Source organism: Dipodomys merriami, unplaced genomic scaffold, assembly GCF_024711535.1.
Source record: "Dipodomys merriami isolate MVZ:Mamm:240054 unplaced genomic scaffold, mDipMer1.0.p SCAF_2, whole genome shotgun sequence".
Classification (NCBI taxonomy): domain Eukaryota; kingdom Metazoa; phylum Chordata; class Mammalia; order Rodentia; family Heteromyidae; genus Dipodomys; species Dipodomys merriami.
In genome coordinates this window covers 40,678,752-40,781,640 of record NW_027203381.1, presented here as the reverse complement: position 1 = coordinate 40,781,640, position 102,889 = coordinate 40,678,752, and the positions used below count along the sequence as shown (strand labels likewise).

Sequence of the window (102,889 nt, the reverse complement as noted above, 5' to 3'; positions counted from 1 at the left end):
AAGAGCTCAGGGACAGCACCCAGGCCCAGAGTTCAAGCCCCACGACTGACAAAAAAAAAAAAAAAAAAGACAAAAGATATAATCATCCATTCAACTTTCATGAATCAAATATATAAGACCTATACTACAACCTGTCTTAAATTTTTTCACAGCTTTATACACAGCACTTAATTTTAGTACTTCTACCTTGAAATACATAATATTCAAATTCTATAGTATATGAATGAAACCACTCAAGTAGTATGGATCCATTTTAAACTGTGGGGAAAAAAGTTTAAATTTTAAAAAATTACATTATATTCCTGAAGACGTGGTTTAAATGGCAGAGCTTTGCCAAACGAGCGCAAGTATATGAAGCTCAAACCCTTGTACCAGCTCCTCACTAAAAAATAATTAACAAAAACTGGTAAAGTAAAACCTTTTGAGGAAAAGATTACATACACACAGGGAAAAAAAGACACAATATAAAGAAGGCAGATTTAATCAAACATTTGTGGCAACTAGCATTCAAAATTCACTTTTAAAAAAAAAGCAAGGTGCTGGGAAGGTGGCTCAGTGGTAGAGTGCTTGCCTTACATGCATGAGGCCCTGGGTTCGATTCCTCAGCACCACATAAGCAGAAAAAGCCGGAAATGGGGCTGAGGCTCAAGTGGTAGAGCGCTGGTCTATAGCTGAAGAGCTGGGGGACAGCGCCCAGGCCCCCACAACCGACAAAAAAAAAAAAAAAACCCAAAAGTATAAAGGGAAAGAATAAAACTTAAAAAGCTTTACAAAGAAAACCTGAACCCTAAACTAGAAACAGAAAAGGCTAGGAAGCAGCTCTATTTGAACTATATGACCCATCAAAACTCAAGGAATTGGCAGCACTAGATTTCAAAGGAAATACAGATAAAAATGAGATTTAGAAAATAGATAAGGTGGGTTGGGAATATGGCCAAGTGGTAGAGTGCTTGCCTAGTATGCATGAAGTTCTGGATTGGATTCTTCAGTACCACATAAACAGAAAAAGCTACAATTGCTGCTGTGGCTCAAGTGGTAGAGTGCTAGCCTAGAGCACAGAGAGGCTCAGGGACAGTGCCCAGGGCCTGAGTTCAAGCCTCAGGATTGGCAAAGAAAAAAAGAAAAAGAAAGAAAGAAAATAGGTAAGGCTAGAGATGTAGCTCAGTAGTAGACCATTTGCCTAGCATGAATAAAACCTAGGATTTGATCCTGACAAAATAGACGCAAAGATACACACACAGACACACACACAGAGACACACACAGAGACACACACAGAGACACACACAGACACACAGAGACACACACAGACACACAGACACACACACAGACACACACACACACACACACACACACACACACACACACACACACACACACACACACACACACACACACACACACACACACACACACACACGCTGCTAAGACTTCCAGATTGTAATTAACTATTAGCTCCAAAAGACTGCTTCTGCACTACCACTGAAAACTGGAGTAGACGCAGACAAAGATACACACACAGACACACACACACACACACACACACACACACACACACACACAACCCTGCTAAGACTTCCAGATTGTAATTAACTATTAGCTCCCAAAAGACTGCTTCTGCACTACCACTGAAAACTGGAGTTATATCTATCTAGGAGGGGTAAAAACCAATGCTATAGACTCTACAGGTTAAGGACAAAAATACCATACCAACAATAAATAAATACATAGAAGTACACATACTTTTTATGTGTACTCCACTCTACCTATAGCCCTCTTTGCCTACTCAAGGAAGGCTTTTAGAAACTGCTAGCCAAGCCTGTACTTCATTGGATAGAACAAAAAGATCAAATAATCACCACAAAAGGAATACCTCAACATGGAAGAAAAAAAAGTATGGAAAGAATGACTTTGAAGGAATACACTATACAGAAACAAAACCTAAAAATAGGGTAACTCATCATCTGTGATACAAGTATTTAAGCATACTCACAGTGAAGAGAGAAACTTTTAAAAAGTTAGTAAAAGCATTTTAAGGTAAACAGGTCCAAAAGAACTATTGGAAGAGCAATAGAAGAAAAAGATGTTATGAAAATTAAGCGACCCAAACATGGATGCCCAGCTGGTCAGAAACTGGTATTTTAATAATACATGAAAAAGGCTATGGCTCATGTCTATAATCTTAGCTGCTATGAAGTTTTAGGGATAGGAAAATCATAATTCAAGGTCATCCCAGGCAAACAGTTATCAAGACCTAATCTAAAAGTCAGACATGATGGCATACATCTATAATCCCATGTATGTAGACACAGAGATGAAGACTGTGGTCCACAGTCAGCGAAGACAAAGACCTGAGATTCTATCTGAAAAATAACTAAACCAAAAAGCTCTGACAGTGTAGCCAAGTGGTAAAGCATTTACCTAGCAAGCACAAGACCCTGAACTCAAATAATTAAGAAAAAATTAAGAAAAGTTAAAAAAAATAATTAATTCAAAAAGTTTTCCTAGAACAAAAGGCTACAAGCTAGGCAAGATGGCTCAATCCCATAATCCTAGCTATTCAAGAGGTTTAGACCTGGAGCTCTCAATTCAAAGTCAGCCTGAGGGAAAAGTCTGTGATATCTGATCTCCAATTAACCAGCAAAAATGCTGGACTGGAGGTGTGGCTCAAGTGGTAGAATACCAGCTGTGAACAAGTAAACAGTGAAAGTGAAAGGACTGAATCATGCCCTAATACCAGCACACACTCATATAAAAAGGCTGTGAGTTTACATTAAAAAAAGAAGAAAGCCGGGCGCTGGTGGCTCACGTCTGTAATCCTAGCTACTCAGGAGGCTGAGATCTGAGGATTGCGGTTCAAAGCCAGCCCAGGCAAGAGAGACCGTGAGACTCCTATATCTCCAATAAACCACCAGAAAACCGGAAGTGGCGCTGTAGCTCAAGTGGTAGAGCGCTGGCCTTGAGCTGAAGAGCTGAGGGACAGCGCCCAAGCCCCGAGTTCAAGCCCCACGACCGACCAAAAAAAAATAAAAATAAAAAAATAAAATAAAAAAAGAAGAAGAATATTTACCAAAATAGATTATAAGATTTTCATAAGCCTAACATAGGGTAAGCAAACCACCCTCAAACTTCAAGAGACTAAGACTCTTAATTACAGTACAGCCAACTGTATAGCTCTCAGGCCTGATATCACTAGTTACTTGGGATACAGAGAATGAGAGACCAAAGTTTAAGGTCAACTCTGGCACAAAATTAGAAGAACTTTATCTCAACCAATAAACCAACTATGGTGATTCACACCTGTGTTCCCTGCTATTAAATATGCACAAGTAGGAACATCACAGTCCAAGGCCAGCCCAAGTAAAAATTCAAGAGCCTACCCTAAAAATAATGAAAGCCAGGCACCAGTGGCTCACACTTGTAATACTAGCTAGTTAGAAGGCTAAGAACTGAAGATCACTGCTCAAAGCCAGCCCAAGCAGGAAATCTGACCTCCAATTAAACACCAAAAAAGCTGAAGAGGAAGTGCATTAACCTTGAGAAAAAAAAATTCAGAGACAGCTTCCAGGCCCTGAGTTCAAGCACTAGGATGACATCACTGTCTCCCACCCCTCCCCCTGAAAAAAAACTAAAGTGAAAGAGGATGAGAATGTAGCTCAAGTGGTAGAACTTTTGCCTAGCAAATGCAAGGACATGAGTTCAATTCCAAATACTGTCAGAGGGGGTGGGCCCACTAGTGTGCAAAAAAGAAAAAAGAAAAAAGGAATCAAAATTATTTCTGCAACATTCAAAAATAGCTTTTCTATATAACAACAATAAACAGTCTGAGAAATTTAAAAACAATTCCATTCATAATAGCCTCAAAAATAATACCTCAAGTGATTCCTAGGTATTTAAGCAAGAGAAAGACCTCTACAATGAAAACTTGAAGAAATTGAAGACATCAGAAAATAAAAGAACTCTCAGTATTGTGAAAATAACCAAACTGTCAAAAGCAATTTATACATTCAATGCAAATCCCAATGTCATTCTTCACAAAAATAGAACTATCAATCCAAACAGTTGCATGGAAGTATCCAAAATAGCAAAAGCCATTCTGATTAAAAGGAGCACCCCTTGGGCTGGAAATGTGGGTCAGTGGTAGAGTGCTTGCCTGGTATGCATGAGGACCTGGGTTCAATTCTTCAGCACCACATAAACAGGAAAGGCCAGAAGTGGCGCTGTGGCTCAAGTGGTAGAGCACTAGCCTTGAGCTAAAGAGCTCAGGGATAGTGCCCAGGCCCAGAGATCAAGCCCCAGGACTGGCAAAGAAAGAAAGAAAGAGAGAAGAGAGAAAGAGAGAGAGAGAGAGAGAGAAAGAGAGAGAAAGAAAGAAAGAGAGAGAGAGAAAGAGAGAGAGAGAGAGAGAGAGAGCGCAAGCAAACAAGCAAGCAAGCAAGCAAGCCTCTTCAACAAATGGTGCTGGCAAAACTAATTACATGTTTGTAGGAGATTTAAATTTAACCTGTTTCTCACCTTATATAGACATCAATACCAAATGGAAGAAAGAACTCAAAGACAGACTTGAAGCTTTAAATCTAACATAGTACTAGAGCTGAACTCAGGGCCTTGTGCTTTTGCTTAGCTTTTTCTACACAGACTGGCATTCTGCTTGAGCCACATTTCCACTTCCAACTGTTTTGGGGGTTAACTGGCAGTAAGAATATCATAGACATGGGCTGGTAAGGTGGCTCAGTGGTAGAGTGCTTGCCTTGCCTGCATGAGGTCCTGGGTTCGATTCCTCAGCACCACATAAGAAAAAAGAAAAAAGCCGGAAGTGGCGTTGTGGCTCAAGCGGTAGAGCGCTAGCCTTGAGCTAAGAGCTGAGAACAGTGCCCAGGCCCAGAGTTCAGGCCCCACGACTGGAGCCAAAAAATAAATAAATAAAATAAACAAGAATATCATGGACTTTGCTGCCTAAGCTGACTTTGAACTTTAATCTTCAGATCTTAGCCTGCTAAATAGCTAGGATTACAGGTGAGAACTACTGGCACCCAGCTAACAACGTTCTTTGTGAGGTAAAACAGTCAAAGTGGGAATAAACATAATGTGATATATCAATACAGTAGAAAACAGCTCAGCAAATAAAACGAATAAATTACTAATACCTGGAACAAGATGGGGATTAACTTCACAATCATACTGTGACAAAAGAGTACATATAAGATTCTACTTTTCAGAAGTGGAGCTGTGGCTCCAAGCAGTAGAGCGCTCGCCTTGAGCTGAAGAGCTGAGGGACAGCACCTAGGCCCAGAGTTCAAGCCCCACAACTGACCAAAAAAAAAAAAAAGACTCTACTTTTCATGCAAGTATTTAAAAAGCAAACTAATCTATGGAAGTGGGGAGAGGAACAATGACTGATCAGTCATTGCCAGGGATTAGGTGTTGAAGAGAAAGGTTTACTTTTGGGAATGATCAAAATGTTCTTTGTCTTGAGTGTGGTGGTAATTTCCATGAGTATTATCAGTCAAAACTCACCAAATTGTAATTTTAAGAGGTAAAGTTTATCATATTTAAATTACACTCCAATAATCCTTCCCAACAAAAAGAACTAAAACTGATTATGATTATGACTACGAAACATTAATAAACAAAAACAAGAATAAATCAGGGTCCTCTGTATAAAAAGGGTAAAGGACTGGAGGAAAAAACAAAACCACATGCTTATGTATACAATAAGCACAAAAGAATAACAATGCTTCCTAAAAGATGTTAAGTGTCAGGAGAATAAAAAAGCTTACTTTTCATTAAATAGTCATTTAAATGTTTTATTATGTAGGCATTTACATGTCAAAAAATAAAATGTAACTTACATTTCCCTGAAAACATAAAATATATTTAGCATACTATCACCCCACAAAATTATGAAAGTGTAAGTCACTTAACTTACCTTAAGGGAATTAAATCCTTATCAATTTGTTAAGCTGATTGATGATGTCTCCAACTGAATGATGCTTCCAATTATTTCTTGAATATCTGAGGATCTTAAAACAGGAAAATTCTGTAAAGTAAAAACATTTAAAAAACTATTGAAAAACTAGTACAAAAATAGTATTTGCCTAGTAAGTGATACAGTACTAGCCTAAACAATGGTCTAGTGATAATTTTCACTGCTGTTTGAAAGACATTACTAAACTACAACATGATTGCCAACTCACTCTCATGCAAGATTTGGTTTGTCTTCAAAAATAACACTTATTATCCCATTCACTACCTCCAAGAGAAAGTATGCTTTCCTTTCCAACTGATGCCGAGCTTGGCCATGGCCTTACTAAATGGAGTTGCATCAATCTCCAAATAGTAGCCCAGCCCAACCCACAATGAGAAGTAAAGCTGAGCTCTGCCCGTATGTTAATAACCTCAGCCATAGCTGCTCTACAAGATGTGTAAGCAAGATTAACTTATATTTTAATCTACTGAATTATCAAAGGTTCTTATATAGCAAGAGATAACTGATAAAATATTACAGTTAATTTTTCTGGAAAGCTCCAGATTTACCAAATACTTAGCCTCATAAGAATAACAACGTGCCAGGTACCAGTGGCTCATGCATATAATCCTAGCTTCTCAAGAGGTTGAGATCTGAGGATCATGGTTCAAAATCAGAAATGTACATCAGACTCTTATCTCCAATTAACCACCAGAACACCAAAAGTGGCGCTGTGGCTCAAGCAGTAGAGCACTCGCCTTGAGCTGAAGAGCACAAGGACAGTGCCCAAGCCCAGAGTTCCCACGATTGACCAAAAAAAAAAAAACAAGCTGAGAATGGTGGCACACACCTGAAATGCTAGCTATGTCAAAGAGGGCCAATCCCAAGCCAAAATAAAACACAAAAAAATCCACAAAACCCTTTATGAAAAATAAACTAAAGCAAAAAAGATTGGAAGCCTGGAGTGGAGCACCTGCCTCGCCAACAAAAGAATCTCAGTACTGTGAAAAATAAAAATTTTCATCCTTATTTTAGCACTAAAAAAAATTTTAGGGCTGGGAAGGTGGCTCAGTGGTAGAGCACTTGCCTTGCATGCATGAGGCCCTGGGTTCAATTCCTCAGCACCACATAAGCAAAAAGCCGGAAGTGGCGCTGTGGCTCAAGCGGTAGAGCGCTAGCCTTGAGCTGAAGAGCTGAGGGACAGCGCCCAGGCCCAGAGTTCAGGCCCTACAGCCGACCAAAAAAAAAAAAATTGCAAAAAAGGTCAATTAGCCCAGTGTATATCTATAATCCAGCTACAAGGAGCACTCTAGCCCAAGAATCCAGGGCCAGGCTGGACCATCACACTGTTTTTGTTTTTTGCCAGTCCTGGGGATTGAACTGAAGAAGGCCTGGGAACTGTCCCTGAGCTTCTTTTGCTCAAGGCTAGCACTCTACCACTTGAGCCACAGCACCACTTCCAGCTTTTTCTGTTTATTTAGTACTGAGGAATGGAATCCAGGGCTTCATGCATGCTAGGCAAACACTCTACCACTAAGCCACATTCCCAGCCCTTTTGTTGTTTTATTTAAAAGAAAAGTATGGGGGAAAGGTCACTCAAAGCCAGCCTGGGCAGAAAAGTCCATCAGACTCTTATCTCCAATTAGCCACCAAAAAAGCCAGAAATGGAGCTCTGGTTTGAGTGGTAGAGTGCTAGCCTTAAGAGGAAAAAGCTCAAAGCCAGCACAAAGACTAAGTTCATGACCCAGTACTGCACACACACATGCACGCACGCATGCATGCGCACACACACGTAGAGATATGGTTCAAGTGGTAGAGTACTAGCTGAGAACAAAAAAGGCTCAGCAAAAGCTCAAGGCACTGAGTTCAGCCCCTCAAAAAAAAAAAAAAAAAAAAAAACACCTAAGCCAACATAAAGGAAGTAGATATATAACCAAGATAAGAATTGCTATTAATTTACTATAAAGGACTGTAGCCAGCATCCATTTTATGTTCACTAGTCCTTTTCTCTCCTCTTCTACTATGTATAAAGTAAAAAAGTGTTAACTAGCCAAGCACTGGTGGCTCACATCTGTAATCCTAGCAACTCAGGAGGCTGGGATTTGAGGACTATGGTTCAAAGCCAGCCTGCAGAGCAAAGTTCACGAGACTCTTATCACCAATTAACCACTGGAAAACGAGAAGTGGAGCTGTAGCTCAAAGTGGTGGAGAGGCACCCTTTAGCGAAAAAAACAAAAAAAATCTCAGGGTCAGCACCCAGGCCCTGAGTTCAAGACCCATGACTGAGGGGAAAAAAAGTGTTAACTAATGTTTTAAGTGGCAAATAAAACCATGATCGAATTAGGATTATTCCTCAATAACATGTGGTTAATACAAAATAATTAAAAGACAAAAAATTACAATGTAAAGACAGATTTAACTCATATATATAGATATTTAGAGATAGATCAGAAACTTTTATGTTTAGTAAGTCCTCTAGATAAATCAAGATTATGAAACATATTAACAACACAAAAAAAAAACAGAAAGGTTTAAAGGGGAAAGATTTCATTAAAAAAAAAAAAAAAGAAAGAAAGCCTGTATGGTTAACAGCAAAATAAGAACAGTAAAACAAAATGTATTATAAACAACTATAAATACTTCCTACCATAGTGATTAAAGATTTGATTCGATGTTAAGACATAAAATATTTAAACTGCATGCATCTCAAAACAGTCTAAGGACTGGGAATGTGGCTTAGTGGTACAGTGCTTGCCTAGCATGCATGAAGCCGTAGGTTCAATTCCTCAGTAGCACATAAAAAGAAAAAGCCAAAGGGGTGCTGTGGCTCAAGTGGTAAAGTGCTAGCCTTGAGCAAAACTCAGGGATAGTGCCCAGGTCTTGAATTCAAGCCCCAGGACAGGAGAAGGAAGAAAGGGAGGGAGGGAGGGAGGGAGGGAGGCAGGCAGGCAGGCAGGCAGGCAGGCAGGCAGGCAGGCAGGCAGGCAGGCAGGCAGGCAGGCAGGCAGGCAGGCAGGCAGGCAGGCAGGCAGGCAGGCAGGCAGGCAAAGCAAGGAAGGAGAAGAGGAGAGGGGAGGAGAGGGGAGGAGAGGAGAGGGGAGGGGAGGGGAGGGGAGAGAAGAGGAGAGGAGAGGAGAGGAAACAGCTAGGCGCTGGTGGCTCACGTCTGTAATCCTAACTACTGAGGAAGCTAAGATCTGAGGATCACGGTTCAAAGCCAGCCGGGGCAGGAAAGTCCGTGAAACTCTTATCTCCAATAAGCCACCAGAAAACCGGAAGTGGCGCTGGGGCTCAAGCGGTAGAACGCTGGCCTTGAGCTGAAGAGCACAGGGACAGCATCCAAGCCCAGAGTTCACAACGGACAAAAAAAAAAAGATGATGCTAAACAAAATGAACCCAAGATAGGGACACAAGAGGTTTTATCTTTCTTGATGTTGTTTTTAATGTGTTAATAATGTACTATGTGATTTTTTTTTGTTTCTTCCCCCATGGTATAACACCTGTTTTCACTGTATTTGATTCCGTGCCTTGCATCTTGTATATACATTTTTCTAATTTGGGGAGGGGAAGGGAAACAACAAAATGCTGATATAAGGATACAGTTTGACCCACTGTAACAATGAGATGTACAAGGCACTATGCTGAAAACTAATTTTATAACTTGGCTGGGGGAGGGAGGGGTGTGTTGGGGAAATGTTAGGTGGGGGAAAACAAAGGAGGGGATAACAATGCCCGATTGGAAATGGACTCATTACCTTGCTCATGTAACTAAAACCCCTCTGCACACTACCTTCACAATAAAAAATATATAAATTAAAAAAAAAGAAATGCATGGCTCCTGATTTCAAAATCTGTTTAAAAAAATGGCTTAAAATTTTCAAATTGAATACACCTAATAACACAGTCTGAAAACACATAATTGCAGCTAGACAATGATGGCTCAGGTGGTAGAGCTCTAGCTTTGAATGGAAAAAGCTAAAGGACAGCGCTCACATACCCAGTTCAAGCCCCAATACTGGCATCTAAAAGAAAAAAAAAGATAATTACAGCCAAGGAGAGGGTCATAGATCTGTAATCCCAGTATTAGAGGGTAAGGTAGAAAAGTTTCTAAGACCAGCTTGAGCTACACAAGATCTTGTATTAAAAATACCACAGCCTGGCTGGGCACTAGTAATTCACACCTGTAATCCTAGCTACGCAGGAGTCTGAGATCTGATGATCATGGCTGGATGCAAGGCCAGGCAGAAAAGTCTGTGAGACTCTTATATCCAATTAATCACAGAAAAAGCTATGACCCAAGTGGTAGAACACTAGCTTTGAGCAAAGGAGCAAGAACAGCACCCAGGCCCAGGGTTCCAGCCCCAGGACTGGCCAAAAAAAAAAAAAAAAAAAAAAGGCAAGATACATAGGTCACTTGCCTGTTATGCCCAAGATCCTAGGTTTGATGTCTGTGCTGCAAAGTATATGTGTATGCGTATATATACATACTTATATGTATACATATTTTCACATATGTATTTTCTATATCAACATATACAGTATGGAAATACAGAAATACAGGGGAAAATATACAAGTCCAAAATGTACAAGCTCCAAAATTGGAGCTTTCAAAGCTCTTATTATTCACTGTTCTCAGAACTGACAAAACAAGCAGACATAAACTAATCAAAAGCAGTTAAATATACCAAATACATGCATAACACAATCAGTTCTAAGCTTGACCTAATAGACGTTATATGAATATACACACACATATTAACCCAACAAAAGTAAAACACATTCTTTTCAAGCACATATAAAACTAGAAAAAACAAACACAGCAGTGTATGCCTGTAGTTCCAATTACTTGGAAAGCTAAGGAGGCTAACTTGAGCTCAGAAGTTAAAAGTTTAATAGCATAATCAACATAATGAGATTTTATCTTAAAAAATTAAATAAAAACAAAAGAAACTAAAATATTTATGTAAATATAAGATTTTTGTAAAGCAAGTAAAACAAAAATGTAAAACAAAAATCATGTTCTCCACCTCAACTCAAGACTAATTCCATCCTCCTCCAACGAATTTTTCCTATAATGCAAGTTATCTAAAACCTTTGGGTAGGAACACTAAAACCAGACAAAGACTCAGGGAGCTCAAACTCCTATTTTTCTTCCCTTCAATACTGAGGCTTGAACTCAAGGTTTCAATTCACACTTGCTAGGCAGGCACTGTACTACTTAAGCCACACTCTTGGCTCTTTTTGCTCTAGCTTGTCAAATAGTGTCCTCAGGTTTTACCAAAGGATAGCCTCAGACTGTGATCCTACATACGTCACTCAAGTAGCTGGGATTATAGGAATGGCCTACCATGTCTAACTTGCTTAAGAGTTCACAGTCAAGCTGGGTACCAGTGGCTCATGCTTGTAATCCTGGCTACTCAGGAGGCTAAAATCTGAGGATCATGGTTCAAAGCCAGCCCGGGTTGGAAAGCCCATGAGACCCTTAACTCCAATTAACCAGAAAACCAGAAGTGGAGCTGAGGCTCAAAATGGTAAAGCACTAGCTTTGAGCAAAAGAGCTCAGGGACAGTGCCCAGGCCCTGAGTTCAAGCCTCACAAAAAAACAAAACAAAAAAAAAAAAGTTCACGGTCAGGCTAGGCAACATAGTGACAGATACCCATCACAGGGAAGAAAAAAATATATATATATATATGTGTATATATATACATGCTCATGTACAGTGGATTAAACACAAAAAGCATATAAGAACGGTTTCAGACTTTACATTTTAACTAACATTTGTTTGTTGAACCACAGAATATCACAATTATCTACAGTTATTAACATGCTTGTGTGGTGAATTTTCTAATATTTCAACAGATAATTTTCTTCATAAACCAGATAAAAACAGATTGAATGCAAAAGTTCATGAGACTACAGCTGTATTAGGCCAAATATTAAGATCTGCAAAAATGAAATTCAGCTAGGAGGCAGTGGCTCACACCTGTAATCCTAGTTACTCAAGAGGCTGAGATCTGAGGACTTTGGTTCTAAGCCAGCCTGAGCAGAACAGTCCCTGAGAGACTCTCCAATTAACAACTCAAAAACCAGAAGTGGAGCTGTGGCTCAAAGTGGTAGAGCACTAGCCTTGAGCAACAGAGCTCATTGAAGTGCTCAGGCCCCAAATTGAAACCCAATAACCGAAAGAGCTGTCAATCTTTATTTTTTTTGTTTTGTACCATCATTTTCCATTTAAAATGTTAACCAGTAGTTTGTGGACTTTAAATGAATTAATAAATATATTTTACTAATACAGTCACTATATATAAATGTACTAAGAAAAACTATTGGAATCCTACAATAATTATTAAAAAATAAGAAGGGATACTGAAAGCAAAATGTTTGAAAAATCATTAAAGTACACTTATTAATACTTCAATGTCATTTTTATTTACTTTTTGAGTTTTTTGGGATGGGGAGGTGGCTTGAGATAGGATCTCATTATGTAGCCCAAGCTCCCCCTAAATTGCCATTCCCCTGCCTCACCCTCAGGCATGCACAAACCAGGGTTCTGTTTTAGTTTGGTTTGTAGTGCTAAGAATCAGACCAGAGTCTGTGTGTGCTATGAAAGTGTTCTACTACTGAACTATATCCCCAGCCCTTATTTTAGGATATTCTAAAAATACAGGGCTGGGAAGGTGGCTCAGTGGTAAAGCGCTTGCCTTGCATACTTGAGGCCCTGGGTTCGATTCCTCAGCACCCATAAGCAAAAACAAACTGGAAGTGGTGATGTGGCTCAAGCGGTAGAGCGCTAGCCTTGAGCTGAAGAGCTGAGGGGCAGCGCCCAGGCTCAGAGTTCAGGCCCATGATCGGACCCAAAATAAAAACCAAAACAAATAAAAATGCAGCATAATGCAAGTAAGTCTAAGATATAGTCCCATCCTGACTGCCACAAGAGAAAAGACAAGCTGACAAAATGTTTCATTTTGCCAAATGCAATTACAATAGTAATATAAAAATGAACTATATGGACTGGGAAGGTGGCTCAGTGGTAGAGTGCTTGCCTTGCATGCATGAGCCCCTGGATTCAATTCCTCAGCAACACATAAACAGAAAAAGCTGGAAGTGGCGCTATGGCTCTAGTGGTAGAGTGCTACCCTTGAGCTGAAGAGCTGAGGGACAGCACCCAGACCCAGAGTTCAGGCCCCACAACTGACAAAAAAAAAACAAAAACAAAAAAACTATAGAACTTATGCAGAAATAGAATCCAAGATTTTTCATAACATCAACACACATAAAATAAGAAAATTTGGGTTTCAGAAAAGCAAACATAGTCCTTAAGTGAATTATCTGTCCTAACAATTGTACTAGAGTCGGTTTCTACAATCTAAACTATCACCTTAAGTAAAGAATATTCAAAGAACTCTAAGTAGAATATAAACCTACTTACCGAAGTCACAAAAAAGGAGCAAGGAGCTCAAGCCTGTAATCCAACCTACTTAGGAGGCTAAGAGCTAAGGATGGAGGTTAGAAGCCAGGAGTGGCAAGAAAAGCCCTTAAGACACTTATCTCCAATAAACTACCAAAATTAGCTAGCAAGTGATAAGAGTACCATTCTTTTTTTTTTTTTTTGGTCAGTCGTAGGGCGTGAACTCTGGGCTTGGGCATTGTCCCTCCGCTCTTCAGCTCAAGGCGAGCACTCTACCACTTGAGCCACAGCGCCACTTCCAGCTTTCTGGTGCTTTATTTGAGATAAGAGTCTCACCAACTTTCATGCCCGGGCTGGCTTTGAACCAGGATCCTCAGATCTCAGCCTCCTGAGTAGCTAGGATTACAGGCATGAGCCACGGCACCCAGCTAAGAGTCCGGTCGTGGGACCTGAACTCTGGGCCTGGGCACTGTCCTTCAGCTCTTCAGCTCAAGGCTAGCCACAGCGCCACTTCTGGCTTTTTTTTTCTGCTTATGTAGTGCTGAGGAATCGAACCCGGGCCTCATTCATGCAAGGCAAGCACTCTACCACTGAGCCACCTTCCCAGTCCATGAGTACCATTCTTGAGGAAAAAAAAAAATTAAGAAAGGCTGGGAAGGCTTCAAATGCATGAGGCCTGGGGTTCTATTCCTTAGTACCACATAAACAGAAAAAGCCAGAAATGGCACTGTGGCTCAAGTGGTAGAGCGCTAGCTTGGGCTAAAGAGTTCAGGAACAGTGCCCAGGCTAAGTTCAAGCCCAATGACCGACAAAAAAATAAAAGTTCAGAGACAACGACCAGGTTCTGAGTTCAAATGCCAGGACTAGTGCTAGCTCACTCACACACACACAAATGTCAGGAAAAATATTTAACTATTAGAAACAATCCATTATTTTGAATTATAGAGCTATGTTAGTTTCATTATTAAAATAAGCACAATCAACTCTTTTAATGAAATGTCAAGCTTTTTCTAAAAAGAGCCACCAGTAGAGAGTGATAATAGCATTCACTAATTAATACCTTTTTAGTTATTCTGTGAAGCATAATCTATCATCAATTTAAATGCCAGCAAAAAAATCCTTGTATAAGCTGGGTGTAAAAAAAAAAACAAGACTGTTCACTTCAGAACTGTATTGTTAATTGAGCAAGGTGAGAGTTGACAGTAGCCTATTTACCTCAGAAATAACTAAAGCCCTGATGGCTCACACCTGTAATCCTAGCCACTCAGGAGGCTGAGATCTGAGGATCACAGTTCAAAGCCAGCCCAGGCAAGAAAGTCCGAGAGATTCGTATCTCCAATAAATCACTCAGAAAACCGGAAGTGGCACTGTGGCTCAAATGGTAGAGCGCTAGCCTTGAGCTGAAGAGCTGAGGGACAGCGCCCAGGCCCAGAGTTCAAGCCCCACGACTAACCAAAAAAAAAAGGAAAGAAAGAAACTAGTAAAGCAAAGCAAATTCTATTTAAAAAAAAATAAAACTACTTCCAAAGTCACACAACTGACCTAAAGGAGACTCTACTACAGATCATTTCCTCATTTCCTAATATACAGGCCTGAATCTGCAGCTTTCAAATTAAGCATTTTCAATGCTTTCTCATCCTATTTTCAGTTCACTGGTATTTGGGCAGTAAAAATGTTTAAGATTTGCAAATTAAAAACAAAATTCCATTTATGTTGGTAATAAAGCAGAAACTAAGACCTAATTAGAGAAGTTCACCACTGAAAGCTGTCTTATCCAGTTCATTTTCCTTTTGGTGTAGAGGATAGAGCACATACTGTACCACTGAGCTACTAGCTACACTCCCAGCCCATACCCAGTTTGGGTTGTTTTTGTTTTTTTTTTTTTTGGTAGGTCGTGGATCTTGGAATTGTGGGCCTGGGTGCTGTCCCTTAGCACTTTGGCTCAAGGCTGGCGCTCTACCACGTTGGGCCACAGCTCCACTTCCGGTTTTCTGGTGGGTTAATTGGAGGTAAGAGTCTCCCGGACTTTCCAGCCGGGGCTGGCTTTGAACTTCGATCCTCAGATCTCAGCCTCCTGAGTAGCTAAGATTACAGGCTTGAGCCACCGGCACCCGGCTCAGACCCAGTTTTTTGTGTGTTTGTTTTAATTAAGTGTATGGCTGGGAAAGGAAAAACAAAAAACACCCTATCTTATTCCACCTTGTTATTTTTTTCCCCCTCTTCTGGGCTACTTCAGTATTGTATGATTATTTAGATACTGCATGCTGAAATTACTTCCCACCAAGAACAATACCAATTCAGCTAGGACGACTGAAAACATCCTCAAATCGCCACTGTTGAATCCCTTCCACTTCCCCTACCCACCCCCCACCCCTTCCCAGCCCTGGAAAATTCGGTCATCTCCACCGCGCGTCATTTACAAATGGAGGGCGGAGATCCCCAGACTCTCACCCATCGCCTTAACAGGTGATCCCGCGGGTGCAAAACCAGCCCCGGTTATCATCTCCCGGGGGGGATGAAAATGGCAGCCCCCGTTCCCTCCGGCTCGCCGCTCTCCGCGGCCACAAACTTCAGCGCAGCCCTCCGGCACCCGTCTTGTCAGCCGGCGCAGCTTTACCGGTGCCCGAGTTACCCCCATCTCCGACCCCGGATTCCCCATGACCTTGGGCCTGGGCCCCGGCGAGGAAACCACGGAGAAACGCGCCGCGCGCACCCCAGCCCGCCGCCCCGCACAGACTCCCGCCCGGGCCCCCCGCACCGGCGGCCGCCCCCGCCGCGGCGTGCCGAGGCCTCGGGCCGCGCCGGGGGCGGGGACCCGGACCAGGCCTGGGGCAGCCCGGCCGTCGCAATGGCTGCGCGCCACCGGGGAGCTCGGGAAGCCCCGGCGGCCGCCTGGGGAGCCCCGGGCCGCCCGCAGGCAGGCAGCAGCAGGTGACGGGGCCCGGGACAGCGACGCGCAGGTCAGTCCCTACCTCGGACCGGGCGTCCCCGAGCCTCCCACCTCCCGGCCAGGACCGCGAGGCGCCCGGACCCGACGAGGCAGAGGAGTGAGAGACACGGTGACCCCCAAAGGAGGGAGGGACAGGAAGGGCAGCAGCCCGCGCACTCCGGGCGCAGGGACCGTCACGGACGCGTGCCTACCTCCCTCCGGCCCCCGCCGAGGATCTCACGCTCGGTGCTAGCCGGACGCTTCACATCCGGGTACCGGGAGACAGCTGCTTCTGCCGCGGCCGCCGCCTCCTCCCCGCGCGGACGCCAAACTTCCGGCGACGGCGTCGACGCCTCGTCGGTCAGATGGGTGTTACCTGGGACCATCAAGGGTGCGCTTGCGCAGCGCTATTCCTCGACTCCTAAACCTCTCAGCTGACTCGCCCAGAAGAGGAAGATGGCCGCCACTCTCGCCGTGTGTCATGCAATTTTTTTCTTACCCCGGCCAGAGCGGCTGGGCGTCGGAGAACAGCGAGCCCGAGTGCACCATCAGCGCAGGCGCAATGGGAGGCCTCGCGTGCGCGTCTCCGCGGGTGGGCGCCGGGCGCGGCGGCGGCGCCCCCTAGCGGTGGTCGTTCTTCCCGTCTGCGGTCATCTGGAAGCAAACCACCCCGACCTCCAGGTGGAGTGGTTAAGTCTTGGAAACCCTGGCCACCGCTGCCTGTAAACTTCAAGTATGAACTTCAATCTGCGTTTTGTAGTCCGAGAGTATTTGCTACCTTGGGAACCGATATTAAAAAGGATGGCCGCGCCGAGTGCTGGTGGCTCACGCCTGTCATCCTAGCTACTCCGGAGGCTGAGATCTGAGGATCCGGGTTCAAAGCCAGCCCGGGCAGGAAAAGACCCAATTAACTACCAAAAAAGCCGGAAGTGGTACTGTGGCTCAAGTAGAGCATTGGCCTTGAGCACAAAAGCTCAGAGACAGCAACCAGACCCCAAGCTCATATTCCAATATCGGCACAAAAACAAACGAGAGGAGAAATTAGAATAGCCTACTAGATTTAGTCAAGGCGCACATTCAAAGCTTGGGCTCTTGAAAACCTCTGAAGATAGAACTCAGGGTTCTCTATGTAGGATTTGTGGCTCTTGTTTGAAACTTTTGTTGTTGTTGTTGTTCTCTTTGTTTACAAAGCTGTGGGGAAGGGTAAATCCATATTTGTGCCGTTCCGAATAGGAAGAGATGATTGTAAATGGGCTCTCCCCTTCCTGCCCTCCCCTTTTGATGCCAAGCCCAATCAAAAAATGACACTGTCAGCCGGGCGCTGGTGGCTCACGCCTGTAATCCTAGCTACTCAGGAGGCTGAGATCTGAGGATCGCGGTTCAAAGCCAGCCCGGGCAGGAAAGACCGTGAGACTCCTATCTCCAATAAAACCACCAGAAAACTGGAAGTGGCGCTGTAGCTCAAGTGGTAGAGCGCTCGCCTTGAGCTGAAGAGCTGAGGGACAGCGCCCAGGCCCAGAGTTCAAGCCCCACGACCGACAAAAAAAAAAAAAAAAAAAATGACACTGTCAAGCCTGATGTTTTTCTGACAGTTCATTTTTCACAAAACTTTAGTAAACTAGCTGGCAGTTTACCAAAGAGGTCTTCTGGATTAGGTATTACAAGTGAGAACCTTCTCCATGTTACTGTATATTGCATTACTTGGCAAACACCTGCCCTCTGCACGCACACTGACCCCCAGTCCCTATTATGTATTTTTTTTTATTAATTAAAAAAAAAGTAACTTGAAGCCAGCCAGTTGACTTAGGTTTAGTTACATAGTGAGATTTTGCCTGAAAAAATAGAAAAATAATTTAAGGCCTCCACCAAGTGGCTCATGTCTGCAATCAAAGCTACTCAGAAGAATGACATTGAGGTTCAAGGCCAGCCTAGACAGAAAAGCCTATTACAAAGCTGTGCATTAGTGGCTCAATTCTGTATTCCTAGGTACTCAGGAAGCTGAGATTTAAGGATCACAGTTCAAAGCCAGCCTGTGCAGGAAAATATCCAGAGACTCATCTCCAATTAATTACCCGAAAACTGAAGTAGAGCTGTGGCTCAAAGTGGTAGCCTTAAGTTAAAGAGCTCAGAAACAGTGCCCAAGCCCTGAGTTTGAAGCTAACCTGGACAAGAAAGTCCTTCAGACTCTTTTCTCCAATAAACCACTAAAAGATGAAAATGAATGTGTAGAGTCTTTTTTTTTTTTTTGGGTCCGGTCATGGGGCTTGAACTCTGGGCCTGGGCGTTGTCCCTCAGCTCTTCAGCTCAAGGTGAACGCTCTACCACTTGAGCTACAGCGCCACTTCCGGTTTTCTGGTGGTTTATTGGAGATAGGAGTCTCACGGTCTCTCCTGCCTGGGCTGGCTTTGAACCGCGATCCTCAGATCTCAGCCTTCCTAAGTAGCTAGGATTACAGGCGTAAGCCACCAGCGACCGGCTAGGAAAGTCTGTGAGACTCTTATCTCCAATAAACCACTAGAAAACCAGAAGTAGCGCTGTGGCTCAAGCTGTAGAACGTTTGCCTTGAGCTGAAGAGAGCAGGGACAGCGCCCAAGCTGTTCAAGCCCCATGACCAAAAGAAGAAAAACAGAAAAAGTGAACAGGATAATTTCATGCCAGACTGACCCTACTGCAAGTTGCAAATAAAGTTTTTCACAATGTTACTCTACCCTTGCTATTTCAAGACCAACAAGTTATTGTTACTGGAACTGGCAATACTACAGGGAGGAGGTATCCAAAAGGAAAGGGACCTTTTGTCCGGCACTTGGGTACTAGTCTCTTTACATTATCAAAAAGACTTTTAGGGGGGCTGGGAAGATGGCCCAGTGGTAGAGTGCTTGCCTTGCATGCATGAGGCCCTCGGTTCGATTCCTCAGCACCACATAATCAGAAAAAGCTCGAAGTGGGGCTGAGGCTCAGGCGGTAGAGCGCTGGTCTACAGCTGAAGAGCTGGGGGACAGCACCCAGGCCCAGAGTTCAGGCTCTACAACAAGCAAAAAAAAGAAGACTTTTAGGACACATTAGAGACCAAGAAAGTTTAATTAATAAAGCAAAGGAAAGGTAGATAGTACCCAACTAAGCATGAGTACAGATACATCTGCTAAAAGATGTGATGAGTGCTTTAAGTTCATGGATATTTCTGGGGGAAAAGTAAATTAAGGGGCTGGGAATGTGACTTGGTAATAGAATGTTTATCTAGAATGCGTGAAGCCATGGGTTTGATTCCTCAGTACCACATAAGCAGAAGAAAAAGCCAGAAGTGGCACTGTGGCTCAAGGGATAGAGTGCTAGCCTAGCCATGAGCAAAAGAAGCTCAGGGATAGTGCCCAGCCCTGAGTTCAAGCCCTAGAACCAACAACAACAACAAAAAAAAAACGTTGAGGGTTTCTCTCAAATTCACCTTAAGGTAAATTCTTCTCTTTGATGTGACTTTTGATATATTTTGTCATTCTTGTTTTGCTGTGTTTTATCAATTAGTTCTATAGACTATAAGGTTGACCCATTCATTCTGGTCATCATGGGATTAATGTTTGAATAGCCCTTTTTTTTTTTGGAGGGGTGGGAAGGTGGCTCAGTGGTAGAGTGTTTGCCTTGCATGCATGAGGCCCTGAGTTCGATTCCTCGGCACCACATAAGCAGAAAAAGATCAAGTGGTAGAGCGCTAGCCTTGAGCTGCAAAGCTAAGGGACAGCGCCCAGGCCCAGAGTTCAGGCCCCACGACCGACCAAAAAAAAAAACTCTGGGCCTGGGTGCTGTCCCTCTGCTCTTCAGCTCAAGGCTAGCGCTCTACCACTTCAGCCATAGTGTGCCACTTCCAGCATTTTTCTTTTTGCTTATGTGGTGCTGAGGAATCGAACCCAGGGCCTCAGGCATGCAAGGCAAGTGCTCTACCACTGAGCCACCTTCCCAGCCCTTGAGTATCCCTTTTAACAAAGAAAAGGTCCCATAAGATGCTCCCTTTCGGGAAAATATCCATCCTTGTTTATAAGTATTTTTCTTTGTAAGAATTTTTGTTGTTGTTGTTCCCAGGGGAGTCATTTTCCCAAGAATTTTTTTTTCTAGATAAGTGTTGTTCTTTATCCTTGCTCAATTCCCAGAGTACACTAGTTATTTTGGCAAGCAGACAGGGTCAAAAGGAAAGAACTATTCTTTTTTTCTTTATTTTTTTAAACTAAACATTGCAGCTTATTGTGAAGTGTAAGGTTTAAAAGAAAGAAAATAATGCCCATGTGCTTTTTTTTTTATTGTGAAATGCTGTACAGAGGGGTTACAATTACATGGGCAAGATAATGAGTACATTTCTTATCAAGCATTGTAGCCTCCTCCTTTGTTTCCCCTTCCCATCCCTTCCCATCCTCCCCCTGCCCAATGTGCTTTTAACCAAGCTATTCATTAATTCAATGCTTGACTGTGAATTCCTGCTTCTGTCTTCTATAACTCATTATTCCTGATCTATCCTATGAGAAAATAAGCTTCTTTCTTAAAAATTCAATCTAGAAAAAAACAAAAGTCAGGCCAGGCGCTGGTGGCTCACCCCTGTAGGAGGCTGAAATCAGAGGATCTTGGTGCAAAGCCAGCCCAGGCAGGAAAGTTCATGAAACTCTCATCTCCAATAAAGCATCAGAAAACTGGAAGTGGTGCTGTGACTCAAGTGGTAGAGCACTTGCCTTGAGCTGAAGAGCTGAGGGACAGTGCCCAGGCCCAGAGTTCAAGCCCCATGACAAGAACAACAACAAAAAAAAGTCAGGTGCATTTTTTCCTAGGTATTCTAGAGGCTGAGATCTGAGAATTGTTGTTGAGAGCCAGCCTGAGCAGACAAATCTGAGAGATCATTGTCTCTAATCAGCAAAAACCTAAAACAAGGTATGGATCAAGTGGTAAAGAGTCAGACATGAGCAAAAAAGCCTGAACAAGAGCATAAGGCCCTCAGTTCATGTCTAGGACCAGCAAAAAAGAAAACAAGCCAACAAAAAGACAAAGAAAGCTAGGCGCTGGTGGCTCACGCCTGTAATCCTAGCTACTCAGGAGGCTGAGATCTGAGGATCGAGGTTCAAAGCCAGCCCGGGGAGGAGAGACTGTGAGACTCCTATCTCCAATAAATCACCAGAAAACCGGAAGTGGTGCTGTAGCTCAAGTGGTAGAGTGCTTGCCTTGAGCTGAAGAGCTGAGGGACAGCGCCCAGGCCCAGAGTTCAAGCCCCACGACCGACAAAAAAAAAAAAAAAAGACAAAGAAAAACTTACAGCAGTTTTATATAAATGAGGTCCCAATAGCATTTCAATGGGCCATCTTTGAGACTAACAACATAAATAAAGCATTATGATGGCCCAACGTATTTGAGAGGATGAGTATCTCATTGCCTTTTCAGTCAGATTTTTTTTTTTTGCCAGTCCTAGGGCTTGAACCTAGGCACTGTTCCTGAGCTACTTTTGCTCAAGGCTAGCACTCTACCACTTGAGCCACAGTGCCATTTCTGGCCTTTTCTGTTTATGTGGTACTCAGGAATCAAATCCAGGGCTTCATGCATGCTAGTCAAACACTCTACCACTAAGTCACATTTCCAACCCTAGATATTTATTTATTTATTTATTTATTTATTTATTTATATCATGGCACTTGAACTCTGGGCTTGGGCACTGTCCCTGAGCTCTTCAGCTCAAGGCTAGTGTTCTACCACTTGAGCCACAGCGCCACTTCTGGTTTTCTGATGGTTAATTGGAGATAAGAGTCTCACAGGCTTTCCTGCCTAGGCTGGCTTTAAACATGACCCTCAGATCTCAGCCTTCTGAGTAACTAGGATTACAGGCGTGAGTGACCAGCACCCAGCTCCCAGTTTTGTTTTGTTTTTTAATGCATGTAGTTTAGCCAGATGCCTCGGGGCTCATGCCTGTAATCTTAGCTACTGAGGAGGTTGAGATTTCAGGATCTTGATTTGAAGCCAGCTGGGGCAGAAAAGTCCCCTTGAGACTCTTATCTTCAACTAACCACTCAAAACACTGAAGTGGAGCTGTGGCTCAATTGTTAGAGCATTAGCCTTGAGCACAAAGAGGCTCAAGGGCAATGCCCCGGCCCTGAGTTCAAGCCCACAACAACAAAAACAATAAAAATGCTTGTAGCTGAGCATCAGTGGCTCACACCTGTAATTCTAGCTAGTCAGGAGGCTGAGATCTGAAGTTTGAAAGTTTGAAGCCAGCCTGAGGCAAACAAAAAAAAAAAAGAGCTGGAAGTGGAGATGTAGCTCAAGTGGTAGAGCACCAGCCTTGAGCACAGAAGCTCAGGGACAGAGTTCAAACCCCAGTACTGGTTTAAAAAAAAGTAATTATTGCAAATAAGGGACTGATTTATTTCTCTCTTTTTTTCTTCTTCCTCTTCTTCATCCTTCTTTTTCTAGTAGCAGATTTGAGCTCCAGGCCTCATACCCACTTGGTTGCTTGCTCAGCTGGTACTGCTCTACTTGAGTCATAGCTGCAGCCCAGCTTTCTGCAGATGGACCTCTAGAGGGGTCTTGTAGCCTTTTCTGCCAGTTTTGAACTGATCATACAAGACCTTTGCCTCCTGAGTAGCTAGGATCACAGGCATGAGCCATCGGTGCCTGGCAAATAACTGAATTTTTTATTTTTATTTAAATCAAATAGCTATATAGCCAAGTAGCACTTTTATTTTTTTGGGTCCGGTCATGGGGCCTGAACTCTGGGCCTGGGCGCTGTCCCTCAGCTCTTCAGCTCAAGGCTAGCGCTCTACCACTTGAGCCACAGCACCACTTCCAGCTTTTTTCTTTTTGCTTATGTGGTGTTGAGGAATCGAACCCAGGGCCTCATGCATGCAAGGCAAGCGCTCTACCACTGAGCCACCTTCCCAGCCCTAGCACTTTTATTTTTTAACTTAGCTACTTATCAGTATCATCATGGGTTTCTGTTTATTTAAAATTTCTCTTGAGATTGAGCTCTGAGCCAAACTTTTCTGTCTTCACTTTACTCAATATCTCAGCAACATTTAATTCAAAATTTACCCTCATGAACCTTTCTTTCTTGGCTTCCAAGATGTCAAGTATACCTAATTTTCTTCCTGTCCCACTAGCTATTCTATTATGTTTTGTTTTTTTGTGGGTCCGGTAGTGAGGCCTGAACTCTGGGCCTGGGCGCTGTCTTTCAGCTCTTCAGCTCAAGGCTAGCGCTCTACCACTTGAGCCACAGCACCACTTCCGGCTTTTTTTTCTTATGTGGTGCTGAGGAATTGAACCCAGGGCCTCGAGCATGCAAGGCAAGTGCTCTACCACTGAACCACCTTCCCAGCCCCCCACTAGCTATTCTTAGCTCAATATTACGATAGTATTTTTGTTTGTTTTCGTGCCAGTACTGGAGCTTTAAACTCAGGACATTGTCCCTTACCTTTTTTGCTCAAGGCTGGTACTCTACCACCTGAGCCACAGCTCAACTTCTGGCTTTTTGGTGGTTAAATGGAGATGAGAGTCTGTCTACTGTTCAGGCTGGCTTTTAACTGTGATCCTTAGATCTCAGCCTCTTGAGTAGCTAGCATTACATGCATGAGCCACTGACAGCTAGTAGGTTTTAGTTTAAATTCTGTCCTTGCACAACCATGTTCATTGCTGCAGTATTCACAATAACTAAGTAATAGGAACAGCCCAGATGCCCTAGAATAGATGAGTAGATCCAAAAAATACGGTACTTATACACAATAGAATTTTACACAGTTATTAGAATAATATTATGTCATTTGCAGGGAAATGGATGGACCTAGAAAAAATCATTAATTGATATAAGCCAAGCTCAGAGACACAAATGGCACATGTTCTCTCATATTCGGAAGTTAGATCTAAAATACAGTGGGACATGATAAATTATACAATGCTCTAGGCATTTACACACATTGAGACCAAAGGAGGATATTCTGAGGAGACCAGCACAAAGACTCAATGCCTATGTGCCTCTGATCATCTAAAATAATATTTAAGGAAATCAACTCCAAGAAGTAGAAATGAGGTTTTTTCTTAATTTTGTTTTCCTTTTGTTGTATGTATTTGAGAGAGTAAGGGGGACACAGAAATGGAGGTGCAAAGAGTGAACAAATGCAGAAGTGGTACTCATTAAACAGTATGTTGAAAATTATACAACTTATAGGTGGGTGGGGAGAGGAAAAGACTGGGGGAGAACAAGGGAAAGAGTGACATTGTCCAGAAAGACAATGTAACTGTAACCCCTATGTACATCACTTTTATAAAACCCCAAAATGCTCTAAAACTGGTTCCCCTCCTGGTTCCAAGAAGGTTCTCAGCTCCTGGGCCTATTATTCCATTCACAACTAAAAGAGTATAGTATTCCATAAAAAGCCTGATTGGATTAGCTTTATACCCATGACAATAGTGGTCAAGTAATGGAATGTGATAATTTATAAAAAGGGTAGTCAGCATCACTAGGATCACATGGGTCACCACAAGAATATTAGGAACTTCAGAAAGGCTGAGGGGTAAATGTTGAGAAGGCAGTACTCAAATATTCATTGCAGCCTTGATACTGAAATTGTGGTCTATGGACTAGGGAAATTTCATTAATTGAATTTCTTGTTTAAAATGGGGGTACTCAGGGGCTGGGAAGTTGGCTCAGTGGTAGAGCGCTTGCCTTGCATGCTCGAGGCCCTGGGTTCGATTCCCAGCACCACATAAGCAAAAAGAAAAAAGCTGGAAGTGGTGCTGTGGCTCAAGTGGTAGAGCGCTAGCCTTGAGCTGAAGAGCTGAGGGACAGTGCCCAGGCCCAGAGTTCAGGCCCCACGACCGGACCCAAAATAAAATAAAATAAAATAAAATGGGGGTACTCAGGCCCCTCAACAACTGAGACAGAATTTTCATTTTGGTTTTTCTATATGAGCCATATGCACACTAATTTAAAAAAAATTTTTTTTAAAATTTTTTTGCCAGTCCTGTGGAACTGGGCACTGTCCCTGAATTCTTCAGCTCAAGGCGAACATTCTACCACTTGAGCCACAGCACCACTTCCGGTTTTTTGGTGGTCAATTGGAATAAACGTCTCAGGGACTTCCCTGCCCAGGCTGGCTTTGAACCGTGACCCTCAGATCTCAGCCTCCTGAGCTGCTTTTTTGCTCAAGGGCTAGCACTCTACCACTTGAGCCATAGGGCCACTTCTGGCTTTTTCTGTTTATGTGGTACAGAGGAATGGAACCCAGGGCAAGAACTGTACCACTAAGCCACATTCCCAGCCCAGGCCCACGAAAATGTAATAAGCTTGGCCTTACAACATACACGATTTCTGACGGGAGATAGCAAGTTTCGAGGAGATAGTCTACAAGAAGCAAGGAAGAAGAGCAGTAAGCTCAGAAGCACTCCAATATAGAGCAGATTCCCAAGCAAAGGACAGGCATGCCAGCTGGGAAGCAGACAGACAGTGATGCTGGTCGCCCGGAAGCCAGGACACAGCGGTGCTTTGAATGAATCGCTGAGTACCATGAAAGGTACCTTCCGTGAATGCTAAGGCTCCTGGAGTGGGAGCAGAATTAGAATACTCCTTGAGGTGTCTCTCAGACTCCCTCTGGCTCCCGAGGAAGTTGTAGCGGGGGGCAGTTGGGTGGAAAGCTGAGGGCGCCGGGCCTAGCGGGGTCCACCACCAGGTAGACCTCAGTGGTTACAAAGGTGGTCCTCCCGTCACTAGAGGCCGCTCTCCCGACCTCGCGGCCGGAAGCGAGCGCGGCCCAGCGCGGCTTGGGCGGAAACGCCGTCCGTCCGCCGGCGTCCGCGCGCTCTTTCCGTCCCTCGCCCGTGGAGTCGGTCCTTCCGGCCATTCATCTGGTCAGATTGTTAGGGTTTTTCTTCCTATATCATCGGACCGAAACGGCGACGGTGCGGCCAGGATGAAGCTCGTCAGGTAAACACGTTACTTACGCGGGCTGCAGGCCGCGAAGGGGGAGTTGGGGCCGGCGCGGGAAGCTGGGCCGCCCGGGGGATGAGAGGCGGGAAAGCCGCGTGCGTGCGGCCTGCTAACGGCCTCCCGCGCCCGCCGCTCTGGTGCCCATCTTGGAGACGCGGGGGCGGTTCCAGAGCGCGGGCTTCGGGGCTGGGACCTTCCGAATGTCTTCCCCGAAAGAGAAAACGGAAGCCCGACCGTGTCCCGAGGCCCGAAAGGGGCCGCGCCCGGCGCGCGAGCCCGCGGTGGGTTACTCACCGGCTCCCCCCCCACCCCGAGTCGCACCAGACGCTGCGGGCCTTCACCTGGGAATAACGCCACCTGTCCGTTGGATGCTTCAGATCAGAGGGGGACGACATTAACCTGTGATGAATAGATACGACAGTGTGTTGGAAAAACGGAAACAAGCAAATGCCTTGTTCGGGGTGACTGTCTAAAGAAGGCGATTCATTGTAGTCTTGTTGTGCCGTGCTGGGGATCAAACCCCGGGCCAGGGCTAGGTCAGGGCTCTGCCACGTTCCCAGAGACAGTTCACCTGTGCAAGTTCTTCATCTGTTCGTTGAATCACAGTTTGCAGGTTTATGCAATAGTAGTTTGGATTGAGTTTTTCTCGCTTAATCCCGTTTTCTGTCCTCAGTACCGTATAGAAACAAAGCATCTTTTGGGGGGGATTTATTTTGCCTTGTTACGAAACAGTCGGATTTTCAACAGGCTTTCTTCTGTGTCTCAGTTTATGGGAACTGTAAACTTCATCCTTTCTCTAAAAACCTGGGAGGTAGTAGCCTTGACTCCCGATCTTCCTAACAAATGGGAAATGGCCAGGTTGGTCAATTTTATCTGATATCACATTGTCCAGTTGTTTGGGTTTCTTTGTGTTCTAAATAGTGTGTATTTGTTGTTGAAAGGACACCATCTTTCTGAGTATTTAGTATGTAACTTATAGTAAGAAGAAAAGGGGAAACAAAGGAGGAGGCTACAATGCTTGATAAGAAATGTACTCATTGCCTTGCCCATGTAATTGAAACCCCTCTGTACTATATTTTCACAATTAAAAAAAAAAAGAAAAGATTTACACATTAAAAGATTCATCAGATAAATGTAGTAAATCTGTTTGGTTCTGTGGCTTAGAGGGGGTGAGAAACCCGGTCATCATGATTAAGATTTGGGCTCCTTTTGGGGGGAAGGGAGCTCAACTTATACCCCTCAGCCCCTACTTCACTGTGGTTGTGGTGATGAGAACTGAACTTGGAACCTTGTGCGTACTGGGTTTATTTTCCCTTTTCAGGAAAAATAATTAAACGGTGAAATGCAGTGTACAGTTCCCAACATTGAAAGCCTTACACACCACTGTAACTCAAACCTTCCTCAAAATCTATAGTATTGGGGTGACATGGGAGAGGTATATAACTCAGTGCTAGGTAGAATGCTCAAACTTGAGGATTTGATGCTCAGCACAACATATGAACAAGATACATACATGTCATTAAAAAGAAAAAACTCGAGTTTCCTCAAACTCTTTGCATTCAAACTCTAGTTACAGAGGCAACCAGGGATTACTGTGTCTGTACTAGAATTTCTCATTTGGAATTGTGAGGTTTGTACACTCTCTCTCTCTCTCTCTCTATATATATATATGTATATATATATAATTTCTTTTACTCAGCATGCTTTTGAGATTCAGCTATACCATGGAAGGCATCAGGAATTTATTCCCTAGTTTTGCTTTATCTATTTTTTTGCTTGCTAGTAGTCCTTTAGTTTAAACATTGTAGGCTTTTGTTTAAAACTACTTTCACCAACAATATATTAGAATACAGCTGTTCTACATTAGTAGCATTTGTTGTCAGTCTTTTTTTGGGGAGGGGGGTCCGGTCGTGGGGCCTGAACTCTGGGCCTGGGCGCTGTCCCTCAGCTCTTCAGCTCAAGGCTAGTGCTCTACCACTTGAGCCACAATGCCACTTCTGGCTTTTTTCGTTTTGCTTATGTGGTGCTGAGGAATCAAACCCAGGGCCTCAGGCATGCAAGGCAAGTGCTCTACTGCTGAGCCACCTTCCCAGCCCCCCCCCCCTTTTTTAAGACAAGCATCTGTTAAATTACTCACGCTGACCTTGAATTTATGATCTACCCGTTTCAGCTTCCACTGTGCTAGGGTTACAGGCACATATATGCCACCATAGTCAGAATTGTGCGTGTGTGTGTGTGTGCGCGCGAGCACCCGTGTGTGTTTGCCAATTCTGAGGCTTGACCTCCGCCTGGGTACTGTCCCAGAGTTTTTGTACTCAAAGGTTGACACTCTACTACCTAAACCACAGCTCCACTTCTGGCTTTTTGATGGTTAATTGGATATGAGTATCTCTTAGACTTTCCTGCTCAGGCTGGCTTTAAACTGATCCTCAGATCTTAGCCTCTTCAGCAGCTAGAATTATAAGCATGAGATACCAGGTCACCCTCCTGAGCTTGTGTGTCTTTTTATCATTGAGTTGTAGGTGTGAGTTCTTTGTATATCCTGATATTAATCTTGTTACATATTTTTTCTGCTGTTTGTGTATTTAATACTGTTAATGAGCCTGTTAATGAACACAAGCTTATTTGTAAGAAATCTTTATTTTCTAGCCTTTTCCTTTCTGGTTCTTCCCTTCTGTGTACTATTAAACCTTGTGTGCCCTTTCTCTGTACTATTAAACTTTGTGTGCCCTCAAACCATAAATATATACCCCTCTTCATTACCTTGGGACTAAACTTAGGGCCTGGAGCAAGTGTTGTACCACTGACTACATACCCAGCTCTTGTTTTTCTGAGACTAGGTTCTAGTATATAGTCCAGGCTGGTCTTGGACTCTGGATCTTTCCATCTTCATCTTCTAAATACTGAGATTAAACGTGTGTTGTCACACCTAGTTGTCTGTGTTATAAGCCTTCTAACTTTTTGTGTGTATATGTGTGGTTTAAAATTTAGCTTGCTAGGCTGTTAGTGTGCTATGTGAGCTGTGCTCTACACCCTTGTACAACCTCTTAACATTTATGTTTAGGAGTGAAATAATGAATTTTGGTAAATTGTGTGTTACAGATGTAAGTGTGTACCAGTAACTGAGGCTTGAACTCAGGGCAGAAGTTTGGGGGCTAGTATATTTGAAACCATGTAATTTCTCCTTTTGTCATGGTAATTCATACACTAAAAAATAGATTAGCTTAGCTTCCCTTTAGTTACGGAAACATTCAGCCAGTATTTATTTTTTTTTTTAAATTTTATTTTATTTTATTTGAGAACATACTGTACAGAGGGGCTACAATTACATGGGCAGGATAATGCATACATTTCTTACCAAGCATTGCAGCCTCCTCCTTTGTTTACCCTTCACCTCCCTTCCCCGCTTCCCCCCTCCCCCCACCCAATTATACCCCCCTCCCCCCCCACAGCGACATTGTAAAGCTGGTTTTGACATGACATTTTGTACTTCTCATTGTTGCAACAGGTCCACCTGAATCCTTAAACAACTTGTTTGTCCCCATCTCCTCCACATGTTATACTGACATCAAATATAGTGAAAGCGGGGGTTACACTGTGGGGGAGGGACATACAAAGCAACAAAGAAATAATCTTATAAATGCGTTAGAAACACATGCATGAAAGAAACGAAAACATTAAAATACATATTTAAGGGTTCAGCCAGTATTTAATGTCTATTTCAATCTAGACATTTAATTGTCCTGATACTTATTCGTAACAGTGTAGTGTAGTGGGGCATTAGAATAGGTAGTAGTACATACTACATTTAGTATGATAGACACTGTGGTAGAGTATACAAAGTAAATATGTTTCAATATCCATTGTAGATTCATTTTTAGGATTATTGTTTCCTTATGTATACTTGTGGTATGGTAATATGGGCCAGTGTTCTCATTAGAAAATACATGCCAGCTAGTCACCAGTTAATAGATGCTTGTTATCCCTTACTACTCAGGAGACTGAGATTTAAGGATGGTGGTTCAAAGCTAACCCTGGCAGGAAAGTCCATGAGACTCTTTGCCAGTTAACCACCAGAATAAACAGAAGTAGGTGGAGCTGTGGCTCAGGGAATAGAATGCTAGCCTTGAGTAGAAGAGCTTAGTAACAGCATCCAGGCCCTGAATTCCAGACCCAGGACCAGCACCAAAAACAAAACAAAACAAAAAAAAACACAAAACATGCCAGGACTACTAGGGAAGTAAACATCTGGAAATTACAGTTTAAGGCCAGCTTATGTGTAAAACTTTCATAACACTTTATCAACCTACCTATTCCAACTACCAGTGAAGCATGATGGTTGGGCTCAGTGATGCACAGGGAACCACAAATAGGAATGCTTTCCAGGCCAATTAAACATAAATCAATAGAACCTGCTTGGAACATAGCCAGCCTTGAGTTCAGCTCCTCAAAAAAAAGAACAAAAAACAAAACCCTGTGCTAAGAGCCAAATACTGGAGACTCAAGACTATAGTTGTACTTGGGAGTTGCTTAGAAGTCCAAGAACAGGAGAATCAGGATTCCAGACCAACCTAGGCAAAAATTCTGCAAGATGGCATCTACACAGGGTAAAGCTGGATGCAGTAGTGTATGTTGTAGGCATGTTCTTGTGATTCCAGTGAAGATGGGAAGCTTAGGCAGCTCATGGCTTAGGCACAAACCTGTGCCAGCCTAGGAAGCATTAGCCCTGATTTCAAACTATAGTGTGCACAGGAAAGATAATGTCTGCAACTTAACTTTCACATGATAGCAACAACATGTATGCTTTGAGGTAGAGGGGAAGAAATGACAATATTTAATAATTGTGAACGCTTTAACTTTTCTTCCTTTGCAGTATTTCATAAAACAACCATAAGGAAGAATAAATCTAGATGAAATGAGAAACAGGTTATTCATTTTACATTATTGAAACAGCTGGCTGTTTAACTGGGGAAAAGAATAAAGGCAAATTTGTACCTCACATCTTACAGAAATCAATTTTGAATGGATTGACAAATTTAGCTATTAAAAATGTAAAGAAAAGAAAAATCCTGGTATGAAGGTATGTGTCTATATTCCCAAACACTTGGAAAACTGAGGAAGAACATTTGAGTTTAGGATTTTGAGTCTGGGCAACATAGCAAAACAATTTCAAAAAAAGAAAAAATACATGTAGGACTAAAGAAACCACACACTTGAATGAATAATCACTGGTAGAAAATAAAAACTTAATTAGAGGTGTGACTATTATGAATGTGCAGTTCATAAAAGAAACTGAATACTATTCAAACTTGTCATCCTAGGTATTGGGGGAGGGAGGGTCCAGAGAATGCAGTTTGAAGCCAGCATGGGAAAAGAAGTATGTAAAATTTCATCTCACCAATGGCTGAGCATTGGTGTATGCATCTGTTTTCATCCAATTAGCAAAGAGAAGCACCAATAGGATTGTAGTCCAGGCAAAAATTTGGAAGATTATTAGTAACCAGTGTTGGTGAAGGCTTGTATAAATAAGTTTGTTGTAATAACAAAAAAAATTGAAAATTGTCCATCTACATCTATATTATAACATTTGTGGATAGTAGAGTATCCAGCTCTTGGAATATATATTGTTAGGAAATATCTCCAATGTGAACTGCTGAGGGAGAACTACATGTTACAGAAGTAATTAAAGTATAATGTAATATATATATAAATCTTATTATATAATTAAGATCTTAGTATATAATTAAGAGCGGTATAGAAGAGATTATTTCTACCTATCATTAAGTATGTGAATCCTATACTACCAATTTTAGTTCTTAATTTCTTTTTTGTGACCTAAAATGAGTCTAAGACCTTGAAAGTCTGAGATTAAGTTGTGTAATGGTTTAGAGATTCAGACTTCCAGATGACATCTTTATATATGCTAACATTCTGTTTGTTATCTTTTTAAATAGATTTTTGATGAAATTGAGTCATGAAACTGTAACCATTGAATTGAAGAATGGAACACAGGTCCATGGAACAATTACAGGTATGATTATACTGGTTTGTTTGTTTGTTTTGGTCGGCCGTGGGGCTTGAGCGCTGTCCCTCAGCTCTTCAGCTCAAGGCAAGCGCTCTACCGCTTGAGCCACAGCACCACTTCTGGTTTTCGAGTGGTTTATTGGAGATAAGAATCTCACGGGCTGAGGGGCTGGGAAGGTGGCTCAGTGGTAGAGTGCTAGCCTTGCATGCCTGAGGCCCTGGGTTTGATTCCTCAGCACCACATAAGCAAAAAGAAAAAAGCCGGAAGTGGCGCTGTGGCTCAAGTGGTAGAGCACTAACCTTGAGCTGAAGAGCTGAGGGACAGCGCCCAGGCCCAGAGTTCAGGCCCCACGACCGGACCCCCCAAAAAAAAAAAAAAATCTCATGGGCTGGCTTTGAACTGTGATCCTCAGATCTCATCCTCCTGAGTAGCTAGGATTACAGGTGTGAGCCACCAGTGCCTGACAGATAATACTGTTTTTGTTTTGTTTAGTACTACTAGGGATTGAACTCAACATTTTACTTCCTAGCAAATATCACTGTTGTTATTACAACAAACATCTTCTGTGAGGTTGAACTCTTTTTTTATAGGAGAATTTTGTTTTCATTTGGGGGTTTGTATAGGTGTTTCCCCCTTAATCTCTTCCATAAGTCTTTTCTGGTTATTTGCTGAAGTATAGATCCTCATTCTTTCTATCTGAATTATTTATGAATCATTTAATTGGTCTTAAGCCTTACCAGAATTCAGTAGTTACTATAACCACACAGAATTGGCCAGATTATTTCTTGCTTTTATTGTTTTTTTTTTTTTGGGTCCGGTTGTGGGGCCTGAACTCTGGGCTTGGGCGCTGTCCCTCAGCTCTTCAGCTCAAGGCTAGCACTCTACCACTTGAGCCACAGCGCCACTTCTGGCTTTTTTCATTTTGCTTATGTGGTGCTGAGGAATCAAACCCAGGGCCTCATGCATGCAAGGCAAGCGCTCTACCACTGAGCCATCTTCCCAGCCCCTCTTTCTTGCTTTTATACCTTTGCTTATATATATTCTTTGATTAGAATGTTGCTTTTTCCAAAAGTACATTTTATTGCAATTTTGTATTCCCTATTAGATTGTGAAGTTTTTGAGGACAAAGGACAAGGTTTCCATATGAAATTATACTGGGTGGGAAATGAAGGAGAAATTAGGAAACCATTACCTAAGGATATTGTCAGCATAACATTTTGGGAGTATTTTCTTTGCTTATAGTAGATAACGCCCCCCCAAAAAAAAAAATTGCAAAATTTCAAAAGAACCAAATGAGAGAAAATACTAGTTTACTATACGTTCCTATGTTCTAAAATAGAAAATTTATAAGTAATTTTTTTTTTTTTGTCGGTCGTGGGGCTTGAACTCTGGGCCTGGGCGCTGTCCCTCAGCTCTTCAGCTCAAAGCGAGCGCTCTACCACTTGAGCTACAGTGCCACTTCCGGTTTTCTGGTGGTTTATTGGAGATAGGAGTCTCACGGTCTCTCCTGCCCGGGCTGGCTTTGAACCGCGATCCTCAGATCTCAGCCTCCTGAGTAGCTAGGATTACAGGCGTGAGCCACCAGCGCCTGGCTATAAGTAATTTTTGACAGAACCAGTCTTGAGTACAGCAAGACAAATAGAGTTTAATAAATGGAAACTATTTTTGAATATATTAAAATTTTTCAATGCCAATTGTGAAAGGAAATCAGTACAAAATAAGGCTCACCATAACCATGTCTAGGAAGTGTTATTGCTGTCCCATTAAAATCTCTCTAGAAGCCAGGCACAGTGGCTCATGCCTATAATCATAGCTACTCAGGAGGTTGAGATCTGAGGATTGCAGTTCAAAGTCAGCCCAGGCAGGAAAGTCTGTGAGACTCTTATTTCCAATAAACTACTGAGAAAAGGCCCAAAGTGGCTCTGTGTCTCAAGTGGTTGAGCACTAGCTTTGAGCACAGAGAGATTCAGGGATAGAACTCAGGCTCTGAGCTCAAGACCAGCAAAAAAATCCCTCTCCAGAGAGGTACACTAAATCAATACTTATGGGATTTTAGGAATATGTGTAACACAAGTTTTGGGTTTTTTTGTTTTTTAGCTTTTGTTTTTTTTTGTTTTTGGGTCCGGTTGTGGGGCCTGAACTCTGGGTCTGGGCGCTGTCCCTCAGCTCTTCAGCTCAAGGCTAGCACTCTACCACTTGAGTCACAGCGCCACTTCCGGCTTTTTTTTCTTTTTTGCTTATGTGGTGCTGAGGAATCGAACCCAGGGCCTCAAGCATGCAAGGCAAGCGCTCTACCACTGAGCCACCTTCCCAGCCCTGTTTTTTAGCTTTTATATCAACTCTATTCTCAGAGTCAACCTGCATAAGTTAACAAACCTTCATTATTGCCAGCTATTGTAGGAATCATATTCATTCTTACGTGTACCAAAAACTCATAGTCAACAATGAATTCTGGGCTGCAAAAGAGGATTTATTGTTTGCACCTGTTTGTAAGGGTAATACAAGTTTTTATCAGACATACAATGGACACTTAAATGGAGAAGAGGCAAAATTATTTTTTAAAAAATACAGTTCTGGGCTAGGAAGGTGGCTCAGTGGTAGAGCACTTGCCTTGCGTGCATGAGGCCCTGGGTTTGATTCCTCAGCACCACATAAGCAAAAAGAAAAAAGCTGGAAGTAGCGCTGTGGCTCAAGTGGTAGAGTGCTAGCCTTGAGCTGAAGAGCTGAGGGACAGGGCCCAGGCTCAGAGTTCAGGCCCCACAACCGGACCCCCCCCAAAAAATAATAATACAGTTCTCTCCACTGACAATCACTGTAAGAAATCTTACGTATCTCCTGTGAACTAGCAAAACTGTGAACACTTACTCATTTAGTTATCACAGTGGCAATAGTCATAGTATTGTACGGTGAGGATTATATCAAAACAACCTAGTGAGGTTCATAGAATCTAAGAACTTTAGGCTCTTTTATTTCCTCATTACCTGCATATATCAGGATTATTCAAGAGATGGTGAAGATAGAATGTACAGAATACTTCCTTTGATTAGAAAAGAAGAGAGGTGGGCTGGGAAGGCAGCTCAGTGGTAGAGCGCTTGTCTTGCATGCCTGAGGCCCTGGGTTCGATTCCTCAGGACCACATAAGCAGAAATGGCCAGAAGTGGTGCTGTGGCTCACGTGGTAGAGCACTAGCCTTGAGCTGAAGGGACAGAGCCTAAGCCCAGAGTTCAGGCCCCATGACCACCACCCCCCCCCCCAAAAAAAAAAAAAAAAAAAAAAGGAAAAGAAGAAAGGTTTAGAAATACTGAACATTTTAGGAAGCTTGAGAAAGCTCATGCTTTCTGATCTTAACTTTTTTTGGAGGGTGAGGTGATGCCAAGTTTGAACTCAAGAGCCATTGTCTTGAGCCAAGCCCCTAGCTGTTCATTTTCATATAAGAGTATTGCTTTTGCCCTAGGCTTCCTGAGGACTTCCACCTCCCACCCCCACCCCACCTTCTGCTTCCTGGAAAGCAGAAATTACAGGCATGCTCCACTGTTCTCATCTTGTTTTATAGATTATGTTTTACCAGCTTGTTTTTTGGGGTGGGGGGGTTGGTCATGGGGCTTGAATCTGGACCTAGGTAACATCTGAACTCTTCAGCTCAAGGGGAACACTTTACCACTTGAGCCACAGAGCCACTTGCAGTTTTCTGGTGGTTAATTGGAGATAAGAGTCTCATGGACTTTCCTGCCAGGGCTGGCTTTGAACCATAATCCTCAGATCTCAGCCTCTTGAGTAGCTAGGATTATAGATGTGAGCCACCAGCGCCCGGCTTTCTTGCCAGCTTTTATCTTAATTGGCCCTGAAACAGAATCCTTCCATCTCCACCACTCACTTGGAACCATAGGTGGGTACTACTACATCTGGCCCTTGCACATGAACTTTTTTTTTTTTTTTTTGTCTGTGCCAGAATGGAATTAAACTCAAGGAGGGGTACTGTCCCTTAGCTATTTTGTTTTTTTAGTTTATTTATTTTAGTTTTTACTTGGAGATGAGAATCTCACACACAGACTTTCTTTCCCAGACTGGCTTCAAACCTTGATCCTCAGATTTCACCTCTTGAGTAGCTAGGATTAAAGGCATGAGCTTCTGGTGCCCAGCTATTAACTTTCAGAGGAAAAAAATTGAGTATGTCTTTAGTTACTCTTGTTTGTTAAAATATAACTTGGTAAAGGCTCCAAAAATCAGTTGCTTCTAAAATGCTGTATATTCATGAGGAAAAACCTTAGTTTGTATTTTGTAAAACCTCCTAAAAATAATGGCTTAGGGCTGGGAAGGTAGCTCTGTACTGATTCCTGAGTACCACATACACATACACAGAAAAAGCCAGAAGTGGCGCTGTGGCTCAAGTGATAGAGTACTAGTCTTGAGCAAAAGCAGCTCAGGGACAGTGCCCATGCCCAGAGTTTGAGACCCAGGACTGGCACCAAAAAAAAAAAAAGGTTTAATTAGGAAAAAGCAATTGTATAAGGGTTGGGGATGCAGCTCAGCAATGCAGCACCTCGTAGTATGTAAGAGGCCCTGGATTAACCTTTATTTTTTTTTTTTTTTTTTTTTTTTTTTTTTTTTGGGTCCGGTTGTGGGGCCTGAACTCTGGGCCTGGGCGCTGTCCCTCAGTTCTTCAGCTCAAGGCTAGCGCTCTACCACTTGAGCTACAGCACCACTTCCGGCTTTTTGCTTATATGGTGCTGAGGAATCGAACCCAGGGCCTCATGCATGCAAGGCAAGCACTCTACCACTGGGCCACCTTCCCAGCCCCTGGATTAACCTTTAAAAAGAAATGTTAAGCCATGCACACATGTATTTCATGGCAGTCATCCCAGCACTTAGGAGGCTATGGTGAGAGGATAGCAAGTTCAAGGCTGGCCTTGGCTTTGTAGCAATCCAGGCTAGCCTGAGCTACGTAGTGAAGACCCATCTGAAGAAAAAAACAATAAAGACAGGGACAGAAAGGAAAGAGATTTTAAGTCTCTTGGTAAGGAAAAATACTGCAGGGCCTGTAGGACTTCAGAAACAAAGATAAACATAGTTTGATGGAATGCAGTATGGTGAAGTTAGAGACTAGGGGAGAATTGTGGTATTGAAGCCATCCAAACTGGTAATGTGCATAAAGCATATGTGACAGGCAGATTTCTTCCAGGGCTTGCTTTATTTACTTCTGTAAACATGCTTAGCTGTGTAAAACTAGCACAGTTAGGAAAATTATGAAAGAGTGCTAATTATATTGATATTCCTATATCAGTATATATGCTAAACTCTGTTACTTGTTTTCTAGCAGAACCGACAGTACTCTTAGAGAATAGAGTGTCAAATGTGGTTTGATACTGTGATTACAGTTACGATAATAATTGCCCTTTTCCCTTTTAGGTGTAGATGTCAGCATGAATACACACCTTAAAGCCGTGAAAATGACCCTGAAGAACAGAGAACCTGTACAGCTGGAAACATTAAGTATTCGAGGAAATAATATTCGATATTTTATTCTACCGGACAGTTTACCTCTGGATACACTTCTTGTGGATGTTGAACCTAAGGTGAAATCTAAGAAAAGAGAAGCTGGTAAGTTTGGAGGATTTGAGTGGTTGTTTTGTTTTGTGTTGGGGCTTGAACTTAGGGTCTGGGTATTATCACTAAGTTTTTTGTGCTCAAGGCTAGTGCTCTATCACTTGAGCCACAGCTCCACTTCTGGCTTTTTGGTGGTTAACTGAAGATAAGAGTCACATGGACTTCCCTACCTGGGCTGGCTTTTTTTTTTTTTTTTTTTTTTTTGGTCGGCCGTGGGGCTTGAACTCTGGGCCTGGGCGCTGTCCCTCAGCTCTTCAGCTCAAGGCGAGCACTCTACCACTTGAGCTACAGCGCCACTTCTGGTTTTCTGGTGGTTTATTGGAGATAGGAGTCTCACGGTTGTCTCTCCTGCCCGGGCTGGCTTTGAACCGCGATCCTCAGATCTCAGCCTCCTGAGTAGCTAGGATTACAGGCGTGAGCCACCAGTGCCCGGCTTAACTCGTGGTTTTTTTTTTTTTTTTTTTTTTTTCCGGTCGTGAGGCCTGAACTCTGGGCCTGGGCGCTGTCCCTCAGCTCTTCAGCTCAAGGCTAGTGCTCTACCACTTGAGCCACAGCGCCACTTCCGGCTTTTTTCTTTTTTTGCTTATGTGGTACTGAAGAATTGAACCCAGGGCCTCAAGCATGCAAGGCAAGCGCTCTACCACTGAGCCACCTTCCCAGCCCCTTGGGCTGGCTTTTAACTGGATCCTCAGATGCCAGCTTCCCAAGTACTAGGATTACAGACATGAGCCATTGGTGCCTGGCTCATAAATGTTTCCTTCTGTAGCATACTTAAACCTTATCTGTTATTTAAAATACATTTTCCAAACCACATTTTATTTAAAATTGCTCATATTTTGTTTGCCATGAATACATATTTATTATAGCTCCTGTTATTCCTTATTAAGATTGATAATGTTCTTATTTATGTTCCCTCTCCTTTGGTATATGTCCTGGTCTCTCACCATTCCCACACTGGAAGATTGGGGATCAACTTTATTCCTTAATAAAAATGGTTTCACATCTAGTTCCTTCCCTTTCTTTTTTCTTTACTTTGCTCTGGGTACGAGGTAGGTCTTTTTGTTTTATATATTGTCTCTTAGAGCTAAGAAAACTGTAAAGCTTAACTTTGATATTCCCTCCTATCCCTTTTTTTTTTTTTTTTTTTTTTTGCTGGTTCTTGAACTAGGCACTGTCCCTGAGCCTCTGTGCTCAAGGCTATCACTTGAGCCACAGCACCACTTCTGGTTTTCTGGTGGTTAGTTGGAGATAAGAGTCTGACAGACTTGCCTGCCCAGGCTAGTGTCAAACTGTGATCCTCAGATCTCAGCCTCCTGAGTAGCTAGAATTACAGGCAAGAGTTACTGGTGCCTGGCTTAATTTCTTTGCATTTGTTTGGTCTGTTCTTTTTTTCCCCCCTGGAATTTATAATTGATCTTTCCCTCTGATTTTCTGATTTTTACCATTTTGTTCTTATTTTTCTCTAACTTTTTTTGTTCTGGTCTTATTTTGCCTGAGAACTGTTCTTTTTTCTTTCTCAAGTTTCAAGAGGTTATACAGGGTAGGAATTGTTCTTGACCAACCTTCCATTCTAACATAGTTATAAGCATCTTTGTTTGGGTCTATTTTTATTTTCTTTATTTTTATTTTTACTAGTACCAAGTTTGAACTCAAAGCCTCTTACGCATCTTTTGAGCCACACCTTACTCCTGATTGTTTTTTAATAGCTCCCTATGCTATTAGGGTGTAGGGTTTTTTTAGGGCATAGGGGGTTTTTTTGTTTGTTTTGCTTTTTTATTTTTGTTGGTCATGGGACTTGAACTCGGGGCCATCCATTTCCAAATGACCTGTAAAGAGCAAGGCTGCCTACAACTAGCTGAAAAAGCAGAGCAAATGAAAAATGTAGTCAAAAATACTAGTACTGTGAGACTAATAATAGCAAAAACAGTGCCGGACACCAGTGACTCATGCCTGTAATCATAGTTACTCAAGCTGAGATCTGAGGATCACCGTTAAAAGCCAGACCAGGCAAGGAAAGTCCATCATCAGACTCTTTTTTTTTTCTTCTTTTATTTTTTTGTCAGGCAGGGGGCTTGAACTCTGGACCTAGGAGCTGTCCCTGAGCTCTTAGCTCAAGGCAGTGCTTTACCACTTGAGCCACAGTGCCAGCCACAGTGCTACTTCTGGCTTTCTGGTGGTTAATCAGAGATAAGAGTCTCAGGGACCTTCCTGCCCAGCTGGCTTTGAGCCATCACCCTCAGATTTCAGCCTCCTGAGTAGCTAGGATTGCAGGCATGAACCACCAAGCGCCTTGCCATGAGATTCATACCAACAATTAACCATCAGAAAACCAGAGCTGAGTGACAGTGCCCAGACTCAAGAGTTCAAGCCCCATGACCGACCAAAATAAAATAAAATAAAATAAAAACAACCAAAAAAAGGCCCACCTAAACATTATTGAATTTGATTAACGTTCAGGTTTTATTCAATAAAACCGTTAATACATGATTCATGTTGTTCCTTTGATAAAGTATCTGTTATCTTGGGTGTGAGGTCCAAATCATATGTATTGCAGTTGTGGTAAATTTAAGATAAGGTGTAAAATAAAAATACTTATAAGGGCTGGGAAGGTGGTAGAGCTTGCCTTGCAGCATGAGGCGCTGGGTTCGATTCCTCAGCACCACATAAGCAGAAAAAGTCAGAAGTGGCACTGTGACTCAAGTGGTAGAGCCTTAGCCTTGAGCTGAAGAGCTGAGGGACAGCATGCAGGCCCAGAGTCCAGGCCTCACAACTGACCAAAAGAAAATTCTAAACCTATTTCTCAGCAAACTTAAGTGAACAAAGCATTGTAATTGTCTCCCTAGTTCTTGGTTTTTCATGATGGTGTATGGGGTATGCTCTGAGATCTAACACATTAGAGAGATGTTGAATTAAATTTTTGTTAGCTGCTAATTAAGAGTTATAAGGGTGTGGGAAGAAATGTGTTTACATCCTGTTTTTGGTGGCCAAGTAATATTAGTGCAGAAAAGAATTTAATTTGCTGTAAATCCCAGCCTGTAATCCAGTACTCAAGGGGTCTGAAGGATCTTGTGTAGCCAGCCTGGGCTACAAAGCTTAGCCACTTCCAAATAACAAGAAAGAAAGAAGAGAGTTTAATTTCTTTTTTTCTTCTTTTTCCCTTTTCTCAGTTGCAGGAAGAGGCCGAGGCCGAGGTAGAGGAAGAGGACGTGGCCGTGGCAGAGGAAGAGGGGGTCCTAGGCGATAATGTCTCTGAAGATTATTGTTGGAAAATGATCATTGATTTGGGATATTTTTTGTACAGGCTTTTGTTTGTCAGTTTTTAAAATAAACATGTGGGACTGAGTTGTCTATTGATATCAAGTTAAAGTTTTAGTAGTTCCTTATATTCATAAAATTATAACAAGGTAGAAGACAATATATAGAATATAGACCTTTTATTTCACATTTTTTCTTTTCTTTTTTGTCAGTCATGAGGCTTGAACTTGGCCTGGTCACTGTTCCTCAGTTCTTCAGCTCAGGGCTAGCTTTCTACCACTTGAGCCACAGCACCACTTCTGGCTATTTCTGCTTATGTGGTGCTGAGGAATTGAACCTAGGGCCTCATGCATGCCAGGCAAGCACTCTACCACTGAGCCACCTTCCCAGTTCTTTATTTAGTATATTTTCAATACACATTTTGTTGCTTCCATCTGATTCCATTGTGTGTAACCTACTTACTGATAAAATAAGTTCTGTTTATTTGGTAATAATTGATAGTTTTCTTTGAAATCATAAGTCGGTGATTTAATAGTCATTATTACTTTTTTCTGTTTTTTTTATAAGTTCTCATTAGAATAATTTTGTATACTTTCAAGTTGAAACCCTAGATAATGTCCACTAGATAATTATATGTGAGCTGTGTGGAAACCTCTTAATGTGGAATATAGCTATTAGTGGTTACTTTTTCAAGTATTTTTATAAAGAGTCCTTTTAGAGCAAAATGGGAAAAACCTGCTTTATGTGATAGCAAGCAATGCATTCTAATCATTAATGAGTGGTTTGTTATAATTGGTTAAAGTTAGAGGAAAGTATGTTTCATAGTATACAATTTCTTGTAAAGGTTGCTGCCTTTTCTTTTTTTTGCCAGTCCTGGAGCTTGAACTCAGGGCCTGGGCACTGTCCCTGAGCTGCTTTTTGCTCAAGGCTAGCACCCTACCACTTGAGTCACAGCACCCTTTCTGGCCTTTTCTGTTTATGTGGTGCTGAGGAATCCAACCCAGGGCCTCATGCATGCTAGGCAAGCACTCTGCCACTAAGCCACATTCCCAGTCCACTGCCATCTTTTTTTATATATGCTCCCAATCTCGGCCTCTCAAGAAGCTAGGATTACAGGCATGAGCCGCTGGCACCTGGTGACACTGGTATCATTACACACTGTGATCTCCCATCCTCCCCAAATAGATTCACCATAGAGAGATGCATCTGCATTGAAAATAGTGTATTTCAAATTATTACTGTATAACGACTGATTCTAAGTAATTTTAATAGCGCTTGCTTACTGACTTAAGCCTTATTTTCTAAAATTCATGAACAAAAGTAAGGATGTTTGGGTTTTTACTGGCAGTTGAATATTGTATAACAACTTGTTATAACCACACAATTCATCTTTAAAAATTTTTTTTCCTTTTTTTGGGGGGAGGAGGAGGTCCAGTCTGGGCCTGGATGCTGTCCCTCAGCTCTTCAGCTCAAGGCTACTTGAGCCACAGTGCCACTTCCGGCTTTTTTCTTTTTGCTTATGTCGTGCTGAGGAATCGAACCCAGGGCCTCAGGCCTGCAAGGCAAGCGGTCTACCACTGAGCCACCTTCCCAGCCCTTTAAAAAAATTTTATCTATGTGGTACAGAGGAATTGAACCCAGAGCCTCATGCATACTAGGCAAACATTCCACACTACTAAGCCACATTCCTGTCCCCAATCTCTTTTTTTTTTCTTTTTTGAATATGGCATTTTAATGTTCAGGTGGTTTTACAACAAACTTATGGAAGCACATTAAAAGTTACATAAATACTATCAGGGAGGCTAGTGCCCTCGGCTAGCTGTGCCATAATTGCTTGTGAGATTTTTCCAGAGTGCATGATAGTAATGCTCTTTTTGTTGTTGGTTGTGGAGCTTGAACTCTAGGCCTGGGTGCTGTCTCTCAGCTCTTCAGCTCAAGGCAAGCACTTTACCACTTGAGCTACAGCGTTTATTGGAGACAAAAGTCTCATGAACTTTTCTGGCTTAGAACCGTGATCCTCAAATCTCAGCCTCCTGAGTAGCTAGGCGTGAGCCACTGGCTCCTGGCTTCATGAATCGACTCTTAAGCCTTGAGAAATAAAGCTCAAGCACCCAGACTCTGAGTTCAAGTCCCAGAATCAGCACAAATATGTACAGAAAACTCACAGGTAAAGTATTCTTGCCTTTCACAGTTCTTTTTAGCACAACAGTATTCAAAAGTAATTTTAAAATGTCTCCTAAATTTTCATTTTATATATTTTTTTGTCAGTCTTGGGACTTGAATTCTGGGCCTGGGTTCTGTCCCTCAGCTCTTCAGCTTAAGGCAAGCGTTCTACCACTTGAGCCACAACACCACTTCAAGTCTCCTAGATTTTCAATACTGGCAATAGGGACAAAGAGCAGTTGCATAATCTACAGCCTTATAGTACATATGAAAAAAGTAAAAAGCATTGCTTTTTTTGTTTGGTCCGGTCATGGGGCCTGAACTCTGGGCCTGGGCGCTGTCCCTCAGCTCTTCAGCTCAAGGCTAGCGCTCTACCACTTGAGCCACAGCGCCACTTCCGGCTTTTTCTGCTTATGTGGTGCTGAGGAATCGAACCCAGGGCCTCAGGCATGCAAGGCAAGCACTCTACCACTGAGCCACCTTCCCAGCCCCGCATTGTTTTTTTTTTTAAACCACAAAACCCATGAAAATAGAGCTATCAATCTTTTACTCAGAAATGAAAGTTAAAAGCAAGACAATAAAAGCAATTATATAGAGCAATTTTGACTGTACTGGTTATCATTGCTGACGCGATTAGAAAAGGAACATTTGCTGCTATTCTGTATCTTGGGTTGGGTTGGTTCTGAGAATAAGTTAGGGTCAAAACACTTTTTCAATGAGAACTGGAGCTAAAATAGCAAATTCCCTAGGTGTTCATTGTCACCTGACCTTGCAAATTGTCCTGACTCCAAATTAAGTTTTAAAACGTTGAGTGCTTGCCTTGTGACAAGTGCTACATTAGCTCAGAGTAACTGAGGCCTTTTTTTTTATTTTAATCATCTTTATCCTGAGTTATGCAGGGGAAACTGCTTTAACAGATGTTCTGACTCACAGATGCTGCAGAATTTTCTCCCACACTTGATTTGTATGAATGTTCTACCTAAGGTTGAGCCTGCTAGACTAAGTTTCAAGTGTTGGGCACAGTATTGTGTTGTATGTGCTAGTATTAGATCTTGAGCTCAGGGCCTAGGTGCTGTCCCATAGCATTTTTTGCTCAAAGCTGGCACTCTCACTTGAACCACGGCTCCACTTCTGGCTTTTTGTTGGTTAATTGGTGATAAAAATCAGACTTTCCTGCCTGGACTAGCTTCAAACTAGAATCCTCAAATCTTAGCCTTTTGAGTAGCTAGGATTACAGGTGTGAGCTGACAGTGTCCTGATAAGTGTTTTTTTTTTTTGTTGGTCGTGGGGCTTGAACTCTGGTGGGACTGGGCACTGTCCCTCAGCTCTTCAGCACAAGGCTAATGCTCTACCACTTGAACCACAGCGCCACTTCCTGTTTTCTGGTGGTTTATTGGAGATAAGAGTCTCAGACTTTCCAGCTGGGGTTGGCTTTGAACCTCGATCCTCAGATCTTAGCCTCCTGAGTAGCTAGGATTACAGGCTTGAGCCACTGGTGCCCTGCATTGCGTTTTTTTTGTTTTGTTTTTGTTGGTAGTGGGGCCTGAACTCTGGGTCTGGGCGCTGTCCCTGAGCTCTTCGGCTCAAGGCGCATGCTCTACCACTTGAGCCACAGCTCCACCTGGCTTCTGTTTATGTGGTGCTAGGGAATCGGATCCAGGGCCTCATGCATGCAAGCAAGCCCTCTACCACTGAGTCACCTTCCCAGCCCTGAAGCTTTTTAAGAGCTTCAATTTAGCCAGCAACTTTGTTCCTGGTTTTCATGGTGCTGTGGTCTACAGGTAAAGAAGTTACTGTAACTAAATGTGACAACTGTCATAGACAAGAGGAATTTTCTAGTATTTGCAATTTCAGTTATTTTTCAAACTGTAAGTTGCAATGTATTATTAATCTCAAAAATACATTTTGGAATTTAAAAAATTATTATTTTAGAGAGGATATACAGTAGGGTTATGTTTATATGCTTCACGTGATAAGTACATTTCCTCCCATCTCCACCTACAAGTTGCATAGTTCACTAATCAATGTCCAGTGTGCTCCACTGCTGTACTTTTTCACCCTTTTTGGAGTGTTTTTTTAAGTAATATTTTGTGTATAAAAGTAGAAATCTAATAAATTCCTTGAATTCATCCCCAGATTTAAGAATAAAGTTTTGCATTTTCTCACTTTGATTTTGAAAATAAAAACAAGATAGTTAAAAGAACAGAATATACTAGAAAATGAGAGCATACCTCACCATGAATATTACATGTAAATATTGTTTTATGAAATGTGTGTATTTGCTGGGTTCAAGATAGCAAGAAAACAAGGGCTTGAGAGGATGGAAAGAAAGGGGGAGAGAAGGAAGTAAAAATAATGGGAAAAAATCCTACTTTATCCATTTGTATCTATAATGCTCTATAGATAAGACTAGATAAATATTTGATGATGACAATAACAAACTAAAGAGACAGAGCTAGAAATAATTCCAGGATATGCTTAAAAGGGACTTACTGGAATGGGTAGATGGCTTACAAATTAGTATTTTTTTTTTCCCAGTTAAATTTGACTCTATTCCTAGTCTGTTACTGACAGTGTGCTAATTGCTTGGGTTGCAGAAATAACTTTCCTTCTCAGAGCTAGATACTGTGTGAAGAAACAACTTGAGAATAATTTGTCCTTCAGGTCAAAGAATCAACACTTGAAAATGAATCTCCCATTATAGTTAATTCATGAAATTCACAACCATAGATATGTATGGTTATATTTTTTATTTGACACTAATGAAGTGCATGTACAGACGAATGTACATACATAACAATAACTTGTTTTTATCAAATATCAGAAATACCCTCAAAAATCAGTTATTTTTCAGGGCTCTATATGTGAATGTGTCACAATTTATTCTCAATAGAATGACATCCTATGTGCAATGGATTTATATATTTACACAGATTTACACTATACACACACACTTGAGTTTTTGTGAGGTGGAAGTCTTACTAAGTAGCCCAGGCTGGCCACAATTCATGATTATCTAGCTTCAGTCTCCCGTGTAGCTGGATTTATATGTATGCACCACTGATATATTTCAGTTTTTGATAAAATTGAATTCATTTATTGTTTTGAACTATTAAGGTATGAAGGATGCAAAGATGCATGAAGCTGGCTTCCAGGATATAGTATATAAGGAAAGGAACTTTAAAAAAAAAAAAAAGCATTTCATATTATACAGATTGAGCATCCCTAATTTGAAAGCCTAAAATCTGAAGTGATCCAGAATTCACATGTATACTATTTATTGCTGGTACTCAGGGTTTGAACTCTGGCCTTACACTTGCAAAAAGCTAAGCTGAAGGCATGACTCAAGTGGTAGAGTGCCAACCACAAGCAAGCAAGCTGAATGTGAGTGAGAAGCACTGAGTTCAAATGCTGGCATGGTCAGTACCCAAGTTTTATTCCTGAAGTAGCAAATGTTAATGGTTCTTCAAATTATGTAAATGTAGCTGGCAGTCAGCTATGATCTTTGCAGCGGGCTGTCCTCCTCTTTCTCTCTCCTCCCCTCTTCCTTTGCTATAATCTGTGTATTGCTTGACTTTCTCACTCATAAATTTGTGAAATGCAGCTTGGGCATATTATAACACAACATTGTGGACTGTGTGGCTTTTAAACATTGGATATTTGTGTTACACTGTCCTACAGGCTAGAAAGTTCAAGGTCAAAGTGCTGGGATATCTGGAGTGGACCACTTCTGATTAGCTATACTCTCAGAATGCCTTCATAAGGGCACAAATTTTATTTACAAGAGTCCTACCCTTAAGATTTAGTCACCAGGCTGGGAAGGTGGCTCCATGGTAGAGCGCTTGCCTTGCATGCATGAGGCTCTGGGTTCGATTCCTCAGAACCACATAAGCAAAAAAAAAAAAAAAAAAAAAGCCGCGAAGTGGTGCTGTGGCTCAAGTGATAGAGCGCTAGCCTGGAACTGAAGAGCTGAGGGACAGCACCCAGGCCCAGAGTTCAGGCCCGACAACCAGACCCCCCTCCTCCCCCCCCAAAAAAAAGATTTAGTCACCTACCTTCTTAGTCCACTTCCCCTAAAGTGGCTTAAATTTGGGGAGCACGCAAGAATAGTAATGAATTTCTGAAAAAGCAGAATCAAACTACAGATGACACTTTTTTGTTTTGGTGCTGGTCCTGGGGCTTGAACTCAGGGTCTCATGCTATCACTTGGCTTTTTTGATCAAGCTGGTGTTCTATCACTCGAGCCACATCTCCACTTCTGACTATTTGCTGGCTAATTAGAGATAAGGGTCTCATGCATTTTTCTGTCTGGGCTGGCCTCAAACTGGGATCCTCAAATGTCAGCTTCCTGAGTCACTAGGATTACAGGTGTGAGCCACTGGTGCCCAACTTGCATAAAAGAAATTTTTAAACATCAAGCTATTAGTTTACATTTTGGTTTTGACAGAATATCGTGATTAAAACTTCTAATTCACATTCTGTAAGAGCACTGCCAAAAAAAGTCAGGTGATAACAAGGGTTGACAGTCATGTGGAGAGCTATATATGTTGCACTTGAAAATGTAAAACAAATGTGCAAAATTCTAATAGTAGTTTCTCAAAGGGCTAAACATAATTACCATCTGACCAAGAATCCTTCCCCCAAAAAGTACACTCAGGTAAAAACTATATGCAAATGTCCATTATGCCATTGTTCTAGTGGTAAAGTAGAAACCACCCACATGTCTATCAACTGATAAATAAAATGTGATATATCTACACAAAGAAATACTGTACATCCACCAAAGTCAAGTCCAGAACTGATAGATGCTACCATAAGGATGGACCTTTAAAATATTGTGCCAAATGGAATGGGGGTGTCTCTCAGTGTCAGGGCACTTGCTTAGCCTGCAGTTTTGATGCCCATCTCCACAATAAAAAGCTAAGGCACAATGTCAAGTGGGGAAGAAAAAGCAGGCAAAAGATCATACACTGTATGTATGATTTAATTTACAGAAACAGCTGAACAGGCAAAGCTATGGGGATGTTATTGCTTCCTTAGCATTGGGGGAGTGTGTGGGGTGTAGACACCCCTAGTATGTGCATGCACTGAGGATTGAACCCAAGGCCTCATGAATTGCTTAGTATAATTAGTATCTGTTATTATTTTAGACATAATTTGGGATTCTCAAGCATTCTCATAACTGATATGCTTTTCTGTACATGACCTTTTCAGTGTGATATATTGAGTAGAGTAGTAGTACTTGAGTAGAGCATACTGGCCCATGCCTGTAATCCCAGCACTTGGAGGTCTAAGGCAGAAAGTTCACAAGTTTTAAAACCAGCCTAGACTACATAGTGAGATACATATTTTAGAAACAGGTTGAAATAGTTTTTATTTTTGTCAGTCATGGGGCTTGAACTCTGGGCCTGGTGCTGATCCTCAGCTCTTCAGCTCAAGGCAAGCACTCTACCACTTGAGACACAACACCACTTCCAGTTTTCTGGTGCTTTATTGGAGATAAGTATTTCATGGCCTTTCCTGCCCAGACTGGCTTTGAACTGAGATCCTCATATCTCAGCCTCCTGAGTAGCTAGGATTACAGGTGTGAACTACCAGTGCCTGGCTAAACTATTAGTTTGTTAGTCCAACAACTATTGGCAACCCTTTGCTCCTTTCCTGCCTCTGCCACTATAGAAATAGTTTATGTATTTGCACTCCCAAGCTCCCACTCCCATCTGGGTAGACATGTGATACAGTTCTACTAGGTGTAAATCCGAGACTTCTGGAAACCTTTCATATTTCCAAAAGGGTAGGCAGCCTGTGTCTGACCCCACTCCTACTATTTCCTTCTCTAAACACTAATGTCCACGTTGGTAGCTCACTACTGTAATCCTAGCTACTCAGAAAGCTTGAGATCTGAGGATTGTGGTTCAAAGCCAGTCCAGGCAAAAAAGGCCGTGAGACTCCAATTAACTACCAAAACAAGCCAGAAGTGGAGATTTGAATCAAGTGGTAGTTCCTTGTAGAGCTGGGAATGTGGCTTAGGTGGTAGAGTGCTTGCCTAGCATGCATGAAGCCCTAGGTTTGATCTCTTAGTAGCACATAAACAGAAAAGACCAGAAGTGGTGCTATAGCTCAAGTAGTAGAGTGCTAGCCTTGAGCAAAAGAAACTCAGGGCCAGTGCCCACGCCCTGAGTTCAAACCCCAGGACTAGCAAAAGAAAAGTCCCTGCCGGGCGCTGGTGGCTCATGCCTATAATCTTAGCTATACAGGAGGCTGAGATCTGAGGATCATGGTTCAAAGCCATCCCAGGCAGAAAAGTTCATGAGACTCTTATCTCCAATAAACCACTTGAAAACCGGAAGTAGCACTGAGGCTCAAGCGGTAGAGTGCTCGACTTGAGCTGAAGAGTGCAGGGACAGCGCCCAAGCCCAGAGTTCAAGCCCCACAACCGACAAAAAAAAAAAAAAAAGTCCCTGCAACAGCCCTGTTTTGCCATCCATCCGTCTGTCTGTCTGTCTGTCTGTCTGTCTATTGTATATAGATGTGTGTGAGCTATACCATTAGCCCCAATTAAACATTATTACTTGAGCCACTGTTGGGTGTCTTGTAACAGAAAGTGTTCTCTCTCTCTCTCTCCCTCTCTCCCTCCCCCCTTATCTTTTTTTTTTTTTTTTTGTCAGTTGTGGGGCTTGAACTCTGAGTCTGGGTGCTGTCCCTGAGCTCTTCAGCTCAAGGCAAGTGCTCTACCATTTGAGCCACAGTGCCACTTCTGGTTTTCTGGTAGTTAATTAGAGATAAACCGAGATCCTTGGATCTCAGCCTCCTGAGTAGCTAGGATTACAAGTGTGAGCCACCAGCACCCAGCTTTCTCTCTTTTTAAATTCAGGGCTTGGTATTATCTGTTAGTGTTTTCATTCAAGGCTGCACACTACCACTTGACCAGAGCTCTACTTCTGGCATTTGGGTAGTTAACTGGAAATAAGAATGACTTTCCTTGCTTGCTTTAAACTGCAATCCTCAGATTTCAGCCTCCTGAGTAGTTAGGATTGTAGGCATGAGCCAACAGAGCCCAATTCTGAAGGTATTCTTAGTTGGAATAAATGATGTGAGTCTAATATTTTGGAAGCAGTTTCAAGTTTTCTTGCTAATTCGTTTGTGAAACTATCATAAATTATTTCCCAGTCTCTTTTTGAAGATGAAAAAGTTGCAATGAAACAATTTAAAATAATAGATTTTAATATAATGACTTATATGTGTGCACATATACTATTTTAAAAATAAGCATGTAAATTATAATTATTATAAAACATAAATCAGCCCTAATACGTTATCAGAATAGAAGAGCATGTACAGAAGTCAGGCTAACATTGTTGCACTTGTTAAAATTAAACACATAAAAGATTTAGCGCATTGTATTTTATCTTATTTCAGTTTTCATATTACCATTCAAGTATAAATACCCTTAGGAATGTGCCATCTTATAACTTACATTCAAGTAAAACCAAAATCTCTTAACAATTAGTAAGGTACAATTAAGTCACTTAAAATGAGTAATCTAAAAAAAAACACTAGCCTAAATTAAAACCCTGAGGAATTAAAATCTTTTTACACAATAGTTTTGGTTAAGTGCAATTCCATGTACATAAGGACTACTTTAGTTAAGGTCATATTTGGTAAGGCATAGTAAAAAATAAAATCTACATAAGTAACAATCTAAACTATATTTAATTGCTTGCTACAAAGTGATTTTGTTTTCTTAAAAGTCGTTTTTGCATGTCATTCTGGACCTCTTCACCCATTTGCTGGCTTCTTTGCTATATATACATAAGTTAAAATGTGTGCACTAAGCTGAGCTGCCTTTAAAATGGTGATTCAGACATGATGCACTGAAGAACTACATGTTAGAGAGTTCGTGTCCGTGCTCAACCATGGCCTGCACAAACTGCTTGAAGACGCGATCCATGTAAGTGCATTGCCTTGGCCAGATTCCCTCCAGAAAACCAATATGGCCTCCATAAGAAGTAAGGACCAATGCCACATTAGGATTTTGCTTAGCAGTTTCTATTGGAATAGCTTGAGGAAAAGAAGGGGAGGAAGTAGAGAGGAAGTAGAAAGGGGGGAAAAGAAAATCATTATCATTTTTTATTAGGAAAAGTATATTCTTTATCCTTTCTAATCAAAACAAACTACACACCATTAAACAAATATTTGTAATGAATATGGATAAATGGAATGAGACTTACTAATTTATAGAAACCACTTATATTCTTAGTTCATATTTGCACACATGTACTGATTGATTCTTTTAAAAGAATCAACCCAAGATTTAATTGTAACACAGGAGTATACCTGAATCTTGTTTTGAGAAATTAATTTTAGCACATTTGTGAGAGTTGTAAATTATTATGCATGACTTTGGTTAACTTTGCATAAAGTGATAGATCCCTGAAGCCAACTTGTGGCTATGTGAAGGTTCAAAATTATGCATCACAATTTATATATTACAAGTGTATAAGAACTCATAAATGTTATAGACTGTGATAGACAATTTGCTCCATGAAAGTTAGAATGTATTTGTGACTTTAACTAAGCATCACTATCCCACAATACTGTAAAATTTGGGAAATTATGTAACCATTTAATCACAATAAAAATTTTGAAAAAAATAAACACAAGTGTATAGAAGGCTGGATGCTGGGGGCTCACGCCTGTCATCTTAGCTACTAAGGAGGCTGAGATCTGAGGACGATGGTTTGAAGCCAGCCCAGACAGGAAAGTCCATGAGAATCTTATCTCCAATTAACCACCAGAAAACTGCAAGTCCAACTGTGGTTCAAAAGTGGTAGAGTGCTAGCCATGAGCAAAATAGCTCAGGGACAGCACCTAGACCCTGAGTTCAAGCCCCACAACCGGAAAAATATAGATAGATAGATGATAGATAGATAGATAGATAGATAGATAGATAGATAGATAGATAGATAGATAGATAGCAACAAAACATTTTTTACCCAAATGTCAACAGTATTTATCTCTAGCTGAAAGAGGGATGATTACTTTTCCTTCTTTAAATTCCTATTCATACTCTAGAGAAAAATACTTCATTTTGAAAACAAAGTTGCTATAAATATTGGATATAATTCACCAGCATTGGCAATCTTTTTATGGGTTGTACAAAATCAACCCCGAAATAAGCTAAAGGATATGAATTAAAAGTTTTTTTTCCCTCTCTTCTTGCTTTTCTCTTCTTTTTTAATGCCAGTACTGGGGCTTGAACTCAGGGCCTTGTGCTCTCAGCTTTGTTTCTCAAGGCTGGTGCTCTACCATTTGAACCACACTTCTACTTCTAGCTTTTTCTCTTACCTCTAATTAGAGATAAGAGTCTCACAGACTTTTCTGCCTGGGTTGACTTCAAACCTGATTCTCAGAGCTCAGTTTCCTGAGTAGCTGGGATTATAGGTATGAGCCACCAGTGCCCAGCATTATTTTATTTTCTTTGCCAGTACGCATGTTTGAACTCAGGGCCTTGTGCTTGCTGGGCAAATGCTCTACCATTTGAGCCAAGCCCCAACCTTGTTTTATTTTTTCATATGCTTAGAGTGCAGACAGTGATTGTGTGTTTGTTCATGCTGAAGATTGAATCCAAGGCCTTATGAGTGCTAAGCATACACACTACTGTTTAGTTTTCCCCAATCCCTACCCAGAAATATCTGTTACTGTTAGTTACAGTCATATCAGAACAAAGGCTGAGTCATGTGAAGCATGCTGGCTGCCTGTTCTCCTAGACTACAGACAATTGTCCACTATTTTCAGTTTGGCAAGACTATTTAAAGGGCTTGGGAAATAAGAAATAATGAGTTTAAACTTCACCCTAATGGGTCAGATCCAAATGTTGGGAAATTTTTGTTGGTAGCAAGGCCAGTGAAATAGAAAGAAAAAAGTGGATTAAAAATATACAATTTTAATCCAGTAAAAAATATGCTAAATAATCATCTGACTTTCAAGTTCACAGTTTCATTTTCTGATCAATGGCCCAAAGTTTATTGTTGTTGTTTGCTTTTTTTTTTTTACAGGTAACAAGTATAGTTTTAGGACACCATGATTGTAGATGATTTTGTAAATAGACCAATAGATAATAATATAGCAACATATTAGCATAATTTTAATTTTACTTATCACAGTAAAAGTCAAGACAATTATTTATATCAAAATCAGCTACACTTGGAATATATAAGGGAAGAATTTTACTTGTGTAGATCAGCTACATTCTTTTTTTCTTGTCCAATAAAAATATGCTAAATAATAAAACTGACTTTTAAGTTCCTAGTTTCATTTTCTGATCGATAACCAATGACCTGAAGTTTTTGTTTTTTTCTTTCTTTTCTTCTTCTCTGGGCCTGGACACTGTCCCTGAGCTCTTCAGCTAAAAGCTAGCACTCTAGCAATTGAGCCACAGTGCCACTTCCTGTTTTTCTGGTGGTTAATTGGAGATAAGAGTATCACAGACTTTCCTGCCCCAGCTGGATTCAAACCTCAGATCTCAGTTTCCTGTAGCCAGGATTATAGGCATGAGCCACTAGTGCCTCACGCATAAAATACCTTTTGAAATTTCTGTAAGAATAAGTGAGAGATCAAGCCTAAAGATCTTTAAGACAATGTAACATCTTACATTATTTTAAAGATAACTTTTCAAAGTAAGAGAGAAGAAAAGTTAATTTTGAGAGGCAAGTGCTCTACCACTGAGCCACCTTCCCAGACCCAGAAAAGTTAATTTTGGAATATTTTTTTTCTTTAATATTCAGAGGAGAAACTGTTTGTCGTTAAATTTGCTCCCATCACTGAGTTACACAAGGCCACTATGTTTCTAAAGTCTCAAGTTCACTCTCAGGTTAACTAACAGGTTAATAGGTTAACTCTCATGAAAATTTCTAATTCTTTTGTATAACAACCCTATGAAAAAGAGCCAAGTGATGAAAATGTTCTTCTGAGGCAAAGAAACCGCAACAGAACAGTTCAAAGAACAGTGCATTTGGAAAGAAGGAAAGGCTTATAGAACAAGCAAAATATTGTCCTGCATCTTACAAGGGACTAGGTAAGGACTGAAAACATTTCAGAGTGATAGGAAACAGTAGATACTAAATAATGACTGTCAAGTTGTATGTGTGTATGTATGCATGTGCATGCACTTGTGTGCATGAGCCAGTACTGGGGCTTGAACCCAGGGCCTGAGAGCTTTTTGTGCTCAAAGCTATCATTCTATCACTTGACTCACTTGGGCTCTTTTTTTTTTTTTTTTTTTTTTTGTCGGTTGTGGGGCTTGAACTCTGGGATTAGGCACTGTCCCTCAGCTCTTCAGCTCAAGGTAAGCTCTCTACCACTTGAGTCACCATGCCACTTCCTGTTTTCTGGTGGTTAGCTTTGAACCATGATCCTCAAATCACAGCCTCCTGACTCGCTAGGAATATAGGCAGGAGCCACTAGCACCCAGCTTAGTTAGTTTTTGTTTTTATTACAATATAAAACATTATATGGCTGATATTTAAAAAAAATCACTGCATTTCTTTATAAAGAATAGTATTTTAAAAGTTAGTTCATGTCCAAATATATTCATAGAAGTTAATTTTACCATGACTGGGTGAGAAAACATCATCCACAGAATTCAGGCACAGCACGGGAATTCTTACTGACTTCAGCCTCCGGTTTGGACTGGCATCAGTATAATAGTCATCGATTGTCCGGTATCCAAACATGACTGCAGTGAATCGTTTATCAAACTCTCTAATAGACTTAGCCTGAAAAACATAAACAAATTCGGTTGATTCTTGGAATCAAAAGAAAAAACTTAAAATATTGCATAAAGTTTCTCACCTACCTTCATGACATGATCCATATCAATTTGTTTAACAAACATATGCCGGTGCCTGGAACAAAAGAATTTCAAAACTAAAAGTTAAGGTCATTCCTATCTCAATCATACAAGTAAATAATCTAGCTCAGAGCATAAAGTTGGTATGTAAAAAATATGTGCTTAATTAAGATGTAGGAAGACTTTATTCTGAGGTATTATTATTATTTGGCATTATTAGGATTTGAACTCAAGAAAGAACTTGCACTTGACTATGTCTCCAGTCCTGAGACTATGTTTTTTGTTGTTGCTGGTCCTAGGGCTTGAACTCAGGCCTGGGCATGGTCCTTGAGCTTTTTTGTTCAAGGCTGGCACTCTACCACTTTGAGCCATAGCACCACTTCTGCTTTTCTGGGGGTTAACTAGAGATAAGAGTTTCACAGACACTCCTTCCTGAGCTGGCTTTGAACCACTATCCTCAGATCTCAGCCTCCAGAGAAGCTGGGATTATAGGCGTGAGCCACTGGTGCCCAACCCTGAGATTGTTTTTAAACCACTTTTTATGTTTTAGGCCAACAAATGGAAATGTTTGTTGTGCTTATTAAAGAAAAAATTCAATGCTGTCAGGATAAAGGTATTACTCATTTCTAAATTTATCTATGCTGTAGTCTCAGTGAAGACTTAACTTTTTTTCAAATAGTTGTACACTTTAACATGTCAACATTCTTTTAAAAAATTCAGGAAGGAAGAACTACATCCACAGTAATAAAAACAAATAAATATTGTTTCATAAAAAATTATACCTGCCTACTGATGCTAATAAGCCAGTTTGATCATAAAGGTCTCAGTTAAATTACAATCTTTCTACTGGTTACATTATCTGGACATTGTTTTTTAAAATCAGAATAATACAAATTAGATTTTATCTTCTTACATACTTATTTTTGAAATGTTGGTATTTTTCTTATACAAGACAGTTTATATACTTGTAAATGATTACACATTTATATATTTACAAGTTTTTATATTTATATAAACTTTACAGTCTCTATTTTTCATTGGGACTTGAACACATGCTCCACCACTGAGCTACATCTCAAGTGACATTTCAATTCAAATCCCATTTCACTCTCCAAGCTATTGTCCCCATTTCAGTGACCACATGTAAGATCATTTTTAATCATCACTATAATAATATGATGATTCAGCATATTTACCAACATGTATAATTAAGATCTCTAATTTGGTAAAGTTAAATCCAATATTTAATGTCAACTTTCAGGATAGCTATGGTTTTCAATGAGTTATATGTGAATTAATTGTACTTTCATTTAGAGTTTAAACCTATCAGTGCATTTCAAGAGGTAGAGTGAGTGATATGGCTAGGGTGTAGTTTAATAGTAGAGTTCTATGTTCTTTGCTATCATGCCAATTTATTAGAAGATACATAAATAATTTCAGAAATATTAATGTAAAGAGTATTTTAGGGGCTGGGAAGGTGGCTCAGTGGTAGAGCGCATGCCTTGCATGCCAGAGGCCCTGGGTTCGATTCCTCAGCACCACATAAGCAAAAGGAAAAAAAGCCGGAAGTGGCGCTGTGGCTCAAGTGGTAGAGGGCTAGCCTTGAGCTGAAGAGCTGAGGGACAGCGCCCAGGCCCCATGACCGGACCCAAAAAAACAAAAAACAAACAAAGAGTATTTTAGTAGTTTAAATCTGTGAGCTAAGATAATACATGTGAATTGCCTTTTATTTCTAAAGCAGGCCATGATCATAAGTACATACTTATATAATCAACATTGATTATATAACTGGTGCCTGAAGCCTGAAGCCAGGCACCAGTGGCTCATACCTATAAATCCTAATTCTAACCATTCAGGTGACTCATGTCTGAAATCCTAGCTATTCAGGAGGCTGAGATCTGAGGATTAGGAGTTCGAAGACAGCCCAGGCAGAAAAGCCCCTGTGAGACTCTATGTCTAATTAACCACTCAAATACCAGTAGAAGAGCTATGGTGCAAAGTGGTAGAGCGCTTGCCTTGAGCAAAAGAGTTCAGGGATGGCACCCTGACTTCAAGTCTCATGAATGACAAAGAAAAAAAGCATGTAATATATCACTTACTTCCTGGGAAAGAATTAGGTCTTGACAAGATGAACAACAAGTAGAAAACCTAGGTGGCCCATAATCTTACCTAACACATTCCATACTGATGTTTTCAGTCTTTTAGAATAATTTAGAATTAGTGATCTTCAAGGTACAGATCTCTAATTCAGGAGTTATACAAGACAATTCGCTGGGATAAAGGAAAACATTATGACTTTTATCTGTATTTTTAGTTTCTGCTTGTAACTTTGTTTTTATATGCATTCATAATATAGAGAATACTTTGATACAATAGTGTAAATTCACGTAACACATAAGACATATACTGGCAGTATTGTTTAAAAATTTTTATCCTGTTGGAGCGTGTAATCTAAAATGTTTGGAGACAAAAGTTTTAAAGGTGACTTACTTATTAACTGAGGACTGGAGACAGGTTGTCAAATAGTAATTAAAAAGCAGCCAGTTCAGTGGTTTCTCCAGTGACTCCGAGCAGGCAAAAGTATTCCAACCAACTGAAAAAGTTGCAGCTGCCATCAAAGGAGTTTTAGGCCCAGTTTTGCCCAGGTAATTCAGAAGTAGCATTCTAAAATTGGGGAGAAACAGGAAATTTAGTAGTTTGTCACATCTCTCAAGCTAGCTCATGAAATGACTGTACTACTTGCATATATTGCGATGGGTCATTAAGCCATTAAAAGACAATACTTCCTCTCTGGTAAAATGTTTAGGCTTCTAAATTAAGAGGCCTTAAATGGTTGGGATATAGCTGGGAAGCTGATAAAATGCATAAATTACCAGGGTTGGAAAGGAAACTCAGATTCAAAAAAAGACATCACCACAATAGGTAGGAATTATGTTTATTATTGAGGATCAATATAATGTTGATAGTTGCTCCCTAAAAGGTTGTTTTACTTTGACAGTAAAAAGACCTCATTTTCTCAATAAAAGAAAAAAAAACTAAAAGAGGAAGAAAGAGAACAAATCACAATTAAGGAATTTAAGAAGCATGCCAAGCCTACAGTTATTTGGTTCTTGAACTACATAACCATAAAATCAAATGAACAAACAGATAAGTGGATAAATGGCATTGAATAGTTGATGATACTTAGGAATTAGTTACTTTTGATCAGGTATGATAAGGGCATTGTGAATTTTTGCTTGTTTTTGTACTGGGGCTTCAACTTGGCAGGTGCTTTATGGCTTGAGCCACACCTCCAATTCTTTTCCTTTTCATTTGTTTTTGTTTTTTTTGTTTTGTTTTCTTCATGAATACTGATCTACCACTTGAGTCACACCTGAAGTTGTTTTTTAAAATAAAAATTCCTTTCATTTTTATTTATTTATTTATTTGTGCCAGTACTAGAGCTTTATCTCAGGGCCTTGTACATAGCTGGTGCTCTACCACTTGAGCCACAACTCCAGTTCTGGCTTTTTTTAATCTTTTAAATTTTTATTAGCATAAATTAATTGTGTAAAGGCATCATTGCAGTGATATTTGAAGCACACAGTGTACTTTGATCAAATTCATCCCATATATGAAACCCACCAAAGACTGTTAAAAAGGAAGAAAGAGGAGGGAGGATTTTTAGAGAAATATGTATTATCCTAAATCATTATTTTTTTCCAGTTTAATTTTATTCACAATTAAATGCATTTTAATCATTGTAATTAACACCTGCTATTTGACATTTTTCAGGGATCTGATATCCTAGTGGTAAACCATGGCTTAAATGAAGAAAAGATTTTAAAATGCTACTTACTGTGTGGTGCCTTTCCCTTCACTGCCCCTTGCCCCTCAGGTCTGCTGCACCTGACTCCTAAGAAGAGGGGGTGAGGGAATCACTGCCTCCCCTATCACACTACAGGGCAGTTTTATTCATTAAATCATTAAAGAAGTAGGATAATGCATATTTCTAGAAATTTAGCATTTAAAAACCAGAACTAAAATACTTTTAATATGGTCAGTTATGCAGTGATAGGTAACTAGAACACATTACCACTACTTTATATAAAATAGTAAATTATTTCCCACATTGTTACAAATTTTCCAAATAGTTATTGTTGAATGGCAAACATTGCAGCCCTGAAAGTTGGGGTTGTTTTGCTCTGCGTGTGAGTGTGTGGGATGGGTGGTTTTGCTCTGTGTGTGTGTGTGTGTGTGTGTGTGTGTGTGTGTGTGTGTGTGTGTGACTTTTCACTTTTTGTTGACTCACATCTTATTGTGAATTTGACTCTACTGCTAAATTATTGAAGTATATGCCAAAGTTTTACCTTAAATTTGCAATAAGGGAAGAAACTTCCAAGAGAGGAAATTCAAAGATTTCAGAATTCTTGATAGAGGCATTTTAATGGAAGAGAAGACATGAAGAAGTTCTAGTTAAAAATCATATTAAGTGAAGTAAGCCAGACCCAAAGAAACACAGTATATGCATAGGGTATTCCTGGGCAGAGAATCATAATAGCTCAATAGCTATGTACATAAGACCATACAAAATGATGCTAATTGAAATGCAGTTCTGGCTTGTTGCAGTTAATTAGAGGTAAGAGTCTCTCAGATTTGTCTGTCTGGGCTTGCTTTGGACCAAGATCCTCAGCTTTCAGCCTCCTGAGTAGCTAAGATTATAGGTGTGAGCTACCAGTGCCCAGCTTAGAAATTCCTTTTAAAGATACCACTGAAATATTTTTGTATTAATTTGTGTGTGCGCATTGTGTATGTACCATTTCTGGAAGTATTGCAATACCAGGCAGATGGACAGCATGGACAGAATAAGCTCTTGTTCCACTCTCCATGTCCCTGCTTCAAGCTGCACTTATATAAATGAATGAGGATGTGTCAGATATTAAGATCATCAGAACAGATCAGAACTTGATCTTAGCACAAAGGCCAAGAAGTGACCTAACTGAATTACTTATTTTTGTGGTACTGAACCCACGGCCTGTTGCATGCTAATCAAGTTGTTCTACTCCTGCACTACAGCTTCAGCCCCAGATGAAATATTTTATGTAATGTCTAAGATTTAGTTAATAATAATGTCTTAGGAAAGAATGGAAAGGAGGATGAAAATAATGAAACAAATTATATATGTGTTGCTAATTATTGAAGCTGAGTGAGTTTATGAGGATCCTCTTATCTACACACATATATGTGTGTGTATGAGTGTATAAATGTGGAAATTGTGTGTGTGTGTGTGTGTGTGTGTGTGTGTGTGTGTGTGCTGGTACCAGGCTTGAACTCAGGGCCTGTCCCTTAGCTTTATTCCTCTAGGCTGGTGCTCTACTACGTGAGCCTGAGCTCCACTTCTAGCTTTTTGGTAGTTGGAGATGAAAGTCTCATGGACTTTGCTGCCAGATGTAACTCTGAACTGTGATCCTTGGAACCACCAGTATCCAGCTTTTAAAATTCACTTATAAAGTTTGTTCATCAATTTTTTGTGATACCAGAGTCCAGGTCTAGAGTAGCATGGGTTCCTTGGCCCTAGTCAGTTCTGGCTTAAAGCCTGCCCTTGGCACCTAGCGTAACAGGCCTGGGGATTACCCAAGTCCATGGACAACTGAACATAAGATTCTCCCTCAGACCATGCTTTTGTCAGTTCCATTTCTAAAAGAAAAAAAAAAAAAAAAAAAACCCCAAAACTGTCAAGCTTGAAAAAGCCGCCCCCAAACGGTGTGCCCATGTGGGAATGTGTCATACTGCTAGGCAACTAGAAAGGGTGCTTCCTTCAAATAATTTACATGACATTAATATTCAACTAGCTATAAACACTAGTGGTCACTTCTTGCCTGCAGGCACTGAGGCTTCAATGCCTGGCATGAATAGACACTTCCCAGGAGATTCTGAATAAAGAATCTAGGCCTGTTTATATAAGGTCTGGCCTTTAAGAAAAAAAAAAGCCAAGAATTTATATGACTAAGGGATAAAAGTTCAGTATTCCCCCCATCCCTCAAAGGCTCATGTCACGGGGAAGGAAAAAAAAGCTAAATTCTGCCCATTCAGCACAACTGAGAAATTCTGCCTGGGTTTTCTGCATTGATTCAGATTTCTTCCTTTTGTAGGTCAAGTCAAACCTTCCATGCTAATGTAAGAGATGTATTCTTTTTCTTTGTACTTTTATGTTTATCAGAATCTAAAATACTCTTGCTAAAACCTACTTTTCAAAGTCTAACATTCGCAATGTCTGTTTTCAAATATATATGACCCTAAGATACTCTGAAAACCAAAATGATAGATAAATCCATTACAAATTTAAGAAAAATGTCATTCTTCACTTTAAGTGTTTTCTGATTTTGGAGTAGAGCCAAGCAGTAGAGCATTTGTCTAGAATACAAGAAATCCTGAGCTTAATATCCAGCACACAAAAAGTAAGTTGATAAATAAGTTAAATTAAAAAGTAAACTGGGCACTGGTGGCTCATGCCTATAATCCTACCTACTCAAGAGGCTGAGATCTGAGGATTGTGGTTCAAAGCCAGCCTGGACAGGAAAGTCTGTGAGACTCTTTTTTTTTTGGGGTCCGGTGGTGGAGCCTGAACTCTGGGCCTGGGCGCTGTCCCTCAGCTCTTCAGCTCAAGGCTAGCGCTCTACCACTTGAGCCACAGCGCCACTTCCGGCTTTTTTCTTTTTGCTTATGTGGTGCTGAGGAATCGAACCCAGGGCCTCGAGTATGCAAGGCAAGCGCTCTACCACTGAGCCACCTTCCCAGCCCCTGTGAGACTCTTATCTCCAATAAATCACTAGAAAACCAGAAGTGGCACTGTGGCTTAAGTGGTAGAGGGCTAGCCTTGAGGTGACGAGTTGAGGGACAGCGTCCAGGCCCAAAGTTCAAAGCCCATCATTGACAAAAAAAATTAGGAAGTAAGTTTAGATAGTGGCATGGAGGATTTAAGGCACAGTAAAATACTAGATAAGACTGTTGGATTTCCTTAAGTACAATGCCACTAGAACAATATAATAATAATTATTAGAAATAAGCCTAAATATAAACATGGCAAATAATTATTCCAGGTAAGTCCCACTGTAAGGGTAAGCAGCACAAACCCCAGTATTACGTTTAAAACAGCAGCTAGAGTAGATGAACAACAAAATTTCAGTTCCATTTGCCCAGAAACCAAACCAAATCAAATCAAATCAAATCAGAACAAAACAAACGTCCTAGGAGAACATAATTTGAAAGGCCACTGGAGAGTGATTGTTTCTGAGACTAGAATGATGGATGTTATTGCTATAAATTCAGCATCCTGAGTTTCAGTGCAGGGAATTAGAGGGGCAACATGCAATAAAAGCTGCAAATCATCTCCAAGGGGTCAGGCAGTCTTCAGTCTCACAAATCCCCAAGGGCCCCAGGGAAGGACTTGTACTTTATTACCACATAGCCAAGGCAAATATTAACATTTACCTGAAAGCTGGGTGTAGTGGCTCACAACTGTAATCCTAGCTACTCAGGAGGCTGAAGTCTAAGGATTGAGGTTGGAAACCAGCTCAGGCAGAAAAGTCCCTGAGATTTTTTTTTTTTTTTTAAATTTTCTTTTGGGTCCGGTTGTGGGGCCTGAACTCTGGGCCTGGGCACTGTCCCTCAGCTCTTCAGCTCAAGGCTAGTGCTCTACCACTTGAGCCATAGTGCTACTTCTGGCTTTTTTCTTTTTGCTTATGTGGTGCTGAGGAATTGAACCCAGGGCCTAATGCATGCAAGGCAAGCACTCTACCACTGAGCCACCTTCCCAGCCCCGAGTCCCTGAGATTTTTATCTGCAATGAATAAACACTAAAAAGCCACATGTGGAGCTGTGGCTCAAGAGGTAAAGCACCAGCTGCAAGCAAAACAGGGTAAGGGACAGCACCCAGGCCCTGAGTTTAAGCCCCAGTACCTGTACACATACAAACACGTGCAAAAAATTACCTGAATTCATTTCTTCTTTGTTTCTCTCAACCACGTGATAAGATGCAAATAAGCAAACACTTATTTTAAAATCTCCAGGTAGGGCTGGGAAGTTGGCTTAGTGGTAGGGTGCTTGCCTAGCATGCATGAAGCCCTGGGTTCAATTCCTCAGTACCACATAAACGGAAAAAGCCAGAAGTGGCAGTGTGGTTCAAGTGGCAGAGTGCTAACCAGGGACTGTGCCCAAGCCCTGAGTTCAAGCTGCAGGACTGGCAAATAAATAAATAATATAAAATTTGTAGCTAGCTTACAGTCCTCTGAAAGGGATACTGAGTAGGACTTCTTCTCTTCAGATATTTTAGAAAGAGAAAATCTTACCCTCCCATTGAAACTCCTGCTGCCAGAAAAGGAGCAGAAGGGAACAAGCTGTGAACATGGTGAATAACTGTCTCCAAGTCTTCAGTGTTAGCACAACAGTATGTCCTTGGTGTCTAGAAGCAAATGATAAGCAATAAATAAATAAATATTAAAAGGTAAGATTATTTGCATAATACGTAAGAAGAACATGGAAGTCATAAACATGAAAAGCAACCATTCTTTACCCATACTGTCAATAATAACTTGTTTTCATCTTTTCCATTATACATATATGCCATTTAAAGTCAACAGGATTCAGGTTGGTCCTAACAGAAAGACTTTTCAACATGCAAAGAAAACCCTGATGCAAGGTGGGTAAACTCAACAAAATTACTTTCAATTTAAAATATAATTTTCTAGCCAGTGGCACATGCTTGTCATCCTACCTTTGAGAAAGGCTGAGAACCTGAAGATGGTTCTAAGGCAGTCCTTGTAAAAACAAAATGTCTACAACACTCCATCTCCATGGAAGAAGATGGGTGTGGTGGTGAACGCCTGTCCTAGTTACAACAGGATTGACTCTAGATAGGAGGCAAGACCCTATCTTAAAAATAACTAGCATAAAAAAGCTCCAGAGACCTAACTTCCAACCCCTAAACTGAGAAAAAATTGTTAATCTCAACTCAAACGAGTCTCCATCTTTGGAAGAACAGTTACTTTAGGAAGAAAAAAAAATAGAGAATTACACTTTAAAAAAGTTTTATTTATAATATAAAGGTGATGTTGGGGGTGTTATAGTTACATAAGTCAGGTAAAAGAGTACATTTTTTGGACAAGGTCATCCCTTTCCTCAATCTCTCCCAGTTTTTCCCTCCCATCCCCACTCACAAGTTATAATTTTCAGCATAGGGTTTAGTGAGTACCACTGCAGCTTTTGTAGAATTATACTTTTAATATATAAAGAAAGTATCAGTCCCTCACTCCCAAGCTAACATATTTTTTTCCAGTCCTGGGGCTTGAACTCAAGGCCGGGCACTGTCCTTGAGCTTCTTTTGCTCAAGGCTATTCTCTCTACCACTTGAGCCACAGCACCACTTCTAGCTTTCTCTGTGTATGTGGTACTGAGGAATCAAACTCAAGGCTTCTAGGCAAGCACTCTACCAATAAGCCACATTCTTAGTCCCCCAAAATAATTTGTTATAAAACAACAACAACAAGAACAAGTGTCTGTAGCTAGGCGTAGGTAGTTCACACCTGTAATTCTACTACTCAGGAGGCTGAGATCCACTGATCTCAGATTGAAGCCAGTATGGGTAAGATAATCCTCAGATTCTAATATCCAATTAACCACCAGAAAAGTGGAAGTGGGAGCCATGGCTCAAAGTGGTAGAGCCCTAGCCTTGAGAGAAAAAAAAAAAAAGCTCAGGGACAGTGCTCAGGCCCTGAGCTCAAGCCCCATGACCAACAAAAAATAAATAAATAGGCTGGGCACCAGTGGCTCACACCTGTAATCCTAGCTACTCAGGAGGCTAAGATCTGAGAATTACGGTTTGAAGCCAGGCAGGACAGAAAAGCCATGAGACTCTTATCTCCAAAAAAACCACTCAGAAACTGGAAATGGCACTGTGGCTCATGTAGTAGAGTGCTAGCCTTGAGCACAAAGAGGCTCAGGGACTGTGTCCCTGAGTTCAAGCCCCACAATTAACAAACAAATAAATAAGTGTCTGTGACTAGAGTATTAGAAGCCAACACAGGAGAATTATGAGTTTGAAGCCAACCTGAACTACATAGTGAATAAAATCCTCTTCCCTAAAAAGTGGTAAAGTTCCTAACCAAAGAACTATTTCTCTATCCCCAACTCCATCTGTCAGTGAAGGAATAAAGGGCCTTTACTTCAGATACAGTAATGGCCAGTCTGACTTCTTTTTTCTAACCATATCTAGTTAGCCTCAGCTGTGCTGAACATGGTACACTGCAGTAGGCACTGAACATGTTAAATTATGTAAAGCTGATTTTGCCTCAATACATAATACATTAAAACAAATGGTTTTTATGTGAAATTCATCAATAAGGGCTTTGTTTAGAGCAGAACCGCATCCAAAATGCTTTATTTGAGATCTGCGACGAGTGAATAATTCTCTTTAAAATACAGTGAATGTGCATATGAATAAACTACTATAAGGAAAAGTATTATGACAGAAAATTATCTGGAATTTCTTACCAAGGAGATAAACCATAACATTCCTCTAATAAAAACACTGAAACTAGTTATTGGCACCACCGTAATTTTAATGTTCCAAAACCATGTTCTAGGAAGATTATATAATCTATAAATCTGTTGATTCAATAATGAGTAGTTGGAAAAATTTAAATAATCCATACACTTAAACTGATCTCTAAAATACAACTTATTGTCTAATGTCATCTTTTTGATGTATGCCTAGTGCTCTGGCTAGGCTTTTTTTGCTGGCTGGAGCTCTACTATCTGAGCTGTGCCTATAGTCCACCTTTTATGCCAGTTTAGAGATGGAGTCTCATTAACTTTTCTACCCAGATTGGCTTCAAATTCTAGGTCTCAGCCCCCTGAGTAGCAAGGATTCCAGGTATGAACCACCTGTTCCTTCTCTGAAAACATTACAGGATGGAATAGGAGAAACTCTAGGGCTCCTTGGCACAGGCCGAAATTTTCTTAATAGAGACCAAAAAACACAACAAATCAAAGAAAAGTTGGACAAATGGGATTGCATGAAACTGCAGAGCTTCTTCATGGCAAAGGACATAGCTAGCAAGATCAACAGAAAGCCCACGAATTGGGAGAAGATCTTCACTAGCCATACAACAGACAAGGGTCTTATATCTAAAATATACTTAGAACTCAAAAAATTAAATCCCCTAACAACAAATCCTCAAAGAAACAACTGCCTGATAAATAAGTGGGCTAAAGACTTAAAGAGAAACTTCTCTGAAGAGGAAATAAGAATGGCCAATAGAAACATGAAGAAATGCTCAACCTCTCTAGCCATAAAATAAATGCAAATCAAAACAACATTGAGATTCCACCTTACCCCACTTAGAATGGCTATAATCAAGAAATCTAATAACAACAGATGCTGGAGGGGATGTGGCCAAAAGGAAACCCTACTGCATTGTTGGTGGGAATGTGAACTTGTTCAACCACTTTGGAAAGCAGTATGGAGGTTTCTCAAAAGACTCCACATAGGACCGGGAAGGTGGCTCAGTGATAGAGCGCTTGCCTTGCATGCTCAAGGCCCTGGGTTCGATTCCTCAGCACCACATAAGCAAAAAGAAAAAAGCTGGAAGTGGCGCTGTGGCTCAAGTGGTAGAGCGCTAGCCTTGAGCTGAAGAGCTGAGGGACAGCACCCAGGCCCAGAGTTCAGGCCCCATGACCGGACCCAAAAAAAAAAAAAAAGACTCCACATAGAGCTCCCCCCTATGACCCAGCAATCCCACTTTTGGGCATTTACCCAAAGATCACAAACAAGGCCACACTAAAGCTACCAGCACAACTATGTTTATCTCAGCATTATTTACCATAGCTACGATATGGAACCAACCCAGATGCCTCTCAGTAGATGAATGGATCAAGAAAACATGATACACACACAATGGAATTCTATGCCTCAGATCTTTTTTGGTGGTGGTGGTGGTGATGGGGCTTGATCTCAGGACTTGAGTGCTATCTCTGAGCTTTTGTGCTCAAGACAAGTGCTCTATCACTTTAATCCACAGCTCCAATTCTGGTTTTGGAGGTAAGGGTTTCATGAACTTTTTACCCAGGTTAGAACCACAATCCTTAGATCTCAGCCTTCTGAGTATCTAAGATTACAGGCATGAGCCCCCAGAACCCGCCTTAATACTCAATTTTGTTTTTTGTTTTTTGCCAGTCCTGGGGCTTGCACTCAGGGCCTGGGCTTCTTTTGCTCAAGGCTTAGCACTCTACCACTTGAACCACAGCACCCATTCTGACTTTTTCTATTTATGTCGTACTGAGGCATTGAATCCAGGGCTTTGTGCATGCTAGGCAAGTACTCTACCACTAAGCCACATTCCCAGCCCAATACTTAGTTCTTCAAGGCCTTACTCACCTCCATAGCTTCATTAACCACTTCTTGGTGCACTTGTCTACTGTCTTTCTCTCAACCTGAGAGAATTTCTATGTCCTAGCAAGCAGCTTCACTGGACTGTTCTTGTTTTTCAAATGAAAAATGACCAAACTCAATCCTCCTTTTATAGAATTGTGATAAAAACTCTCCTTACTTCTCAGAATTACCCATTTTCCTGTATATAACATCTGTATTTCCTAGTTAATTATTAACTATAGGTGACATTGCCATTTTCCATAAGGCTGATAAACTTAAGACCTGCAGATGAATTCTCAAGTTCAAGCCCAGCATTGGCACAGATTAAAAAAAGAGAAGACAATAAAGAAAACGTTACCAAGCAGTTTATAGCTGTGAACAACTGGGACTCAATCTTCTTAGGGAACTCTCTGGGAGATTATGTTAAATGAGGCTTAAAAAAAAATCTCTAAAGAGCAGCAAGTAAATTGGACTAATATCCACCATGTCCCTTCAGTCACTGCTTGAGGACTATTCCTAGAGGAAATGAAGCCTCCAGGACTTCTGGTGTGCCCAGGGGCTAGAGAAGGTTCTTAATCACAGAAGAAGGTTCTCACAGTTGGTCACCCTCGGGTAGGTGTGGATTAGAATGCTGAGTACAAAGTGGGTAGTAAGATCTGGTTTTTACTATCTGTCACTAGGCCTTCCTGCTTCTTACCTGGGCTGCACTAATCACCAATTCACTGGGTAATTCCAGTATTTTCTTTTTTCTTTTCTGTTGGTCACGGACCTGAACTCTGGCCTGGTGCTGTCCCTCAGCTCTTCAGCTCAAGGCTAGAGCTCTACCACTTGAGCCACAACACTACTTCTGGCTTTTTCTGCTTATGTAGTGCTGAGGAATCGAACCCAGGGCCTCACGCATGCAAAGCAAGAACTCTACCACTGAGCCACCATCCCAGCCCCTCCAGTATTTTCTAATTACCATCTGTAATCTACCATCCAGTGCACTGTCAGGCAAATTTTCATAAAGAACACTTCAGGTTCTAACCATGAACATTTTTCTGCAGAAAATCCTTTATTAGCTTTCCATTAGTACTGAATTAAGCACAAACTCCTCCAAGTGTTTAAGGCCTGGACAACAGGAAGCCAAACATCCTTTCCATCTCAGTATTTTATTCTTTCTCCACATGTACAGGTTCAAATCAATGGGGTCCTAATGTTCTCTTGTGCCATCCTTGCTATGTGTGTGTGTGTATACATTTCATCTGCTTGCTGACTACACTGTCAGCAGTTGACTATTGCAATTGTCATTTGAATAAATGACGGGTACATGACTATAGGTAAGTCTTGACTTCTGTCTGCTAGGGCCTCACCTTTCCTAATTCTTCCTGGATTTCCAGTTCACACTATCCTAGTGTCTATTGCAAGCCCTACTGTCAGTCAATAAATACCTGTCAAACAGAACTGAGACACACAGGCCTGAAAATGAGAAGACTTGATTAATATAATTTGCAGAAGTTGAGCAATTATATAAAATATTTCTCCTTGCCATTTGATTGCCTCCAAAAGGAGACAGATATTTTCATTATCATCTAAAGTAAGAAACCGCAATGCAGGCCAAAAAATTCAGGTTTATTAAAGAACTGATTCATTCAGGATACACCACAAGGACACTTGGGGCATAATACAGTCTTTCTAATATCTGAATTAGCAGGCTTTCCAAAAATTGTCTTCACAACTAAAGATAAAATTTAGCAGCTTTTTAAAGTGAACAACTAGATTCTTCTCAGCTACTTGGGCTACAAATGCAACTAGTAACTTCTTGTTGTAGTAATTCCTTTCATTTCCATACTCCCAGCACAGAAGGTAAATTGAACCATACCTAATCAGAACAGGGATGAATGAAGATCTGGCATGATTTATCTGCGTGAGATAACATGGGAAAGATATCTGAAAAAAAATGCAAAAAATCCAAAAAGCATTCCAGCAGATGTGTGTGTCTGTGTCTGTATGTGTCTGTGTGTCTGTACGAGTGCTTAAACAGGGCCACTAGAGCCACATCTCTATTCTGGCTTTTTGGTGGTTAACTGGAGATAAGAGTCTCAGACTTGTTTTGAGGATGTTGAGCCAAGATTTCAGCCTCTTGAGAAGCTAGGATTACAGTTGTGAGCCACCAATACACATTTTTCCAGCAGATAACTGAGCATACATTTATTTTTTTTTAGTGACAGAAAAATGTGACAGAATTACAAATAAAGATTGTTCAAATTATTCAAGTGCAACTATGATCAGAGAGCAAGAATAATAGCAAACAGCAATCTGTTTAACAGCTGTAAGTGTTCATTTTAAATCAAGCATTGAGAGATTAGTCATGTATAATTCCTAATATTTGTATATAAAAGGAAAATAATAAAGTATATTTAATTATTTTTGGTCTGTCATGGGGTTTAAATTCTGGACCTGGGCACTGTTCCTGAGCTCTTTTGCTCAAGGCTAGTGCTCTACCACTTTGAGCCACAGAATTACTTCCAGTTTTCTGGTGGCTAGTTGGAGTCTCTTGGACTTTTCTGCCTGGGCTGGATTTGAACCATATCCTCAGATCTCAGCCTCTTGAGTAGCTAGGATTACAGGCATGAGCCACCAGCGCACAGCTATATTTAATTTTTATCTATGGTTCATATCTAATTTTACTTGTGCAAAAGGGTATCATGATATTTCCATACATGCAGGTCTAATAGTTTTCTTTCTTAACTGATTAAGCTCAAAAAGAAAATGTAAGAAGTTGATTTCTCCCTAACCTGGAAATAGAATTTTCATATCTGATTTCAGAAGCCCTCTGTTTTAGCATTAAATTTTTTCCCATTACATTTTTTTAGCCTGGAAAAAATTTTTAAATTTACCCTGTTAATCAGGTAGCCCGACTCTCCCTAGCTATTCTGGGAAGAGATTAGTTTGCTAATCTGCAGTAGAGCCATAACAGAATCCTTCCTTAACACTGGAGTTACCTTACGGCCAAAACCATCTAGGGTTTTAGAGTTTTTCTCAATAAAACAAAAACTGAAAAAGAAATATATATATATATATATATATATATCTTTATAAACATTTAAATTTCAAGTGTACTTTATTGTCATGTCTGACAATCATCTGAAATTTAGAATACTTCATTTTTTATAGTCTTCCTCTGAGTATTTAATCATCTATAGTTATTTGATGATCCTATTAGATGAACTCTATTCAAAAGGGAATAATTTTTTTTAAATAACAGGACCAATTATGCTCTTAAGTTCATCTCTGCAGTGTGATTTGTTTTCATTCCCCTCATTCCTTGTCCAGTGCCTAGTGAACTGCCCCAATTGTCTCTAGGAAAATCGATCTTATTTTTGGAATATGAGTTAATCAAATAAAAAGCCATAGAAAAGAAAAAGGATATGAATATATAATAAAATCAGCAACTTAATACACAATCATTTCACCTAGTTGCTGACATAAAAATGACCAAGTGTCTAAATCTGTACGAGACATTTCTCATTAAAAAAAAATTAACTGCCCCATGAGTCAGGCTGGTAAGTGCTGAAGCTAAGATGACCTGCGTGCCACGTTCCTGCTAATGCTCCAGATGGCTCTGCTCGTGCAGACATGGTACACAAGCCACACCAGCAAGAGGGCTGTTCTCTTCACGGCTAACATTAGCCAGCCAGCCAGTTCTTTTCAGTCTAGGCTCCTAACATGCAGGTCTGTGCTTTCCTATGGCTGTCTCTGGGACCAGGGATGGTGAGCCTGAGTCAGATGGCTGCCACATGTACAATTACTCATCCCTCACAGGACTTTCAGCCTTGTCTGTACATGAAACTCACTGAAGAATATACATACATATGAGTGTGTGTGTTTATCTGAAACCAAGGGAATCTGAACTTCTGGATAAGTAGGGTTCATAGATCAGGATTTTTTAAAGCTTACAGAGAGTTCTTAATGTGCCACCAGGATCTAGATCTGATCTGAGTCCTTGGGTTTTTGTTTTCGGCACTGCAGTTTGAACTTATGTTTTCTTAGCAGGTGCTCTACCACTTGAACCATGCCCCTGGCCACCAGAGCTGAGACCTTAGCCATATAAAACAGCTGAGACTGGAGGGAGATGTGGCTCATAGGAGTCATTCTTAGTTCTCCCTGAGGTTCTCAGCCTAACTTGACTGAAAGACAGCACTGAAAGGTCGAGATACTAGCCTGGACACTCTGAGTTCCTACCCTAATTAGCTTTCAGACTCTTCTTTCCCAGACATGTCCACATCTATAAAAGGAGATTTGAAAACCTCTAAAACAGAGACATTCAAAGTGCCAGCCCAGAGTGAGTGCCAGTCTCAGTATGTAACTCAGTCTGCTATTTCTACTGTCAGGAGCATAGGGCTGGGAGCGTGGCTCAAGTGGTACAGTCTTGCCTAGCAGGCCAGAGGCCCTGTGTTCAATCACTGGTTTTACAAAATTAAAATTATGAATATTTCTTTGAGGGGGGGAAGTCACCTTGGGTGTGTGCAAACTGAATTGGTTTACATTCTTTTTTCTAAGAAAAATCATATACTTTATTAAATTGGAAAATAAACATTGTACATATTTATTGGTATAATATGTTTTGCAATAAGACTACATTATATGATGACTAAATGGAGTAAATTAAATAAATATTACCTCACATGCCTATTTTTTTGTGGTGAGAACACTTAATAGCTACTCAAAATCTACTCTCTTGGGGGAGAACAATGGAAGGGGTGACAATGATCAAAATATATTATACTCATAATCTGACTTGTAGAATCGAAGCCCCTTTGAACACTGCTTAAAATAAGAATATAAACATCTACTTGCTTAGCTAGTTTCAAGCATACAATATAATCCTTTGTTATTAACCAGTCATCAAGTTGTATAATAGCTCTTTGGAACTTACTCTTCCTAAATGAAATTCTGTCTTTTGCCAAGTATCTCCTCACTCCCCCACCCACCCTCTAGCAACCAGCATTTTCCTCTGTGCTTCTGTGGTTTCTAAATTGGTTTATATTCCTTTGAAGCCTCTCAGCTTATCAGGGACTGGTATCAGGCTATGAGGAATGGGAGACCCTGCCTAGACCACACAATTCATTCCCTTCCCTTCCCTTTCCTTTTTCTTCTCCTTCCTCCTCTCCTCTCCTTTCCACTCCCCTCCTGCCCCCCCCCCCAACACTCCTCTCTTTTCTTTGTGCCTGTTCTGGGGCTTGATTCAGTGCCTGGACATTGTCTCTAAGCTTTATTTTGCTCAAGGCTGGTGTTCTAGCACTCGAGCCACAGCTCCCATTCTAGCTTTTTGCTGGTTAATTGGAAATAAGAGTCTCAACAACTTTCTTGCCCAAGCTAGCTTCAAAACTCAAACTTCAGATCTCAGCTTTCTGAGAAGCTAGGGTTATAGGAGGGAGCCACTGGCACCCAGCTTGAGAAGCATAGCTTTGAAGACTCTTCCTGCTTCCATGGGAGCAGCTCTTGACTTGAGTTAGGAAATGCCTGAAGGAACTTTTCTTTTCAATGACATGTCATTTCTATGCATCAGATGATCCGCCCATGTAAAATGTACAAGTTAGGGATTTTTAATATATTCAAAGTTGTACAACCACCTCTACCACCATTTTTGAACATTTTCACCACCCTGAAAAGAAAGTCTCTGCCATGAGCCCTAGGCATCCACTAATCTACTTTCTGTCTTAGAGGGATTTGCCTCTTGTGAATATGTTATATAAATGGAGTCACAAATGTGGTTTATTGTTACTAGCTTCACACTTAGCATAATGTCTTCAAGGTTCATAGGCACCCAATACTTTTTAATATGATCATTCTATGATATGACAGGCTACATTTTGTTTATACATTCATTCACTGGAAGATCTCTGGGTTGTTTCTACCTTCTAGCTAGTAGGAATAATATTACAATAGATATACATGGATACATTTTGAGAGAACATGTATTTTTACTGCTCTGAGCCGTGTTTAAATATCCGAGGAACTGCTAGACTATTTTCCAAAGCAGCTTGTGGGGCCTAAGTATACAGGTGTCTGATAACCCAATGGGCAACAACAAACTCAATTTTCACTAAGTTCTTTGTGAATTATCATTCCTAAGCTACATTTAGTAATCAATCAGTAATATTAGGGAGCTTGTGAGTAACTTGGATTCTTAGATTCATTTTTTTTAAATTAATTCTTTTGGAGTTGGTTCTAAGGCTTAAGCTCAGGTCAGGACTTTATATCCTACCACTTGAGCCATAGCTCCACTTCTGGCTTTTTGGTGTTAAATTGGAAGTAAGAGTCTCATTGACTTTCCTGCTTGGGCTGGCTTTGAACTGCAATTCTCAGCTCTCAGCTTTCTGAGTAGCTAGTATTACAGGTAGGCATGAGTTATCAGTGCCTAGCAGGATTCCTGTATTCTTTTTTGGGGGGGACTTAAACAGGATTCCTGTATTCTTTTGGGGTGGGGCTTAAACTCTGGAGGCCTGGCGCTGTCCTTGAGCTCTTCAGCTCAAGGCTAGTGCACTACCACTTGTGCCACACTGGTGTTCTGGTGGTTAATTGGAGATAAGAGTATAGAGTATAGGGCTGGGAAGGTAGCTCCATGGTAGAGTGCTTGCCTTGCATGCATGAGGCCCTATGTTTTCTTCCTCAGCACCACATAAGCAGAAAAGGGTATAGAGTATCAAGGACTTTTTCTGCCTGGGCTAGCTTTGAACCATGATCCTCAGATCTCTGCCTCCTAAGTAACTACGATTACAGGCATGAGCTACTAGCACCTGGCTAGGACTCCTAGATTCTTAACCTTGAAAGCTAATCTGCAGGGAGAGAAGAAAAGGTTCCATCTCTTCCAAGCATGCCCAGAACCCTACAGGATATCTGAAGTTCTGTCTACTGAGACTAGGATGGACTGTCATCTCCTACAGAAAACAACCAGGAAAGGAGAAGTAAAGTCTTTAGATTTCCTTGTGAGGAAACCCTTTGCTCGTCCCATACTCCTGCAATGACCAGTAGGAAATGAAGACAAATATGTGGTAGCAGAACTTCAGCAATCCCTACACAGAGTTCATCTGATATATTTCAGCAAAGCCTTTACAGTGTTCTCCTTCCTCTTCTAGGAAAACTGCTTGACAACCTCCCCCCCACCCTACATTTCATTTCACCTTTAACAGTTCTTTGAGGTTTATTTCAGGTAGAGACAGGTCCTTCCTGTTTGATCTTGGCAGAATCATCTTTTTTTTTTTTTTTTATGCCTACCCTAAGGGCTTTCTTACTCTGGGTTTGGAACAAGGAGAGGTATAAATAAACAAGACTTCTAGGAGAAAGCAACAATGGCTCCTCTCAGCTAAGAGAGGATGTTATCAAAGGACCTAAATGTTAAAGTTAGCTCTCATCCTTAATATTGGCATCTTGTTTGTATGATCCAAAAGTTAAGAAAGAATTGAAATAACCAAACTATAATAAAAATTCTGTCCTTTTAGAACCACAAATTATTTCCATTTTTATGATCCTAATTTAATTAGGGCAATTTTATTAAATGGCCAAAAATATAATTAGTTATATCCTTTTAGACAACTATTTAAAATTTATTATAGAATGTATCAGTATACATTAATTAAATATACAGTTCTTATTCTCTAAGGATCTAAGTACAATTATGCCTTCAATGATGAAAAGCTTTATTTTATGGGGCATTCTGCTATTCGTCATTGCATGTAAACATCAAATATCCTTATGAAGTGGCATGTGTACAATGGTATTGCTTTTTCCCCCCTCAGGTAAGTAAAGAATCAGAAAGGTTATTTGACTTGTCTTCTTTCACTTAGCTTATTAGTGATGGAAACTAAACTTGAACTTTAAAATTTTAAAAAATTGAACAGTTCTTCTAGGAATACACTATGACTTTGTAACAACTCAAAGTATTCTTATGAGTTGGCCAGTTGCTGCATCTTTTTAAAATAAATTTCTAATTGACTTAAATGCTGTATTAGCTTTCCAATACCATGACAAGACATCCTGGGCAGGGAAGAATTAGAAAGCTGGGAGATGTATTCTGGTTCAGTTCCTAAAGTTTCAGTCTGTGGTTACTTGGCTTCCTTGTTTCTAGGCCTGTGATGAGGAAGAACATAATAGCAAAGAATGCATGTGGCAGAACAAAGTTGCTCATCTTTTGGCAGCCAAGAAGAATGGAATGGGAAAAGACAAAATATACAAGAACGCCTGCCCAGTGACCTTTGTCCTCTGATCCAACCAGTCCTTACAGTAATGATTCTGCTACCTCCCAACACCACCCTCAACTGGCAACTGAACTTTGAGCACATGGCCTTTGGGCAGCATGTAAGATCCAAACTATAACAAATGCGAAAGATAATGGTGGTATTCAGGATTGAACCCTGAGTCTCTCAGTTGCTAGACAATCACTTCAGCCATGCCCTCAAACCTGAAGATATAATGCTTCCTAATCAGTTTCTTTTCTTTTTTCTGACTCCTTTCCCTTTTCTTGTTGTATTGTCTTAATTTTGTTATTTATTTATTTATCTACCTATTTTTTTTTTTTTTGGTGGACCGTAAGACTTGAACTCTGGACTTGGGCACTGACCCTGCACTCTTCAGCTCAAGGCGAGTACTCTACTGCTAGAGCCACAGCACCACTTTCGGTTTTTCTAGTGGTTTATTAGAGATAAGAGGCTCATGGACTTTCCTGCCAGGCTGGCTTTGAACCGGGATCCTCAGATCTCAGCCTCCTGAGTAGCTAGGATTACAGGTGTGAGCCACCGGTACCTGGCTTAATTTTAATTTATTTTTCTTTTTGTAGTGCTTGGTATGGAACGCAAAGTCTTGGCAAGATAGAGCTTGAGAGAACTCAAATGGCTTCACTCCTTTTGCCTCATGCTTGCCTGGCTGGTGCTCTATCACTTTGAGCTATGCCTCCAGCCCTGTTTTATGCTGGTTCAATGGGGATGAAGACTAGTAAAATTGTTCTGCCCAGGCTGGCCTCAAACCATGATGATCCTCTAGATCTAGCCTCCTAAGTAGCTAGGACAGTCTTAAGCCATCTGAACTCAGCTCCTTTTGCTTTTAATTTGGTTTTCAGATAGTTTCTCATAGTAATTTTCCTCAAATTAACCTTCTCCTGGCTGATCTTATGTCACAATCCTCCTACTTCTATCCTCTGAGTAATTAACTCCATCATCTGAGTAATGGAAGGTTATAGGTGTATACTGCCACACCTGCTATCCATGTTTTCTAAGAGCCTATCCATAGACCTCTCCTCTACAGTCTCCCCACGAAATCTCAACCACTCTTGGGCTCCAATTTCTACCTGCTCATATCTCTTCCAAGGGTCAGTTCAGTATATCAAGCTGTTTACTAGAAATTCCCACTTGGATAATCTAAAAACTACCTATATGCCTACTTTGGTTTGAATGTGTCTCCAAAAAATTCATTATTGGAAACTTAGTCTCCAAACATTTACTAATAGCATTTGAGAGTGAGACCTGAATCCACTTATTTTGTTGTTGTTGTTCTCTCCTCTATATAGTCTCCCTATGTCTGCTTTCTAATTCCAAATTCTGGGAAGGTCTGTAGTAACTGCTTTCTCACTGGTATCCCAGCCTTTAACTTCCGCCCTATCCATCCCTTTTCTACATTTTACTGCTATGGTTCCTCTCAAACATAAACAAGATCAAATTATGTCCCTATCTCCAACTTGGCAATTCCAAATTTCTTAGGATTTTCCCCATCATTCTGTCAACTCTGTCCCTGCCCTCCTCAAAGAATTCTGTTACTTTCTAAATAGTAAGGAGTTTAGCATAATGGTCAAGAAATATAAGCATATGGTCAGATCACCTAAGTCTGAGTCCTGACTTTGTCAGTTCTTGGCTAGGGACAGTTCTTGTCTTCCTATGTCTCATTTCCTTCATCTAGAAACCTAAATCACTGAGTTGATTCTCATAACCAACATAAAGCATAAAAAGGTATTAGCCATCAGGTCCCAGCTGCTCAGGAAGCTAAGATTGAAATCCTTCAAAACCAGCCCAGGCAGGAAAATCCACAAGATTCTTACCTCCAGTTAACAAGCAAAATGAAGAAGAAGGAGAAGGAGAAGAGGAGGAGGAGGAGGAGGTGGAAGAAGAGGAGAAGGGGAAAGGGGAGGGGATCGGGAGGGGAAGAGGGAAAAGAAAAGAACTAGCATTACAGGTATGCACTACCACACTCAGTTCCTACACTTATAGTTGATATTGAATAACGTTTGACTCTGAATTTGAGCTGATGAGGAATAGGGTTTCTTTGTCCTTCACTTTATGAGATCCAATAGACACTTCTTCTAGCATGATATTTCCTGGAGAACATCAGATCAGGTTTTCCTCATTTATGTGTAGAGGACTTACATGTTAGAATGCACAGCAGATGGGAGCTCCTCAAAAGAATGTGCTTAGACTAAGCCCAAAATGGAAAATTCCAATCTTTCTATTCAGAGTACTGTCTACAAGAATCTGAAAGGGATAGCTAGCCTAAATGAGGAAATGTGAACCTTCTCATCAAACTATTGATTATAAGGCACTTGAGGAAGGGCATAAACACTTTTACAACTTTTATTTTTGCAAACTTATTGATCTTGATTCCTTCTAGGGCTTAAGTGACTACAAAGCAGAGTATAAGAATTCTGTTCTTCCACAGTGCTCATAAAGCATTCACATTTGTCACGAGTATATTTTCATTTCCAGAATGACTTCATAGTCTTAATGTCATTCACTCAAAACAAAACAGTTCCTTCCAGTTCTAATAGGATTACCTTTGACCTACTGAATGTATTTCAGTGAGTTTAATAATTTACCTTCCAGCACTGCTTTCCTTTTCCCTATCCCTTTCCATTACCCTGCCCCTCCTCTCTAGATCTCTCTTATATATATATATTTTTTTGTGCCAGTACTGGGGCTTAAACTCAGGGCTTAGGAAGCTGTACCTTGTTTTTGTTTTTGTTTTTTTGGTAGTTAACTGGAGGTAAGTGTCTTACCAATTTTTTTTTTTTTTTTTTTTTGCTCTGGCTGGCTTTGAACCATGATACTTAGATTTCAGCCTCCTGAGATTTCAGCTTAGATTTCAGCTCAGACTGTAAGCATTATGCCCACCTTTGGTCCTCAGCTCCACCCAGACCTGAGCTCCTCCCTGTCCAGGAGTTCTTACCACATAGCTGGCCCCTCCCTCTCTCCACCCAGACCCACCTGAACTCCCATCTACCTCACTTCCTGCCCCCAGACCCTGCTGCTACCTAGATAGTGGAGGTCTCCATGTGCTCTCTCTCTCTCCGAGAGAAATATGGCTCCTCTAATAAACCTTGTAATAATCTTTCTCCTGTGCTTGTCTGCCTCTGCGTGGTCCTCTGCCATGGATGTAGCAGATCCTTTCATTGATCCTTTCAGAGACCCCCAATATCTGTTGTCCTTTTTCCCTTCCTTCCTTCCCTTCCTCCTTCTTTCCCTTCTAACATTCTTTGCTTCCTTCCTGAATATCCTCTTTTCTCTTTCTTTTTAGATTTTTGAGATAGGGTCTCACTGTATTACCCAAGATGGTACTGAACTCCTTGGTTCAAGATTCCTCCAGCCTCAGCATCTTAAATAGCTGGGATTACAGGCCCAATCACAAGCCTGGATCAACTTACAGGTTTAAACATCAGATAGAATTATGACTTGCTAAGATATGAATAGCAAATACTAGAAAGGACAGGGATGGCAGAAGGGGAAGAAGACCTGGTTTAAAATTTAAAGTCCCAGTGGTATGCACTAGACACTATGTTGAAAATGAACTATACAATTTGTGGCTGGGGATGGGAGGGAAAGACTGGGAGAAAGCAAGAGAAGTAGCGACACTGTCTGAAAAGAAATGTACTCTCTCTTTATCTGATTTATGTAACAGTAACCCCTCTGTACCTCACCTTTATGATAATATAAAAAATTAAAAAATTAAAGCCTACTTTAAAAAATTATCTACTCACACCTGTAATTCTAGGATTGGAAGGATTGTAGTTCAAAGCCAGCTTGGGGGAAAAAAAATCAAGTGAACCCACTGCAACCAACAAAAATATGGGTGAAGTGGAGTATCCCTATCATTTCCATTACACAGAAGTATAAATAGGAGAATTGTGGTCCAAGCTAGCCCAGGCAAAAACCAAGACCCTGTCCAAAAAAATAACAAAATAAAAAAGGACAGGTAGTTATTTCTTTGTAAAATGGAAGACTTTGTATTGTAATGTTGATAGGAGGAAAGTTTTATTTTTCAAATAAGTATTCATGAAAGTACTCACACATTACAAATGTTGGCTATATTTCTCCTCATGACTAGTGCCTGCCTATTTAAATATGTGATTATTTTTAGAATGGAAGAAATCCAGCTTAATAAATGTGATTTGATACTGTAAAAAAAAAAGGACAGGTAGTGTAAGGCTGTGAGTTCAAACTTTGGTACTGACAAAAAAGAAAGAAAACGAAGAAGGCTTAAATGAATTTTACAACTTGTGGTAGAGACGGGAGGAAAAAACTGGGAGAGAGGGAAGGAGAAACAATGTTCAAAAAGAAATGTACTCATTATCTGGCTTATTGTTATTTTTACCTGACTTATTTTTGTGTGTCAGTCATGGGGCTTGAACTCTGGGCCTGGACACTGTCCCTGAGCTTTTCAGCTCAAGCCAAGCACTCTACCACTTGAGCCACAGAGCCATGTCTGGTTTTCTGGTAGTTAATTGGAGATAAGAGTTTCATGGACTTTCCTGCCTGGGCTGGCTTTGAACCGTGATCCGTGATCCTCAGATCTCAGCCTCCTGAGTAGCTAGGATGACAGGTGTGAGCCACTGGCACCCAGCCTGATTGTTTTTAAATTAAAAACAATGTGATGAAAGGGGTGCCATGGATCAGCATACACTGTATTTATAAACTGATTTGTTAAATGGTAACTCCATTATACAACTCCGTAAACATAACAAAAATAATAATTTAAAATGCATTTGTATTAAAAGTAATGTAAATTTGTATCTACTGATGTATTATATATATTCATAACATCCTCATTAACACAGATTTAATAGTGTATAATTGTGTGTCTTGAAAATTTCCTTTTTTGTATTTGTACACCATGAACTTGCATAAAATATTTTGCATAAACAATTTTTGCATAAACAACTATCTTAAATTTAAAAGAATATGCTTTTAGTATAAAACTGGAAATTAGCTAGGCTCTGATAGCTCATCCCTATAATCATAGCTACTCAGGAGACTGAGATCTGATGATTTCAGTTCAATGTCACCCAGGGCAGGAAAGTCCATGAGACTTCTATCTTCAACTAACCACCAAAAAGCTAGAAGTTCAGCTGTGGTTCAAGTGTTAGGGCACCAGCCTTCAGCATAAAAACTCAGGGATAGCACCCAGGCCCTGAGTTCAAACCCCACTACTAGCACTAAGAAAAGAAGAAAGCAAAAAATATGAAAATTATTCTTTTTTTTTTGGTCGGTCATGGGGTTTGAAATATAGGCCTGGGCGCTGCCCTGGGCTCTTCAGCTTAAGGTTAGCACTCTATCACTTGAGCTACAGTGCTACTTCTGGCCTTTTGTTTATGTGGTGCTGAGGAATTGAACCCAGGGCCTCATGTATGTGAAGCAAGCACTCTACCACTGAGCCATCTTCCCAGCCCCTAGAAATTATTCTTTTAAATTTCTTAAAAACTTAAAAATTCTTTTAAATTTACTTACCAAGAGACTTTCTCCTGCTACTCCTCTGTTGTTAAAAACCACACATCTAAAAAGAAATCAGGAAACATTATATGTATATATGATTTCTGATCATGATATACTTTTTAAAAATTTAATTTAAATTTTGAACTAGCATTCATTAATGATATGACAGGTTTCATTGATAATTCCACACATACACAGTGTACTTAGAACATGTCTACCTTCCCATTATATTCCATTCCTCTCCTTCCTCCTCCCTTCTTTTCCATTGTTTACTGAGTTTCATTAAGCTATTTTCATGTGTGTGTATTTCCCCTTTCTTCTGATCCCTTCTTACACAGACCTCTTTTCATATTTATGACCCATTTGCTACTTAAAAAGTACTGTGTCAGGTATTGGTGACTCACATCTATAATCCTATCTACTCAAGAATCTGAGATCTGAAGATAGTGGTTTAAAGCCAACCCCGGCAGAGAAGTCTACGAGACTCTTGTCTGCCATTAATCACCAAAAAGCCAGAAGTAAAGCTGTGGGCTCAAGTGGTAAACACCAGTCTTGCATGAAAAAGCCAAGAAAGAGCATGAGACTCTGAGTTTAAACTCCAATACTGGCATAAACACAAACAAACAAACAAAATCGCTTTTCTTTAAATTTACTTATCTAATCAATGAGGGTCATCTAGAACTCAAAGGTTTCTCTCTTTTTTTTCCAATACTGGAGTTTGAAGTCAAGGCTTCCTCCTTGGTAGGCAAGTGCTCTGTTGCAGAACCATGATTCTGGCACTTGTTGCAATGGTTTTGTATGTATGCATTTATTTATTTATTTTTGTGCCAGTACTGAGGTTTGAATCCAGGGCCTTGAACTGGTTCTACTTTTTCCACATGCAGCTAGCACTCTACCACTTGAGATGCACCTCCACTTTGGGCTTTTTGCTTGTTATTTGGAGATCAATGTCTCAGATTTGTTGCCTAGGCTAACTTTGAACCTTTGTTCACAGATCTCAGCCTCCTGAGTAGCTACGATTATAAATTTGAGACATTGGTTTCTGGTGCTGCACTGGTTATTTTTGAGATAGGGTCTCATTTTTTGCCCAGGCCCACACCTGGACTTCCCTTTGCCTATTTTACATTTCCCATCTTGGCTAGAATGACAGGCAGGTACCACAATGCCCAGCTTCTTCCACAGACATGGAGTCTCACAGATTTTTCTACCTAGGCTGGCCTGGAACCAAGATCTGTCTGATCTCAGCTTCCCAAGTAGTTGAGATAAAGGTTCATGCCACTGAGCTTGGCTATTGGTTGAGAAGAGGTTTTAAGTGGATGCCCAGGATGCCCTTGAACTGCAATTCTCCTAATCTCATCCTCCCAAGTATCTACAAGGTGCTATTCAATACACACACACACACACACACACACACACACACACACACACACACACACACACACACACACACACACACACACACACACACACACACACACACACACACACACACACACACACACACACACACACACACACCACTTCTTTTTTTTGCCAGTCCTGCAGCTTGAACTCAGGGCCTGGATACTGTCCCTGAGCTGCTTTTGCTCAAGGCTAGTGCTCTTCTACCCCTTGGGCCACAGTGCCACTTCTGGCTTTTTCTGTGTATGTGGTACTGAGGAATCGAACCCAGAGCTTCATGCATGCTAGACAAGCACTCTACCACTAAGCCACCTTCCCAGCCCTCAAGATATATTTTTGCAGAAAAATACTTGCATCCAAAACCCCATATGGGATTTCTAAAATTAGTATGTATTAATTATACAAGAGAGGTTTCACTGTGACATTTCCACACATATATACAATACATCCCATTCAAACTCATCCCTCTGTCACTCTCCCTTACCCCCCTCCCCAGTTCTTAAAACAATTTCAATATTTCATAATTCTATTTTTTTCTTTTCTTTTCTTCTTGCTGGTGCTGGGGCTTGAACTCAGGGCCTGGGTACTGTCCCTGAGCTTCTTTTGCTAAAGGTTAGTACTCTACCACTTGAGCCACACCACCACTTCCAGATTTTTCTGTTTATGTGGTACTGAGTCTTCATGCATGCTAGGCAAACACTCTACCACTAAGCCACATTCCCAGACCCACAAAATTCTATTTTCACACATGCAAATACTTTGCCCACATCAATCACCCTTTTCCCTTTAGTACACACTCTCCCAAAACAAATTGTTTTACTTTCATTTTTTGGTGTGTTTATTAACTTTCACTATTGGAGATTATTATTACTTTTTCAGCTGTGTCTAAAAGAAGAGAAATGGTCCCAAAATCTTAGATATCCAATTTGGGGGAGGGGGAAACTAGGAGATACATTTTATTTGACTTACATAAGAGAAATCTTTAATATATTATAAATACATGCAAAAAAAGGACAAGGTCTCACTATGTCTTCCAGGCTGGTCCTAAGATTCTGAGCTCAAGCAAGTCATCCTGCTTCACTCTTGGCTGTTACTTTTTTCCCCCTTTCTTTTTTACTTTCACTTTCTTTCTAAGAAAAGAAAAATAGACTAGAAATAAATAAAACTTGGGTTGACCATTTATATTCATTTGCTCAAGCACCTAAGTTACACAGGAACTGTGACCTTGAATGCTGAGACTCCTATTCAGAAAGGAGTCACTTTTAGAGATCAAACATTTAAGAAAAGATAAAATAGCTTGTTAAGCAAGATGCTACCATGTGACTGACACCGGGAAAAGGCCTTGGAAGTAGACAGGGAAAAGAAAAGAAAATCTGCACACTCACAGAAAAGCAGTCAGTACACCTGGGATTTTCTTCCAAAGTGCAGACTAAGATATCTGCACTTTTCTGCAGGCAATGTTGAAAGTGGATGACAGCTCTGGTCATCTTTTGCTAGAGGAGGAGCCAAACTGACCTCTCCACCTGTCTTTGGTCCCAAGAATGTTTAATCCATGGCAGTCATTGCTACTTCTAGCCTTGGAAGCAGAAGGATAAGGGAGAAAGAGGGAAGAGCCAAGCAGCCACAGAAGACAGCAGAATAAGCTGCCATTCTCTCCTCCATTTCTCTCACTTAACTCCTCTGCTACACTGATAGTCATCAGGGAATACATTACACATTAAGCTAAGGAGCTGCTTGTGAAGTTATTATTTTTCAGTCAGGTGCTATCTCCTGCCTATAATCCTAGTTCCTCAAGAGGGTGAAATTTGAAGAGCCCTGTTCAAAGCCAGACTGGGCAGGAGAGTCCATGAGACTCTTATCCCCAATTAACCAGCAAAAAGCTTGAAGTGGAGTTGGGGCTCACGTGGTAGAGTGCCAGCCTTGAGTAAGACTTAAAAAACAGTGCTCATGCCCCGATTCAAGCCGCAATACTATCACACACATACATGCATTAGTGCATGTGCACACACATACACAATCCCACAAACTACTATTCTTCAGGCATCCAAAACCCTCTGTTAACAACTCTCCAGTTTCTGCAGCTTATCTTATTTAAATGCTGTCTCTGTGTGAGGAAAATTAGTCAGCTAAACTCATTTTTCCAACATATTTGTAACTACTGAAATATTCTTCTCAAAACAAAGAAAATAGAAACAAGAAATGGCAAATAAGAGAATAAATCAGTGTAAGGAACTTTCTGGGACAAGAGAAGATGGAATCCAGGTGCTGTGGTCTCAGTGTCCCATAGAGATTCCGCTATTGAAATTTAATTCCCACTACAAAGTAGGAATTAAGAGACTGGAAACTTAATCCAATTATAATGTTTGTAAGTGAGGTCTTTGTGGAGGGGCATAATTGGGATTAAGTAAGGTCACCAGAATAGAGATCCCATTATAGAATACTGGTGGTTTTGTAAGAAGCAAAATGCTGGGTGCTGGTGGCTCATGCCTATAAGTCTAGTTACTCAGGAGCTGAGATCTGAGGATCACAATTCAAAGCCAGAGACCCTTATCTCCAATTAACCACCAAGCCACCGCCCCCCCAAAAAAAAACCCCAAAAAACTGGAAGTGAAGCTGTGGCTCAAGTGATAGAGTACTAGTTTTGAGCACAAAAGCTCAGGCACAGCTCCCAGGCCCTGAGTTCAAGTCCTAAAATCAGAAGAAAAAAAAAAGATGAATGGTACCAGGATGCTCATGTGATACACACTACTTATCTCTTACCATGTGATGCTCTGAGCCACCTTGGGACTCTGAACATGAAGTCATCAGTAGACATGGCCCATAGACTTTGGGCCTTCAGAACTATAAAAATCAAAATAAATATTTTTTTTCTCTACAGATACCTACCTTTATTTCATTAGCATAACACAATGTTATTTCATTAGAATAACACAACATAGACGAATATACCAGCAAAGCAGATGAATTTCCTCTGATGAAGGTTAAGTAAAAGGCAGAGAGCTATTATAACACAGGGTTTCTCAGTCTTTAGCATTAAAGACATTTCAGACCAAATAATTCTTTGTAGTAGGGCTGTCCTGTATATTATAGGATGTCTGATGGTATCTCTGGCTTCTAACAACTGTAAGTCAGCAAAACCTACCCCAGGCATATCAATCAAAAATATATTCAGGGATGGGGATGTAACTCAGAGGAAGACACTTGTCTAACATTAATCCCTGGTTTAATTCCTAGCACTGAAAACCAAAGCCAAAAGCAACCTTTTCAGATATTGCCAAATGTTCTTTGGAGCAAAACTTCCCCTTGGCTGTTAAGGTGGGGAGGACCAGAAAGCCTTGACTCTACTCAGGTTCTACACACATGGTCTTTCCTACTAAACACACAGGGCAGACTCTGGGCTTGGGAACCTAGGAAAAGCAGTAAAGAAAGAGTAAGAGCAATAGGTACCTTTCTAGGTCTCATTTCCAAATATGCAAGATAAAGAGTTTTTTTTTTTTCTGACAGCCTTAAATTTCTTCCAGTTCTAAGCTCTCCAAGACTTAGAGTCTAAATATAGAAATAGTAATCATTAAAGAATGGAATAAGAGGAAGCTTTAGGGTCAGCTATTCACACTGCACTGATCTCAAATAACGACAAAGTGAATTACTGCTTACTGCTTGAAAGATCAAGTTGTAAACATTTCACATGCATAGTAATATTAAAATGATACTCGTTTATCCAAAACTTCATTAAACAGAGTACTGAACTAAAGGCTCAAGCTACAGAGTGTAGTAGAGAAAGAAAATAACAATATAAAGTTTCTGATCTCAAGGATAGTACCATATAGCTAGACGTGTGTGTGTGTGTGTGTGTGTGTGTGTGTGTGTGTGTGTGTGTGTGTGTGTGTGTGTGTGTGTGTGTGTGTGTGTGTGTGTGTGTGTGTCCCTGGGGATTGAACTCAAGGCCTCAGGCCTGGTAGACAAGTCCTCTACCACTTGAGCTATGTCTCTAGCCCCCAGCTCATTAGACTTATAAGCTATGTACCATATTTTCAGATGAGCAACAACAAATATGATATCACCATCCAGTACAGGATTCAATGTCCAGTGAATGATATGGATTTTAAAAAAGCCCTGTGAGGGCTGGGAAGATGGCTCAGTGGTAGAGTGCTTGCCTTGCATGCCTGAGGCCCTGGGTTTGATTCCTCAGCACCACATAAGCAAAAAGAAAAAAGCCGGAAGTGGTGCTGTGGCTCAAGTGGTCGAGAGCTGAAGAGCTGAGGGACAGCACCCAGGCTCAGAGTTCAGGCCCCACAACCGGAACCCCCCCCCCAAAAAAAAAGCCCTGTGAGATCATAACAGGCATAGTTGATTAGGAAAGAAAGGTTTTCATACAAAAGTAGATATGTTTTATGCTAAGACTTGGAAAAAATGGTAAAGATTTCAGCTGGAGGAAAGTATGGGAATCTATGTGGAGGGCGCAATATGTGCAAAGATAAAGGTGAGACCATGCACAATGTTCTCAGGTATGGAAAAAACAGATCATCTTTGTTGAAATATGGCTGCGCAAAGGGTAATGACAGAAAGGAACGACAGGAAATAGGTTAGAACCGAAATAGACATAGGGCTTTAAGTGCAAGGCTCAGAACAGATGGCAAGGAGCTCTGCTTCTAGGAATGTCAAGCAAGATTCTGTTACACTCACCTACAGAATAATGGCCAAAAACTCTCCACAAAATAGTAAAGCAATAGAGAACAACAACAAAAATGCAGGCAGAAACTGAAAGGAAGTTAATGCTAGAAAGAAAATGACATTGGAAGTTGGGTGCCAGTGACTTATACCTGCACCCTTGCTACTCAAAAGGTTGAGATCCAGGAACTGTAGTTCAAATCCAACATGAGCAAGAAAGTCCATGAAACGATGTCTCCAAAATGACCAGCAAAAAGTAGTGCTAGAGCCAGGTGCAGGTGTAGGCTCATGCCTATAATCCTAGCTATTCAGGCTCATGCCTATAATCCTAGCTACTCAGGAGGCTGAGATCTGAGGATTGCAGTTTGAAGTCAGTTCAGGCAGAAAAGTCCCTGTGAAACTCTGATCTCCAATTAACCACTCAAAAAATGGGAAATGGTACCATGGCTCAAATGGTAAGAATGCTAGCCTTGAGCACAAAGAGGCTCAAGGACAGCACCCAGGCCCTTAGTTCATGCTCCACAACTGACCAAAAAGTAGGGCTGGAAGCATGGCTCAAATGTTAGAGTGTCAACCAAGCAAGCTAAGCACAGGCACGCACTGAGTTCAAACCCCAGTACTGTTTAAAAAAAAAAAGGCATTAAGTGAGTTTCTATTTTTATAGCTTTTTGTTTATACTTTGGGCTGAGAAATTTTAAATCACATAGAATTGAAAAATTAAAAACTCCAGGCACTGGAGGTTCACAACTGTAATACTAGCTACTCAGGAGGCTGAGATCTGAGGATCGTGGTTCAAAGCCAGCCCAGGCAGAAAAGTCCATGAAACTCTTATCTCCAATAAACCACCAGAAAACTGGAAGTGGTGCTGTGGCTCAAGTGATAGAGCACTAGCCTTGAGCTGAAGAACTGAGGGACAGTGCCCAGGCCCAGAGTTCAGGCCCCATTACTGACAAAAACAAACAAAAAACCTAAAAACTAGACTTTGGGGGCAACTATGGCAGTTGGAAAATGGAAGAAATGTCTGAGGAAGAAGACAGAGGAAAAGCCTTTAATTCTAGATAAAAACTGGTCCTCAATATCTGACAAATCATCTGTCTGTTTATATTTGTTTATATTACAGGTGTTCACCAAGACAACCAGGTTAGTTCTGCTTTTGGTTGGTAAAATTGAGTTAATAGTATGTGTGGGCAAGTTCAAGGTCAGACTGGGCTAGGTAGTGAGATTCTATCTCAAAACAAGTGTCTTGGGGTTTTGCACATATCAAATAAGATAATCTACTTACAGTATATACTATGGAATCTATGACAGTAAATTACCTTTTTAATACTAGGGGTTGAACCTAGGAAAGGTACTATATCACTTCACACAAGTAATAAGTTAATATTTAATAAAATACTTATTAATTCATTCACTCATTCATCTATTTGTGCTGGTTCTGGGGTTTTGAACTAAGGACTTGGGTGCTGTCTCTTAACTGTTTTGCTCAAGCTGGTATTCTACCATTTGAGACACATCTTTACTTCTGGCTTTTTGCTGGTTAACTGGAGATCACATGGTCTTTTCTTCCTAGACTGGCTTTGAACTGGGATCCTTGGATGTCAGTCTCCTGACTAGCTAGGAACACAGGCATAAGCCACCAGTTCCAGGCTGAAGCAGTCAATTTTTTAGGCATAACATTTCAAAACAAGTGGCCATGAGAAAAAAAATACAAAAAATCCTTGAGAAATTGAAAACCTTACATCTTTCAATAGCAGGCTTGGTAGTAGAGCCCTATAATTCCAGCACTTGGGAGGCTAAGGCAGGAGTACCCAGTCCAATCTGGGCTAAATAGCAAGACTCTATGTCAAAAGAACAAAAAAGCAACCAAAAAAATCTTTCATGTTGGGAGCATGGCTCAGGTGATAGAGCATTTGCTTAGCAAGTGCAAAGCTCTAGGTTCAAATTCTAATACCACCACCAAAAAAAGAAATAATCTTTCAGGCTGGGAATGTGTCTTAGTGGTAGAGTGCTTGCCTGGCATTCATGAATCCCTGGGTTCGATTCCATAGCACCACATACTCAGAAGCCGAAAGTGGTGCTGTGGCTCAAGTGGTAGAATGTGCTAGCCTTGAGCAAAAAGAAGCTGAGGGACAGTGCCCAGGCCCTGAGTTCAAGCCCCAGGACTGGCAAAATACTCATACTCATAATCTTTAAAAGTGTGATCTCTTACCATTGCCAAAACTACCCTCTTCATTCCATTATCTCTGATTCCAGAATTTACTTAGCTGCTTTCTGCTGTTCACATACTCACTTGTGTGAATTCTAGTCCGGCTCTCTAATATTTTTCCATAGATTATATTAACTACCCAGTGTAACTAGCTGAGGGCGCCACATTCAGAGTGTTCATAGCTAACAGCAATATCACAAGTCACTGCTGGAAACTGAAACGGGAAGATACACGTATTACAGGATGATGCAGATTCCAGCAGCCACTTACTTACCTTGGCAAGGCATTTCCTTCCTGGATCACCCATTTCCTGACCAGGCCCACTGGTATCTCTAGACATTCTTAGAGAGATTTCTTCTTGGCAATAGGTCCTAAACAGTAAGTACTTTGTTTTGAACTCACCAGACTAGAATAGTGAAGCTCTTCCTTAAAATGGACACTGGCCCTAATTTACTCCTGCAGATTTCAGAGCTAATAGTTTTAAATGTTTGTCATTTATCCAGGTACCAGTTGATATATATATATATATATATATATATATATATATATATATATATGTATTATATATTATATAATATATTATACACTATTATATAGTATATAATATATATTATACATACAATCCTCAAAGTCCTTCGAGGTATAAGATATTGTTACAGATGAAAAACTGAAGTGCAGAAAGATTGAATAATTTGTTCCTGGCTATAGAGGTAATACATGTGATCTGAGATGAGGAAGACCTGATTTAAAAATCTATTTATCCAATTTACTGTTCTTCCCTGTTATGATAATAACAAGTCTCTTTTTTCCAATGAAGATGGGGATTCTGAGCACAGAGTATTCCATATAGGCATGCCAACTCTGATAATAAGAGTGCTGGCCTGAAAGTTGTGAATTTGGGTATCATTCTACAGCAGAGTATCTATGTATGAATTTTCTAGAGCATGAGGTCATTTGTCAGGTCCACCATATCTTTACCCAGAACATCATTAAATAATCTCTACTGTTTTTATTGTACATACTTTAATCTAGCTAGTCTCATAAACAATCACTTTACAGACTTATTCCTCAATATTTAAAAGCCAAATTATGTTGGGCACTGGTGGCTCACCTCTGTAATCCTAGCTATTCGGGAGGCTTAAATCTAAGAATCACAGTTCAAAGTCAGCCTGGGTAAGAAAAGCAATTAACTGCCTGGAAACTGGAAGTGAAGCTGTGGCTCAAAGTGGTAGAGTGCTAACCTTGAGTAAAAAAGCTCAGGGACAATGCCCAGGCCCTGAGTTCAAGCCCCATGACTGACAAAAAAAAAAAAACAGAACAAAACAAAAAAAAATTATTTTAAGAACAAAAGTGAATAACAGAGACAAAAATATCTGAATGTCAATTTAAAGGAATTTCTTACCTAAGATAGAGCTTAAAATGTGGAGGAAAGGGGTCAGAACTTTTTTTTTTTTTGGTCAGTCATGGAGCTTGAACTCAGGGCCTGGACATTATCTCTGAGTCTCTTTGTGCTCAAGGCTAGTGCTCCACCACGTTAGCCACAGCTCCACTTCCAGTTTTCTGGTGGCTAATTGGAGATATGAGTCTCACAGACTTTCTTGCCCATGCTGGCTATGAACCTCAATCTTCAGATCTCAGTCTGCTGAATAACTAGGATTACAGGCATGAGCCACCAGCATCTGGCCTTTTTTTTTTTTTTTTTGCATTGGGGTTTGAATTTAAGGCCTAATGTTTTCTAGGCCAGTGCTCTAACATTTGAGCCATGCCTCCAAATCCAACTCTTTTTTGTTGGTTGTAGGACTTGAACTCGACCTGGGCACTGTCCCTCAGTTCTTCAACTCAAGGCTAGTGCTCTACCACTTAGATCCACAGCACCACTTCCAGTTTTCTGGTGGTTAATTGGAGATGAGTCTCTTGGACTTCCCTACCTGGGCTGGCTTTGAACAGCGATCCTCAGATCTCAGCCTCCTGAGTAGCTGGGATTACAGGCCTGAGCCACCAGTGCTGGGCTCCAGTCCAATTTTTATTCCACTCTATCATTTTCCTTAGTGTGGACCTCATTCATCCCTCCTTCCTCAGGGAGAATCTGTAGATGACCTCTCAATCCACCTCATATAACACAGGAAAAACTAATCTTCATAGAAAATCCATAGTATACATGGGTGCTACGTCCTCTTAAAACAAGCAAGCAAACAAACAAGAAAACCTTCCATTAAAAAACAACAACAACAAAGGGCTGGGAAAGTGGCTCAGTAGTAAAGTGTTTGCCTTGCATGCATGAGGCCCCAGGTCTGATTCCTCAGCACCACATAAGTAGAAAAAGTGGGAAATGGTGCTGTTGCTCAAGTGGTAGGGCACTAGCCTTGAGCTGAAGAGCTGAGGGACAGCATCCAGGCTGCGTTCAAGCCCCACGACCAGCAAAACAAAACAAAAAACAAAATAAAAACAAAAACAAAAAAACTCTCCTAGGCCCAAATGCCAAACTCAAAAGCAAAGAAACATTTAAAGCAGTCAAATTGTAACCAACTTAAAATCATCTCCTACTTTGAGTCTTTCTCAAAAATATAAAGAATGGACAATGACATCCTGGTTATCAATAAGAAGGCCCTGAAATAAACAAAACACCTTGATCTTGTCAAATGATACTGAAAAAACAGTGCTCTCTAGTTTTGAAAATGTGACAAGAGGGGCTGGAAAGGTGGCTCAGTGGTAGAGTGCTTGCCTTGCATGCATGAGGCCCTGGGTTCGATTCCTCAGCACCACATACACAGAAAAAGCTGGAAGTAGGTGCTATGGCTCAAGTGGTAGAGAGCTAGCCTTGAGCTGAAGAGCTCAGAACAGTGCCCAGGCCCAGAGTTCAAGCTCCACGACCAGCAAAAAAAAAAAGGAAAAAAAATGTGACGAGAGTAAGACATTTTTTCGAAATGCAAGTCTGTAATGTTGAAAAATATCTCAACTAATTCTCCAAAGGCTATCCTGTTTCTAAACTTTCTCTGTCAAATTTATCAACTTGTCACGGGCTCCGGAGGCCATCTTACTTAACCACAAGATGTGGAACTATCCTTTTTTCCTTTTTGTGGCTCTGGGGCCATTGTCATTTTGCCTTTTCTGTCACTTGCAGCCATTCCTGGTCTTTTCTAATATATACTTCACTACTTCTGCTGTAGTCACTGTAACTGGACTGTATGCACCTTGGGAATATAGGTCCTGATGTTGTACAGTACCAAAATACTTAATGACTGTCCTAGATTCCAATGAGCTTGTTATTATATAATTCTGGATGGGTCACTCTTTTTTAACACTAGCTGGGGACAGAACATAATGGCAGATGAATTTAAAAGGTCAAGGTAAAAGATGGTTCAGGTACTTGGCATAATTATTGCTTTTTTCTTCTACTTATGTGGTGCTGAGGCATCGAACCCAGGGCCTCATGCATGCAAGGCAAGCACTCTACCACTGAGCCACCTTCCCAGTCCACTTTTCTTGTTTATTGTAGTTTTTGTATTAGAGATGAAGACAAAAATTTAAGGAGATAGGATATCATTCAGGTATGTAAAAAAAAGAACCTATTAGGCTATATGTGATGGATGGAGTCCTATTTTGGGTGTCTCTTTCTGTTACTCAGGCTGGGTCACGAACTCCTGATCTCAGTTTCTTTTTCTTTTCTTTTTTCTTTTTTTTTTGGGGGGGGGGGGTCCAGTCGTGGGGCCTGAACTCTGGACCTGGGCGCTGTCCCTCAGCTCTTCAGCTCAAGGCTAGCGCTCTACCACTTGAGCCACAGCGCCACTTCCGGCTTTTTTTTTTTGCTTATGTGGTGCTGAGGAATCGAACCCAGGGCCTCAGGCATGCAAGGCAAGCACTCTACCACTGAGCCAACTTCCCAGCCCTTTCTTTTCTTTTTTTATGTGGCACAAAAAAAACTTTCGTGCTCAAGGTTAGTGCTCTACTTTTTCTTTCTTTCTTTTATTTTTCTTTTGTTGGTCATGGGGCTTGAACTCAGGGTATGGGCGCTGTCCCTTGAGCTCTTTTGCTCAAGGCTAGCATCTACCACTTGAGCTACATCTCCATATCACTCTACTTCTTCAGCCACAGCTCTACTTCCAGCTTTTTGGTGGTTAATTGGAGGCAAGAGTCTTACAGATTTTCCTGCTCAGGCTGAATTGGAACTGTGATCCTCAAATATCAGCCTCTTGAGTAGCTAGTAATACAAGTGTGAGCTACCAATGGCTGGCCTGGAGGGTTTCCTTTTAAACATACTTCTGGCCGCCCTTTCTTACTTTACTCACACTCTAGAAAGAAATGATTTAATTGATTAATACATTTGGAAACATTTTTCTGGCTCCACAATCTTCTCTCTTAGAAGTAGGTCTAGCCAAGAGAGAATATTCTGACATCATCTCCCAGTGAAGACAGTCCATGTAGGCAGGCTAAATATCCCCACGTACTTGTACTTACCTTTGACTTACTTCACAACACCTTTGTTCCTAATTATCTTTTACAACTTTCAGCTTAGTTACCATCTTATTAATAATTAATTTTGAATTCGTACACCTTAAAAGAAAAAATATTGTGGTTCTGTTTCCTTGTCTATGGAAAAGAAATGCTTAATGCCTACAATAAACCCTTATGTATCTATTTGCTGGGAGTTAGATTTGTTCTACTGTCTAAATCATCTCACCAGGAAAGTATCAACCATTCCCTGATGACCTGACAACATTCATGACCCAATTTTAAAGAAGGTAATAATAACTAGGACCAGATGAGCAGATAGTTATAGGAATGTTGATACTGTCTATGAAACTTGCTATTGTAACAGATAGGATAACAATACTTATGCATTCCTACAAAGACAATTAGGTATAGGCTTACATCTCTTCTAACTTACAAAAACAATGGCTGTACTCTGATCAAAGAATAGAAGATAAGAGAAGGAAGACAAATATTTTCTAATAACTCACTTCATCCAGGCACTAAATCCTCTGAAGTGAGAAAACTGTGATGGCAGAACTCAACTGCTCAGGATCACTTCATAGGTAGTAATTCCAACATGTGAATCTGGACCTGACTCCAAAGCCCATGTACATTCCACCACATTACAAAACCTTTCACAAGCCTTGATTCCTGCCAGACCACCTGCCATAGTATTCATGACTTAGATCTTTTTTTTTTTTTTTGCCTTCTTACAATTCAACCCAGCCTTAAGCCAGACTTCTAGGTCTATTTTTCACTTCAGTTGTCTTTGAAACAACCTGTGCTCTCTCCTTCGTAAGTTTTCTAGCTCTTTCTATCAAAGAATCTATTTCCCTTCTCTCTCTCTCTGTTTTGCTATGATGACGATGATGATTATGTCTATCCTGGGGCTTGAATTCAGGGCCTGGGCACAGTCCTTGAGCCTTTTTGCGGAAGGCTAACACTCTACCACTTGAGCCATAACTCCACTTCCAGCTTTTTGATGGGAAATTGGAGATAAGAATCTCACAAACTTTCCTGCCTGGACTGTTTTTGTTTTTGTTTTTAGTCGGTCATGGGGCCCAAACTCTGGGCCTGGGAGCTGTCCCTCAGCTCTTCAGCTCAAGGCTAGCGCTTTACCACTTGAGCCACAGTGCCACTTTCGGCTTTTTTCTTATGTGGTGCTGAGGAATTGAACCCAGGGCCTCATGCATGCAAGGCAAGCACTCTACCACTGAGCCACCTCCTCAGCCACCACCCACTCCTGCTCCCCAGACTGTTTTTGAATCTCAATCCTCATTTCTCTGCTTCCTGAGTAGCTAGGATAACGGGCATGAGCCTCTGGCACCAGACTTATTTCCCTTTTCTTCCACTGTGGAATGACCATCTGACTTGCTTTGACCAGTAGAAGTCTATAGAAACAACACTGTGAGAGTTCTTAGTTTGGGCCCCAAGAAACTTGGCAGCTTCTGATTTTTTTTTAAACTTAAACCTTTAAGTAGTTGTACAAAGGAGTTGTATTCAACAAAGCAGTTTATGAATACTACATCTTGATTAGTGTCACCCCCTTTCTGCTTTTGCACTCTTGGAACCTCTGCCACAAAATGAACTCAGCTTGAGTGCGATGGTGAGTTAAGACATCACTCAGAGCTAAAAAGAATTGTCTCAGCCAAGTTTCCCCAACCTAAGCCAGTAGCTATACTGGCAGCTGACCACAAATGATCCCTGTCAAGACTCAAAGTCCCATCCAGCTGAGTAGGCTCAGCCCTAATTGCCAACCCACACAATTGTGAGCAGAGTGTGATGTGGTTGTTGTTAGCTTTTTTAAAAAATTAACTTACATTAGTTATACAGAGGAGGATTTCACTGTTATATTTCCATGCATGTCTGCAATATATCCCAACATATTTAATATATGTGTGCAACATATGTTAAGCCACTAAGTTGGGGTGGTTTGTTGTACAGCAAAAGCTAACTAATACAGCCTCTCTGACCTAGATTCAGAGTCCTAGTAGCTACAAATAATAGGGGCTAGGTCTAAAGGCCACTGACAAGTTTACTGACAATGGCTTATTCATACATTGTGCTTCTTGCAAGGCCAGTCTGATTCAATGCTAGAACTCCTTAAACCCAAACAGAGTAGGTCTCCAAGCTGCTGACAATGAACTGATCCAGCCTCTCCCTCCTTCTCAAACTCCTTATATCTTAATGGGAACCTTCTCTATATTCTGTGTCCTCAATAAAAATTTCTGAATCGATAGAAGAAAGATTATTTTAACCTACAGGGAAGCTAAAAATATTCCAACTACTTTGAAGCATAGTATAATGATGGCCTTTGGGAATAAGATTTGGCAAATTTTGCAAGTGAAGGACAGAAGCCACACACATTGGCAACCTCAGGACTTCAGAAACTTAGTCTTCAAGTTTCAACGAGATTTGTTCTTATTTGTTTTGTTGTTGTTGTTGTTTTGGTTCTGGAGCTCAAACTTAGTGCCACTATACTACAGCTACAGCCCCTCAACACCATGAGAGTTCTTGTTTTTAAAAGCAGATCTAGAATTAGCAATTCAAATATGTACAAAAGGCTTTGTTTATTTTTTGCCAGTCCTGAGGCTTGAACTCAGGGCCTGGGTACTGTCCCTGAGCTTATTTTGCTCAAGGCTAACACTCTACCCCTTGAGCCACAGTGCCACTTCCAGCCTTTTCTATTTATGTGGCACTAAGGAAAGAAACAGGTCTTCATGAGTGGTAGGCAAGCACTCTACCACTAAGCCACATTCCCAGTCCACAAAAGGCTTGATGAACTGAAATTTCTGAGCATGACTAAGTTTTAGTACAAAACTCAAAACAAGCTTCATATCTAACTGGATGGTGTTCAAACATAGAGTAATGGTAAATTCTTGCTACTGCTTAGCATATCTCTGGAACACCATAATTCTGGGATATCCTATCATAGTTTCCCAGAGAATGTCACTTTATGGACAGAATAGGCATCATCTGGAAGAGTTAATTGTTAAAACTAAATTCACTATGCATTCCCCTCTGTATATCAAAATGTTTTTATTGCTGAGGGCTGGTGGCTCAAGCCTGTAACCCTAGCAGGTTTGAAGTCACCCCGGGCAGAACAGTCAGTGAGAATCTTAACTCTAATTAGCCAGAAAAAGCCAGAAATGGAGATAGAGCTCAAGTGGTAGAGCACCAACTCTGAGATCATTAGATCTCATCAGATTTTTACATAAATGAGGGTTTCAAGTTTAACAAAGATATAAAGCTAAAGACAAGTAATAATGTTCCATTATGATAATAATCATCAACTAAAAATGACTAAAGCACAGAAAAAAAGCAGTACCTCTTACAATGACCCTAATTTAAGATTCTAAAGTGGAACTCGAAACTTAAAGCTGCTAAATCGCTTGGAAAAATTTAATTGTACCCGGTGACCAAGTTGAATAATGATGCAGTGGCATCAACTTGACACTAGCTATGTGCACCTGCAAAATCAGGTGGATCACTTTTAGAAGGTGATAAGGATGACCTACAAGCTGATTCTGAATATTTTCACAGTTGGAATGGGAGCCAGGAACACAAGATTAGCAAATGCAAGTCACAAATACAGCATGTGACAGGAAAGCTACTGAGGTATACTCTCTCAGGAATAATTTCTGTTCTCTAACATTCTCTCTAGTGGAGCCTACTGTTTCTCAGACCTGGGGGGGGGGTGCTCTAGGGCAGGCACTCTATCAATTCTCCAAGTGATTCTAATTTCATTTACTCATTCAACCTAAGCTTTCCGAGTACCAACTCTGCTAAGTGTCATTTCTTTGTGTGACGATTCAGTTACATACCATTCTGAAAGATAGGGGGGAAAAAAGCTAAGCAAAGGAAAAAACCATAATGTAAGGGATTGCTTAACCCATATTATATGCATTTCTGAAACACACATCTAGATATATTATTTCACTTAGTAAGAGTTAAATGAAAAATGGAAAAAGATCTTTCACTTGTACCTGTATCCTAATTCTTCACTGAGATGGATCATATGAAGGATATATGATTCCTTGCTTGTTCCAGTGAGGCCAGGCAACAGCAAGATAGTTGGTCTGGTGCTGGCATCCGTATAAAGGGTACTGTTATCATTATCAAACCAGTCCAGTGAAATCTGCCCTCCATCTTCAGTTTTAATAAGTTCACTGGAAGAAACAATTCAATAGGCATTACTTATTAAGTGTTGCAAGTTCTGTCTTAATTTTATTTTATTTTATTTTATTTTATTTTATTTTGTCGGTCGTGGGGCTTGAACTCTGGGCCTGGGTGCTGTCCCTCAGCTCTTCAGCTCAAGGCGAGCACTCTACCATTTGAGCCACAGTGCCACTTCCAGTTTTCTGGTGGTTTATTGGAGATAGGAATCTCACAGTCTCTCCTGCCGGGGCTGGCTTTGAACCGTGATCCTCTGATCTCAGCCTCCTGAGTAGCTAGGATTACAGGCGTGAGCCACCAGCGCCCGGCGTCTGTCTTAATTTTAGTGTTTAATTCTAGAAATATATAACACCATTTAGTCATCTCAAAATAATTTTCTTTTTTTTTTGGGGTCCAGTCGTGGGGCCTGAACTCTGGGCCTGGGCACTGTCCCTCAGTTCTTCAGCTCAAAGCTAGTGCTCTACCCCTTGAGCCACAGCACCACTTCCGGCTTTTTTCTTTTTGCTTATGTGGTGCTGAGGAATCGAACCCAGGGCCTCAGGCATGCAAGGCAAGCACTCTACCACTGAGCCACCTTCCCAGCATTCAGTACCACACACAACTATACACTTTTTTTTTCTTTTTCTTTTTGTCGGTCATGGGGCTTGAACTCTGGGCTTGGGCGCTGTCCCTCAGCTTGTCAGCTCAAGGAGAGTACTCTACTGTTTGAGCCACAGTACCACTTCCGGTTTTCTAGTGGTTTATTGGAGATAAAAGAGTCTAACGAACTTTCCTGCTCGGGCTGGCTTTGAACCGCAATCTCAGATGTCAGCCTCCTGAGTAGCTAGGATTACAGTGTGAGCCACTGGCGCCCAGCTATACCACTTTTTTTTCTTTGTGTGTGTTGGTCCTGGGTTTGAACCTGGGCTTGGGCACTGGTCCTTGAGCTTTTTTGCTCAAAGCTAGCCCTTTACCACTGGAGCCACACCTCCAATTCTAGCTTTTGGAAGGCTAATTGGATGTAAGAATCTCACAGAATTTTCAGCTGGCTTTGAACTATGATCTTCAGATCTCAGACTACTGAGTAGCTAGGATTAGAGATATGAGCCACTGGCTCCTAATGACTTATTTTATTACAAAGATGTTATAAAAATTAGTACCATAACAACTATCCAGCAGAGCCAGTAAATGGTAGTATATAAAAATAAACTTCAAAGCACTTCAGTATTTGCATTGAAGGTGTGACTTAGTTGCCTATCATATGCAAGGCTCTGGGTTCTAGCCCCAGTACCGGAGGGGGGGGTGAGGGGGGGAGAGCAGCAATTCAAATATTTACCTCAATCATCTCAACATTACCCTAAAATATCTAGCACTTAACCCCTACTTGATTTGACTAAGGTCACTCAGTAACAAGAAATTATGAATAAGAAAAATGATGATCTGGGCTGAATGTCAGTGGCTTACATCTGTAATCCTAGCTACTCATTAAGGCTGAGTTCAAAGTCTGCCGGGGGAAGATTGTCTGTGAGACTCTTATCACTAGCTAACTACCAAAAAGCTGGAAGTGGAGCTATGACTTAAATGGTAGAATGTCAGCCCTCAGTAAAAAAAAAGAAAGAAAAAAAAAGCTAAGGGACAATACCCATACCCTGAGTCCATAATACAGGCATCCAAATTTGAAAAACAAAAACAAAACAACCCCCCCCCACCAAAACCTGATCTGATCATTGCTCTAGCTCTTTTGACTCAAAAGTGCAATTTCCCCCATTGAGTATAGGACAATATTTGTTTCTCCAATTATACTTCTCACACCATACCCAGGAGCTTAATCGACTTTTCTCAAACACTGCAAGTTTTCGGCAACAAAAGAAACTCCAAAAGCACTCAATGACTCAGGAAAATGAACAACAGGCACCATTTATATCTCCTGCTATAACATATTCCAGACGATCTCTCTAACACCAAGGACCTTATCATCAGGAACCCATTTGCTGCTCAATATGAAGCCCTAAAAATCAGTAATGTTTGACATTTTTCTCACCCCCTACCCTAATACCTGCTATGCATCAACAACTTAGTGCATATCAACGAAAGGGTCTTGTTCTTCACGGACAGATGCACAACGAATTGGAAAACAGTAACTCCAGGCATTTCTCTCATTCTAGAAATAGCCATATATACATTGGGGTAGAGGGATAGAAAAGGGGAAGTTAATACCCGAATATTTTCCTGCAGCTGGGATGGAGGCGGGGAGAGGGGCATCTCTCCCACGTCCCTTCCTCTTTCTGTTCTGCTACAGACTTACTAAACCACAGGTTCTCATAACCACAGAACTCGGGAGTGAGTATGCTTTTGGAGATCGTTTGGAAGGAAACGATTGAAAATGGACATTTGCTTACTTCCTGTAGTGCACCGGAGGCTTGGAGGTGATGAAAGGTCTGAGCAGCGTCTGTCCTCGACTCTCCCAGCACCAGACGGTCGGGTAATACGTTTCGGTCAGCACGGGGCAGTGGTCCTGGAGGAAGCGGCTGAAACTCTCGCCTCCCGTGACTAACTGGGGTTTCTGAAGGGGAAAATCGAGTATTTCACGAAGGGTGTCGAACCAAGTTTCTTTCCGCCTTAAACCAGCACGGTTACACCAGCGCTGACTTGCCCCCCCATCCCCCCCCCCCACACACACTTCCCAAACCCCGCTGGTGTGCGCGATCCCACCGATGACATCTCCTGGAAGAACTGATGAGAAGAATGGACATCACAACAGTCTTTTCCATCGTGGTTTAACCCCCCCCACACACACACCACCGGGGGGGAGCGGGGAGAAGCACGCTCCAAAGCGCTTCAGCCAGCATGCTGGGCAGCCCTGCCGGGCAGCGCCAACCCGTGGAGATCGGCAAAGTCCCCTCTGCGGTGCGATGACCCGGGACCCCCTTTTCCTTCCCCCTCCCCCTCGGCAGACGGTCAGCGGTCTCCGGCTCTCCCTGGCGCGCCCTCGGGGCTCCCTCCGACGCCGACCTCTCGGCTCGCCCCGGGGACCGCCACCGTCCGGGGCCGGGGTGCCCGGGCCCTGCGCCTCGGCGCCCGCGCCGCTCCCCGGCTCACCTTGGCAATGCTGCTCAGGTAGTAACAGGCATAGGCGACGCTGAAGCCGAGGATCAGGGATAAGCCCACTCCAGAGCCGAAGAAGCCAACCCGCACTTGGTGCTCCAGGTAGAGCGAGAGCTCCTGGGACAGCATCCGCAGGTCCATGGCTCAGCGCTGCCCGGCCCCGGAGCGCCGAGGACGGACACCAGCCGGGGCGGCGCGCGCTCACCCTCGACTGGAGCGTCTCCTGCCGGGCGGAGCGCCGCGTCCGCAACCCCGCGCCGCTGAGGAGAGCGCCCGGGGAGGAGGCGTGGCCGGGGCCGCCCCCGCCGCCGGCTCCGCCCCGGCCTTCCGGAGCCGCCCTCGCCCTCAGCCACTCAGGAAGCTCCGGAGCGCGCGGGCCTCGCCCGGCGGGCGGACCACGGCCCGGGTGGGTGGGTGGGTGGGTGGGTGGGTGGGTGGGGGCGGCCCTGCCTGGGTCCCAATCCGCAGGGATTGGCCCCTAGAGTGGGCCTCGGGAAACACACCTGGCGGTGCGGGTCTAGGTGCGCGGCCCGCACCTGCCACAGTGACCTTGACCTTGATCGTTCCTGCCTCGGGTCTCGGTGAACTAGGGGTGGGCCGGTGGACTCTGGTGGAAGAGAAATGGGCCTCAGATTCCAGAATTTGGGGCGGGGGGTGGAAATGGGGTAGGTGAACCGACTACCTAGTGAGTCCTGCATCTCCCCTCCTCCCCAACCCAAGAGGAAAATATGAGCGTCCTATACACCTCGACTAGCAAGGATCGCCATACTCGACCCTGAATCCCTGTGCCAGTCTTCTTGATAGCTGACCTAGTCATTCTGAAAATAAAGCAAGGTCAAGAATAGGAAATAGGAGTCAATAGTGTTAAAACCCTATAGGTGGTTCATTAGTGTTTTCAAGGTAGAGAGAACCTATGGAAATTAATACCAATTACCTAGTATACCGACAGGAAATCGTTCATGAAACAGACTGTCTTAGATTTATTTATGGAAACATGAGAAAAGTCACAGGCATCTGTAAAGGTTAAAAGATTTGACAATGTGTTGCCCTGAACTCCTCCTCTCAAAGGTAATAAGGGTGGAAAGACTTAAACAGACCAAATAGTGAAGGTAAGAGTCTGTCCAGATAGGCGCTGGGGGCTCATGCCTGTAATCCTAGTTACTCTGGAGTCTGAGAGCTGAAAGTTCGAAGCCAGCTAGGGCAGGAAAGTCTGTGAGATTCTTATCTCCAATTAACCACTAGAAAACTCAAAGTGGCATACTGTGTCGCAAAGTAGTAGAATACTAGTAGGCCTGAGCAAAACAGCTCAGGGACATCATCTAAGCCCTGAGTTCAAGCCCCACCCACGACTGACAAAAAAACAAAAACAACAAATAAACAAAAGGAATCTGTCTATATTCTAAAGAATTATAGACACAATAATTACAGATACAAGGATTATGACTCCTTCCCAACACAACCAACTAAATCCTTTAAAGTGGAACTATGACGATCAATTTATAGATCAAGAAAATGAGAGCTCAGAGTTGCATTCACTCACTTAACCAGTTTGTTTTGGAGTGTTAGTACTAAGACTGAAAGGCCAATGATAAATAAGACAGACTTTGCAGTTAA

At 41.2% G+C, this 102,889-nt stretch overlaps 2 protein-coding genes, 1 non-coding gene and 1 pseudogene across 3 annotated transcripts; 2 read left to right on the top strand and 2 right to left on the bottom strand.

The window, feature by feature from the left end:
* The first annotated feature begins 24,946 nt into the window (after window positions 1–24,946).
* Trnaa-ugc (transfer RNA alanine (anticodon UGC)) lies at window positions 24,947–25,026 on the top strand. Its single transcript has one exon. It is a non-coding gene; the product is annotated as a tRNA-Ala (tRNA).
* Window positions 25,027–26,104: 1,078 nt separating this feature from the next.
* Window positions 26,105–41,222, top strand: Snrpd1 (small nuclear ribonucleoprotein D1 polypeptide). The gene is made up of 4 exons (XM_070029456.1): window positions 26,105–26,236; window positions 32,194–32,270; window positions 37,671–37,862; window positions 41,036–41,222. Exons 1-4 carry the CDS (start codon window positions 26,223–26,225, stop codon window positions 41,110–41,112), a joined length of 360 nt encoding a protein of 119 aa, XP_069885557.1. The 5' UTR covers window positions 26,105–26,222; the 3' UTR covers window positions 41,113–41,222.
* Window positions 34,669–34,773, bottom strand: LOC138832701 (small nucleolar RNA SNORA40; annotated as a pseudogene).
* A 9,267-nt stretch (window positions 41,223–50,489) lies between the features above and the next one.
* Window positions 50,490–101,512, bottom strand: Abhd3 (abhydrolase domain containing 3, phospholipase). The gene is made up of 9 exons (XM_070029455.1): window positions 101,270–101,512; window positions 100,570–100,733; window positions 98,002–98,184; window positions 81,286–81,331; window positions 63,462–63,574; window positions 57,625–57,798; window positions 55,141–55,189; window positions 54,895–55,060; window positions 50,490–51,344 (listed from the first exon to the last, which is right to left on the bottom strand). The coding sequence occupies exons 1-9, from the start codon at window positions 101,414–101,416 to the stop codon at window positions 51,166–51,168; spliced, it is 1,221 nt and encodes a 406-aa protein (XP_069885556.1). The 5' UTR covers window positions 101,417–101,512; the 3' UTR covers window positions 50,490–51,165.
* Window positions 101,513–102,889: the final 1,377 nt, after the last annotated feature.

Coding starts and splice junctions, on each gene's coding strand:
- Abhd3 (XM_070029455.1), bottom strand. CDS start 101,416: ATGGACCTGCGGATGCTGTCCCAGGAGCTCTCGCTCTACCTGGAGCAC. Junction 98,185..100,569: donor CCTCCGGTGCACTACAGGAA/GTAAGCAAATGT, acceptor TGTTTCTTCCAG/TGAACTTATTAAAACTGAAG. Junction 55,190..57,624: donor CTCCAGTCCTCAGTTAATAA/GTAAGTCACCTT, acceptor CTTTTGTTCCAG/GCACCGGCATATGTTTGTTA.
- Snrpd1 (XM_070029456.1), top strand. Junction 32,271..37,670: donor GGTCCATGGAACAATTACAG/GTATGATTATAC, acceptor TTTCCCTTTTAG/GTGTAGATGTCAGCATGAAT. Junction 37,863..41,035: donor ATCTAAGAAAAGAGAAGCTG/GTAAGTTTGGAG, acceptor CCCTTTTCTCAG/TTGCAGGAAGAGGCCGAGGC.